At 45.8% G+C, this 144,179-nt stretch overlaps 1 protein-coding gene and 1 pseudogene across 1 annotated transcript; both read left to right on the top strand.

Moving 5' to 3' along the window:
• The first annotated feature begins 5,036 nt into the window (after positions 1-5,036).
• Positions 5,037-77,252, top strand: LOC138282873 (lymphocyte antigen 6E-like). The gene is made up of 3 exons (XM_069220864.1): positions 5,037-5,284; positions 36,553-36,675; positions 75,311-77,252. The coding sequence occupies exons 1-3, from the start codon at positions 5,233-5,235 to the stop codon at positions 75,520-75,522; spliced, it is 387 nt and encodes a 128-aa protein (XP_069076965.1). The 5' UTR covers positions 5,037-5,232; the 3' UTR covers positions 75,523-77,252.
• Positions 77,253-82,995: 5,743 nt separating this feature from the next.
• Positions 82,996-83,092, top strand: LOC138283143 (U2 spliceosomal RNA; annotated as a pseudogene).
• Positions 83,093-144,179: the final 61,087 nt, after the last annotated feature.

Here is a 144,179-nt window from a genome sequence, read left to right on the forward strand (position 1 = left end):
GGCAAGTAACATAGCAGTTGTGCCTTAGCAGTTGTGCCATAGCAGTTGTGCCGTGCTGCTAAGTGAAAAATCTGTAGGAAAGTACCATCTTGCCTGGCATGTTACCCCCATATTTCACTGTATATATGTTGTTTTAGTGTATGTGTCACTGGGACCCTGCCAGCCAGGGCCCCAGTGCTCATAAGTGTGCCCTGTATGTGTTCCCTGTGTGATGACTAACTGTCTCATTGAGGCTCTGCTAACCAGAACCTCAGTGGTTATGCTCTCTCTGCTTTCTAAATTGTCACTATCAGGCTAGTGACCAATTTCACCAATTCACATTGGCATACTGGAACACCCTTATAATTCCCTAGTATATGGTACTGAGGTACCCAGGGTATTGGGGTTCCAGGAGATCCCTATGGGCTGCAGCATTTCTTTTGCCACCCATAGGGAGCTCTGACAATTCTTACACAGGCCTGCCACTGCAGTCTGAGTGAAATAATGCCCACATTATTTCACAGCCATTTTACACTGCACTTAAGTAACTTATAAGTCACCTATATGTCTAACCTTCACCTGGTGAAGGTTGGGTGCCAAGTTACTTAGGGGGTCATTCTGACGGCCGCCAGGGCCACCGACCACGGGAGCACCGCCAACAGGCTGGCGGTGCTCCCACGAGCATTCTGACCGCGGCGGTTCAGCCGCGGTCAGAAGCGGCAAGTCGGCGGACTCCCGCCGACTTACCGCTGCTCGGGGGAATCCTTCATGGCGGCGGAGCGCGCTCCGCCGCCATGAGGATTCTGACCCCCCCTACCGCCATCCTGTTCATGGCGGGAAAGCCGCCATGAACAGGATGGCGGTAGGGGGGGTCGCGGGGCCCCTGGGGGCCCCTGCCGTGCCCATGCCCACGGCATGGGCACGGCAGGGGCCCCCATAAGAGGGCCCCGCAAAGTATTTCAGTGTCTGCCTTGCAGACACTGAAATACGCGACAGGTGCCACTGCACCCGTCGCACCTTCCCACTCCGCCGGCTCGATTACGAGCCGGCATCCTCGTGGGAAGGGAGTTTTTCCCTGGGCTGGCGGGCGGTCTTTTGGAGACCGCCCACCAGCCCAGGGAAAAACTCATAATACCCTCCCTCCCCTTAGTGTGTGGGCACCCTGGCACTAGCCAAGGTGCCCCCACATCGTTCAGGGCAAATTCCCCGGACTTTGTGAGTGCCGGGACACCATTACACGCGTGCACTATACATAGGTCACTACCTATGTATAGCGTCAGAATGGTAACTCCGAACATGGCCATGTAACATGTCTAAGATCATGGAATTGTCACCCCAATGCCATCCTGGCATTGGGGAGACAATTCCATGATCCCCTGGGTCTCTAGCACAGACCCGGGTACTGCCAAACTACCTTTTCCGGGGTTTCACTGCAGCTGCTGCTGCTGCCAACCCCTCAGACAGGTTTCTGCCCTCCTGGGGTCCAGCCAGGCTTGGCCCAGGAAGGCAGAACAAAGGACTTTCTCAGAGAGAGGGTGTTACACCCTCTCCCTTTGGAAAAAGGTGTCAAGGCTGGGGAGGAGTAGCCTCCCCCAGCCTCTGGAAATGCTTTGATGGGCACAGATGGTGCCCATCTCTGCATAAGCCAGTCTACACCAGTTCAGGGATCCCCCAGCCCTGCTCTGGCGCGAAACTGGACAAAGGAAAGGGGAGTGACCACTCCCCTGACCTGCACCTCCCAGGGGAGGTGCCCAGAGCTCCTCCAGTGTGCTCCAGACCTCTGCCATCTTGGAAACAGAGGTGCTGCTGGCACACTGGACTGCTCTGAGTGGCCAGTGCCAGCAGGTGACGTCAGAGACTCCTTCTGATAGGCTCTTACCTGTGTTGCTAGCCTATCCTCCTTCCTAGGCAGCCAAACCTCCTTTTCTGGCTATTTAGGGTCTCTGCTTTGGGGAATTCTTTAAATAACGAATGCAATAGCTCATCAGAGTTCCTCTGCATCTCTCTCTTCACCTTCTGCCAAGGAATCGACCGCTGACTGCTCAGGACTCCTGCAAAACTGCAACAAAGTAGCAAAGACGACTACTGCAACCTTGTATCGCTGATCCTGCCGCCTTCTCGACTGTTTTCCTGGTGGTGCATGCTGTGGGGGTAGTTTGCCTCCTCTCTGCACTAGAAGCTCCAAAGAAATCTCCCGTGGGTCGACTGAATCTTCCCCCTGCAACCGCAGGCAACAAAAGACTGCATCACCGGTCCTCTGGGTCCCCTCTCAGCACGACGAGCGTGGTCCCTGGAACTCAGCAACTCTGTCCAAGTGACTCCCACAGTCCAGTGACTCTTCAATCCAAGTTTGTTGGAGGTAAGTCTTTGCCTCCCCACGCTAGACTGCATTGCTGGGTACCGCATGATTTGCAGCTGCTCCGGCTCCTGTGCACTCTTCCAGGATTTTCTTTGTGCACAGCCAAGCCTGGGTCCCCGACACTCTAACCTGCAGTGCACAACCTCCTGAGTTGTCCTCCGGCATCGTGGGATCTTCTTTTGTGACTTCGGGTGAGCTCCAGTTCACTCCTCTTCGTAGTGCCTGTTCCGGCACTTCTGCGGGTGCTGCCTGCTTCTGTGAGGACTCCCTATCTTGCTGTGCGCCCCCTCTGTCTCCTCACGCAATTGGCGATATCCTGGTCCCTCCTGGGCCACAGCAGCATCCAAAAACCCCAGCCGCGACCCTTGCAGCTAGCAAGGCTTGTTTGCGGTCTTTCTGTGTGGGAACACCTCTGCAAGCTTCTTCACGACGTGGGACATCCATCCTCCAAAGGGGAAGTTTCTAGCCCTCTTCGTTCTTGCAGAATCCACAGCTTCTACTATCCAGTGGCAGCTTCTTTGCACCCTCAGCTGGCATTTCCTGGGCATCTGCCCAATCTCGACTTTGTCGTGACTCTTGGACTTGGTCCCCTTGTTCCACAGGTACTCTCGTCCGGAAATCCACTTTGGTTGCATTGCTGGTGTTGTTCTTTCTTGCAGAATTCCCCTATCACGACTTCTGTGCTCTCTGGGGAATATAGGTGCACTTTACACCTACTTTTCAGGGTCTTGGGGTGGGCTATTTTTCTAACCCTCACTGTTTTCTTACAGTCCCAGCGACCCTCTACAAGCTCACATAGGTTTGGGGTCCATTTGTGGTTCTCATTCCACTTTTGGAGTATTTGGTTTGTGTTGCCCCTATACCTATGTGCTTCTGATGCAATACAATGTAACTTTACACTGCTTGCATTACTTCCTTTTGCTATTACTGCATATTTTTGGTATTGTGTACATATATCTTGTGTATATTTGGCATCCTCATACTGAGGGTACTCACTGAGATACTTTTGGCATATTGTCATAAAAATAAAGTACCTTTATTTTTAGTATTTCTGCGTATTGCGTTTTCTTATGATATTGTGCATATGACACCAGTGGTATAGTAGGAGCTTTGCATGTCTCCTAGTTCAGCCTAAACTGCTCTGCTATAGCTACCTTCTATCAGCCTAAGCTGCTAGAAACACCTCTTCTACACTAATAAGGGATAACTGGACCTGGTACAGAGTGTAAGTACCCCTTGGTACCCACTACAAGCCAGGCCAGCCTCCTACAAGATCCCCCATGCCCCCCCACTGGCTGCGGAGTAAAATAAAGCCATAATTTGGGTGCATTGGCCACTTAATACTTCCGAGTCCCAGTGCCATTACACCTGCTGCAGTATTGAAGGTTATGCTCTTGAAATGGGCCCATCCACACTGCCATGGTGCATGCCGTGGTGTGAGACCCAGAAGTAAGGCCTCCTTCCCTATACCTCTCAGCCATTGTTTAGTGCTGAGATGCCCAGGGAAGGATAATCCCCTTCCTGGACATTGTAGCCATGCTGTAGCCAAGAGGCTGAGGGACAGAGGTCTACTCCATGGGTTTCGCCAACATGATCCAGCACTGCAAAGGTAAGGACAAGGTGTGCTTTCCAGTAGGCCTCAGACCTATATTCGAGTGCTGCGAGGCCCTAGGCAAGGAGTCCCCTTCTCTGGGTCTCTGGGGATGCAAGCCAGCGGTGCCAAGCCATGGTGTAGCCCTGTGACGTACAGGTATGGACAGCACCATCCCCTGAGCCTCACAGCACGAGATCCTCTAATATTTGTGAGTTGAGTGCATCACAAAATGGTGGCAATGGATATGCACAGGAGGCCACGGATTAGCAAAACTGCAGTGAAATTACGTTTTCACGTCTTTAAGAGCAGGATCTCTTTGTCTGTAATCCTACACACCCTCCATGGGGTCAGGAGGTGCTCACCCTACACCTTGCATCACCAGCCATTCATAATACAGAGGGCCATGCTTGACTGAAAAAAATACTTGTCCTATCAGACCTTCATTTTTTGTTACATCTACATCTTTTAATCCTTCCAGGGACTGGGTAAGTAGGTAATTTGTAAATGAAGGGTTCAAATATATACAAACAATTAACCCTTCAAAGGCAATCAAATACATTTATATAGTGCACATATATTGAAAACAATTGAGTAGATTTACACCAAACTACAAAAATGGCGCATGCTCATTAAAGGTTTATCTTTATGCAACTCTGGTATACTTCAGCTCAAATGTTTTTAAAGCGAAAGAAAATATTAATTTGGAGTTAAAACTATGAACCCCTTCTTTCGGGTAACCCCGAATACCTTGGTTTCCCCAAATATGCACGAATTTTGAAATTAAGACCCTGAGTTGAACGTGTGAAGTGAAAGTCACATTTATGCAGATCCGTCAAATGTCACTTGCCATTAGTAATTTGAAAATGTATATTCTACAATACGTTTCACTCAACCATCTATACATAGTCATTAAGGCCAGATCCTTTAATAAACCTTAAAATCTGAATATGTTTTGTTTAGCTCTCCTTGCTGCAGGAGCACACCTCTATAACCTACCTAGATCCTTCAAGAGCTAGACACCTGCACACGCCTAACAAAATACCTTCAGTAACCTTTCCCGAGGGGAAATGGGTTGGGTGAATAAAGTGCCTTTAAAAAGACCACACCATGCGCCTGGAGGCTGAGCCGCAGAGGCGCAACTCTGCGGGAGCCGTGTACCACTGCACTCAGGCCGGAGGATGACTCAAACAACTGGTTGCTCCAGTCTGGTAGAGTTCTGCGCAACAAACTCTGCATTTGCACTCAAAGTAACCCAAAGCTGGACTATTCCCCGCGCACAGGCTGGACAGAGCCTCTGAAAATGGAGCGCTTTCTGGTCATTCTTCTGGGAGCTATGCTATGCGTGCCACCAGGTAGGACGTGGGGTGCCAGATGTTTAATAGTTCATTTCTGTGACATCATATATGTTTGTTGACCCAGGACGTCTACAAACATAGGGTGTGGAAGGGATGTTTTCACACAGAAAAAAAGACTTGTCGCTACCATGACAAGAAAATGGTGATCTAGGCAAAGGTTTTGAGCAAAGAAACCGTTTGCGTAGTTAGGAAGGTTCCACTCGGTGACAGTTGGGGGGTGCGCTGGTGTGTGTGTGTGTGTGTGTGTGTGTGTGTGTATATATACGTTAGACTAAGTTTGTTTGAACGTTGGATGTGTTCAACATAGAGTATCGATCAGGCAGGGAGTATAACAATCGACACTTGTATGAGGTGAAGCGAGTGTTGGGGGAGAGAGGACTATAAAAATGACCGGAAGAAAATGAGAATGGGAGCGTGAAAATTAGGATTGCGTCACAGGGTAGTCTGCGTGGCAATGCGTTCGGAACCTGTCCTGGCTAAAACGTGGCGCACCTCCGTTAACAAAGGCAGGAGTTTAGAAGAAATCAGTGCGTTTACTCTAAGCCATTACTTTGTACCAAAGAGCCTAGCGCATGTTTTATGCACCCGTGGTGCTTAAAGGCAACTCTAACCCGATAGTTATTTGAGTTAGTGCTTTATTTCAGGCACTACAGCTCAGAAGCAGTGAGGAAGGGTTGTCCCTTTCCTTGTATGAGATAAACAATATGAAAATAAAGCACTAAGTCAGAGAATGATTGTGACGCTGCAGCAGCAAAGCCCATCCTGATGCCATGAATAGTTGTGCTGTTTCAGCAAAGGACGATCGCCTGTTTTTTTTATAGATTGGTAGCTTCTAAAACTCATTCATATGAGTTACAATTATGAATTCCTCTGACTGAATACTTGAACTCCAAACTACACAAGTCTGAAATAGTAAATGATGATTTACGAGCTGTGCCATGCGTTAACGCAGAGAATTTCGGAGGTATGTGTGTTCACTTTAGACACTAAAAACCATAAAAGCAGGTTGACATCTCTGGATGAGCCAGCACAGGTCTTCATGATACTTCTAGGGTGACCACCTGGCATTGATGCAAATTCTGGACAGGACTGTAAAAAATTCAGGACAAAGGGTCAAAATTCAGGACAAAAATTCAGGGCAAAGGGTCAAAATTCAGGACACAAATTCAACAACAAACATCAGTTTTACAGACACACTATGTCAGTGAATTTATTTACTTTTTAACATAGACACTGTGGTCTTTTTGTGATTGCCTCCTTGTATGCTACATTCAGGTGTCACATTGCATCCTTGTTCAGTAGTAAATTAATGCCCTTCAGTACTGCGGCAAGGCCATCACCCCTACCCAATTCTACCCAATCTTTCTTGAGGAAAAGTAACAGAATTTTTTTGATAATGTTTCTGAACATTTTGAGACCCCTGGCAAACAGTTTGGGAAACACTAAGGTAACTAACCTTATGTAAGTTTAAACACATTGAACAAAAACATCTGGCTTACCCCAACCACCCATAGACTTTCAATCTAAAAAAAATATAAATAGGCAGGGTAGATGGTGTGGCCGACAGTCTCACACCTAATGTCAGGATGTGAAGTAGCCACAAATTGTCGGTAGTCTCACAGCAGCATGCCTGGGACTCTACATTTGTCTCACGAGTCTACTCTGTACTCTGACGCTGCACCACTCTGCATTACTGCACTCTCTGCCACTTTATTGTGTGCCACTCCACTCCACTCCACTGCACTCTATGCTACACTACCCCTTGCTACTCTATGCCACTGCACTCTGTGCCAATACACTCTAAACAACTGCACTGTACACCACTGCCCTCTACTCTGCACCACTGTACTAAATGCCACTGCTCTATGTGCCACTCTACTCCACTCTACATCACTGCACTGATTCTACTCTGCAACACTGCACTCTCCGCCACTGTACGCCAATCTACTCTGTACTACTGCACTCAATGCCACTGCACTCTATGCTACTCTTCTCTGCTTCACTCCACTCTGCGTGACTGCACTCTACAGCACTATACTGCACCACTCTACACTACACTACGCCACTGCACTCTATGCCACTGCACCACTCTACACTACTGCACTCTCTGCCACTCTATTGTATGCCACTCTACTCCACTGCACTGTACGCCACTCTACTCTGTCCCACGCCACTCTATGCCACTGCACTCTAAATCACTGCACTCTACGCCAATGTACTCTAAAAAAAACTGCACTGTACTCTGCACCACTGGGCTCTACGCCACTGCTCCTATGCCACTCTACTCCACTCCACACCACTATGCCATTAACTTTTAGCCATGAACAGCAGCCACTCTGATGTATAATATGGCTAAAACACATTGGCAAAGCCAATAACTCTTGAGCAGACGAGACCTATTGGCTTTGCAAGTGTTTGTTAGTACTATGAGGTACCGAGGCCCTTGGAAGAACTGTGAATGTGTAAGGCCTTATTTTAAACATGCATTCAACGCTTTGTCAGGGATAGTAACTGCTATATGAATACAATTACATCATAATATAGGCTTTCTTTGCCATCAGAAAGCTTTAAGTGACTCCTTTGTTTAAAGTCAGTGCAGGTTTTCAAGCCCCTTTACATTTGCAGATTTACCAGTTTGCACATTTGCATTTCTTTAGGGGAGACACCCTGGTAGGAAGGCCTTTTCTTATCTGTCCGCCCCTCCCTCCGAGCACAGGAGACTCCCTGCCTTTCAATCCAGCTGGGGAAACAAATCTACCCGTAATTTCACCCTGCCATCTTTTGTCCTCTTGGTGAAAGGCTAAAATTACGGACAAATGCTGTCCGTTAAGGCTTTCATCACGGACAACGGACGGTAGGGCTAAATTACGGGCAGTCTGTGAAATTTACGGATGGGTGGTCACCCTAGATACGCCCCCTGAAGTGCATTGCATTCGTGAGTAGCCGTGTATACCAAGCCGGGCATGAGCGGAACCAAGCAATTATACAGGCGTTTTTAGGACCCCATCCCGCTGGGCCTGACAGTAAACCCTTACGGGTACCACTAACCAGTGGATCAGGTACCTCAAATTCATCAGGCGAGAGTACATTACTCTCCTCGCATGCTAATTAGAATTGCATACAGCACTGATAAAGAGATTCACAGGTTGTCACCTGGGTATTGACAGCCATTGAAACCTGTCCTGATGAATGCCCAGACCATTTTTGGCAATAGAGTAGGGCAGAAACATATTGATGCAACAAGGGTCGAAGGGCCATTATATCCTCCATTGTCCCGTCATTTGATTTTATACTGTGCCCTTCCACCCCATTAATAAAGGGTTATCTGGGTGTGGATGAGACATTTTAGGTTCCCCAGTCAGCACAATATACAAAGCGCTCCCTGGAATACAGTCAATTCCATCCTGGCTTTCAGGGGCCAGGATGAACCCAATGATGAGGCCTGCCACTACCAGAGTGGGTGAAGGTTATAGATAAAAGAAAAAGACTCCTTTTGCTTTGTGCGTAAAAGTGGTGTATGTCCATGAGGTCCATTTTAGTTCTGTTTAAGTAGAGGGGATTCCCTCATTTGTTTCGTTTTGTAGTCAAGGTCCGGGAGAACTTCTCAGTTTCTACCTTTATCAAAAAGGTCTCCCTTTGCTTCTAGTTGACAGGTCCCCGTGACAGAGCCTCCCACAGCTTTGTTTAAATAGAGCTGCAAATAAACTGCCTACGTTGCTATGAGCAAATCCGGCACTACGTGATTTTCGAGGTCTATACCACATCTATAACTGTGAACGATTTTTCTCACAATGCCCTCCTCTAACCCCCACTACCCTGCTTTCATATTCTATTTTTGTTGGACTTTTGCTTATGCAGGGTCATCCCCAGACTTTTTTGCCTCCTGCCTCCTATTTTTTTCTGACATGTTGCTGTTGGCTTTTCAACTCTGAGCACTTTACCACTGCTAACCAGTGCTAAAGTGCATATGCTCTCCTGTTTAAATTGTATGTAAGTGGTTTATCCATGATGGGCATATTTGAATTACTAGTAAGTCCCTAGTAATGTGCACTAGAGGTGCCAGGGCCTGTAAATCAAATGCTACTAGTGGGCCTGCAGCACTGGTTGTGCCACCCACATAAGTAGCTCTGTAATCATGTCTCAGACCTGCCCCTGCAGTGTCTGTATGTGTATTTTTACACTGTAAATTCGACTTGGCAAGTGTACCCACTTGCCAGGCCTAAACCTTCCCTTTCCTTACATGTAAGGCACCCCTAAGGTAGGCCCTAGGTAGCCCCAAGGGCAGGGTGCAGTGTATGGATAAGGTAGGACATATAGTAATGTGGTTTATATGTCCTGACAGTGAAATACTGCCAATTTCGTTTTCACTGTTGCAAGGTCTGTCTCTCTCTCATAGGATAATATGGGGGCTACCTTTAAATATGATTAAAGTTTAGATTCCCCTAGAGAGTAGATGGACATGTGGAGTTTGGGATCCCTGAACTCACAATTTAAAAATACATCTTTTAGTAAAGTTGATTTTAAGATTGTGCGTTTGGAAATGCCACTTTTAGAAAGTGAGCATTTTCTTGCTTAAACCATTCTGTGACTCTGCCTGGTTTGTGGATTCCCTGTCTGGGTCAGTTTGACAGTTGGGTTGTTTTTCACCTCACACCAGACAGTGACACAAAGGGAGCTGGGGTGTGATCTGCATTTCCTGATTAGCCATCTCTGCTAGGAGGGAGGGGTGGAGTGGTCACTCTCATCTGAAAGGACTGTGCCTGCCTCTGACAATGCTGTCTCCAGCCCCCTGGTGTGTGTCTGAGGCCTTGCCTGGGCAAGGCAGGATTTCACAAGAAGGTGTGAGTCCCCTTTGAAGGAAGGTGACTTCAAAGACTAAAATGGGTATAAGAAGGGCACCCAAACTTACAAACTTTAGAAACACTTCTGGAATCAAGAGGAACCTCTGCCTGGAGAAGAGCTGATCGCTGAGGAACAAGTGCTGCCCTGCCTGTGACTGTGCTTTGTGGAGCTTTCCTGCAGTGCTGCTTCTGCCTGAGTAAGAGGGCAAAGACTGGACTTTGTGTGCCTTCCATCTTGAAGAAGAAATCTCCAAGGGCTTGATGTAGAGCTTGCCTCCTGTTGTTGAAGTCTCAGGGATAGCAAAGACTTCTTCCTGCCAGCACCTGGAGTCTCTGGAGAGACCCCTACTCTGCTCTGTGGTGCCCTTCCAGTTCCTGGGACCCTGAAAGGAGAGGCTGGCAGCCTAAGGACAAAAATACACGCACCGAGCACCGTGCGGAGAAAAGATCGACGCGAATCCGATCGCGGCTGAGAAAACGACGCGACGCCGGCTCCGCAGCTGAGAAACGACGCCGCAGGAAACGCGACCGGAGAATCGACGCCCGGAGCAGGAGAAACGACGCGCAGCATCGCTGACGAAGGCTGAGAGATCGCAACCAGCGCCGCGGGACTTTCGGACCGTCGCGTGGCTGGCTTTTTCGACGCGCCTCGCCGTGCCGAGCTGTTTTCGACGCATATACCCGTGCAGGGTTATTTTCGACGCACACCGCCCGTGCGGGGTTATTTTTGCCGCAAACCAGGTACATTTTCACGCTAGCAGCGCTAGTGTGGTGTTACAACTACCTAAAGACTCTTTCTATTTTAAACCCTTAAAAAAATCATAACTTGACTTGTGTATGTTGGATTTTTGTCGTTTTGGTCTTGTTTTGTCTAGATAAATATTTCCTATTTTTCTAAACTGGTGTTGTGTCATTTTGTAGTGTTTTCATTAAGTTACTGTGTGTGTTGGTACAAATACTTTACGCCCAGCACTCTGAGGTTAAGCCTACTGCTCTGCCAAGCTACCAAGGGGGTAAGCAGGGGTTAGCTGAGGGTGATTCTCTTTTATCCTAACTAGAGTGAGGGTCCTTGCTTGAACAGGGGGTAACCTGACTGTCAACCAAAGACCCCATTTCTAACATTGGTGACCAGCGGTCGGGATTTGGACTTGTATTTGTACTTGACATACAGTAATTGAGTGTACACTACTGTTTTTGATCTCAGACCACTACGTGACCACATACTACTTGTCTTGTGATTCTGCTTTTTGTTCTCTGATGTCCTCCTGGAAGTATTGATGATATTTTTGGACTTTGGTTTTTGGTTGTGAAGCCTTTGCAGAAATGGAAGTCAATTTCTGGCACCTATCTATGTATAAAAAGTGGCAGCTTAAAGCATTCTGCATGGAAAGGGGACTGGCTGTGAACAAGGAATCCAGAAGGGAGGATCTTGAGTCAGCCCTGTTTCAGGATGAATTGAAACGTTGTCAGGCAACACCACCAAATGAGTCTGAGGAGGATAACTACTCTGAGGAGGAGGACTACTCCAAAGAGGAGGGCAGTGGCCCTGAGGAGGGAACAGAAAGAGATGATAGGCTCCTAGCTCGAATCCGGAGTCTGGGAGAGCTTAAGAGGGCCGAGGAGAAGAGAGCCTTAGTCCTGGCAGAAAGGAGGAGGGACTTAGAGATTAAAAAAATGATTTATGCTTACGAGCTTAAATTGAAAGAGCTGGAAGTCATGAGGGCTGAGTCCAGCTGGAATGGTGGCAGCAACAATTGTATATCCAGTGATGCTGCAGAAGTACACATGCCCAGAGAGGTGGTGCCCTACTTGAAGGAGGGAGTTAACACACGCCAGGAGGTTCAGGGGTATGAGGTAGCTCCAGTGATGCACAGGGTCTCTGAGGTAGATTGGGGAACTGGCATGGGGAGTCATATTCCTACTGGTGGGAGGGACACTCTACTGACTCTAGTTGAGAGTGACAGGGAGAGGGGTTCCCCCCAGGTAGAAGTCCTGGTTATGGAGTGTGAAGACATCCCAGAAGAGTGTGGGTTGAGTGTCAGGGACAGTCAGGTACTGTCTCACCAGTCTCAGGAGGGTGATGTGGGGTGCTTTTTCAAGGCAGAGTCACTGGATGGTTGGGTGAAGGGTACTTTGGTTAATTCATGTGAGGGGCTGAGTGATGTAATTGCTGGAGAGCATATGTCTAGTCCTTATTTTCCAGAGCTATGCCAACACCAGGTGGAGTGTGAGTTCTCTGACCCCAGGGAGCTTACAATGGAGGCAGACTTCTGGGTGAGTACCAGAGAGTCTGAAGAGGCATTTGGGGGTGCTCCTGAGAGGAGTGGTCTAGGTAGTTCCCAACCAGGTGAGGTAGGGAAGGATTGTAGTGTCCCAGGTAGGTCCCAGTGTAGTGGGATGGGTGAGGGACCCCATGTCCAGTCTCAGAGGAGAGGGAATGGGGATGGGTTGAGGCCCAAGGTGCCCGAGATCCGGTCCCAGGTCCTGGAGGGTTCCCTGCGGGAACCCCAGGAGGGGAGCCTAGCCTGTACCATAGGGCCATCTGTTGAGGGAGACCCCACAGTGTCAGGAGAACTTGGGGGGGCGGCTGTAGCCAGCGTCCCACCAGTTCTGGTGTCTGGCAGTACCACTCCTAGTGAGGGGTTGCAGAAGTCCAGACAGAGGGTTGAGAGGGGGTTGCGGACCCCAGTGGAGAACCTGGAGGGTCAGGGGTCAGCTCTGAGTGCAGAGCCCCCCAGGAATGACCTTGGTGAGACCATTTCTGGGCTGGGGGGAATCCAGACTCTGTCAGATGGGCAGAGGTCAGGAGACCTGCGCCAGCCAGACTCTTGTGTGGCCCTTCGGGACAGTGTGTCCCTTGAGGGGGGTAAGTGTGCCCCCCTGGAAGTCCTGGTGTGCCAGGCAATGGTTCAACCGCAGGGTGGTGACTCTGGGTTGAATGATCAGGTTCAGGGGGTAAACTCTGACCTGATGGGGGGTAAGTGTGCCCCCCTGGAAGTCCTGGTGTGCCAGGCAGTGGTTCAACCGCCGGGTGGTGACCCTGGGTTGGATGACCAGGTTCAGAGGGTAAACTCTGACCTGGTAGGGGGTAGGTATGCCCCCCAGGAAGCCCTGGTTTGCCAGGCAGTGATCCAGTCTGTGGGTACAGACCCTGGATTGGGAGGCCAGGTTAAGGGTGTCCCCCCTGACCTGGAGGAAGGGGCTACTGCTAACAGTGCCCCTACCATGTTGTCTTCTGGGGGGGCCACTCCTAGTTGGGTGGTTCAGGACCCTAGAAGAGAGGGCAGGGGGAGGGAAGCCTCACCCCTGGCCCTGGTCCAACCTGAAGGTACAGACCCCAGGTTGGAGGATCAGTTGCAGGTTAACATCCCTGCACTGATGGAAGAATTGTGCAGGACTGCTTCTACAAGCACCCTGACAGTTTTTGACTCTGGGGGTGCCGCTTCTGCAGGGAGGGTACAGAGCCCCAGAGGGGAGGACCAGGGTCAGGTTGTCATCCCTGACCTGGTGGAAGAGAGAGTGGTCAAAGGGTGCCAGGCACCTGGGGCTACCACCCCCCACTCTCCACAGTCACAGTGGTTAGAGAGGCCTGAGGTCGGGATCTCATCCCTGACAGTTGTCTGGGGCCACTGTGGCTTGCTGTCCTGGTGGACAGAGTTGCCCCTGGGGGGGGGAGGACGAGAGTCACACCCCGGGGCTGGAGTGGGCAACACCACTGTGTTGGCCCTGGTGGTACTATCTGCCCATTGCAATACATCTGTGAGCAAAGTAAAGTTAGGTGTTGCACAGATGGTGTCTGTAGATGTGGAGAAGGGTTCCCCATGGGTTAGCTTAGTGGGCCCTGAGAGTATGGACAGAGGGATCCAACTGGAGTCAGGAAGGCGTAGAACTGGAACATGCCCCTGCTGTTGTGGGCCTGGGTCCCTGTTCTATCGCCCCAATCAGGGAAGTACATCAAGGTATTGATTGTTCTCCCCTGGCTTTAGGCTGGTAGGGGGTCGTGTTGGACTTTTGCTTATGCAGGGTCATCCCCAGACTTTTTTGCCTCCTGCCTCCTATTTTTTTCTGACATGTTGCTGTTGGCTTTTCAACTCTGAGCACTTTACCACTGCTAACCAGTGCTAAAGTGCATATGCTCTCCTGTTTAAATTGTATGTAAGTGGTTTATCCATGATGGGCATATTTGAATTACTAGTAAGTCCCTAGTAATGTGCACTAGAGGTGCCAGGGCCTGTAAATCAAATGCTACTAGTGGGCCTGCAGCACTGGTTGTGCCACCCACATAAGTAGCTCTGTAATCATGTCTCAGACCTGCCCCTGCAGTGTCTGTATGTGTATTTTTACACTGTAAATTCGACTTGGCAAGTGTACCCACTTGCCAGGCCTAAACCTTCCCTTTCCTTACATGTAAGGCACCCCTAAGGTAGGCCCTAGGTAGCCCCAAGGGCAGGGTGCAGTGTATGGATAAGGTAGGACATATAGTAATGTGGTTTATATGTCCTGACAGTGAAATACTGCCAATTTCGTTTTCACTGTTGCAAGGTCTGTCTCTCTCTCATAGGATAATATGGGGGCTACCTTTAAATATGATTAAAGTGTAGATTCCCCTAGAGAGTAGATGGACATGTGGAGTTTGGGATCCCTGAACTCACAATTTAAAAATACATCTTTTAGTAAAGTTGATTTTAAGATTGTGCGTTTGGAAATGCCACTTTTAGAAAGTGAGCATTTTCTTGCTTAAACCATTCTGTGACTCTGCCTGGTTTGTGGATTCCCTGTCTGGGTCAGTTTGACAGTTGGGTTGTTTTTCACCTCACACCAGACAGTGACACAAAGGGAGCTGGGGTGTGATCTGCATTTCCTGATTAGCCATCTCTGCTAGGAGGGAGGGGTGGAGTGGTCACTCTCATCTGAAAGGACTGTGCCTGCCTCTGACAATGCTGTCTCCAGCCCCCTGGTGTGTGTCTGAGGCCTTGCCTGGGCAAGGCAGGATTTCACAAGAAGGTGTGAGTCCCCTTTGAAGGAAGGTGACTTCAAAGACTAAAATGGGTATAAGAAGGGCACCCAAACTTACAAACTTTAGAAACACTTCTGGAATCAAGAGGAACCTCTGCCTGGAGAAGAGCTGATCGCTGAGGAACAAGTGCTGCCCTGCCTGTGACTGTGCTTTGTGGAGCTTTCCTGCAGTGCTGCTTCTGCCTGAGTAAGAGGGCAAAGACTGGACTTTGTGTGCCTTCCATCTTGAAGAAGAAATCTCCAAGGGCTTGATGTAGAGCTTGCCTCCTGTTGTTGAAGTCTCAGGGATAGCAAAGACTTCTTCCTGCCAGCACCTGGAGTCTCTGGAGAGACCCCTACTCTGCTCTGTGGTGCCCTTCCAGTTCCTGGGACCCTGAAAGGAGAGGCTGGCAGCCTAAGGACAAAAATACACGCACCGAGCACCGTGCGGAGAAAAGATCGACGCGAATCCGATCGCGGCTGAGAAAACGACGCGACGCCGGCTCCGCAGCTGAGAAACGACGCCGCAGGAAACGCGACCGGAGAATCGACGCCCGGAGCAGGAGAAACGACGCGCAGCATCGCTGACGAAGGCTGAGAGATCGCAACCAGCGCCGCGGGACTTTCGGACCGTCGCGTGGCTGGCTTTTTCGACGCGCCTCGCCGTGCCGAGCTGTTTTCGACGCATATACCCGTGCAGGGTTATTTTCGACGCACACCGCCCGTGCGGGGTTATTTTTGCCGCAAACCAGGTACATTTTCACGCTAGCAGCGCTAGTGTGGTGTTACAACTACCTAAAGACTCTTTTTATTTTAAACCCTTAAAAAAATCATAACTTGACTTGTGTATGTTGGATTTTTGTCGTTTTGGTCTTGTTTTGTCTAGATAAATATTTCCTATTTTTCTAAACTGGTGTTGTGTCATTTTGTAGTGTTTTCATTAAGTTACTGTGTGTGTTGGTACAAATACTTTACGCCCAGCACTCTGAGGTTAAGCCTACTGCTCTGCCAAGCTACCAAGGGGGTAAGCAGGGGTTAGCTGAGGGTGATTCTCTTTTATCCTAACTAGAGTGAGGGTCCTTGCTTGAACAGGGGGTAACCTGACTGTCAACCAAAGACCCCATTTCTAACAATTTTGTTTCCTTTTTTCTGGTTTTACATATACCAAAGAGATTACAAGAAGACGTAAGATACCTTTTGGGTGTGTCTTTGGTATTACCTCCTCATCCGTCTTCCTCTCACAGTCCTTACTGAATAACTGAGCTTCCATCCCCACAAAAATATACCCATGATGGCGACTGCCATCACAGAAGGCCATAAGAAAGGCTCGCACTGACATCACATTTTGTTTTTTCTTCTGTTGGTACGGATGTTAACAGCCATGCCAAGTGCCACGCATCACAAGTGACACTAATACATTTCAATGCTGGTTCCTGCATCATCACATTGAAATGCATTGTCAGACACTCACAGCTCCTCTCTGCCCCTCGAAATTGCTCAGTGCTTTCTTTAGCGCGACGGTGTGATACTCAGGCCCTGATTTATACTTTTTGGTGCAAAAGTGCACTAACGCAGTTTTGCACCAAAATGTTTAGCACCAGCTTGCACCGTTTCTCTGCACCAGCCGGGCACCATATTTATGGAATGGTGCAAGCTGGTGAAAAGGGTAGGCTAGCATTAAAAAGAAATGACGTGAGTCTGGTGGGGCTGGCGGTATGGAAAAAGGGTTTTTTGCACCAAAAAATGACGTTAGGCAGGTTAGCGTAAAAAATAATGACTCTAACCTGCCTAGAGTCATTTTCTGACACAAAACCATCCATACCACAAGACTCCAGTCTTTAAAAAGACAGGAATCATTGCACCCAGTGCCATGTAGGGGGTTCCATTTCAGAGCCCCCAAATTGCACTTAATAAAAAAATACTTACCTGTACTTACCTATACTTACCTGGGCTGGGGTCCCCCGTCCTCCGCTGTCTCTCTGTTGTGGGTGGAGGTGTCCCAGGAGCCTGGGGAGGGCACCTGTGAGTTTATTCCATGGTGTTTCACCATGGAAATAGGCCCACAGGTCCCCTAACGCCTTCCCTGACCCAGGTGTTAAAAATGGTGCAAAGCAAGCTTTGCACCTTTATTTGACCCCTCCTCCCCCGTGCCTGATTTTAGCATGGGGGATAAATATGGCGCTAAGGCCATAGAGTCATATTTTGCATGGGAATGCCTACCTTGCATCTCATTAAGGCAAGGTAGGTTTCCAAGTCCAAAAAATGACTTTAACTAGACTGGTCTAGCAACAAATGATAAATATGGAGTTAGTTTTGCACTGAATTTGCATTAAAAAAAGGATGCAAATTCGGCGCAAAACAAGTATAAATATGCCCCTCAGTGTCAGCTGCCAGTCTGCAGCTGCTGGTTATACTGCCAGAGCCTCCAAGGTCCAGAAAAGGAGAGGCTGTCATAGATATACTGACACCTTGTCATGGCTCTTTTGGTGGTGGCTGGGGTTTTGGCACAACTTCTCCCTCCTCACTTTACTGCTACCCGTTGCTTGCTATAGGAAGTCATAAACATTTCAGACTCCTTTGGTCTTTGTGCACATGAGGAACTTGTCCTCTGCCCCTTGGCTGTCTGTTCCAATCCTTTGTCAAACTCGTACTCCAGCAGTCACAAAAGTATAATACTTGGAGAGACTTCTCATGTACACCCTGTAAGTAGTCTAGATTGTTATTATTGATTGAGAAAAATTATGTTCCATTAAATAATACACAATACTGTTTTTGTACAGCACATATTATGAACTCACATATTTGAAGGAGTTTGAATATGTGATCATGAAGAAAAAGGAGGAACAGTGAAATAAAATATTTGCTTAGGGTCACACAGTTTGGTGAAGGTGGGAAGCTGTGATTTCACATTGTACAATTTAGCCACTAAACAGAGCCTCATATTGATCAATAGGGGGTATTTTACACTGTATTTTTTAGCTGACGTCATAGTTAGGTTTGCTTGTGTTAACCTGACACGTCACATATTTTGCAATGGAATGTCACTCATACACACACTGAAGCCATGGAAATGTAACAAATGAGCAGTCTGGAAACTTGGCAAGCATGCGTTAAATGCCTCTGTTAGCCACAGTGAGAGTATTTTTTTTTTCTGATTTATTCTTATTGGATTTAATATCTCTTCTTCCCTTAAAACGACCTGCTTAGTGACCTTTATTTACAGGTAGCGGCCTTACTGTAAACTCTGTTTCTATTAGACTTACTGGGCCATATATTGTTTTACGGGTCAGCGCCAAGGACATTTTGAGCTTGCTGTGCTCAGGAGCACATTGGTTTATAGAGGTATACTACTGGGACATTTATCTATCTATACCCGATGCTGCAATGGCGGCGCCCTTGTGTGTTCTTGCACCTGGTGAGAGTTGGCACCCACAGTAACAGGGGACCAAACAGGAAGGACCGCTCTCTATCAAACATGCTTCACAATAGTTAATGAGGGTTGCTCTTCTGCTGGCTCACATGCCCAAGGCTAGTGCAGGTTCTTCTTCCTTGATCTGAAAGCTGTGGACACAGCATTGAAAGGAAGGGAAACACCAGTTGCTCCTAATGTTCCAAGGTTGGTGGTAGACAAAGTCTCTGGAGACCCTGAAGATGAAGAGGTCAGGGGGCAACTTGTTGCCGATACTGAACTGGCTGAGAATTTCCAGCACCTAGCATAGAATTTAGGTTTTGATCCTCCTATTCCTACACCAGAAGAAGACTTTTTTCCACAGGGCCATCATCAGGAGTTCTTACCTTTTCCCAGAGCAGTTTGCAAACTGCTTGCCCAAGAGTGGGAAGACCAGGGGCGGCTGTTTCGCAATTGTGAAGGAGCATTGGCCCTCTCGCTAAGCCAGTAGATGAAAGATAAAACGATATTTAATTAGCGTTTTATCTTTAATCTGCTGGCTCAGCCAGCAGTGAGTTCAGGGTGGGCCTCAGCTGTGGGAGGTGGGAGGGGCGTTAGGAGGAGAGTATACTATGTGTGCATGTGTGTATGGCCGACCATCTAAGGTGGCAACACACATGTGCACTTAGGTTTCTCCAACCTGGCTGTATACGCAGCCAGGCTGGAGAAACAGCACAGATCCCAGCTTGTGTTTGAGCGGCAATCTGAGCCGCGCAGGCCAATCCTGATACTGCTTACATGCTATGCTTAGCATGTAAGCAGCACCAGAATTGCTGGGGAGCCTGTGCTGGTAAGAAGACCAGAGGAGCAACACAGCAGGAAGTGTCGACGAAAAAAAGGTACTTTTTTAATCATTATATATTTTTTTATTTGTCCCTCTCCCCCCGTCCCTCCCCTTGAGATTTGCAGCGGCCTCCACTGGGAAAGACTGAGAGCAACAATCTTTCCCATATTTTCTTGCCAGATGATATCTTCTGGAAAAGAGTTCCCAGCCACAGTCAAGGTGGATAATCTAATGGCTAGACTAGCAAATCAATGAACAGTTATTTAAGAAGATGCCTTGCCTACTGATGTGGTTGATAGAAAGATTGATACGGCCATCAAGAGAACTTAATCAGCATGAAATGTATCTGTTAGGGCTAATGGATATACCACAAACACCGCCACAGTCCCTTTTTCGAGACTTCCAGACTCTTGCTGATCAAATAAATGAAGGAACGGGTTGTTCTTCAAATGTGGCCCTCATGAAGCAGCAAATCCACTTTCTTTCAGAATTCTTCTGATAACCTTTGTGCAACAACAGCGGCTTGTGGAGCAGCCATTGCGACCTAAAGGTTTATCTGTCTGCACCCTTGGAGATCTGACACTTTTCAGAAGGCTGCCCTATTGAGACGTCCCTTCATAGACTCTAAAATGTTGGGTCAAGTGCTGGAAGATCTAGTTAAAAAATCGGTTGAAAACAAGAAGCTTCTGGTTCCCTTGAGATCCTTTTCCAGAAGGAAGGGGTTTGTCTACAGAAGAGCATTTGGTCCTGGGATGCCAAGAGGAGGTATTCAGACCTTTAGAGCCAGAAGTCACAGCTGGTGCATCCCTATTGTTGGCAAATCCCAGTACCAATGACCAGCAACCCAAAACATGACTGTTCCCAGGTGGGGGCAGGCTATGAGATTTCAAAGGTATACGGAGAACAAAGCTGCAGGACGCTTGGGAAATGGAAATAATATCAGTATGTTACCTGTTTTTCCAGTCATTGTCCTCACCACTTTCATCAAGCACACTGCCACGTTGTCCAGTGAATCAGCAAACTCTGCTGAGGGGAATACAGTCTTTTCTTGAAAGGACAGCCAGCATAGAAGTTCCTCACAAAGTATAATTCCAAGGTTTTTATTCTTTCCTTTCTTGGTTCTGAGAGCACCAGGTGATTTTTTCCCAGTTCAAGCCCTCAAGGGAGTCAACAAATACATTGCACCAGACTTCTAAAATGGTGTCCTTTCACACCATTATGTTGCTTATCAGCCAGGTAGATTTTCTTTGTTCCATCGAGCTAGTGGATGAGTATTTGCACGTTCAAAGTTCTTAAATGTTTCCTTGATTAACTTTCTCTAGAGTCTATCAGTTCTGAGTACTACCTTTTGGACTTTCTTCGCCCCATAGAGTCTTTACAAAAATCCTGGCTCCAGTGATGGATATTCTTTATTCTGTTGATATTCAGCTTTAGCCTTATTTGGATAATTTGTTAATTGACAGAGATGGATGTCAAGAAGGTTGCTGAGGTTCTCCAGAATTACAGATTTTTACTCAACCTAAAAAAGTATCACCTTTCACCAATTCAGAATGTACAATTCATGGGGGCGTTCTTGCAGAACGATCCAGGTTTAGTGGTCCTAAATCAAGACAGGAAGCGGTAGCTGGTGTTCAATCTTTCTTTTTTTCTTTTTAGAACACAAGCTTCAGCAAGAACCTGCTTCAGGAGTCAGCGGGAGATGGCCTTAACCTTGAGTATAGATCCTGTATCCTCTTGTTCATCATTTGCTCCGGTTTTGGGACCCAACATCAGAGGAGTACAAGACTTTGATTCCTCTAACTCCAGATATCAGGAAAGATCTTCAATGATGGCTGATGCCTGCCAATCTGGACAAGGATTATTCTCTAAAATCTCCTCCTGTCCTAATTCTCTTAAACAATGCCAGTAAGAGGGGTTGTAGCAGAGTGTTGGAAGAACACAAGGCGCAAGGGAAGTGGTCATTCCAGAAGCGACTCTTTCCTTCAATTGGGATGAATTAGCATCCTTTCAAAAAGGCTTTATTTTCCTTTTCTCCATTAATCCACTCTCTGGTAGTGTGTGCCCAGATGGACAACCAAGTTGTTAGGTCATACATAAATCACCGGGAGGGCATGGGCTCTCGGAAAGTAGCATTCCTTTCTCACGAGTTTTGCCTTTGGGTGGAGCAGAATCTAGAGGCTCTTACAGCAGTTCATCTCACGAGGAAGCAGAATGGGCCTCCTGACCTCCATAGTCACCAATTCCTGTCCTCAGTTTCCCTGGGCCTATCTACCCAGCTGTTTCAATAGACATCTACGACGTTTGTATTACCGTGACTCAATCTATTCACCACAAAACAGAATTCCCTTCTTCTGAATTTCTGTATTCTAACGCCATCTCTGAAAGCCTGGGTGAAGGATGCTTTCTCCATCCCTTGGTCGACAGGACTTCTATATTGATTTCTTTCATTCTAGACAATCCCGAGGGCAGTGAGGATAATTCTCGAGGACTGAGCAGAGATTCTTTTGGCTGTCCTATCTTGGCCATATAGACCTTGGCATCCGACCCACTTCAAGTTGTCTGTACAACCACATTGACAGTTTTCTCTCTCTCCACCTCCTAGGAGTCGGCACCCTCTCTCTTCATTTGTGGTGAGACATCTAAATCTAGGTGTTTGGCATGTTAAAGGTTAAGACTCATTTCTGAAGGTTGTTCTTTTGAGGTGGGAGAAAGTATACACAAATCCAGATGGCCCTCAACACTCAAATGGTATAAGATACATTGGAGAAATGTTCTATCTTAGTGTGGGTTTAAAGGCTTGCCCATGCTCTTGTGAGCCAAGCAGGAGCTTGGATTATTTGTGGAGCTTGGTGTGTTCATAGTCCGGAGTAACTGGGCAGCAATACAGGATTTCCGTGTCCCCTCATATATTACCAATGTTGAATTTGGCTTCCTGTCTCCCTCCAGTTGTCCATTCTCCAGTTCCATCCTGGGAGCTCTCTCTCTCATACCTGAATCCTCTCAGGGTCTGCCTTTTGGACCACTTCTTGCAGAAGACTTGAAATTTCTAGCTGCTAAAGTTTTTATTTAGGTAGTCATCTGTTTGGGCAGGAGGAGTAGTGAAATTAGAGCGTTGTTGTCCTCCCCACCATTCCTGAAATGTTTATGTTATAAGGTGGTTTTGGCACCGTGTCCTTCATTTTTACAGAAGGTGCCAACATTTTTGCATTGTTCTGAGGATATTGCCCTATCCATTCTTTTCCAGAATCCTTCCTCAGAAGATAATTCTGCTCTCCATTTAGTAGATATACACAGGGCACACTCAATATATTTGTCTAGAACCTCCTTACTCGAAAGGTAGTCTTGCTTTTTGTAACTCATGCCCTTTCAGGAAGCGGACTACATCCTTCAAATGTTAGAGTAGATAGGGCTTTGCAGGGGTGTGGAATTTAATAAAATATATACTTGTCCATGGGACAAGTTGCTTCCTAAATCTACTTTCCCTGTAAAAAACATCTACTTGTCCCTTTGGTGACATGTAGTGCGGCAATAAAGTATGGCAGCAATCTCATTATGTAAGAGCTCTGATAATAGCCTCTCAGATTATTCTAGGGCTAGTAATTTTAAGCCCTGCAGAATGCAGCACACATAGAAAAAGCAAAAATGAGGAGAAATAAAAATATTTCTCCTTGTTTCACCACTCTAACACCACAACACCACCCCTGGGGGGGTGTTAGTTTTCATCTCTGCCTCAGGTTTACAATTTCTCGTGAATCTGGGGCAGCATCAAAATGCAATAGGTGTTGCGGTGAAACGCCCACAGCAACATTCAGTGCACGCCCCTTTCAGGCAAAGTGATGCGCATAAAGTGGCTGTATTTACAAGGCGGCGTTAAGCCACATAAAGGGGGTCATTCTGACCCTGGCGGCCGGTGGCCGCCAGGGCCACCGACCACGGGAGCACCGCCAACAGGCTGGCGGTGCTCCCACGAGCATTCTGACCGCGGCGGTTCAGCCGCGGTCAGAAGCGAAAAGTCGGCGGTGTCCCGCCGACTTTCCGCTGCTCGGGGGAATCCTCCATGGCGGCGGAGCGCGCTCCGCCGCCATGGGGATTCTGACACCCCCTACCGCCATCCTGTTCATGGCGGGAAACCCGCCATGAACAGGATGGCGGTAGGGGGTGCCGCGGGGCCCCTGGGGGCCCCTGCAGTGCCCATGCCAATGGCATGGGCACTGCAGGGGCCCCCGTAAGAGGGCCCCGCAAAGTATTTCAGTGTCTGCTTTGCAGACACTGAAATACGCGACGGGTGGAACTGCACCCGTCGCACCCCTGCAACTACGCCGGCTCAATTCTGAGCCGGCGTCCTCGTTGCAGGGGCATTTCTGCTGGGCCGGCGGGCGCTCTTTCGGAGAGCGCCCGCCGTCCCAGCGGAAATGTTTAAATGGCCGCTGTGGTCTTTTGACCGCTGTGCGGTCATTTCACGGTTGTACCTTGGCGGACGGCCTCCGCCGTCCGCCAAGCTTAAAATCACCCCCAAAGTGGCTTAACACTGCATTTTAAATATGGAGCAGAGCATTGCACCACAGAAAAGCCAAAAAAAGTGACATTCCAGTGGTGCAATGCCCTTGTAAATAAGGCCCCTAGTATTTTGCTTTGCCATTTGTAATGTTCTTTACATTTCTAATTTTGTGAATGTGTACCTGATGGTTATCTTGCTGGAACTCTTACACTCAGTACATTAGGCCTGAGTTGGTTATGATGACAAACCAACAATAAAGGGTTTGAGGGGGATTATTTCACTGGTAAAAGTTATATCTTTTGACAAAGGCAGTATTCTTGGCTTCTTTATTGTAAAAAGCAATTGTAAAAGCCAATAGTCTTTCAAAGGAGGATTGTTAGCAACCTGTGTTACAGGCTGCACAGAGGTATTTTGTTACATGCAATCTCACAGATTACTATAGTAGTCAATGTTTTTGTTGTTTGTCATCTCCTGGGACAAACGCTGAGAGTAGATGCTTTTCAATGTGATAATCCTTGTTAGGCCCTTTTGAAAGGGGTAGTATATTGTTTTGCCAGCTGTAATTTTATACATATTTGTCAGTTTACAATAGCATGAATGTTGATTGCTAGAAAATGCACACTTCAATAGGCATGGGTTAGTTATGGTGCCAACCAAATGGTAAAGACTATAGGCCTTATTGATTCATTCATTAAAGTGATGTCAGATGTCATAGGTTGGATCTGTTTATTATGAAAAGGTATGAGAAAGTCAGTAGGCCTGGCCTACGTTTTGTGAAAAGTATGTGTTAAATGTAATAGGCTTCAATTTGTGGATTGTTGTTACACTATGGTCAGAGCCTGTAGACGGTTACTGTGTTAAGTGGAATCTCACAGATTATCATAGTAGGCAAGGGTTTGGCATTGGTGATTTATAAAGGAAAACATAGGGACATAAGATTTGCAGTGTGATTATTCTTGCTAGGGATTTTAAATGGTTTTGACAACTGTAATTTTGTATGAATGTGTAATTGTATTACTGCGTACAAGACAGTTGCCTTGGGGAAAAGCTTATGCTCAAGTACAGTAGATCTGAGTTGGTGACTTGATGGCAAGCCAATAAAACGTTATGCCAGATGCCAATCTTCTGATACAGTATGTTTTTATAAAGGTTCCAACAAAGGCGGCCTTATATATTTATAATGACGCTTATATGTTAAAGCAGTTAAACGTTCAAAGGAGGATTTCTATTGTATTGCGTTGCATGAAAACTCACAGATTATCTTTGTAGTCAAGGAATTTGATGTTGATTACCCCTTCTGACAAACCCTGTGGGAAGAAGATTTGCACTATAATAAGTCTTGACAGACCCTCTTCAGAGGGTCTCACTTGTGCCAGGATCTTGCAACAAAAACACTGGAAATAAAAAGAGGAAAAGGGAAGAAATCAGATCCAAAAACTGCTATCACTCACAGGGCAATGCAGCCAATAGAATTGAGCCAATGGCTGAAGCACTCGACTTGCATCCATGATAACATTCAGCATAATGCAATGAGCCAGTCACTTTAGACATTGTTTATAATGCTGCATGACTGAAGCCATTTTTCCGACCATGTGCACATCCACCTGAAAATGAGTGTGCTTCAATCCTTCTGTGTTCCATTTTTTTTACTCATTTCTTTTCTGCTCATCTTTTTATTTTCCTTACTTTTTAGCATAATGCAGATCCCAGACAGTGCTACTAGTCTGCTTGCTTGCAGTTCAATTCATCTGCCGTACTTTGCGTCGCACAAGGCAATAGCCTTTAGACCAGGCCACCATCTTGAATGGTATAATTCACTGTGGCACTGTTTTACAATTCCAAATTGGCTAACATATTGGTTCTAAACAATGCGGCCATACTGGAACTTCAGAACAATGAAACAGCATGAACAACACATTTACAAATGGCTACCCGCTGCTATGTTACATTTTATATGTTACTGCCAACATGTGTGCCTGCTGAGGCAGCAGCATATTCTATTTTACAACTTTTTTTGTTTAATATATCGTTCATATTTTGTTGAGTTTGTGTTTGAGTTTATTGTGGTTGTGTAAGTGGCTGGATGAATGGATGCATGAGGGCTAGGATAAGTGATAGAGTGCATGTCTGATGACTCACTGAATGCCTAAAATCATCATTGACTGAGGAGATACTTACTTTTAAAAGCCATCCCTATTGGCTATTGGCTGGGAAGTATTTTTAAAAAAACTTCCCAGTTTAAAATAGAATTGAACATCATTGCTATTCAACACATATATTAATGTTTCCCGAGCCCTATGAATATGGAGAGTTCTGAAAATGGACAACAGGTCTCTTCAGGTTTAATTAAATATTCATAGAAGAATAATACATCCATCAAGGATTGCATTACCTGGCAATTTGGAATAGTTAAATCTGTCTTTCTTCATTTTTTCAACATATATTTTTTCCCCACAATGATAGCTGGTCAAAATCCATCATCTTGCATCTCCAGACTGCATATTTAGTATTTAAAGTTACTTAGGAGGAACCTAGCTCTATTTCACAACTCTATCCCCTTTATCAGTATTCTTAACCTGTTCCTCCATATCAGGTGACTCGGTGTCAATATCTTGAAAGATTCAGCCTCTGTAGTATTATACTTAAGTTAATGGACACTATTTTTCTTATTATCTAGGTACTCCATCATAATATAACTTATAGTACCCACTTTTGCTACATTAATCCTGTACGAAATTGGTTTATTGGTTGAGAATGTTGAAACCAAGAGGGAGAGTGTAAGAAATGGTAGTATTAGTTGAATAGGTTGAGAACAAACCCTAAGTAAAAAACACACTTCCAAGTCAGGGTAAGGCAGAAACGTCACTAAATCAACCTGTGTATAGCCATCTGGTAGCTTGGCACAAAGCAGTGAGTCCCATAGAGGCACTGTGTAAAGTATTTGTGCAACACACAAATAGTTTTAAAAAAACACAACACAAGAAAAAAATCCCACTCCAATTTAAAAAATAGAGTGCAATTTAATAAATAAAATGGTACCAAAATTAATTAAATTCAGTTAGTAGAACCGAAGTTATGAATTGCTAAAACTTTTTGTGAAATCTAGTGCCTAGTAGAGCAAGGGCCTGATTTAGATATTGGCGGATGGGTTACTTCGTCACAATGGTGACGGATATCCCATCCTCCAAAATCTAAATCCCATAGGAAATAATGTGATTTAGAATTCAGCGGGCGGGATATCCACCACCATTGTGATCTAGTAACCCAACCACCAATATCTAAACCAGGCCCCAAAGTGACAATCACAGGTATTTGGTCACATGAGATGGGACAAAGTCAAAATGTAAGACCAACAGCAATGGACCATGGGTCAGATACACAAGATGTATTGGGTCTGCTCCTGGCTTACATTCTGGCTTAGAAGAAATTCAGTAGAAAAGTCTAGGGGAAGGTAGAGTTCAGCAGGGCAATGCAGCAGGCCATGTCCAAAGAGCAGATGTTGATGATGGAGAGCTGCAAGCCAAGGTCATGAAGAAGGAATTGATGAAGTCAGGAAAAGCTCTGAGTGGTAAAAGTAGGATTTCCAGCTTGAGGAGTTTGTCATGGTTAATGGGAAGCTTCTCGCCATTGAGCCCACTGAAGATTTTTACCTTCAGACTTTTAAAATGTTTCGGAAGTTTAAAATCCTCCGGTGGGACAAAGGTGCAAGCTGTAGCCAAAAGAGGGCTCCATGAGGCTGGATAGCATCCTTGAGACATCCCAAGAAACAGGATTGCTGCTGCATGAAAGAATGTAGCGGGAGTTCCTGCGAAGTCAGGCTGACTGCTGATGCACCTTGAGAGAATTGGCTGGCAGGTAGATCTGAGTCTCCTGCAGGTTCTCCTATTAGTTGTTGGTCAAAATTCCCACCTTTTAGGGTTAGGCAGGGGCAGCACCGCTAACACCACTTCTAAGGGTCCTGGACTTGGTGGTCACCACTTGAGGGGTAGCCTCGATTTTCAATGTGCTTGAGATTGCTTTTGTCCACGATTCTCCACCATAGCTCCAGCTTACTGGCAACGGAGATTTGCTCTACCTGTGCTCCAAACAGCTGTGGCTCTACCCTGACTATTTCCTCCACCATGACCCACAATTTCTCATCTGTGAAATGGGGGCTGCCTTTGTGGGGACATGGGTGTTGTGTGGTGTGTGCTGTGGGTGTTGAATAATGTGTTGGGGTGTGGGGTGGGTGACGGATGGATGGGTATTAGTGGTGTGTGTAGTTGTTGCTGTGATTTGCGTGGCTATCTCGGGCAATTTTTCATGTTCGTAAAGGGTAGTGGGTAATGTGGGTGTGTGTTTTATAGTGCTGTGGGTGTGTCTGGTGTGTGTATCAGAGTCAGGTGTGTGACAATGTTGTGTTGTATTTGGGTGGCCATTCTGACCGCGCCGGTGCATAGCGCCAATGGTTTACCGCCGTTGAATGTCCGCCGTGGTGATTTGTGGGTCATAATGTGGTGGGCGTTGCTTTGTTGGCATAACGGTAAGGGTGTTCATACCGACACTTTACCACTAACTTTTGGTCTGGCGGATATGTGTTTGTGGCAGTATTCTGTCGGTTTAGTGAGTGTGTGTGTGTGTCGAACGGATGTTCGCCTCCGCGATGGTATGTTGGCGGGCGTCACCGCGGCGGTAAGCGGCATTTATCGCCAATGTCATAATGAGGGCCTAAGACTTTTCTCTATATGCACAGTATACCAGATACAAGGGTAAGGAGTATAATCCTATAATTTTGAAAAGATGTTGACCCTACCTGGAGAACTGCAGGTTTTAGACAAAAAGTCAATGATAACCTTGACTACTTTCAGTTTGATTTTAAAATGAAATATTCAGTGGCACATCATTTACTAGACTGTCTGTGTTTTATGGGTGAGAGAAAAAAGGCCCTCCTTCCTGTGTTAAGGAAGTATGGGATCAGATGTCACAATTATTCAAAATTCACTTCATGTTCTATGAAGCACCTTGATATCGTAAGTAGGTTTATACAGCCAAGTTCATTTTTCTAAGATATTTTCTTTTTTTCTAACTAATGGGCTTAATCCAGATGCTTTGCATTGATTTTAAGTTGTGTCAGTTATTCTGTGTAGTTCCTGGAGGTTTGGAGAAATACACTCTATTAATGGAATAAAACATTTTTTTACATTTTGTATAATGTTGATATCTTCAAACTTTTGCATTATGTGGATGTTGTTTGGCTTTTATTATTGTATTTCTATAATAATTAATTCTTGAAAATAAAGAAAGTACTTGATTGGCAGTGAATTTTGGAGAATTTGTAGGATGATGTTGTTCTTTAAATCTGCATAGCCTTATAGTGGGTCTTGAAAAGGGCAAACTGATTTTTAAATAGTGGGACTTGGTAACTGGAGTGCTCATGTTTTCCAGTTCTTGATCCCGGTACTTCTCTGAAGCTTCAGACAGACAATGACATTGTTCCCAAATTGCAGGCACTGTACAAATAGCAATACAGGTTTTAAATGCATATACTTCAAGCATTATTGCACATATCTGCACCAACCTACACATTTCATATTGGACTTATTGTCAGGCAAAGCTTGGTGGGAATCTGTCAGTACTTATTGCTGGTAATTTGAACAAATCATCATATATAAAATACAATATGAAATTTAATGCTGTTTCCTATGGGCTTAGTGCACAATACATGAGAAGACATTGCAAATAGCTCATTGATTCTTTGTAACAGGTACTAATAGGTTGCATCACAAAATCTCCATTCACATGGGGTTGCAGAATGACCTGCCTCGTGAAGATTAATTAAGCATATCGTTGTTATTGACCTGTGAGATTGTCTAAAAATAATGGGATGATGGTCTGCAAGGAACAGCAGAGCACCATCCCTCTGTTTGTAAACCCATACAGGGCACTTTTTTCTAAAGCCGCCCAAGCTCCTTAAAGGAACCAGTGTTTCTAAAAATCAGAATGCTACATAAAAAAATCATCTTTTGAAACACATTGGGGAACAGAAGCCAGAAGCAGCGGTCCCTGGGAACACTGCTTACTCCCCGCTAGGTTGTCTGACATAATACCCAAAGGGGAAGCTATCCAACAGGGCCAGCTTCCAATTTAGAAATTGGCCACCGCCTTCTTTGAGGAGTCAATTACATTTCAGTGGTTTGCTGTTGCAGACCACTATTATATTCCATTTTCAATTGCAATTAGGAGGGGGCACCCCTTCCACACACCTTCCTAATTGCATTTCTAAATGGATTGTTAAATCCATTTTGCAAGTCAAAGATTAATTTCCAACTCAACTGTGAGTACATACATGTTTTCTGACAAAAAGCTACTTAATAACAGAGGAACAGTTGCTTCTCTATAGATAATACATGTGTTACAAGGTAAATCCACGGATCCAAGACTTGTTTGGTAAGTCTTTATTATACAGCATCCACAACAGTGCCTGCTGCTTACTCGCTTCTTCCTTCCACTCCCAACCGTCCCTCCAAGAATCCTCAGGACATCTCTCTTCTATTCTCTGACATCATTGGATCAATGATGTCAGAGACCAGCCAAGTCCACAACACAATGCTTGCGTGGAATTGTTTAGTGTGGCATAGCATATTGTGTGAGTGAAGAAAATAACAAAGTTCAATAACAAGCCGTTTGCTTTAGTGATTATTTTAGTATCTTTGGCTTTAAGCTTTCAGGATTACAATACGCTCATGAGGTTTCAACAAATTACTTTAGATCTTGTGAGCTAAATGTGGAGAAGCCCTTCATACCTCTGATTGTTTGATGTAGACATTGGAGCACTGATCTCTGTTGTAACTATTCCTGTTTGCTTATAATTTCTGTGTGTTATTAGATAGAGAGAGTGACTTCTAAACTTAAGTAATAAACACAGTCCTTGTTGGGGAAACCACTAAATTCACTAAATGAACCTGGGCTCAACCCCATGGTAGCTATGGCATGGAACAGGCAGGCTTAACTTAGAAGCAATGTGGGATGTATTTATGCTGTACCAAAACAGAAAAAAAGTCAAAACTCAACAATCCCAATTTAGAAAGCTAGAGTGCATTAATACTGTGGCAAGGTTCATTTTGACCTCTTCTATTTTATCATATGCTTCATTGCAGCTTCTTTCATTTTTTTAGCAAAAAGTGTAAAGTTTTAAACAACCACAGACATGTTACTATCATGTCTACCTCCTATCTAGGCTGATATTTTCTTTCATTGTTTTTGCTATTTGTGCTTCTATAGCATCATATACACTTACAGTGGACATGTTTTTATTTTTAAGTTATAGGAGCATATTATCTTTATATACATTCAGATAACACATTTATCGCAGTATTTGTTTAGTTTTGTTGATGCTTCAGTGTCTGCAACTACTGTTTCATGTTTTAAATATGAGATAAAATTGGTCATCAGATAACAGTAGACACCCTGATATTTGCCCATAAATTGGAGGGGCTTCCCGCTAGAACTATCACATCATGCTGGTTTGCAGCAACAACCAGCCTATTTCCGAATAGCAAATTGGTTTTGCAACTCAGAAATAGCGATTAAGGTTTTTTTTCATACATCTGGCCCTTGGAATCTTATGTTTATTGAATCTGTTCAATAACAATGGCATTGTGATAGGAGTAAAATTACAGGACATCATTTACATATCATCTCAAAGACAGAGGTATCCCAGACCAAGGGGGTGCAGTAACTTTTTCTATGCATGGACATGCTTCATAAGACTTTAAATTATTTTACTTATGATTGGAGTTTGACCCTACTTATGCTAATAGTGGTCATTTTCACACATACAAAGCTTCAGAGGTGGCTGCAGAATAACAAGCATATCATGACTTGAAAGTCCATTTGAACTACCAACAGCACCAAAACTGATGGTCACTTACCACACACATACATCAGAATGTCAGACAGTGTCCCCCAAGTAATAATGGGTCCATCTTGCCCATATTAGCTTGGTATACACCTTCTCCTAATCAAGGAAAACACCATTTACTTAATCAGACAGTAGTCTTATATAGGAGAGTCCTACAAAATGTACTGCAGGACATGTACTTCAGCCCCATGTTGCCTTACAGAGAATCAGTCTACAGGCTATAAACGCTTTCACTGGCAAAGTGCCTGTTAAATGTGACAAAATTGCCTTCTGGATTTCTTGCAAGACCAAATAATTGGAAGCAGTCTATTCTTATACAATACCCCAATACAAACATAGAATTTTGACACTGTATCTTTCCCTTGAGTTCATGGAGGAAGCATATGTGCAAGTATATATACATTACTACATGGCATACCCTCATTGGCGGTGCTACCAACTGTTTTAATACAAGTATAAAATGAGCTCTGAGCTGCACCGGCTCTAGATCTAGGGATTAAATTAATGGGAAATGTTGAAACATTTTTCTCAATCATTTTTCAGTAACATTCGTGGATAAGCAGCAGCTGTGGCAATAAGCCAGAGACTTGCAGCAAAAATGAAAAAGGGGCTACTGAAAATAATTTCTGAAACATACACATCTGTGGGCTGTGACACCCTGGGGTTTCCAGTCATCAAATCGCCTCTCAAAGCAAAAGGTGAGATTGAGGGTTCAACTAAGGAAAAATATACATCAGAGACTGAAAAGAAGCCAAGAGTAAACCAGAGAAAAAGGACTGGCTCTCTGTCAACTCAGGAGTCATGCTTAGGTGGTTATAATTTGAAGGAACACAACAAAACTAAAAAGCCGGATTGGTATCAGTATTTAGATAGCTGTTCTTACTGTTCTTTTCAGGACTCTGCCAGAAACAGGGCAGAGAGGGGTGGACCGAGCACGCAGAAGACAAGTATGCCAAGCAGAAAGGTGAATGAGACAAGAAGCTGAGGTTATTGTGCAGAAGGGAAGGGAAGGTTTAGACTCCAAGTCTCACTTTAAAAAGAAAATTTTGTAGCATGAATAACTGAAAAACATTCCTGCAAACCACTGATACCTCTGGGAAAGGGGACTTGGGCGATAGCACTTCTGGATAGCGCAGCAGAAGGGACTAAAGTGCACCCGACTCTTCGAGAGCTTCTAGTGGTGAGTCAGACTGAAGAATTTAAACAGGTTGAAATTCCAGATGGACAAGTAAACCCTCCAGACAGAGTTTTTAATGCAGAAAATACAGACTGAAGGGAATATACATGTACAATTGAAGCAATGTTCTGGTCACATTTATCAGATGCCCATGATATCATTCTTGCAAGCAGACTGCTGACCTTCAATCTTAATTCAAGTAGGACATAATATTGTTTCCATTTTCCTCCTTGATTCCTAAAGAACTCGGAAAAGTAAACATGCGAGTGGGCTTTAAAACAAGCTCCAGCATTGTACAGAAACCAAGCGGGTGAGACACCTCAATCCTTTACGGATTGAGCCCCAAGTGCAGCCTTATGATCCCCTAAAGCCAGAAGCAAAATGCAACATAAAAGATGTCTTAGATCAGCTGTAATATCAAGGCATAATAGTACCTTGTACTGCTGCAATGAAAAAATATTTTTGCACAGTTTTGAAACTTGACAGATCACATAGTATTAGATTACAGAAACTAAAAGTCACAGGCACTTATGCTTTACAAAACGTTCATAGCACAAGACTCATGACGAACCTGGCGCAGAAAAAATATACAACAATGCTGGACATTGCCACTGGGTTTTTAGTCAAAATATTGTGCCTGGAAGCGAGTATTTTAACTGCTTTCCCATTCAACAGATTTCAGTTCTGTTCCAAACTATCTGTAAGAAAAGTCATTTTTTTTGTAGCACGTATGATGGAGCTGTTATAGGAAAATCCAAAGTGTGATCTTAGATTGTCAGCATTTACATTACAGAAAATGACTTGGAACAACAACTGACTGGGGTGGACCGGAAAATGACAATAGTGACCACACAGTTACACAATTAACTTAAAAAAATATAAAATTGGTAACTTGAATGTGATTTTCATCGGATACAAATTAATCAGTGAGGGGAGGGGTCTGGTACTAGACTTCTTGCAGACGTGTGCCACTTTAAAGGCTCCAAACACAGTCTGAAAATTGTAAACTCTGATGAGATATCTTAACTTTGGAAACAACTTATTTGTCACATTGTGCTGAGCAAGTGTGGCCTTTGTACACCTTGATTTCTCCCATGTTTTCTGAAAAACAATGGACTGAAAAACACACAGCTATTTTACATGGAATCCAAGAAGATATGTTAGACACTACTATATCTGCAAACTAAGGATAACAAAGCAAACCTAGCCATTCAAATTCCTCCCAGTTCTTCAGGCCACGGATACATACTTTATACTACCACACAGACAGTTCGTAATGTTTACACATCATATTTGTATTCCACAGCTGAAGCAAGCTTCACTCCATAGGCAAACATTCGCACTGCGCTGCAGACAGCCATTTTAAAAGAGCCCGTTGGTGTAGGGGAAACTAATTAGAACATTGGAATGTTGGCAGCTCCGTTGAAAACAATGGAGTGCTCGGGCTTTTACTGGCCGGTAAAAGCCCGCAGCACCAACATTCCAATGTTCTCTTTGTTCACAGCAAGAGCTGTGAACAAAGCCTCACGGGCTTCGTGAGGAATTTGTTTTATTTAATAGAACATTCTGCCCTGAGTGGCAGAATGTTCTAATAGCCTTAGAACCCGCCATAGCGGGCTCTACCGGCCATTAAAGGCCATATGAATCATCGTCTCTGTATGTGTGTGTGATGTAAAGTGCTCCGACACACTGCACTGGTAAGAGAGGCTCTATAAAACAAACGAAATACATGTGAGAGAGGGGCTATGGAGAGATGGGAGGCACTGTTAGAGGTTGCAATAAGACTTTTGCATCCGTCAATCAATAAAGTTGACAATGGACTGAGATCTACGTGACGTTTCCTTTCTGCATATACCATACTAAGGGGGTCATTCTAACCCTGGCGGTCCAAGACCGGCAGGGCTAAAATGACGGGGGCACCGCCAACAGGCTGGCGGTGCCCCGCTGGGCATTCTGACCGCGGCGGTTTGACCGCGGTCAGAAGTGAAAAACCGGCGGTCTCCCGACGGTTTTCCGCTGCCCATTTGAATCCTCCATGGCGGCGCAGCGCGCTGCGCCGCCATGGGGATTCTGACAGCCCATACCGCCATCCTGTTCCTGGCGGTTCGCCCGCCAGGAACAGGATGGCGGTATGGGTTGTCGTGGGGCCCCTGGGGGCCCCTGCAGTGCCCATGCCAATGGCATGGGCACTGCAGGGGCCCCCGTAAGTGGGCCCCACAAAGAATTTCACTGTCTGCATTGCAGACAGTGAAATTCGCGACGGGTGCCACTGCACCCGTCGCACCTTTCCACTCCACCGGCTCCATTCGGAGCCGGCGTCCTCATGGGAAGGTTGTTTTACACTGGGCTGGCGGGCGGCCTTTTGGCGGTCGCCCGCCAGCCCAGTGTAAAACCCAGAATACCCGCAGCGGTCTAATGACCGTGGTGCGGTATTCTGGAGGGGGGAACTCTGGCGGGCGGCCTCCGATTGGATTGAAGAGGCCCGAGGTGTCTTCAGGATTATGCCGCCTCAGTATTCCCTGCTTGCACAATTAATTGCAGCAGCCGCGTGTTTACGAGGAAGGCTTTGGGCATCGGCACATCTTTATTTACAAATTAAGCACTGGTGTATGGTCTCCACTCCCAAATTGTGGTGCCCCTTTCAAGATACCTCGGTCATCCACCAATGACTGGCTGCGGCACACATTTGACCTCATCTACTACAAGCACTTCTCAAGAGGGCACCTCTCAACAAAGAGGACTAGGAAAGTTTTTCCATTGGCACCTGGGATGTATCTTGGGAAGGGGAGAGTCTTACATCTGCTGCAGCAAGAGAATAAAGTGTCTCATCTTCTGTTTAATGTGTGGTGCCAAGACTGCATTTCTACAGCTCTTTACACTTTCCTTTGGCTGCCAGCAGCTCAGGGTTCTTTGCCTTACTCATCGGGCATTTCATAAGAGAGATAGATGTTTTGGAAACAACATAAACAGCCCAGCTTCTCTGAAAACACTCAATTCTCTATTACTACAAGTCCAAAGAATGAAGAAGAATTAACCAAGCCTGTTGCATCCCAACCAAGAAATGATGATGATTCCTACTACTGCTATAACCACTACTACTAAAAGATTTTGTACCACTCATGCACTTAAAGTCTTGGAGTGATTTAATATGGAGAAGGGTATAGAAATACACAATGAGAGATAACTTTGGCTAGAAAATGTAAGGATTTGGGAAGTGAGACATCAGAGGAGGTTTGGTGCAGTAAAAAGTTGCTGCTCCAGAAAAAGAGAGATGCTGAGCTTATGAGGTTATGAATATAGATGCCTCTAAGTAACAGAGAGCTCCTTCTAAGTCCTCTGTACTGTCACTGATCTTTAGAAACATACAGATTAAAGCTAAGTTTTGGAAACAAGTAATAAATGCCTGTTTCCATAATCACTGTACAGAAAACATGGATGTGCTTGGTTATATTTTCTGACTAAAACACTATTGAAATGTTGATGTGCACATTTAGCATCTAGATCGAAAAAGGAGGCAAGCTTTCGGTTATAAGCCAAGAGTCGAATTAATATGTTACCTTTATGAACTGCTTAAACTACATATCTCAATAATGTGTATGACATGAATATGTGTCTGTTTCAGCCCATTCAATCGTGTGCTATGTCTGTGACTCTCAGACCGACAATGTCATCTGTAACATCAAGACATCAAACTGCTCCTTGGCTAACTACGTCTGCATGACAGTGTTGGATACATCTGGAATAGGTATGTGTCATAAAGAGATAGGCATATTACAGATTCAAAGGATTTGGGTAGCAGCCAGCCTCTGCAATCTAAGACACCTCTTTGTATGCCCTCTCTGATTCTAGACATTTTATGTGGTGCACTAGCAAATGATGCTTTACAGCAGGAAGCTGGATCCAATCCCAGTGTCCGAAGCTTGGTCGTGGCTTTTTTCCTCTGATACAATCTTGCAAAATTTCTGACTATGTCAAATCCAAAAGATTACACTTTCACCTACTGAGCGGACCCAAGATGTGTAGGTTTTAAATTTTAAATTGTGTATGCTTTTGTGTATAAATATTTACCCAGCTTGTTCCACAAATCCATAAATTATTAATTGGAAAGATGCTACGTCATATTGGCTGCATCTCTTGTTGGTAAGTCTCAAGATGATATGCCCCATTCATGTGTGACTTTCTTTCATGGAAGATGCTGCAGGGACGAAAGCCTGTGGGGTATAGTAATTCCACATAGATGCCAGGTGATTCTGAAACTGGAGCAAATTGAAAATGCCAATAACATCAGACATAGAGTACTCATTTAGTGATTTTTGCTTTTTGTAAAACCTAATAATATTGGGAGAAGGGCCGTGATACAATTTGAAGCCAGAGAGCACATGTTCAGCAATTATGCCACAGAGCTGTGTCAACACCTAGTGAATAGTAAGCTCACTTACCCCAGAGACATTGCAAAGGAGGCAGACCACTGTCTTAACACCAGGGTCCTCAAGAATGTACCTGGGAGGGAACTTAGGAAGGGTGGTTCAGGTTCCCCCAACAGAGTTAGTTGGAGGTCCAGGGAGACACAAGCCCCAGAGTAAGGTGAGGCAAAGGCTTCCCATGCTCCTTCCGTGAAACAGGGAGGAGGTTCTGGTTATCTGTGGCCCAGGGAGCCCCATTTCCAACCCTATTGGTTTAAGTAAGTGTTCCCAGTTATGACATAAGCAGGGGAACTCTGTCTGTCCCAAGAAACCACTTACTGATGGATGCTCTACAGGGGTGGCCAATGTGACCTTACATGTAAGTAGTCCAAAGGCGCACAGAGTAGAACATGCTCTAATCTGCCTTTCTTGAGAGACAGAATCAGAGCGTATGCCTGGGATCCCTGAGGGTGGGAGTTGTCATTTCCATCAGGTCGCAGTGAATGGGATCCCTGTCACTGCTCTGAGGGATACCGGTGCCACCCAGACCATGGTGAAGGAATTGGGCAAGTGTGTACGGTAAGCCAGGTTCTTGGGCTACACTTTGTCCTATGGCTCTGGTGTGGGCTGGGACAGTAGCCCTCAAGAGAGTCATAGTTAGCCTCTAGATGCCCATTGAGTGCATTTAGGAAATGATTTACAACCGGTGTTACAAGAACAAGGAAGGGTAGCTGCCTGGAAAGCCCAGGTTTCTAGGAATACCACTGAGAAACGGAGGGTAGACGAAATGGCAGGGGGTGGAAGAACTCACCCCATGCCCTGGTCAGCCTCAGGGTACAGACACTGAGATGGAGAACCAGTCTCAGACTATCATCCCTGGATTTATGGGAAGGAGAGTGTTAAACAGGTGCCTATCACCAAGGCTGTCATACCCTGCTATGAGAAACCTCAGACGTCAGATAACCCTCAGGAGCAGTCAGGGAACTCCTTGCCAGCCTAAAGGCTGGAGAGGAGGCTGCCCAAGACCCCTGCTTGAAGCCTTCACCTGGCAGTGGGTGGCCTAGGGCCTCGCTCTTGACACTGACGGCTGCCCTTGGAGTCTACAAATTGTTGTCCTTATAGGCAGAGTTTCCTTTGTGTTGGGGACAGACGTCTGATCCAAGGGCTGAATGAGCTATATTACTTTGTTAGCCATGGTGGTACTGTCCGCCTACATAGATGCATTTGTGAGCAAAGTAAGGTTAATAGATTCTCAGATGGGGTGCATCTGTGAAGTGAAGTGAAGGGTTCCCCATGGGTCAGCCCAGTGGCTTGGGAGAATGTTGACGGAGGGACCCAGCTGAGTTCAGAGGGGCATAGAACTGACAAGTACCACTGCAGAAGAAGCCCATTGCTCATGTTCGTTCACCTAAGCACTGAAGCCCATCAAGGTATTGATTAGTCTTCCCTGACTTTTGGCTGGAGGGGGTGGTCTTGTTGCATTTGGTCCTTTCTGCAGGGTTACTCTAAAACCTTTTTGCCTTCAGCCCTTCTGTTTTCTGAACTGTTTTGTTATCTTTAAAGACCCTGTGCTCTTTACCACTGCTAAGTAGTGCTAAAGTGCTTGTGATCTCCCCCTAAAACATGGCAAAATGTGTTTGTATCCAATTGTCATATCTTATTTACTTATAAGTCCCTAGCAAAGTGGTTCCATGGGTACCTGGGACCTGTAAGTTAAATGATACTAGTGGTCTTTTAAAACATGTCTCAGGCCTGCCATTGTAGCCTGTAGTTTTAAATTGCCAGTTCGACACAGCAAAATAAACCTTTTGCCAGGCCTAAGCCTTCCATTTTAACACATATAAGACACCCCTAAAGTTCACCCTAAACAGCCCTGGCAGCAGCGTGAATTGTATTTAAAATGTAGGACATGTTTAAGTTTTACATGGCCTAGTAGTGAAAAACTCCTAAATTTGTTTTTTACTACTTTAAGGCCTACAGCTCCCATAGGATAACATTGGATTACCTTATTATATTTAATATGTGCTAACATTTGATTGAGAGTAGGTAAAAATGTCATGTTTGGCCTGAAATGAATTATAGATTACAATTTTGAAAATGCCACCTTTAGAAAGTTGACATTTTCCTGCCCTAAGCTTTCCGAGGCCTTTTATGAGTTTCCAGCTGCCTGGGTGTGTTAATTGCTCCCCCATCAGGAATGTGTATTGGGTTCAGACATTGAACTGAGAGGGGGCCATCCTGCCAGGATGGGTGCAGCAGAATTGTTCCCTGCACCACTTACATTTCAAAGTTCTGCTTTCAGCACACTCACAAAGGAACTTGACACCAGCCTTTTGTTACTTTAAACCTCTTGGAGCCTGGTTAGGAGGAGAAAGGGGAAATAAGGATCTTTCTCAAACTAGATGTGGAAGTGGATTAGAAGTTTTCCCATTTCTAAGGGTGGTACCAGGTGTAACTATTGGACTTACTGAGCCACTCACCAGTACACCTGGACCTGTGGACATTACACAAGAAAGGCCATCTTGTTTCACAGAGTCCTGCCCTGCTGCTTGAGGCCTGCCATGTTCTTAAGGGGACTTCCCTGCTGCTACCAGAGGGCTGCAATGCTGTTTGAGGTCTGACTTGTTCCCCGGAGGACTTCCCTGATGATTGAGGCCTGCCCTTCTGTGTAGGAAGGAAGACTGGACCTGCTCCTCGGTCCAAGTGACTCCAAGGAGCAGTTGGCTGACCTCCTGTTCTGAGCTACAGGGACACAACAAGCTCCAGAAGTCTTCCAGCAACTACCCAGCTGACCTGTTGCAACTGACCCTGCCTGAACCTGGGGAACCAAGAGGCCTACCTGAACCTGCAACTGGGCCTCCCAGCTCCTGCAACTGGACCTGCCTGAGCCCTGCTGGCCTCTGCTGCAGTGACTTCCTAATCCCCAAGAGGTACATCCCCAGGTTCTTGACCCTTAGCTGGTGTAAGAGGCTGGCCTGGCTTATAGTGGGTACCTGGTGGTACTTACACCTTGTGCCAGGTCGAGTTATCCTTTATTAGTAGATTAGTAGTGTTCTAGCAGCTTAGGTGGACACAGGTAGCTATAGCAGAGCAGCTGAGGCCGAACTAGGAGACATGCAAAGCTCCTAATATACCACTTATATCATATAGGTACTATATCATAAGAAAGACAATACTCAGAGTCACTAAAAATAAAGGTACTTTATTTTAGTGACAATGTGCTAAAAATATCTCAGAGGAAATACTCCCTTGGAAGGTAAGTAAAATACACAAAATATACACGTAAATCAAAATCAGGTAAGTAAAACAGTCAGAAAGTAGTGCAAACACTGTAGAATACAATAGGATTCAATAGGCCTAAGGACAACACAAACCACATACTAAGAAAGTGGAATGCAAACCACGAATGGACCCCTAGGCCAGTGTAGAGTGTAAAGGGTCGCTGGGAGTGTAAGAAAACACTAAGGCCCATATTTATACTTTTTTAGCTCTGCATCTACGTCGTTTTTTGAAGCAAACTTACAAAATACCATTGTATTTTGTAAGTTTGCGCCAATTTTGCATCAAAAAACGACGTAAATGCGGCGCTAAAAAAGTATAAATATGGGCCTAAGGGTGTCCAAGATACCCCACCCCAAGACCCTGGAAAGTAGGAGTAAAGTACTACTATTTCCCTAGAAACACACTAAAGTCATGATAGAGGATTTTGCAAAGACCACAACAGACTGCAAAGCACTGAAGATGGATTCCTGGACTTGAGGACCTGCAAAGGAAGGGAACCAAGTCCAAGAGTCGTGAAAGTGTCCATGGGGGCAGGAACCCAGTAAACCCCAGATGAAGGTGCAAAATGGCTGCCTCCGGATGGAAGAAGCTGAAGATTCAGCAACATCGGAAGATGCAAGGAACTTCTCCTTTGTGCAGATGTCCCACGGAGTGCTGAAGGATGCAGAGTCGCAAGCAAGTCTTTCTAGCTGCAAGAGTCGCAGTTGAAGAAAAAGGGTACTGCCCGGGCCCAGGAAGGACCAGGATGTCGCCACTTGGGAGAGGAGACAGAGGGGGCCCTCAGCAACTTATAGAGCCCATGCACAAGAAGGTAGCACCCACAGAAGCACTTGAACACAGGTTCAAGAAGTCTGAACATGGCGGTCGTCTCAACACTGCAAAAGAGGGTCCCATGAAGCCGGAGATCAATTAATGGGAACTGAGCATCGCAGGACAGAGTGCTGGGGACCTGGGCTTGGCTGTGCATGAAGGATTTTGTGGAAATGTGCACAGAAGCCCTTGTAGCTGCAGTTCACGTGGTGCACAGGATTACTGTCTGGAGAGGGAAGGCAAGGACTTACCTCCTCCAAATTTGGACAGTTGGACCACTGGACAGTCTGGGTCATTTGGGTCCACCACCTGTGTTCCAGGGGCCACGCTCGTCAGGATGAGAGGGGTCCCAGAGTACTGGTGACGCTGACGTATGGTGCCTGCTGGAGCACGGAGAAGATTCCGTCAACCAACGGGAGATTTCTTCATGGCTTCCAGTGCAGGACGAAAGCAGGAAGCCCCCAAAGCATGCACCACCAGGAAACAGTTGAGAAAGCCAGCAGGATTAGGTGATACAATGTCGCTGGTAGTCTTCTTGCTACTTTGTTGCAGTTTTGCAGGTGTCCTGGAGCAGTCAGCGGTCGATCCTTGGCAGAAGTCGAAGAGAGAGGTGCAGAGGAACTCTGGTGAATTCTTGCAAGTCGTTATCTGAGGAAAAGCCCACAGGAGAGGCCCTAAATAGCCCTCAGAGGGGGATTAGCCACCTAGTCAGGTGAGCACCTATCAGGAGGGGTCTCTGATGTCACATGCTGGCACTGGCCACTCAGAGGCCTCCAGAGTGCCCTCACACCTCTGGATCCAAAATGGCAGAGATCTGGGACACTGGAGGAGCTCTGGGCACCACCCCTGGGGTGGTGATGGACAGGGGAGTGGTCACTCCCCTTTCCTTTGTCCAGTTTCGCACCAGAGCAGGGACTGAGGGTTCCCTAAACCGATGTAGACTGACATATGCAAGGAGGGCACCATCTGTGCCCTTCAAAGCATTTCCAGAGGCTGGAGAGGCTACCCCTCCCCAGCTTTTAACACCTATTTCCAAAGGGAGAGGGTGTAACACCCTCTCTCAGAGGAAATTCTTTGTTCTGCCTTCCTGGCACTGGGCTGCGCAGACCCCAGGAGGGCAGAACCCTGTCTGTGGGGTGGCAGCAGCGGTAGCTGCAGAGAAAAGCCCAGAGAGCTGGTTTGGCAGTACCCGGGGTCCATAGTGGAGCCCCTGGGATGCATGGAATCAGCACTCCAATACCAGATTTGGCATGGGGAGACAATTCCATGATCTTAGACATGTTACATGGCCATATTCAGAGTTACCATTGTGAAGCTACATATAGGTATTGACCTTTACATAGTGCACGCGTGCAATGGTGTCCCTGCACTCACAAAGTCCGGGGAAATGGCCCTGAACTATGTGTGGGCACCTTTGCTAGTGCAAGGGTCCCCTCACACTTAGAAACTTGGCACCTAACCTTCAGCAAGTGAAGGTTAGACATATAGGTCACTTATAAGTTACTTAAGTGCAGTGAAAATGGCTGTGAAATAACATGTGCATTATTTCACTCAAGCTGCAGTGGCAGTCCTGTGTAAAGGTTTGTCTGAGCTCCCTATGAGTGGCAAAAGAAATGCTGCAGCCATAGGGATCTCCTGGAACCCCAATACCCTGGGTACCTAGGTACCATATACTAGGGAATTATAAGGGTGTTCCGGTGAGCCAATTAAACTTGGTAAAAGTGGTCACTAGCCTATAGTGACACTTTTAAAGGCAGGGAGAGCATAAGCACTGAGGTTCTGATTAGCAGAGCCTCAGTGACACAGTTAGTTACTACACAGGTATACACATTCAGGCCACAAACTATGAGCACCGGGGTCCTGGCTAGTAGGACCCCAGTGAGACAGGCAAAAAAAAACTTACATACATGTAAAAATGGGGGTACCATGCCAGGAAAGATGGTATTTTCCTACAGTTGGCTTCTGTTGACTCTTTCTGAGACTGAAATTTTGAGCTCTGCGCACCAGACTTTGAATGGGTAACTTTTTCAGCAGAACTAGCTTGGTCCCTGTATCTAGTCTGCACAGCATCGCAGTCGGCCTGAACTCATGACCTTGTCCAGGTCTAGCACAACCAGATACCCATAGTTAGCACTTTTGGGGCCAGATGTAGGAAGCCTTTTGCATGTCGCAAACTGCGAAAAAAACAGTTTGCGACATGCAAAAGGCCTAACGCGATGCACTTCCTCAAATTGCGAGTCGGTACTGCGACTCGCAAATAGGAAGGGGTGTTCCCTTCCTATTTGCGACTGAATCGCCATGCTGAGTTGCTTTGTGACTGCGAATGCGGTCTCAAACCAACTCGCAGTTACCACCCACTTGAGGTGGGTGGTAACTCATTCGCAAAAGGGAAGGGGTCCCCATGGGGCCCCTTCCCCTTTGTGAATGCCGAAAAAAATATTTTTTCAGAGCAGGCAGTGGTCCTATGGACCACTGCCTGCTCTGAAAAAAACAAAACCAAATGGTTTCGGAAGTTTTTTCTTTTTGCAACTCGTTTTCCTTTAAGGAACACTGGCTGCAAAAAGAAAAAAAAAACTGCTTTATTTATAAAGCAGTCACAGACATGGAGGTCTGCTGACTACAGCAGGCCACCATCCCTGTGAGTGCAGGGACTAGCTATGGGGTCGCAAAATGCGACCCATCCCATTAATATTAATGAGGTGGGTCTTTGCGACCCCATAGCGACTCGCAGAAGGTGTCTGAGACACCTTTCTGCATCCCATTTTGCGAGTTGCAATTTGCGAGTCGGTCAGACTCACAATTTGCAAGTCGCAAAATTTTCCTTTCCTACATCTGGCCCTTTGCTCCTTGGCACTATTTCTATTTAAACATTTAAAATTGCATATCTCAGGTTCTACTGATTGGTTTTTTGTTGATTTGGACACATTTTATTTATTACATTTTGCTAGATTGACGTGGGACATCTCTTGCATTGTATTTTCACTTTATGAATCCAGACCCCAGCAGATCTTATCCAATTGGACCACCCTCACCTCTGACGACACCCTCAGGATCATGAAGAGCATCCACTTGGAGCCCCCTCGGATCCCTGCCCTCACCACTTCTTAAACTGAGCCAGCACCTCTATTGCACCCAAACTCGTCCACACCATCAACTGCTCCATCGAGTCTGCCACCTTCCTGGAAGACTGGAAGCATGCAGAGATCAACCCCCTGCTGAAGAACTCTCTGCTGATGGACCTCAAGAACTACAGACCCATCTCGCTGCTCTCCTTCCCAGCCAAAGTCATTGAGAAAGGTATTAACACCCAAATCTCTGAGTTCATCCAAATAGACCACATCCTGGACCTCTCCCAATAAGGTTTCAGAAGCAACCACAGCACCAAGACCGCTCTCCTTGCCTCTACAGATAACATCTGCACCCTGCTCGACCGAGGCATAACTGCTGCCCCCATCATCTTGGACCTCTCAGCTGCTTTCGACACATCTCCCACCACACCCTCTGTGCAAGATTCCACAGCGCCGGCATTTGCAAAAAAGACCTAGAATGGATCTTCTCCTTACTCACTGGCAGAACACAGAGAGTTAGACTTCCACCATTCAGCTCAGAACCCACAGAGATCAGCTGCGGGGTGCCTCAGGGATACTCCCTGAGCCCCACCCTCTTCAACATCTACATGGCCCTGCTTGCAGCCAGCATTATAAGCCACAGATTCAACATTGTCTCCTAGGCCAATGACAACCATCTCACAGACGAACCGCAGCTGCCTAGAGAACCTTCCACAATGGGATAAAGGCAGTCGCCACCTGGATGAAGGACTGCTGCCTCAAGCTTACCTCAGACAAGACTAAAATCCTCATCCTGGGCTGCACCCCCTCCTCCTGTGACAACTCCTGGTGGCCTGCAGCACTCGGAACCCCTTACACCCACAAACCACGTATGCAACCTCAGCATCACCTGGGACTCCTCGCTCTCAGTGAACCACCAAATCAATGTGGTTTCGTCCTCCTGCTTCTACACACTCCACCTGATTTGAAAGATCTTCAAGCAGATCCCCACCAAATTCAGGAAAACGGTCACCCATGAGCTCGTCAGCAGCAGACACGACTATTGCAACGCACTCTACGCCGGCACCACCTAGAAACTCTTAAAGAAACTGCAGAACATCCAGAAGGCCTCCATCAGACTCATCCTGAACATCCCACGCCTCAGCCACATCACCGGCCACCTGAGAGAACTTCACTGGCTACCTATCAACAAAAGAGTTACCTTCAAGCTCCTAACGCACGTCTACAGAGTCCTCCACAACGCTGGACCTGCATACCTCAACTACCGCTTCTCCTTCTACATTCCCACCAGACATCTTCGCTCCACCCAACTGGCCATGGCTGCCATCCCACCGATCCCCAAGACCACGGCTGGAGATTGGTCCTTTTGCTACCTTGCTGGGAAGCCTCTGCACGTCAGGCAATCACCATCGCTCCAGCAATTCAGGAAGGACCTCAAGAACTGGCTCTTCAGCTAATCCACAGATCCAACCCCCCATCAGCACGGGTGAGTAGTCGCGCTTTATAAAGACCCTGATTGATTGATTGACTGATTTATTATTACTGTTAGATCTGTCAGCCCAGCCTTAGGATGGCCTTCCCCAAACTCTTTGCCTTCTCTTCTGTTTTGATGAATTTGTTTTTCTTGGCTTTAGGACGATGTGATATTTATCACTACTAACCAGTGCTAACGTGCTTGTGATCACTCCCTAAAACATGGTAAAATTGGCTTACATCAGATTGGCACATTTATTGTACTTATAAGTCATTAGTGAAATGGTATACCTTACACCCAGGACTGGAAAATGAAATGCTACTAGTAGACCTGCAGCGCCTATTGTGTCACCCTCTTAAGTAGCCCCTTGCAACATGTCCCATGCCTGCCATTGCAGAGTATGAGCAGTTTTAAGCTGCCTATTCAACTTGGCAACATAAACCCCTTGTCAGTCTAAAGCTCCCTTTTTATTACATACAAGTCACCCTAGTGGAAGACCACAAACAGCCCACAGGACAAGGTACAGTGTATTAAAAAATGTGGACATGAGCTTTTAGGTTTTACATGTCCTGGGAGTGAAAAACTCTCAAATTCATTTTTCACTACTTTGAGGCCTACCTCTCCCATAAGATAACATTGGGTTGTCTTTTTTATCTAATAAGGGATAACTTTTGTTTGGGAGCAGGTTGAAATGTCATGTTTAGGGTCTAAGGAATTGTAATTGCACAGCTGGACTTTAAGTCACAATTCTGAAAATGTCACTTTTAGAAAGTTGGCATTTTCTTGCCCTACCATTCGGGGTTGCATGACTTTGTGTAGCTTGTCAGTTGGTCTTTGTGCTTTCCTCCCAGACAGCCACATAATAGAGGGACTGGGTGTTGGTAGGAGGGGCCATCCCAGCAGGAATGGGGGTGGAGCTGACCACTACCCCATTTGCACTTCAAAGACTCTGTCTCAGCTCATACACCAAGAAATTCACACTAGCCCATTATGCCTACAGACAGCTGGGGACCGGGGTAGGGAGGCAGGGAATTAGAGACATGTCTGTGGGGAGGGAAACTCCAAACATATCTTCCAGTTTAAAGCTGTCACCACATATAAAAATAGGACCTTTAGACCCACTTTTCAATTCTCCTCTGAACCTGCAGAAGGACTCTCAGAGGACTACCCTACTGCCTGTGCCCTGTTGTGTACTTTAGAGGACTACCCTGCTGCACTGAGAGGCCACCCTGCTGCCTGAATCTTGCTCTGTGCCCTCAGAGGGCTACCCTGCTGCCTGAGACCCGCTTTCCTGCTTGAACCCAAGACTTCCGGGGCAACTTGGCTAGCTTCTTGATCGAAGCCGCAGGGACAGAAAAGACTCCAACTATATTGAACCCACACCTCAATGCATCCTGAGTGAGTGGTGTTCCAAGTGGTGTCCCTAAAGCTGCCCAGATAGCTGAAATCTAAAACTTGAAACTTGAAACTTAGAAAATGTTCAGTCAAAGCATGCTCTGAGAACCAAGAGGAGACTAAGAGCTACCTGCCCACTGATCCGTCCAAGATGTATCGCCAAACAGCGCAATGGTCTTCTCTGCATCAGCAAATCCTCTTCAGCTGCTCCACGCAAAAAGGGGCTTTTGTCCTCATGAAGCTTTGTCAGCTACAGCCTGCATGCTCCATCTCACTGGAAATCTTCAGATTCCAAAAAAGAGACTATGTCAGAATGTAGAAATTTTCACTGCAACTTCGTCTATTGGCTCCCCTGCGATGATTCCTCCTTGGACACGTTCGCTGGCTGCCGTGCCCCTCTGAATTTTACCTTACCGGATATTTTTCTTTACAAATTCTTCTAAGTCTGAAGAGAAGCAGAGACTGGGCCCAATCCATTTCATGTATCTGAACCGTGCTCCATCGTGGTCGGCCGTAACTTTTGACTTTGACCTGGTCTCAAGCGCTTAGATGTACATTGTTGGTGCTGTGATCTTTTGTTTGCTATTTTTCTCTCTAAACTTTAAAAAGTCATAACTCTGGTTCTACTGGTTGGATATTTGTGAAAACAATTATTAACATTTACTAAATTTTCTAAATTAATGTGGGATTTTTTTTTGTATTGTGTTTTCACATTATTATTGTTTAAACGTTGCATAAAAACCTTACACATTGCCTCTCAGTCAAACCTGACTGCTTTTGTGCCAAGCTGCCAGAGGGTTAAGTCCAAGTTAATTTAGTGGCTTTTTGAGATTCTGTTTGTGACTGTTGCTTGTGTACGGGTTTACTTCCTCAACCAATATCCCAATTTCTTACATCAAATCCAGACATGGGTGATTGCCACAGGACTTGGGAAGCAAACAGGCTCTTTCTCAGCCTGAAAGTGGGCATTACTACAGTTGCAACAGCAGCCCAACATAGGATCCCTGAATAGAAAGGGAAGAGCTGGTGGACAAGACACTACAGCTCAGATATTTCTTTTTATGTACATCTATATACACATATATACAAAAATTCAGAGTCTGCACTTCATTTATGGAATACCTTTTGGATATTACTTGGGAGGGAAAGGTGAGGAGAGGCATAAACTGCAGCCCTTTCTCAGGTGCTCAGGAAAGGAATGCACACAACAACTTCAGTTCCACTACCAGCAACCATCAATCCTACACTTTTTGGTGGGGGCAAAGGGAAGTACTGAAAGCTCAGCAGGGTAACACATTAGGTCCAATATTCAGGGAGCCATTTGTGGCAGTAACAAAGTTTGGGAGTACAAGTGGCAGGATTTATGATTCCTAGCATGCCAAGGAAGGTGACCTATCAGTAGTAAAAGCATTTACTCCAATCTGATGCCAACCCTCAACAGCGTAGTATTAATGCTGGGGAAAATCCCAATAAAGAGGTGGAGTGTCCAAAGCTTGTTCCCCCTTGAAAGGTTTTGAAACACCCACACACACATCAGTTTGTGGTCATGACAATCTTTTCTCAGACACTTTCTGCCTTGGAAATGGTCAGAGATTTACTCCATGCAAAGACCGCCTCCTCCTGCTTCCGCACCGTCTGCATGCTCCACAGAACCTTCAGATGGATCCCAGCCAACACCAGGAAAACCGTCACCCAGGCTCTCGTCACCAGCCACCTTGACTACGGTAACACTCTCTATGCTGGCATGTCTTCCCGGCTCCTAAAGAGGCTTCAGACAATACAGAACACAGCTGCTGCACTCATCCTGGACCTTCCAAGGTGCACCCACATCATCCCCCAACTCAGAAACCTTCACTGGCTACCCGTCCAGAAGAGATGTAATTTAAAGCTCCTCATGCACGCCTACAGAGTCCTACACAATCAAGGTCTAGACTACACCAACCACCTTCTACACTTCCACCAACCCACCAGACACCTACACTCTTCCTCTCTGGCCCTCACACACACACACACCTAGAATTCGGCAAAGCCACAAAAGCCGCTGCTCTTTTTACATCGCCGCTACGGTCTGATATGACCTAGCCCACCCCCTCTGAATTGCACCCTCACTGGCAGACTTCAGGAAGAGGCTTAAGACCCTGCTCTTCGACAGAGACATCGCACCTCGGCGCCCAGATACTCCCAGGGGTGAGAGCAACATGCTCTACTAAAGACTGATTGATTGATTGACTTCACTGTTTGTCTCAACCACCAACTCGCCTCAAAACATCTTTCTATTGATCCTTTTTTTCAGTCATCTATCCCTCATTTAACCATTGATCTACCTTTTCCCCATTCATCAATCCTTTCACCCATTCATTCATCCATCCTTTCAGGCATCCTCATCCATCTTTTCACCCATCATCATTCCATCCTCCTTACAACCTCTTTCCATTCATTCAGCCTTTCACCCAGGGCCAGCTGCTGAAATTTGAGAGTGGTGTGGCACAAAGAACAGATAGCAGTTGCACCGACTGTACTAGTGAATCCAATTCTTCTGAGGGGATTCTGGGCACTTGACTTAATTCCAGCTTCAACTGTAGCTCACTGAAGCATCACAGAATCAGGTGCTATACTTCACTTCTCAATTAAGAGTTAAAAGCTGATAATGGAAATTCTCAGTCTGAGGTCAAGTGGACCTCTGCAAAAGAGTTATGACAGAGGCAGAATTTCACAAAACATCCTCCCACTCAGTGAGCCTCACTCACTGCTCACTCACCCCAAGCTACCCGTGGAAGCCATCATTACCCAATACATTTTCAGGACACTTCACTTTATGCCTCCTTGCAGTACCCAGCCCCTGGTCCCTCCTCAGTTAGTCCAAAGTCCACTGAACACGAACCACCATTTACATTCTCCTCAAGATTTGTCGGAGATATCTCCTGTATAAGAAGTTATTCACAATGCATCCTGTGGCCAGTGAAACAACAGGTGAAAATTATGTCCTTTCTGCTGTCTAACTCTTGAGACTCCCATGACAGCTACTACCACCATAACCCTCCTGTGACCGCTGGGCTTAGGATTAGAGGAGGTACCTTTTTTTCCGAGACCCACAACAGCTGGATTCAGTAGAACACATAAATTGGTTGGGGGGAGAGGGGTGTTGGAATATGACTATTGCCTGAATTAGGGCTTAATCTTGAAACGCATAGCAGTGATAACTCCCTCATCGCAATACCACCTTGGGCACAGGTTTGCAGCGCAGGTATTGTAATAACTACTAGGTACTGACTAGTGCCATGATTTAAAATCTTGGGACTAATTGGTCCATAGAAGCTCAGTGTTTTGTTTCATGCCATAATGCTTTCCCCACGCCCCACAATGCAGAACCGGTCGTGTCTTCTGCCTCACTTTTAAAGCCTAGAACCAACCTGTCCATGCACATCTGAGCTGCCTCCTCTGTTGTTGAATTCTGCAAGAAACTAAAGACCTGGCTCTTCACTTAGCCTCGACCCTGGCTTGACCCATATAGCTCCTGCTTCAGCACAAGGATACCATACCGGGTGAGTTGCCCACTATACAAATACACACAATATAACTCTAGAAGTGTAATAAAGGCTCAAACAACAGATTCCGTGCATCAGTTACCTGGACAGTAGCATTTTATAGAGATTTTAAAATCACCTTCTTTAATAGCCTCACCACAATACACATGCTAGCAAGCAGTCTCTCTTTATGAAAACAATGAAGAAGACTCCAATAAACCATATGGTTCCCACTTATGTGGGAGGCTTAGCTGCTTAGCTACATCCCACAGCTTCCTGTGAGGTACAATTTCCTGCTTTACTTCATGCTACTCCTGTGGCATCTTTCTTAGGACAAATTGTAGGCTGTAAAAAGATACGTCCGATGTGACAGATCCCCACATATGTGATTTGGGTCTCCCTTCACTTCAAGCTGCCTGACAAGGCTCACAGCTAGTGTGAAGTAGCCAGGTCTTTGCTCTAAAGAGTTGCAGAACAAGTTCAGAATTGAGGCAAAACATGCTGCAGACATCCACCTAAGAGGGTGGAGAACCAACACCCTAAAGCTCTCGCCGCTGCTGGACTGCTTTCACTAATTAGTCCATCAGAAATCCATCCACTTATCCGCCTTTCTGTCCATGCACTCATCCATTCTACCATCATTTGCTCCATCCACCCATTTGTCTATGCTTTCACCCTTCTACCCATCCACTCATCTGTCCTTTCACCTTTCCATCCATCCACACATTTGTAATTTCATCTTTCCATCTATTCATTCATTCACTCTCCCAATAATCCATTCTTTTATGTTCCATCTTTCAATCTATGTATCTCTTTACTCTTCCACCCCACCATTTAATCTGTTAATCCACTCACCCCTCATTTTACCATCAGCCTTTTTCATATATCATTAAATTTTCACCCTTCCATATGTCTTCAACATCTCATCATCTATCCTTTCTTTAATGAATCCTGACATCTTTCCATTCTTTATTGCATCTTTTCAGCTTTCTTTCCATCAATCCTTTCACTTTTCATCCTTTGACACTTCCATCTATCCATTCTTTAATGTGTCAGGCCATCATCCTTTCATCTACCCATATGTTTACCCATCCATGCTTTCACCCTTCCTTCTAACTTTCTTTCTACCAACCTATCCTTTCTTACAACCTTCATCTATCTACCCATACATTTTTTCACTTACCCATTTATCTTTAAACTCTCCTATCCATACTTTCACCAACCGTTCATGTCCTCCTCCCATTTATGCATCCTTAACCTCTATGTAGCCTTTCAATTCTACAATTGATTATTCTGTGCATGTAGCTCCCAATTTATAAAGGAAACTTCATGCAATGAGGAAGACCCATGAATCTCTGTTCTGCATTTCCTGGTTACAACTCACCAAATTTCTGTAGAAGTGGGCTTTAGCCCACACTGGTGGAGGTCAAAGGACCTGCTCACCTCTCAATAAGCCCAGGTGTAATTTCAAATATGCTGGATATTGGAATAATTTTGGTAATTCCGCTTTACTCTTTGACTCAGAATTACTGATAAATACAAAATGACTCTTGCTCACGTAATTATGAGTAATTTGGAGGGTAAAAATCCTTCTGCGAGAACACATTTAGCGAGTGCGAGCAGGCACTTACTGTTCGTGATCTACTACAATTAGAGCTATTACTTAGCGTAACATATATATTTGCATCCATTTGTGTGAGAGGGTGCATTTTGTGCTAAATAAATAGCGCTAAATGCTGACAGCAAGCTAGGGAAACCCTACTCAAAGTGCACATTTCACACTTTTTTAGTGCAAAATTCATTCTTACACCAATCGTGGATGTGAGGAGGAATTTTGCACTACGAAAATAGTGCTAAAAGCCTGGAGTAAGTTGGAGAAAAAATCTCCCCCAAGAGCTCATTTAGGGGTCATTCTGACCCCCGCCGGCGGCGGAAGCCACCCGCCTGGCGGGAACCGCCAGAAGACCGTACCGCGGTCAAAAGACCGCGGCGGTCATTCTGACTTTCCCGCTGGGCTGGCGGGCGACCGCCAAAAGGCCGCCCGCCCGCCCAGCGGGAAAGCACCAGCAACGAGGAAGCCGGCTCCGAATGGAGCCGGCGGAGTTGCTGGTGTGCGACGGGTGCAGTTGCACCCGTCGCGATTTTCAGTGTCTGCTAGGCAGACACTGAAAATCAATGTGGGGCCCTGTTAGGGTGCCCCTGCAGTGCCCATGCCATTGGCATGGGCACTGCAGGGGCCCCCAGGGGCCCCACGACACCCGTTCCCGCCAGCCTGATTCTGGCGGTGAAAACCGCCAGAACCAGGCTGACGGGAAGGGGGTCGGAATCCCCATGGCGGCGCTGCTTGCAGCGCCGCCGTGGAGGATTCACAGGGGCAGGGGAAAACTGGCGGGAAACCGCCGGTTTCCCTTTTCTGACCGCGGCTTTACCGCCGCGGTCAGAATTGCCCTTGATGCACCGCCAGCCTGTTGGCGGTGCATCCTCCAACCCCGGCCCTGGCGGTCCATGACCGCCAGGGTCAGAATGACCCCCTTAGTGAGCACAAATGGCTCCTCACACTTGTTATTCGTGTTCTGTTGCATTTAGCACTATTTTTTGGTGCAAAAACACCTTTTGCAGCCATTTGGGATGCAAGAAGGCACTACAAAATAGCACTAAATGCAGAATAACTCTTCCTGCATAATTAAGTGTTAACTCGTGGAATTCTCAGGTAATTCTGCATGATTACTTTACACTGAACTACGCAAGTTACACCCACCCCTATTCTGTATGCATAAATGTTTCCTCTGTGTGGATCAGACCACCACCCCAGATAGCAGCAGGGCCAAACAGCTGGCTAAGATCTTTGCATACATTTTCGGGTCAATATTCAATAACAATAATGGCCTATATGACGAACATTGATCTGGTGGTTTGCCCGTCTTTATTAGTGTTACAATTAAGGCCTCACGCATCAAGGGGAGCATACTTCTCGTCTCAGCCATCTTGTTAAATAAAAGTCACAAGGTGTGTTATCAGTAGATCTTGATAAGCTTTGTAGAATGCAAATGTGAGGCTGTCGATGCCAGGGGCCTTCCTAGATGGCATGTCTTTGCGCCGCGCATATCCATCCATACATTAGATGTCCTGTTTGTTCTGTTGTGAGCCAAGTCATGGCTAAAATAGTCTGTAGCAGCAGTGTCATCATGTGTTAGTTGTGACTTGTATAAGTCGACATAATATCTATGGAATCGGTCAGGCACTTGTTCTGTAGAACTTTGAGAAAGGCCCTGCTCATTTTGGACTTCTAGGACCAAATTTGTCTCTATGCAGGGCCACAGAAGTGCTGCTCGAGTTGTACCTGGACGTTCGACTTCCCCATATATTCACACCACTGCATACTTCCCTAAGTTTTGCGCCTAATCCAGCTTGGTTCTAATGGCGCTGAAAAGGCGACTGTCTGCCGTGTCACGATGCCGCCCTTCCAGGTCGGAGATTTCCCTCTCCAGCCTGGCCAGATGACCAGAAGACTCCAGGATGTTAGTGTGACTCCTTGGATGTACATTTTGAGCGACTCCCCGATTTTTGCAAATTTCTCACCTGTACCCACATTGATGAGGAAAAACTCCTCGATCTTCTGCGCAAGTTCTTCACGAAACAAGGTGTCTAACAATGAGTGCGGGAAAATGCACCAAGAAAATGTGGCCAGCCATGGGGCGCTCAACTCCATGACTAAGAGCACCAAAAAGTGGCCAGAGTATGTCTGCGTCAATTCGCAATGCCGAACATGAGTCTCCAGTCCTCTCGAGAGTAGCCAAAGGTCTATATGAGTATGAATATCATGTACGGCTGAATAGTTCATGTAACCTGGTTCCGAAGGGGGCCTATGTTGCCAAATATCTAGAAAGTCCTCCCGAGCGGCTGTCTCTGTAAGACCGCGAGCTGCAGCTGAGGGCCTTCTCGGGCGTCCACAAAAGTGTTCACGTTCTGGGCAGAGCATGCAATTGAAATCCCTCCCCCAGATCTGTGGTAAATTGCCCTCTTGGGACAATCGTGCAGCGAGGGTATGATAGAATTGCGGGTCATCGTCATTGGGCCTGCATACACCACCCAACAAACCCACCAGGTCATGCTTGAAACATCATGCCACTACGAATGCACCTGCTGGGTCTGGCAAACCTCCTGTAGACAAACTCCTGAACCCCTGCGTGCCCAGGGTGGGACACCCCGAGCATGTGTGGTAAAGCCTGGTGTTAAGTGAGTTTCCTGAAGCATTGCTAAATCTATTTTTTGCCTCTGGAGAAAAGCCACCACCTTCCAGATGTTTCTGTTATTATTTAAACTCCTGCCATTCCATGAAGGAACCAAAGCGACGATTGGCACAATTGGCCAACCGCTGTATATTGGGAATCATTCACCATTTTCTCAATGAGTGCAAACTATGTCATTGCCAGCCAGTGATTCCACAACATTTGCATCCATTGCAAATACTCACAAGACAATAGAAACAAACAAAATCCACCACCTCCCACGCTGTGAGTACCCACAACGCCCACAGCAATAAGCCTCCCCACCCAATCCTCCTGTGAAATAATAAGTCAATACTAGGTGGTAAACACATGGGGACAGATGTTACTTGGCTTTGTATCCCACACTTTCAATAAACACAGGGGGCCGAGCACCATTTGTACACAATTGGTGACCTGTGCCTAAAACAAAAGTGAAAATAATTGAAATGCATAAAACAACTACTTTATAATGTTATAATATAGTCTTTGGGATAATGGAATACTGCACTTGGCATAAAGCTACTCTCATAGGCACCATGCCTCAGTCAATTGCTGTACTGCTATCAGAACATTCTTACCACAGTTTGGAGAACATCATGCCCATGGGGCAACCGGGTGGCCTCTGTTATGATATACGTCACGGAAACGTTCTTACAAATATGCTTTATTCCTGACTTCGGCCCGATAGTAATCCACATAACAACCTTCACTTGCTGCGCTCATACCCACCAACCGCCACCTTCGAATCTCTCTACTGCAAACCCCCTCAACATTCTCTTGCTTGCGAAGTTACGTAGCGCGATCCCAGCTGATACATTCCACCTCAATATAACACATTTCCCCCTTTACATTTATGCAACCCCTTCATATATATACCAACAAAAGAAACTTGCATAATAACACTTAACAATAAAAAAAAAAACAATTTACACATTTGCACACATAATCATTAAGCTTTGCAGGCTTCGTGATCCTTCTTGTTAGCCTCCTGTTCCGGAAACCCGTCATCTCCATATGCCTGTGCAACATTGGCGTGTTGTGTTGGAACATTGACCTCATTCTGCATATGTAAATTATTCTTAGTCATCTCATCCATTCACCATTTGGTCTTATTCACATCAATATTTACTCTACCCTTATATGGTGAAACTCGGCTACAATGCCACACTTTTCCATCTTCAAGCAGCACAGCATTACACAATACTTTTACAACTTTTAAAGGAGGATAGAATTTTCCTTTCCCGTACTTTTTTAAACCAGGAACTTTCACCTTCACCCAATCACCCACCTGTACATTTGCAGTTTTGCATTTCTGTTTGGTGTCAAAATATTTCTTTGATTTAGCTTGTGCAATCTTATTATTCCCCTTAACATCTTCAATTGTCCAGTTGCTCTTTCTTCCACCCGTCATCCAACCTATGTTGTCTTTCCTCAACTGAAGCCTTCCTCTCATTACTTCAAAATGACTATATCCTGTAGAACCACAAGGTGTTGTCCTATACGACCGAACCGTTCTCCATACCTCTTTTCCCCAACACAATTTTGCACTGTCTGCCAACTGTATACTATTCTTCACCACCCTGTTAAAGCGCTCGACACCCCCATTACCTGCAGGATGATAGTTGGAAGTTGTCATATGTTTTATACCACATCTCAACAAGAATGCTTTGAGTTTGTTGGAAGTGAATTGCGGTCCATTCTCTTTGACTATAACGTTGGGAAACCCCTCTCTTAAGAAAACGTTATCCAAACATTCAACAATGGACCATGAATCTACTTTACTCATCATTTCAATTTCTGGCCATTCAGAGAAATGGTCAAATAACACTACAATGTATTTGCACTCTCCTTCCGCAGGTATAGGTCCCATGAAATCTAGACCTATCTTCTCCCAGGGCATGTCAGGACATTTAACAGGAATCAACGGCGGTTTAAAGGTAGATAAAGTCTTCTCCGATTCATTGCACAAAATGCATTCTCTCACCTTCCTTTCTACAGCCATATCTATCCCTAGCCACCAATACAACTGTTTAATTTTGTTTTTTGTTTTTGATATACCCATATTCTGGAGCAATAAATCTACCATTACGCATTAACCTGTTATGCTCTACGGACAACTCCTCCTTCACTTCCCAAAATACCCTCACATTAGCTTCTAGATTTTTTTATGTGGCCACCCATCACATACCAATGTTTGAACGTTACTCAATACAACATCTTTATCAAAAGCTTTGTCCCACTCATCTTCAGTGATACCTTGAACGTCTTCCACAATGTCAGCTACACAATAGTTCTCCAACTCATTCTCTTCTGCATCGTTCGTTCGTTACTTTATTTCGGCAAATATTGCCATAAAAGCCAGGACAGGAAATAAATACGACATACATAAATACATTATACAATAAAATATAAGATACAATACATACAGTTGGCAAGAGGTATATGGATGTCCCCATGATTAAGCAGTATCATTAAGTGTATAAAAATATAAATAACAATTTATAAAATAATTAAAAGCCAGAACTGCATCGGTTCTGACCAAAGGCATCCTACTTAAAAAATCAGCAATTTTATTCTTGACACCTGGCACGTAACGTACCTCATATTTGTAATCTAAAAGCCTTACGGATAAACTGGCAATGCGTGGAGAAGCCTTAAATAGGCCAATTGTAGTCAATACCTTGGTGAGTGGTTTATGGTCGCTTTGCAGGATGACATTCATACCCCACACAAACGTCCGAAAATGCTCTAAACCCCATACACATGCAAGGGCTTCTCGCTCTATAAAGAGTACTTCACCTCAGTATTAGTTAATGAGCAGGTGGTGAACACAATTACACACTCCTTACCAATTTCATCTGCTTGTGAAAGAACCGCCCCCAAACCTCGACTGCTGGCATCCGTAGTGACAATGCATTGCAAATTCGGATGAAAAACCTTGTAGAGCAGGTGCTCTAATAATGTTGTCTTTAATCATTTTAAACACTGTCTCACACTCATCAGACCACTCAAACACACATATCGGTTTTAACAACTGTCTAATGGGAAAAGTATGTTGTGAAATATTGTGCACATATTTAGCATATTATTCAGCCAAACCTAAAAATGCTCTGACCTCATCCTTATTTGTAGGCGCTGGCAAATCTTTTATCACGGCTACTAAGCTAGCTTTAGGTTTAACACCCTTTCCACTAATTTCGTGCCCCAAATAAGTCACACTCCACTTGGCAATTTTACACTTGCTGTACTCAGCCATGAGTCTGTTGTCCCACCACACCTGAAGAACATTCTTCACTTTTGTGTTATGGTTTGTTCTTGAATCACCCATAATTAAGATGTCATCTTGAAAAACAAATACATCATTCATCTTGCTAAATAATTTAAACATTAACTTTTGGAACATAGCAGCCACTGAAGTTAAACCAAACGGAACCCTGACGAATTGATAACATCCAAATGGCATGATAAAGGCGGTACATCTACGGCAAAGGGTGCAACAACATTTGGTGATATGCTGAAGTAAGGTCAATAATGGTAAACCACTCCTTACCTTTGGTTAGAGCTACAATCTCATTTATTCTTGGTAAAGGGAATTGGTCTACCAAAATATTCTTATTGAGGTCTCTAAGATCCACACATAATCTCAGTTTTCCATTAGAGCGTCTTGCCACTACTAATGGAGAAATCCAATCAGATGCTTCAACTTGTTCAGTAATGCCTGCCTGTAATAGTTTATCTAGCTCACTAGATACTTCACTCCTAATACTGAAAGGCATATTTCTTGCTTTATGGACAACAGGTACCGCATTATCCTTCAGCAAAATCCTATGTAGAATTTTTTTTAAATTACCAATTGTACCTGAAAGCACTTGGGGAAATAAATCCCTTATGGATGTCTCAATCACTTCTCCACCACAAATCACAGACACGGGTTCCTCACTGTTTGGGTCAAGGATCATTCCTAGCGCACCTTGGTCCCACCAACCTAAAACAGAAAGACCAGACTTAGATACATACATTTTGCATTCCGCCTCACGATCCTTGAATACAAATGGCAGTTTCCTGTAACCTATTAAATGGATTGGTTCACCAGTAAGACCTTTCGGTGAAATATCCGGTGTAACCAGACGCCCCCCAACAACATGCTTGATTTTTTTTTTACCAAACCAATTCATTTACAACAGTATACAGTGAACCAGAGTCAACAGTAACAGTGATGGTAACTCCTCCCTTTGATATTTCACATTTTGTTTTTTTCCGTTGACAATCAGATACCAAGGGCTCATTTCATTTTATGTTAAGAACCCACATGTTCCTGTCATCACTATCTGAGGTGGAAGCTGAGTTCGTGGCACTTTCTAACAATTTAATTGCAGCCTCTTTTTTCCTCCTGCAGACTTTAACAAAGTGGCCCGTAATACCACAACCAGAGCATTTCTGACTTCTGGATGGACTGTTCTTATCATTCACGTAATGGCCCAACATCCATATCTGAAACAAGTGACGTTTGTCTTTGAATCCTCTTTCTTCTTCTTTTTCAATTTACTGGAATTATATTTTTTTGAGCTACTGACTGATACACTCTGACTTTTCTTTGTCTCTGTAATCTTGTTGCCAAGAGTGTTGGACTCTGCTCTAAAATCATCCTCTTTTTTGTTTCTCAGCAAAACTGTTTTTGCAGTTCCGCATCTCCCGGTTACCTCTGCTTTTTTTACTACCTCTATTCCTTCTTGTAGAGGCGATTCCCCTTTTGTCCACAAGCAATCCTGTATATTCTGGTTCGCAGCATGCATGACTATTTGATCTCTTATGAATTTGTCATGTAAATAACCAAATCTACATGTTAAAGCCAAGTTCTTCAAAGCAGAAACATATTCATCAATAGTTTCATCTTTCTCTTGTTTTCTGTGAAAAAATTTGTTACGATCAATGCCAACATAAACAGTGGGAGCAAATCTATCTATCCAAATCTTCTAAAGCATGTATAAAAAACATCTCCCTGTTCTATTGGTTTTTTTTCAATTCTATTGTATGTTTTAAGACCTTGTGGTCCTAAGCAATGTAATAAAATCTTCTTCTTTTTCTCCCCCGGGAAGTCATTGTCTTCATCACATGCAGAAATATAATTTAAAAAATATTCACACCATTCTTGCCATTTGGCAGATGCATCGCCACTACTAGGGATAAAAGGTTGTGGTCGTGGTAAATTGAAGTTATTCAACGCCATAGTAAGTATTGCCAACTGGAAAGTATTTTTTTCAATTCAATTTAACAATCCAGCTGACAAATAAAAAATAAATCTACAGTAATATGCGACTACTCCTTAAAGGTTAGTGGTCTAGTTGTACTAGATTTCACCAGAGTACAAAGGAACAGCCCAGTTGATGGTCTAGTTGTTGCAATCTGACATCACAATACGCTCCGTTATGGCGCAGGAGCGCGAGTAATAACTGAAGGAGCATACATGATGCGCACGTGCACCACAAATCAGTGTCAAAATCCGAAATGCTGCCAAAACATCAGAACACGTGAGAACTCCGCAGTAATATAAAGCTCAAGAGTCAGTTGCCCACGTCGGTCACATCATCTACTCAGGTACACCGGATGACAGCAACACTCGTGGTCCTCAGGGCCAAAAGTCGCTCGTCGCCAAATTTGTTATGATATACGTCGCAGAAACGTTGTTCTTACAAATAAGCTTTCTACCAGACTTCGGCCCGATAGTAATGCACATAACAACCTTCACGCGCTGCGCTCGTACCCACCAACCACCACCTTCGAATCTCTCTACAGCAAACCCCCTCAACATTCTCTTGCTCGCAAAGTTATGTAGCGTGAGCCCACCTGCTACATTCCACCCCAATATAACAGCCTCCACCTCGCAAATAGTCACTCCCTAGTCCTTGAAGAAGTTCTGAAGATCCAAGTGGAGGCAGTGTTTTCAATGAAGGGACGCTCCGGCAGCCCCTTTAGACACAAGAAGAGAGTCACATTTGCATTTGCAGGTTATTACCCCACATCTGACGTGGCATCCCCGTCAACAATCTCCTTCCCAGGCGAAAGGGGCCAGGCCCCCGCTGATTCCCTCTTTTTGAGGAATTGCTGCTACAGTTTGGGGTCCCTAAAGAACAATGGGGGGTCATTATGACTCCTTAAAGGTTAGTGGTCTAGTTGTACTAGATTTCACCAGAGTACAAAGGAACAGCCCAGTTGATGGTCTAGTTGTTGCAATCTGACATCACAATACGCTCCGTTATGGCGCAGGAGCGCGAGTAATAACTGAAGGAGCATACATGATGCGCACGTGCACCACAAATCAGTGTAACAATCCGAAATGCTGCCAAAACATCAGAACACGTGAGAACTCCGCAGTAATATAAAGCTCAAGAGTCAGTTGCCCACGTCGGTCACATCATCTACTCAGGTACACCGGATGACAGCAACACTCGTGGTCCTCAGGGCCAAAAGTCGCTCGTCGCCAAATTTGTTATGATATACGTCGCAGAAACGTTGTTCTTACAAATAAGCTTTCTACCAGACTTCGGCCCGATAGTAATGCACATAACAACCTTCACGCGCTGCGCTCGTACCCACCAACCACCACCTTCGAATCTCTCTACAGCAAACCCCCTCAACATTCTCTTGCTCGCGAAGTTATGTAGCGTGAGCCCACCTGCTACATTCCACCCCAATATAACAGCCTCCACCTCGCAAATAGTCACTCCCTAGTCCTTGAAGAAGTTCTGAAGATCCAAGTGGAGGCAGTGTTTTCAATGAAGGGACGCTCCGGCAGCCCCTTTAGACACAAGAAGAGAGTCACATTTGCATTTGCAGGTTATTACCCCACATCTGACGTGGCATCCCCGTCAACAATCTCCTTCCAAGGCGAAAGGGGCCAGGCCCCCGCTGATTCCCTCTTTTTGAGGAATTGCTGCTACAGTTTGGGATCCCTAAAGAACAATGGGGGGTCATTATGACCTCAGCGGTCTTTTCGCAAGACCACTGAGGTACCGTCATGCTGAAGACCGCCGGTGGTGGCGGTCTTCCGCGCCACGTATTATGACCGCTGGCAGGCCGCCGTCCTTTTTCTTACGGAAAGCCGCGAGCAGACATACTGGCGGATGGTGGGAAAGTGGAGGTTGCTCAACCTCCACCGCCACGTCAAAAGAACACCGCCCACTGAATCACGTCCCATGATTCGGTGTGGCGGTGTTCTGGTGACGGTGTTCTGGTGGCCGAGCTGCCCCCATGGATCCCGTCTCCTCCCGGAGGATCAACGGACAAGGTAAGTTGATCATCCGTTAGGGAAGGGGGTGGGGGGTGTTGTGTGCGTGCATGAGGGTGTGCGTGTGAGAGTGTAGAGGGGGTGAGTGAGTGTATGCGTGCGGGGGGATGCTGTGTGTATGGGAAATGTGTGCGGGTCAGATGGTGTGCATGTCTGTTTGTATGTGTGGGGGTATGTGTTGTCGGGGTGTATGTGTGCGTGTAGGGTTGTGTATACATGCATGTTCCGGGTGTGTGCGTGTAGGGTTGTGTATATGTGCATGTTCGGGGTCGGGGTGGGGAGGGGGGTTGTGCCACCGTTGGGTGGTGGCAGGGGGGTGGAGGGTGTGGGGGGAGGATTCATGGGTGGTAGCGGGGGTGGAGGAGACCCCTATCAGTGCCAGGGAAGGAATTCCCTGGCACTGATAGTGCCTACCGCCATGGATCTCATGGCGGTTCCCAACCACCCGAGATCCATGGTGGTATGCAGGGTCCTGATACCGTCGGCGGCCTAGTGACGACCGCCGGGCTGGAGACTGCAATCTCCAGCCCAGCAGTCTTCACCGCCATGGCGGTCGGAATGGTGAAGTGGCGGATGACAGCCACGGTCATAATTCCATTTTTTTTTTTTCTGCCGGCCTGTTTGCGGTCTTACCGCCGCTTTACCACCGACCGCCAGGGTCGTAATGACCCCCAGTGTCTTGCAATCCTCCTGGATTTGCAGTCTCCCTGGATATAGTCAAATCAAATCAAATCATTAACATTTATAAAGTGCGCTACTCACCCGTGCGGGTCTCAAGGCGCTAGGGGAAAAGGGGGGGTTATCGCTGCTCGAACAGCCAGGTCTTTAGGAGTCTCCGGGAAGCGGAGTTGTCCTGGGTGGTCCTGAGGCTGGTGGGGAGGGAGTTCCAGGTCTTGGCCGCCAGGAAGGAGAAAGATCTCCCACCCGCCGTGGAGCGGCGGATGCGAGGGACAGCAGCGAGTGCGAGGCCAGAGGAGCGGAGGAGGCGGGTGGGGACGTAGAAGCTGAGGCGTCTGTTGAGGTATTCCGGTCCCTTGTCGTGGAGGGCTTTGTGTGCGTGGGTGAGAAGTCGGAAGGTGATCCGTTTGCTGACTGGGAGCCAATGCAGGTGTCTCAGGTGTGCGGAGATGTGGCTGCTGCGGGGTACGTTGAGGATGAGGCGGGCCGAGGCATTTTGAATGCGTTGCAGGCGATTTTGGAGTTTGGCTGTGGTCCCGGCGTAGAGGGTGTTGCCGTAGTCCAGGCGGCTCGTGACGAGGGCGTGGGTCACGGTTTTTCTGGTGTCGGCGGGGATCCAGCGGAAGATCTTGCGGAGCATGCGGAGGGTGAGGAAGCAGGCGGAGGACACGGCGTTGACTTGCTTGGTCATGGTGAGAAGAGGGTCCAAGATGAAGCCGAGGTTGCGGGCGTGGTCTGTGGGGGTCGGTGCGGTGCCGAGGGCCGTGGGCCACCAGGAGTCGTCCCAGGCGGACGGGGTGTTGCCGAGGATGAGGACTTCCGTTTTTTCAGAGTTCAGCTTTAGGCGGCTGAGCCTCATCCAATCTGCGACGTCCTTCATACCCTCTTGTAGGTTGGTCTTGGCGCTGGCGGGGTCGTTGGTGAGGGAGAGTATAAGTTGGGTGTCGTCGGCGTAGGAGGTGATGATGATGTCGTGCTGGCGTACGATGTTGGCGAGGGTGCTCATGTAGACATTGAAGAGTGTCGGGCTGAGCGATGAGCCTTGAGGTACGCCGCAGATGATCTCGGTGGGTTCTGAGCGAAACGGAGGGAGGTAAACTCTTTGGGAATGGTTTGCGAGGAAGGAGGCGATCCAGTCCAGGGCCTGGCCTTGGATCCCGGTGGAGCGGAGGCGGGTGATTAGGGTGCGGTGACAGATGGTGTCAAAGGCAGCCGAGAGGTCGAGAAGATTGAGGGCGACTGTTTCACCGTTGTCCATCAGGGTTCTGATGTCGTCTGTGACTGAGATGAGGGCGGTTTCAGTGCTGTGGTTGGTTCGGAATCCGGTTTGTGAGGGGTCGAGCAGGTTGTTGTCTTCCAGGAAGGTGGTCTGCTGTTTGTTGACGGTCTTCTCTATTACTTTGGCTGGGAAAGGCAGAAGAGAGATGGGGCGGAAGTTTTTCAGGTCGCTCGGGTCAGCCGTAGGTTTCTTTAGTAGGGCGTTGACTTCGGCGTGTTTCCAGCATTCGGGGAAGGTAGCAGAAGAAAAAGAAGAGTTGATGACGGTCTGGAGGTGCGGGGCGATGATGTCGTCGGCTTTGTTAAAGATGAAGTGCGGGCAGGGGTCCGAAGGGGCGCCGGAGTGGATAGAGTTCATGATGGATTTGGTTTCTTCCGTGTTGATGTGGGTCCAGTTGTTGAGGGTGATGGCCGGGGATGCGGGTTTGTGGTGTTTGGTTGGGTCTGGTGTCCGAAGCTGTCGTGGAGGTCGCTGATCTTGCGATGGAAGAAAGTGGCGAGGGATTCGCACAAATCCTGTGAGGGCGTGACGGCGTTGGCGCTGGGGTTGGAGAACTCCTTGACGATGCTGAAGAGTTCTCTGCTGTTGTGGCTGTTTTTGTCCAGTCTGTCGGTGAAAAAGTTCCTTTTGGCAGCGCGGATCAGGTGGTGGTGTTCGCGGGTAGCGTTCTTGAGGGCGGTCATGTTGTCAGCGGTGTGGTCCTTGCGCCAGGCATTCTCAAGGGCGCGACAAGTTTTCTTTGATTCTTTGAGGGTGTCAGAGAACCAGAGAGGTTTTTTGGTGTTGGTCTGTCGATGCGTGCGTTTGAGGGGAGCAAGGTTGTCTGCGCAGTTGGAGATCCAGTTTGTGAGGTTGAGGGCTGCGTCGTTCGGGTCGGTGGTGAGGGTGGGTTGGTTGGCGGCGAGTGCGGAGAGGAGTTGCTCTTCAGGGATCTTGTACCACTGTCGACGAGGGATGGGTTGAGTACGGAGGTGGCGGGTCTCGCGTCGGAATGTGAAGTGGACGCAGCTGTGGTCGGTCCAGTGTAGGGCGGAGGTGTGGCTGAAGAAGACGTGTTTGCTGGCGGAGAAGATAGGGTCGAGCGTGTGTCCGGCGATGTGGGTGGCGGTGTTCACCAGTTGTTTGAGGCCGAGGTTGTCGAGGTTGTCGAGCAGGGTGGTTTTGTTGGGGTCGTTGTTTTGTTCCAGATGGAAGTTGAGGTCGCCTAGGAGGATGTAGTCCGGTGAGGCGAGGGCGTGCGGGGAGATGAAGTCGGCGATGGCGTCGCTGAAAGGGGCGCGTGGTCCGGGAGGATGGTAGACGAGGGATCCTCTGAGGGTGGTCCTCGTGTCGGTGCGAATCTGAAAATGCAGGTGTTCAGCGGCGAGAGGGGTGTCTTCGGTGGAGGTGGTGACACTGATGGAGTCTTTGAAGACGATGGCGATACCTCCTCCTGCTTGGTTGGTGCGGTCTTTCCTGGAGATCTTGTAGCCTTCGGGGATGGTGGTGGCGATGTCTGGAGCAGAGGAGGCGTTCATCCAGGTCTCCGTGATGAAGGCGACGTCCGGTGCTGTGGAGTCCAGGAGGTCCCAGAGTTCAACGGCGTGTTTGTGGACGGAGCGAGCGTTGACTAGGATGCACTTGAGGTGGTGGATGGTGCGTGGGCTTGTGGTCGTGGCAGTTGCGTGGTGGAAGATGCGTTTGCAGGAGTTGCAGGCGAAGGGTCCATGGTGCGTTTGGGGTGAGCTTGGAAGCAGGTGTTGGAGCGTACTGGGTTGAGGGCGTGGAGGGTGGTGGGGTCGTAGCGGATCAGAGGGGCTTGGGAGAGCTGGGGACCAGGGGTCGTGGCGCTGGGCGCGGGCCAGGCGCGGACGGGCGCGGACGGGCGCAGACGGGCTTGCCTCTGGCGCGCCAGCGGCGCGGTCGCGCAGCAGCCGCCATATGAGGTAGGGGGGGGGAGGGGTCAGCTGGGGGCGAATGGGAGCTTGGGGGCGGGGGCGTGCAGGAGGTCGCGGCGGGAAAGCGCGAGGGAGGGGGGACAGGTAGAGTGAGAAGAGCTGGGGGAGGGGGGTTTAAGGGTGGAGGGGGGTGAGTGTTAGGAGGTTTAGGAGATTAGGGAGAAAGATAGGAGTAGGGTTGTGAAGATAGGGGAGGGGGGGTTGTAGAGGTGGGTGAGGGTGAAAGGTAGAGTGAGAGGATAGGAAGATAGGTAATAGAGTGAGAGGATAGGAAGATAGGTAATAGAGGGGGTGGCGGGAGGGGGGGAGAGATAGAGAAATAGATAGAGAAAATAGATGGATAGAGAAATCGATAGATAGAGAAATAGATAGAGGGATAGGAAGATAGGAGGAGGTGGAGAGTGAGGGAGTTAGATAGTGGGATAGAGAGATAGAGAGATAGGTAGATAGGAGGAGTGAGGGAGGTAGATAGTGAACGGGTTAGATAGGGGAGATAGAGAGGGGGATGCGAGTGAGGGAGGGGGATGAGGCAGGAGCAGGAGGGCAGGCGCGGGGAGAAGAAGACGGAGGAGGCAGAAGAGCCGAAGGCAGAAGATAGAAGACAGAAGACAGAAGACCGGAAGAACAGAAGAATAGAAGAACAGAAGACCGGAAGAACAGAAGATCGGAAGAACAGAAGAAAGGAAGACCGGAAGAACAGAAGAACACAGAAGAACACAGAAGAAGATGAGGAAGAAGAGAGGCGACAGGAGAGGCTGAGAAGCACACAGAAGAAGAGAGAAGACGGGGAAAAGAAGAGTACAGAAGAAGATTACAGACGAGGAGCGAGGAGGAAGAACAGAGAAGAAGAAAAGAAGAAAAGAAGCAGGAGAGAGGTTGAGTAGCGCGGGGCAGAGCGAGGGGCTGGGAGGTGGGGGGTACTTACTGTTAGGTGGGTCTCTGGAACTCAGGAACCTGGAGGAGCTGCAGCGGCAGGGGGAGCGACCTACCCTTGGGTCAAGGGTCGCTACCACTGTCGCGCAGCGGCCGCCATATGAGGTAGGAGGGGGGAGGGGTCAGCTGGGGGCGAATGGGAGCTGGGGGGCGGGGGCGTGCAGGAGGTTGCGGCGGGAAAGCGCGAGGGAGGGGGGGACAGGTAGAGTGAGAAGAGCTGGGGGAGGGGGGTTTAAGGGTGGAGGGGGGTGAGTGTTAGGAGGTTTAGGAGATTAGGGAGAAAGATAGGAGTAGGGTTGTGAAGATAGGGGAGGGGGGGTTGTAGAGGTGGGTGAGGGTGAGAGGTAGAGTGAGAGGATAGGAAGATAGGCAATAGAGTGAGAGGATAGGAAGATAGGTAATAGAGGGGGTGGCGGGAGGGGGGGAGAGATAGAGAAATAGATAGAGAAAATAGATAGATAGAGAAATCGATAGATAGAGAAATAGATAGAGAGATAGGAAGATAGGAGGAGGTGGAGAGTGAGGGAGTTAGATAGTGGGATAGAGAGATAGGTAGACAGGAGGAGTGAGGGAGGTAGATAGTGAACGGGTTAGATAGGGGAGATAGAGAGGGGGATGCGAGTGAGGGAGGGGGATGAGGCAGGAGCAGGAGGGCAGGCGCGGGGAGAAGAAGACGGAGGAGGCAGAAGAGCTGAAGGCAGAAGATAGAAGACAGAAGACAGAAGACCGGAAGAACAGAAGAACAGAAGAACAGGAGAACAGAAGAACACAGAAAAACACAGAAGAACACAGAAGAACACAGAAGAAGATTCAGAAAACGAAGAACAGAGGGCAGAAGACCACAGAAGAAGATGAGGAAGAAGAGAGGCGACAGGAGAGGCTGAGAAGCACACAGAAGAAGAGAGAAGACGGGGAAAAGAAGAGTACAGAAGAAGATTACAGACGAGGAGCGAGGAGGAAGAACAGAGAAGAAGAAAAGAAGAAAAGAAGCAGGAGAGAGGGTGAGTAGCGCGGGGCAGAGCGAGGGGCTGGGAGGTGGGGGGTACTTACTGTGAGGTGGGTCTCAGGAACTCAGGAACCTGGAGGAGCTGCAGCGGCAGGGGGAGCGACCTACCCTTGGGTCAAGGGTTGCTACCACTGTCGCACAGCCGCCGCCATATGAGGTAGGAGGGGGGGGAGGGGTCAGCTGGGGGCGAATGGGAGCTGGGGGGCGGGGGCGTGCAGGAGGTTGCGGTGGGAAAGCGCGAGGGGGGACAGGTAGAGTGAGAAGAGCTTGGGGAGGGGGGCTTAAGGGGGGTCAGTGTTAGGAGGTTTAGGAGATTAGGGAGAAAGATAGGAGTAGGGTTGTGAAGATAGGGGAGGGGGGGTTGTAGAGGTGGGTGAGGGTGAGAGGTAGAGTGAGAGGATAGGAAGATAGGTAATAGAGGGGGTGGCGGGAGGGGGGAGAGATAGAGAAATAGATAGAGAAAATAGATAGATAGAGAAATAGATAAAGAGATAGGAAGATAGGAGGAGGTGGAGAGTGAGGGAGTTAGATAGTGGGATAGAGAGATAGAGAGATAGGTAGATAGGAGGAGTGAGGGAGGTAGATAGTGAACGGGTTAGATAGGGGAGATAGAGAGGGGGATGCGAGTGAGGGAGGGGGATGAGGCAGGAGCAGGAGGGCAGGCGCGGGGAGAAGAAGACGGAGGAGGCAGAAGAGCCGAAGGCAGAAGATAGAAGACAGAAGACAGAAGACCGGAAGAACAGAAGAACAGAAGAACAAGAACACAGAAGAACACAGAAGAACACAGAAGAAGATACAGAAAACGAAGAACAGAGGGCAGAAGACCACAGAAGAAGATGAGGAAGAAGAGAGGCAACAGGAGAGGCTGAGAAGCACACAGAAGAAGAGAGAAGACGGGGAAAAGAAGAGTACAGAAGAAGATTACAGACGAGGAGCGAGGAGGAAGAACAGAGAAGAAGAAAAGAAGAAAATAAGCAGGAGCAGGAGAGAGGGTGAGTAGCGCGGGGCAGAGCGAGGGGCTGGGAGGTGGGGGGTACTTACTGTGAGGTGGGTCTCAGGAACTTAGGAACCTGGAGGAGCTGCAGCGGCAGGGGGAGCGACCTACCCTTGGGTCAAGGGTCACTACCACTGTCGCGCAGCGGCCGCCATATGAGGTAGGAGGGGGGGGAGGGGTCAGCTTGGGGCGAATGGGAGCTGGGGGGCGGGGGCGTGCAGGAGGTCGCGGCGGGAAAGCGCGAGTGAGGGGGGGACAGGTAGAGTGAGAAGAGCTGGGGGAGGGGGGCTTAAGGGTGGAGGGGGGTGAGTGTTAGGAGGTTTAGGAGATTAGGGAGAAAGATAGGAGTAGGGTTGTGAAGATAGGGGAGGGGGGGTTGTAGAGGTGGGTGAGGGTGAGAGGTAGAGTGAGAGGATAGGAAGATAGGTAATAGAGTGAGAGGATAGGAAGATAGGTAATAGAGGGGGTGGCGGGAGGGGGGGAGAGATAGAGAAATAGATAGAGAAAATAGATAGATAGAGAAATCGATAGATAGAGAAATAGATAGAGAGATAGGAAGATAGGAGGAGGTGGAGAGTGAGGGAGTTAGATAGTGGGATAGAGAGATAGAGAGATAGGTAGATAGGAGGAGTGAGGGAGGTAGATAGTGAACAGGTTAGATAGGGGAGATAGAGAGGGGGATGCGAGTGAGGGAGGGGGATGAGGCAGGAGGGCAGGCGCGGGGAGAAGAAGTCGGAGGAGGCAGAAGAGCCGAAGGCAGAAGATAGAAGACAGAAGACAGAAGACCGGAAGAACAGAAGAACAGAAGAACAGAAGACCGGAAGAACAGAAGACCGGAAGAACAGAAGAAAGGAAGACCGGAAGAACAGAAGAACACAGAAGAACACAGAAGAACACAGAAGAACACAGAAGAAGATACAGAAAACGAAGAACAGAGGGCAGAAGACCACAGAAGAAGATGAGGAAGAAGAGAGGCGACAGGAGAGGCTGAGAAGCACACAGAAGAAGAGAGAAGACGGGGAAAAGAAGAGTACAGAAGAAGATTACAGACGAGGAGCGAGGAGGAAGAACAGAGAAGAAGAAAAGAAGAAAAGAAGCAGGAGCAGGAGAGAGGGTGAGTAGCGCGGGGCAGAGCGAGGGGCTGGGAGGTGGGGGGTACTTACTGTGAGGTGGGTCTCAGGAACTCAGGAACCTGGGGGAGCTGCAGCGGCAGGGGGAGCGACCTACCCTTGGGTCAAGGGTCGCTACCACTGTCGCGCAGCGGCCGCCATATGAGGTAGGGGGGGGGAGGGGTCAGCTGGGGGTGAATGGGAGCTGGGGGGCGGGGGCGTGCAGGAGGTCGCGGCGGGAAAGCGCGAGGGAGGGGGGACAGGTAGAGTGAGAAGAGCTGGGGGAGCGGGTTTAAGGGTGGAGGGGGGTGAGTGTTAGGAGGTTTAGGAGATTAGGGAGAAAGATAGGAGTAGGGTTGAGAAGATAGGGGTGGGGGGTTGTAGAGGTGGGTGAGGGTGAGAGGTAGAGTGAGAGGATAGGAAGATAGGTAATAGAGGGGGTGGCGGGAGGGGGGGAGAGATAGAGAAATAGATAGAGAAAATAGATAGATAGAGAAATCGATAGATAGAGAAATAGATAGAGAGATAGGAAGATAGGAGGAGGTGGAGAGTGAGGGAGTTATATAGTGGGATAGAGAGATAGAGAGATAGGTAGATAGGAGGAGTGAGGGAGGTAGATAGTGAACAGGTTAGATAGGGGAGATAGAGAGGGGGATGCGAGTGAGGGAGGGGGATGAGGGAGGGGGATGAGGCAGGAGCAGGAGGGCAGGCGCGGGGAGAAGAAGACGGAGGAGGCAGAAGAGCCGAAGGCAGAAGATAAAAGACAGAAGACGGAAGAACAGAAGAACAGAAGAACACAGAAGAAGATACAGAAAACGAAGAACAGAGGGCAGAAGACCACAGAAGAAGATGAGGAAGAAGAGAGGCGACAGGAGAGGCTGAGAAGCACACAGAAGAAGAGAGAAGACGGGGAAAAGAAGAGTACAGAAGAAGATTACAGACGAGGAGCGAGGAGGAAGAGCAGAGAAGAAGAAAAGAAGAAAAGAAGCAGGAGCAGGAGAGAGGGTGAGTAGCGCGGGGCAGAGCGAGGGGCTGGGAGGTGGGGGGTACTTACTGTGAGGTGGGTCTCAGGAACTCAGGAACCTGGAGGAGCTGCAGCGGCAGGGGGAGCGACCTACCCTTAGGTCTAGTCGTTGACAGCAGCGTGTGACTGAGTGGGGTAGCTCACTTGCACCGCCACCGCTATCTCTAGCATCACACGAGAAGGCTTAATGTTATATAGTATACTGTATTCTATATGGAGCTCTTGCAGTTTCCTCTTACTGGAATGAAGAGATGCCTAGCCTCCTGCACATTCTCCGTGAAGTCTTGGTATAGTGATATTTCAGAGGCCTCATGTTGCAGGGCCTTCAATTCCCTTGCTTTGCACAATGCAGCATCACGATCTCTGTAATAATTTAACAGTCATGCTGTTATGGAGCGAGGGCTAGCTTCCGGGTCCAGGCACGGAGCAAGTGAGCGATGGGCATGCTCCACAACAAAGATCTCAGAGAAAGTGTCCTGACCCAGTAAATCAACGTTATTATAAGCTTCTCCATCTTATTCTGCACAGTGGCTGTCACAACCTGTTCATCCTCCGCCTCCAAGATGCACCTCTCCAGCATATCAAGTTGTTCTGCTTGTTTAGCAAGCCTTTCCGACATCCGATCCATCCTGAAGAAGTGCGTCCATCTTGACATCGATTTTTGTGAGGCTATGCTCATGGCAGTGAGGATTTCCTTTAGGTCAGTGTCTCCTTCCACCCCTGGATTCTCTGCCAAAGGTTCTGGTGCATCTGCGCCCCCTTCCCTGGCCTTCGGAGTTCTGGAGGGGTCAATCTGGAACTTAGGTTGGGATTTATCGATTTGCCCCCATCACTGTGCACAACGGAAGTCCCCAATATCCCTGGTCTTGTGTGCTGCCAGTTGTTGTCAACCAGAAGCATAACAGAGCCGCCGCTCAAGTGCCCTTAAAGTGCTCTACAACAACACTGTCCTCTTGCACAATCTCTGCGATCACAGTAGTGGGCCCCTTCTCACAAAGCCACCTGCCTCCAGAAGGGGTCAAGCGCATATGGATACCTGTCATCATTGAATAAGAGGGGCAAATGACAGCTCCCTATAGGCATGCAGTAAAAGGAAGGGGCAAGGGCAAAGATAGAAGAACCTTTCCACCAGGTGGTCACTGTGGGTACATAGGCCTGTGTTCCTAGCCTGTCCCCCGCCAGTCTCTCAATACTCCTGAACCATGTAGTACCAATACTTCAACTGCTATTGATACCACCATATATACTGACACAGTCCGTGGCCAGGGACACAACACTTTTCTAGTTTGCCACTGCAGTCACTCCATAGCACACTTCAGTTTTGGGGTGCTGTTACTTCTGAATTGCCCTCTATTGATGATTTTCCCTGTAGTCGCTTACCACAGACCCAAGAGGGGTAGATTACGCTACCTGCAGGAACACCAGACATATTCTGTGGGGACAGACATCTCAGTGCCGGCAAGGCGCTATCTGTTAGGCTGCGACCTCAAAACAACTTTAGGAGTTTTCACTGCTGAGGCATGTAAAACTTATACCCCCATGTCCTCATTTTTAAATACAATTCACCCTGCCCTATGAGCCTTTAGGGCTTACTTTGAGGGTGACATATGTATTCAAAAAGATGTAGGCTTCTCAAAAGGTTTATTTTACCTGGTTGAAATGGCAGTTTAAAACTGCACTACAGGCTGCAGTGACAGGCCTGAGACATATTTTAAAAGGCTACCTTAGTGGGTGGCACAATGAGTGTTGCAGGCCCATTATTACCATTCACAGGCCCCGCGTGCATGTAGTAGCATTTACTAGGGACTTACAAGTAAATGCAATGTGCCGATTAGGGGAGAGTCCAATCACTTTAGCACTGGTTAGCACTGATAAAGTGCACAGAGTCCTAATGCCAACAAACACACATTCAGCAAAACAGTAGGAGTAAAGGCAAAAGCTTTGGGGAAGGACCACACACAGGATGTCAGGTCCAACTGAAAGCCTTGGTGCTTTAGCCTGCTACAGCGTTTAAAGGAGGTATTTCTTACTTAAACCAGTTTACCTTTTAAAACCTATATTCTTTGTTTCTCAACTCATGTCAAGACAGTGGTCTGTCGACTGTAGTTTACCAATCCAGTTTCCAAGTTATCTGCAGCATCACAAACACTACCAAATACAAATGATCTAATAAGATTTCCTCTGGAGCAAATTAGGAGATTTCTGCAAGCAACTCAGACTAACTCTGGACATATGGAATCAGATCATAAACTATTTTTGACGTGCACTATTTCACATTCTTGCTGGTAAATTAAGGGAGTGTTTAGTGTGAACACCTTCTGACACCATATTTTATAAACAGGCTTGTAGAGAAAGTAATGAGTGACAAGGATGTTCGTGCATATTTGTTGTGTGGTATTCTATTGTGGTAGTGCCGTGCTCTATTGATCTTTAATGCTGTTTTTGTTGTACATTATTTTAATGTACTGTGATTGTGTTGTACTATTGGTGTTGTGTTTTGTTCTATGACTGCTTTGTTGTGCTGTGCCGGTTTATGTTTTAAATGTGTTATATTGCTTTATGTATGTTACTATGTAATGTTCTGTTGGTTAGTTTTAATATGTTAGCAAGTGCAGGTACATTTCCAGCCAAAAGCAGCAGATGTCTTTAAAGTTCTAGTGGCGAGCAACCATTTACTACTGTCTGTGGTGGTAACACAATGCTGCTCCAGCTCTTACGCTATTTAAGACACTAGTCCGACTTAACAGTGCTGGAGTCTGTGTATTACATTAGCACTTGCAGTGGTCAATTTATATGATAGGGCCCTATGTATCATATTCACATAGATTTGGACTGTCACAAATCTGGAGCTGTCTATTCCAGCCTTGTAGCCCACCTATTCTGGCAAATTAAAGGCTTCAGAGCTATAGGTCAGAGCTGAAGGCAGGAGCATCTTACAAGGGAGCAAGGCTTTAATGGCCGGTATAGAGGGGTACAGTGAGGATAAAAGGACATGCCAACTACTGAGGGGGGAATATCCCAGTTAAAAAATCAGCCTTCCTGGAGACACTGGGGATTAAAAACCCTCACAGCTCTAAGGCTTCAGTGACTTTCAAAGCACCTACTGTGTTTGCCTGACACTTGCTACCGCGTGAAGGGCCAAGGCAGCAACTACACAGATCAAACATGCACATTATGAGTTGCGAAAGGAGGAAATGTTAGCCTTAGTCTCACTTAGCCCATCCAAGCTGCTTTCTTTCCCTGGGTAGAGCAGAGGGAGATACAGGAGCAGAGAAGAATCCCTCCTTCTGTCCTTCTGCAGCCCGGCAGGAGGCAGATGGGAAGGATTGCAGTGTGCCTTCATCCACAGCCTCTGCCTCTCTCCTTCCCCTGCAATCCACATGTGCTGAAGAGAGGGACTGGAGACAGACTCAGAGGCTGCAAATGAGGGTGGTACAAGGTTGACAGCAGTTGGCCTATACCAGTGTTTAAAGCCTGCTGTTCCTCCATTTTATTTTTTGGAGCTGTCCCTTTTCCTGTCTCTTTTGAAATTCCTTTTGTTCTTTTTGGGGACCTTATTCAGTATAATATTTACAGTGGTTTACTTGGTATTTCATTGCAGTTGTTTTCATATATGATATAATTCCAATATGTAGCAAAAAAAGAAATCTTTGCATAACGTTCTACTGCATTTTGTGAACTGTGAACCAAGACCCAATAACAGATAGTAAAAGTGAACCTGAATCAAGGCCAAGGTGTGCAACATGGCAACCCTAGCTATAACTCCTGAACTCACTTTGAAACACAGGACACACTATGTGATCGACCCGGATGTTGATTAATGAAACTTCCCTTCCAAACCTTATGCAATTTGCCACACTTTTTTCAGTGATTATAAACGTCTGATCTGGTTTTATTATTTTTTTCCTCAGGTTCTGGGAGTGAGGTAACGAAAATCACCAAGTCATGCACTAACCAGTGCACCCCAAAGGATTATAATGTGATTCTGGCGTCCTACTCTGTTTCCTGTTGTAAGAATGACTACTGCAACATCAACAGTGCAGGGGGAATGAAGACCAGCCACGCCCTCATTCTGCTTGTATGCTTCATCGGTGCACTCCTTCAATCCACTGGACTCTGGTAGCTGCTGCAGAGCGGGCGCATGCACAGAATGAGGAATTACTGGACTTCTTTACCACACCACCGATTCACAAAGCTTTATTCTGCGACTAAGTCCCATATTTATACTTTTTTAGCGCTGCATTTACGTAATTTTTGGACACAAAAGCGGCGCAAATTTGAAAAATACAATTGTATTTTGTAAGTTTGCACTGTTTTTGCATCAAAAAGTGGTGCAAATGCAGCGCTAAAAAAGTATAAATATGGGCCTAAGTGTCTTATCCCCAGTGACATAGCAAGGAAGCCAGGGGTCCTAATGCAAGTAAGGAAAATGGGTCCCCATTACCAGAATGGGGACTGGAATACAGCCATGATTGGAGGGTACTCAGACACCTGGTCCTGGTGCAACTGCACCTGCTGCACTGCACTATTGCTTAGTAGGCCCATACATACTCCTGGAATTTCAGGTGAAAATTAGTCCTAATTCAGGGTTTAAGATGCAACTACTCATAGAAAAGGCTATATGAACTGGATAGAATATGGCTATTGAGAAGAGTCCCTTTAGGTCTAAGTAGGCACGTTCTTGCTCCACTGTGCCTGCAGAGCTATAATTCACTGTAATTCAAGTAGAAATAGTGATAATTGTGAAAGGTGACAACATATGCCATCTATGTTTGTAAAACAACACCCAAAATGTAAAGCAATTTAGAAGAGGGGCACTTTGTGGGGCCAACACAAAGGTTTCTATCTCTCATCCACATACACTAGTAATAGGTGTTTTAAATAGGTCTGGCTGGGGGTACAAAAGCACATTTTCAGTAGTGATTTAAGATGAACTTTACACTGGAAGTTGGAACACTTCCCTACTCTGGGATGGGCAGTGGAGGAGTTATGACAGTGGCTGCCTACAGGCCGAGGGGGCCTACTTGTATACTGAATCACTAATCTGCTAGCTTTTATTTGAACTATATCTAGATATCGCTTAACCTCGATGTCCAGCCTTCTTGTAAGAGAATGGTGCCTAAACAATTTTCAGAGAAGGGGTGAGGCTATCAGTGTCACGTCACTGAAGTCGCAAGGTTTGTAAACAATCAAAGTGCTCCATAAAGGACAAGTGTAGCAAACGAGCCATGCCCATTCATCAGGACAGTGGCAGGACTGGAGCGTCTGCCCAGTGGTGCATATTGAAGAACATAGTCCCAAATAATATATGAGTAAAGCAAGGGTGTTACAGTGCTGCCATCTATAGTAGGCACAGTTATCATTGACATGGCCTCTTGAAATGCCCATTACACTTTCATTGGGAATGCAGTTTTACTATAAAACGTATAGGACGCACAAGCAATGAGGGGGACATTTGATTTCTGCGAATATTTACCACACAAGTAACGTGTCTTGAGTTGCTTTTATCCTATTACAATCTTTGTTTCCATCCCACTTCAGAGTTAGGAAAAAAAACAATATGCCTCATTTGCTCTTCACTTGCTGCTGATAATTCTGAAATATTTGTAAAGTTCATTTACAAGCATTTCAAATTTGTTGTGTGGTAAAAGATGTTTGACATATTGCCACCTTCTCCATTCACACTCTGTACCACAGAATGATTCACATTCACTCACTTAGCAGTAAGAGAAAGGAAAATAAAGAACAATCTCTGTATTACAAACAGTGGCTACCATGGTTTGTCAGGCCATGTTGCATCATACAATGCGGTGGCCATCTTGAAAGTGTACAAAATAAACTTTATGAATGCCAGTCACCGTTTTTGTTTTTGCAGTGCTTCCATAACATTTAAACCAACTGCCACTGGCAAAGCTAAAATCAACAGCCAGAGTTAAGCAGGATAGGGGTCCTGGGAACGGGACTGCAAGGGAGGGAGGATAGAGAGCCAAGGGAGAGAAACTCCGTTGGAGGAGGAGAGAGTGACACCAAGCCACAGCAGCACTCTGTTAGACTCTCAAAAGGTGGGTGGAGAGATCCAGCATAGGGGAAGTTAAAAGAGCGTGTACATGATTGCACTTAAGCTGCATGTGCACCAAAAGGAAGAGAAAGGAGATAGGAGCAAGACATGCACTCCATGGAGTGCTAAATGAGGACTAAATGCAACAGAAAAAGTAGTTCCATGAGGTCAGCAGTGGAAGGATCAAAAGCTATGGTAAAGAAAATTATCCAATCAAGAGCATGGAACTGAGATGGACAGGCAAGCCACCCAGTCATGAGCAAGAGGCTGACCCAAAGCCTAATCTATGTAGTATTCTATGCAGCACTGTGTGGAGTAAGGCTACAAATACAGGTGTAATGCATAGAACCCAGAGGATTAGGACAATCATTCCTTGTCTTTTGGAGAATGGCAAAAGTGCTGACTGGTTCAACACGCCCCTGTGGTATGGCAGACCAGCTGTCACTCTTTTTATTTATTCACTGAAGAACTGTCACCTTGGAGGTAGGAGCGGCGTTTGACAGAGAAACTGCTGACTCAGCGGTCAAACGTAGCAGCCATAGGTAGTGCCTCCGCCGCCTTCCCCCATTTAGAGGCCAGCAAACCAAACTCCAAATGAGGAACTTCATTTTTGTGAATCCATTCCTGCGGCATGGACCATATTTCAACTTTATTAATACCCTACACACGGAACAAAAAATGGAGATCCAAAATGATAATAAATGCAAATACTAGCCAGTGAAATTCATTGGCTGTAAAAGTATCCATGCAGATTCATTGTCAGACGTTTGTACTCTGTGGGAACAGGGACCAACGTTTATTGCTTGAGGGATTCCTAAAACAGACCGTGAGCAGGAGTTATTGCTCTGTGCTCTTCCTGTACCTTTACGGAATACTGAACACTACTCCAATGTTGCTGGTTTTCCTCCTTTCATTCCCTCCTCAGGCATCGATCTACGTTAGGCCTGAGAGGCTACTTCAAGGTCATAGCTTTCCACAGGGTCATATCACTTTTCAGGCTCTTTAGAGCCTCACCAATGCCTCGCCACATTAGCATCATTTTATTTACGCTAATGTGGCCTAACAAGGCCAAAATCGCCACGCCATATTTATAAAGCGGTGCAATGCATGCATTCTGGCACTTTTGTAATCCTTTGTGCTACATTATACCTGCGCCAGGCATAATGTATGCAAAGGGGGCATTCCCCCAATGAGGGGGGGGGTGAAAGAATGGTGCAAAGAAATCGAATAGATTTTTTTGCGTAATTTTTTCAGCACTTTAAATGCCTGCTCAGAAAATTGGTTTCAGTGGGCCTCTGGGTGATTTGCAGGATTAGCATCAGAATTGTTGACACTAATCCTGCAAGGCACCAAACCAGCATAAAAATTCTGACGCTATTTCCCTAATTACCGCCATGGTGCGCTGTATATTAAATAAGGCAAACACATGGTGGCGTTAGGGGAGGCGCTAAGGGGGCACAAGAAAAGAGGCGCTGCACTAGGTGCAGCGCCACTTTTCATAAATCTTCCCCTAAGTTTCCTACACCCTCACTTCTCCTAAGATCCCAAATGCCTGGAACTAGCTGTCCTCAACTCCTTTGGACTTAGATCTCCTTCCATCAGACCCCCACTGCCTGCCCTACAAGCCAACAATAATACTTTCCCCTTAGAGGCTACTTATACTTTAGAGGGAACCAACTCTCCACCCTTCTTCATTCTCAAACACATGTACTGCTACTAAACAAAAAAGGAGCAAGAGATTTAAGGGCAGCCTTTTCATCCTCTCTCATTGGACAACTGTACAACAAACAAGTAAAGGACAGATAGGGCAGGCTAGAACTTTGACTAGTTGCCGGCACACATGCCCATAGAATACCGATTACATTTTTTATTCAGCTAGATGATAGGCCTTCACCCATACTAGGGGGCATCCTACATCTTTGGGCCCACTTCTTGCTTTCAAAGAGTCAGTTTATTTTGTAATGGGTGAGCTCAGACAAAGTGTGAAACTCTTGACGTGGGAGCATGTTGGGAGTTTTGAGCTGTTCCCATCTGATACGTACTGATTTGGTGAGATAGCCACTGAGCCACCTGGTTCTGCATGGAAAGCCTGGACATCTAAAGGTTCGTAAGATTGACTGAAGCTTAATCCTTGTTCCCCTATGACAACCCTAAAAAACACAGAAGAGTGCTCCGACCCTTGTTGTGTATCAGCATTTGCATGGTTCATGCCGGCATAGCCCAACAGTCAGTGGCATTTCATCAGGGCAAAGGGTTTCGCTGTACACCTAGCATCACTACTGTGCTGCTCTCTGTAGAGAAGAAAGTCGGGTGTCTAAACTCTCGTTTTGCTCTACTTTTCTCACCCTGGAAACACCCTTGTCTTTGTAATGAGTGGCACAGGCTGGTTTGGTCCACTCCTGCCACAATCAATAGAGACACACAGATAGGTGATCATCCCTCTTGGTGACCCATGTATAGGGTAACTAGGATTCATCAGAAGATTAGAGGAAAAGGCTTGCTGAAGTAGGCCCTTTCATACCTGTCACTACACACACACAAACCCACACTTGCACACACACGCAAACACACACACACAAACCCACACATGCACACACTTGCGCACACACACACACACCAAAAGGGATTTTTTTTAAAGAGGCACATTGCACCCTTTTGTAGGACAATTTGCAAAGGCCCTTGAAGGCACCATAGCTCTTTACAAGTGAACTTGTCTCCGCTGATAGGACAACAACCACCACAATGTTTGCGGATTAGGCACCCCAACAGCACCTAAGCAGGCCAAAAATCTAGGTCCATATCAGAACTCTCCACCCCTCTCCTCATGTGCTGTCTACCTTAGCAGTTGTGTTGAGTGGCCTCTCTTCGATATTAAAGTGCTGGCCCTACTTGAACTTTCCATTTAAATGTATTGGACTCGAGATAATTTAGAGGGTCATGGTAGGAAATGAACAATTCATGACATATATTTAGCTAAGTAATGTATTTTTCCATGTAAATATGTACACAATGTAAGTACTCTTGTATGCATGCACGTCGATTTATGTATCACAACACCAGTCACAAAAAAATGTTATGTTCATATATGCCACACCTTCATATATATGTTATTGCTTGTTCACGGTTTGAACCTACATTTAAAGAATACATGAAGCATTATCCACAATAATTATATATCACAATATAAACACCTTATTAGATAAGTAACTCTTCTCCGGTTCTAGTGGAGCAATGCAACGCAATAACACACCTCCACACATCACTTTGAAGCTGCTCATACGCCTGAGAGAATCAAGCAAATGCCTGTCAACTCTGGTCCTTGCAATAGTTATCTGTTTACCTTCCACAGAGGCTCTGACATCTTACTTTTCATCATAAGCTGGTCCAATAATGCCCTTTCTGGGTGTGCTGTGTCTTATTAATTATTTACCTGAGCAGGGGATCTATCTTTTCCATTTGTTCCTTGTGGCCATCTACTCCCATCATAACACTTCTCATCCAGAACTTTATTCCTTTGGACTTTGTGGAAGAATGCTACACTCTCAGATGTTACAGTCTAGATGTCCTGTCCATCCTTCCACCTCTCTGAGATGGCCTTCCCTTGTAGTGCTTCACAAAAATAACATCATGAACGCTTGGTGTCAGAGATGCATTATGAAATGTGTGATATTGCATTGTGAGTTTTGTGATTACATTATATTATTGATCAAAAGGGGATAGATCACATTCCCTGGTACACCAGCACACGTTTTCTCCCAGATGCACTACTGCAGTGCATGATACTAGTTCATTTTAGTTTACTTACAAGTAGTGAAGTGTTTACCATTGTTTATGCAGCCGGTGCCCTGTATCTCCTGACACGTGTTTCGGGATTCTTTCATCAACAGACAGCACTAGGTCCGTTTGTGGGTGTTTGGAAATGCTGCTGAAATTTGTCAGGTTAAGTACCACTCATAGGGCTCGTAAGCCATTATCTCCCAAGATGAGCGGATTAAAGGGAGATGGGAGCTTACTGCCTGGCGTAGCAGCACATCTCCAAACCCTTTTGGGTGCAACTTCCATCTCTTCTGGTGTTTTTAAAGGCCCCTACATTCTTTGAAACAAAGAATCCCCATTAATTGCACTGAATCACTTTTGCCTTTACATGATTAGAATATCTGCACAATACTTCCATGAGGTGTCCTAGATCCTAGTTCTTAATTGACTGCCTTACTATTCCCTGCATTACTCTTCCTGTTTTACAATTTGGAGGACCATAAACATCTCTGAAGAATCTACAAATAAGATGTTATGGAAATCTTGGCCACAATAGTAATCTACATATGTCCAACTCTTTTTGCAAAAAAAAAGTTCAGTTTCCAGTTTTAGCACTGTGCTTAGCTTTTTTCTTTTTAACATCAGAAATACTCCATTACAAAGGGGGTCATTCTGACCCTGGCGGTAATTACCGCCATGGCGGAGGTCGGCGGTAGCACCGCCAACAGGCTGGCGGTGCACCGCTGGGCATTCTGACCGCGGCGGTTCAGCCGCGGCCAGAAACGGAAAGTCGGCGGTGTACCGCCGACTTCCCGCTGCCCTTGAGAATCCTCCATGGCGGCGGAGCGCGCTCCGCCGCCATGGGGATTCTGACACCCCCTACCGCCCCGCCAGGAACAGGATGGCGGTAGGGGGTGCCGCGGGGCCCCTGTAAGAGGGCCCCACGAAGAATTTCAGTGCCTGCTTTGCAGACACTGAAATTCGCGACGGGTGCAACTGCACCCGTCGCACCTTCCCACTCCGCCGGCTCCATTCTGAGCCGGCGTCCTCGTGGGAAGGGTGTTTCCCGCTGGGCTGGCGGGCGGACTTTCGGCGGTCGCCCGCCAGCCCAGTGGGAAAGCCAGAATGACCGCCGCGGTCTTTTGACCGCGGAGCGGTCTTTCGGCGGGAACCGCTTGGCGGGCGGCGACCGCCGTCCGCCGCGGTCAGAATCACCCCCAAAATGTTGAAAAGCTCCACCCTGGAGACAGGCGCTGCCTTTGGGTGTCAAGTAATTGTGATGCACCCAAACTAGGACTTCACTTCAGCAATATAGAAACAACATTTTATTCCCCCCAGGAAGACTGCTCTTCTCTAACGAGGCACACATTCAGCGAAACGTGTGTCAGGGCATGTGTTGAAGGTGAACACTTTATAAATGTGGGTAAAATGCTTAGTATGGACTGCATATCTCATAAAACATTTGGATACATGTGAACCACCATACTGAAAAATCCTTAAGGGCTCCGGCCAGGAGATGGGAGCTGTTTTGCCCACCTGAGTCAGGAGAATGCCCCTGAACTTGGATGGCACTTCAGAGCAGAGCAGGCACTTCACTCTATAAATGTGAGTTGAATGAAAAGTATGTACTGTGTATACCAGAATGCATCTGAAAGCACTAGTACAATGTGTCAGTGTGCTGAAAAATGTTAAAAGGCTCTGCCCAGTATGTGAAAAGTGTTGCTGGCTGTCTGAGAAAGGAGAACACACCTGCGCTTTCATGGCACTACACTGTGGCATCATACCACTTCTTAGACTTTTGGCTAAGATCAAGTGTTGTATCTGTTCTTATTAATTTAATACCGTGCTGCATTCACAGGTAGCTTGTATTGTACCTATAAAATGACTGCTGTCCTCTGACGAATCACACACACAACAAATCTCATACATCAGGAGTGTTCAGAACCAGCTGTGCACATATATGATGGCACACACTTTAAAAATGTGAGTAAAATGAATACATAGACGACATATACCAGAATGCTTGTGGAGGAATGGCGCAAATGTTTGGAAATCATTCTATTTAAAGATCCTAAATCGCATTTCTAGGCTCCAGCGCATGTTCACTTTTCCGTTGCTTACTGGCTAGGTTTGTCCTTAGCATATACTACGGCGCGCTGCCAAGGGCTATACCAGTCATTAAAGGCCCAGAACCTGAGTTTTAGGCCCAAGCCGTAGTCCGAGGCAGAAGGGCTACAAGGCTATTAAAAAATTACACCCACTAAGGGTAGAATGTTCTAAATGTTAAAGGGATGAACATGAAGACAAACATTGGAATGTTGGGCTCCGGACTTATACCACCCATTATAAGCCGAGAGCTACTTAATTGTTTTCAATAGAGCTCACAACATTCCAACGTTATAATTATAAATAAATACAAAAACAGACAAGCAACAGCCACAATGCAGGCCAATGTGCTGCACATCACTTGCCTATCGAACTCAGCTGATCACCTCCATTTGGGAACACATCCATATTTATCTGCAAATCCCATTTGGTCTCTGCCCAAAAATCAGTCTCACCAGAGGCTTCACAACAATTCGCACCCTGACATCTGCTCTTTAACATTTAATACAATTCATCTGCACTACTCCAGGCTCAGCCATCTTTCATGAAAATTCCTTTCATCCTGATCATCTTGGAAGCAGAGTTCAAATGAATCATTTATTGCACCATTAATTCCAACCTATGCACACACATTGCTTCTTAAATTAACCACAGAATCTTGTCCTCCTTGACATGACCAACCCTTGCTTCCCCTTCTCTGAGTCCGCTCCAGTCACCAACACTGCCATCTGTACGATGCTTTTTTCTGTTTTTTTCTGTGGCCAGCGGGCCTCCGAATTTTCATCTTGGTCCTGACTTTTTTTTATTCTGCTAGCCTCCGAGTTCTTCACTATATTTTAATTATGAAAATGCAGCATTCACCGTGTCTGCTTATTCTGCCCACAAAAACAGCAATCACCCAAGTATTGTTACATGATCACACCTAGATTATGACATAGATATTTTACAAACATTGTGCTTTAGCGGTAGTTATTATCCTGTGGCCTGTGGACCCCTGAAATTAAATAATGGTAGAATAATAAAATGAATATACACTTTTATTGTGAATTAAATAAGTGTAATGTGTTTGATTTGTACTTGTTTCTATATTTGTGGATTGTTTTAAGATTACAAAAAATTGAATTTGCTTAGACTGGCGTCCCAGGCTTCAGTACTGGTTCCATGAGGGTCCCCAGGTTTCTGTAATGACTGAGTTGGGGTCCACCATAGTCATTAGGTTAAGAACTGCTGCCCTATATCTCTTATATAGCATAGGACGCTGACACTCCAAGGTGTGGGCTTACATCTTAAATCATCTCATTTAGTCCTGGCCCCAGAGATTTTCATTTTTGATTTGTGTTTTTGGATCATTAAAGAAGTAATTTAGCTTGGGAAGACATTGCTAATCTGGGCAGATGTTTTCTGGATGACATTTTTATAAATGGCAGATGTGTTGCAGTGATGATGTAATATTTTGGGAACCATGCGATCTATACACTTCATTTTGGTTTCAGAACAAAGGTTTTGGGGATCAGGTAGTCTTATAGAGACAGAAAATAACTCCTCAGAGCAAACGTTCTGCCATTTCCCAAAATGGTGGCTCTATAATGATGTGTTTTAGCCATCATATTGGTAATATATTTTAGTATTGTTTTTGTTTCAGGTTTTTCGTTGATTCCATTTTGTAAAATGAGCAAAGTAAGTGGTAGCAGAGGATCCTTACCTCCTAGGAGAGTGTCGCTAACTACAAAATCTGAGGACTCCTTCAACGAAGAAAAAATGTCATATGCCAATCCAGTCCAAAAGAAAAGCTAACATCAACTGCGGCTGGACAGAGAGGTAGAGATGCTACAGAAATATGGCAAGGTGAAGTTCACAAAAGATTGAAACTGATGGGTGAAGAGGATCAAATATTTTATCATTGTAACAACAAGTGCTACAAGTCATATACAAAGGAAAAAGTCTGGAAGAAATGTGTCAAAAATAGAAGAAACCAGTGAATCACAACAAGAATCTTAGTCTTCTGAGAAAGGGACAACAACCAAACCCAATGCCCCACCACTTAGAAGATTGATGGCCACCTCTCATCCACCTCCAACAACTCTTCAATGTGTTATCTGGGGCTTAGCCAGAACACGGGCCAAAGGGAAAACAACAAAGTGAGTCTTAAAGGGCAAACATGTTTTTATCTGTACCAAGTTTCTTCCAACATGATGTTTTCAGCCAAGTAGGTGATCTGTATGGATCCATAATATTAAAATTAAGATTTTTCTGGTGAGAATGTACAATGACAGAATTTGTTTTTGTCAGTCTGGCAAAAGAATGAGCCACTTATGGTATTCTCAGCTGATTTGACTCCTGAAGTTCTTGCTGCCAAAATAAGATCACAGGATGCAGTAAAATAAGCAGAACACATTTGAAGAAACATCCTGAAGGATTTAGATTTTGGACTTAATGACACTTTTTGTGATGCCCCAGACCTCAGTAAATCATGGGAGTCAACAAGAATGCCTGATGTTGTCTTATCATTTTTTACATCATTGTTTAATATCAACAAAGCAAAACTGTTACAAACTAAAGTTCTTTAGTTTGGAACAGAGGCCAACAAAATTGATGATGACTTTGAAGATAAAAGCGAGAATTGGAAGACAATCCCAGGAACCAACAGGCTTATGCTGTGAAAATGCATTGTCTTTTCCAAATCATGTTTTATGAATTAAATCATGGTAAAAATAAAACTCCGTTGTAAATGACTGCCCACGCAAACCATGGAAAGTCCACAAGTAAAGAGCTAACCACTTCAATGAATAGGATTGGTGTATCAACAAGTTATAGGGGGTTATTCTAACTTTGGAGGAGGTGTTAATCCGTCCCAAAAGTGACGGAAAAGTGACGGATTTACCACCAGCCGTATTACGAGTCCATTATATCCTATGGAACTCGTAATATGGCTGGTGGTATATCCGTCACTTTACCGTCACTTTTGGGACGGATTAACACTCCTCCAAAGTTAGAATAACCCCCAAAATGACATAACAGAGCAGTAACTTGATAGCAGCTCATACTGTAAAAGCTTGTGAATCTGACAGTACACTACTTCCAAGTCACTTTAACAGGACAGGATTTCCAATTGCTGCTCTTGAAAATTTTGAAGACAGCTCTTCTTTGTTTGGAACATCCAGCACACATGATACTGCCATGGTACTTTTTCAAGGCTGTACCAATGATGTAGCTCCTGGAAAACAAGCTGTGCCAGTTGTAGGCATAAACAAATGAAGCTGCAAACGTATAACCCAGCTGCTTTGCTACCATGTGCAAAATCACTACAAGTCATCAACACATCCCAGTCTACCAGCAAGTTTCAAAGTGGCTAAGGACATGGATCTTCTTCTACCTAATGCTGTGGTCCTCAAAGCTGATTTAACTGAATTTATCATATCGCTTATCGGTCGGACTGAAGGATGAAGAAAAGCCAGTTCCTTCGTGGGCTGGAATTCATGCTTTGATTTCCCAGAATACCGTCCCACTGAAGAAGGTTGGGTTTTTACCTGTAATACCATCTCCAGGCACAAACTACACAACGGTATACACAGCTATAAATCAAAATTCTAAAATGTGCATGCTCAGCTTGAAGACCAGTCTATCCTGCCACTTTTCTGTGCTGAAGGTGTTTTCTGTATTGTAGCTGACATTTTTATGAGAAACCCAGTAGAATTTGATGATCTTTATCCAATGATGAGCGTTTTCCACATGGCAAAAGTTTTGTTGCAGAGTGCAGGAAGTTATCTCAGTGGATGTGGCATTGAGGATGCACTTATTGAGGCTGAAATCTTTGGAAGCAAAACTGTGCAAGCAGTATTGAGCGGAACTCATTATGTTCATGTGTTACAAGATAAAGTCATCATATCTGAGGCTATAGAAACATGGCGCTTGAATGCTTTCTGGAACAAGAATGACAAATTAGGTTTTGCATATCTTATCTCAGAAGTGAACAAGGCACAGGGTGCACTTCATTCAATAATAATAATGCAAATCCAGGCAATGTTGGATACACTCAGTTTAAAATCAGAAAACCTGAAAACCAAGTTCACAGAGTTTGTCAAAGAATGTGAATCAATATAAGAACTTTGCAAGTGCTTGGGAAATGTTTTACACAAGATAGCTCTAGTGAAAAACTTGGTACATGCTGATCAGGAAGGTAATTTGGAGCTTTACGTAAAGACTGTGGAGTCACTGATTATTGTGTTTTGTGAATTTTGTTGCATAAACTATATGAGATATGGGTCCAGTATTTGGAAAGCATGAAGAAGCTAGAGGTGTAAAAATCATACCTCTACAAAAAATGTATCCAAAGGCATTTCATGCTGATAGAGAGGGAAGGTTCAGTGCTGTGGCTCCAGATATGAAAGCGGAACAGACGATCCAGAAATCATAGAAAAGCTCCAAGGGAATTGTTGGTCAGACACGTAAAAGTGAATATGCTGCTCAATGGCAGCTAGTTTACCATGAAGTTCTTTGTATTTGTTTTGAGAGAGAGGACAAATTCATAATTAATGGACCATCATGAAACTGTTCCTCACCACCAACTTACCTGTGCCTGTACAACTACAAAACTTTGATTAAACAATATTCTACTATCTACTCCTGGAACATGGAATGAAACTATATGCAGAACTAAAGCAGGAGAGAGTTGTATTGAAAGAGAAAAAGCTGTTTGACATAATCACCAAATCCAAACTTCCACACTTTAATTGCCATAGTAAGAGTTTCGTCCACACAGCAACTACAAAAAAGGTTTAAAAAAAAAAAAAACTTTCCTAAGCACATAGAGAGATGGATGTAGTAAAAGAAAGAGGTGAATTTAGCAAGGACATTCTGCACATGATCTTCTTTCAACAAACGCATTATTGGATGGAGATGCTGCAAAAAAAAACAGTGAAGCACAAACTCAAGTCGTACAGGACCTCTAAAAATAACTTTCACCTGAAGAATTTCAATTCGAAAAGATGTCCTCATTGAAGACCGCTATTGTTGTGGAATATATGTCACAATTGTGAATGGTAAAGATGTCATCCATGCAAAACATTGGGGAGGCCATTCAGAGTGTTCTAATGATATCAAAGTCAGTGTGCACCTTGCAAGAACTGCACATTGACTTTAACAGTAATCCGGAACTATGTGTAAAAAATGTGAGAGAATCAGATGAATGTCTACAAGTGGAACAATTGACCTTGCCTGCATCAAAAATTTGACACCTATACCTGTGCAATTTGAAGACTTTTGGTCCTCAACATCGAACAAGATGGACTTGGAGATGTTAACTTGCTAAACCATTGCTGATGCTTCAGTGAACACTGAATTTCCAATTATTGCAAGTGGAATGATTGTCAAAGAGGAATTGGTGCCTGCAGAGATATATTCAAGAGGTACGGGCCATATTGTTCAATAGCTTAACAGCTAAATGGAGGAAGGTGTTCTTTGTGTTGTGCCACATGTTGAGTGGGCTGTTTCGAAATGGTTCCAATTGAGTCATTGTAATGCCAAATGACACAGATGGTATTATTGTGCTACTTAGATTAGTTGCAACGTTCATAAGTTAAGGATTGTCACAGATATAGATATGTCATGGAACAGGTGAGAAAAGACACTCAATCCCACTTCATATTCTGTACAAGAAACTTGACCCAGAGATGCCCAGTGTTGTTATCAAGGCTCATATTCTTATGGGTGATGACACTCTAAGCAAAATTGGAACAAAGCTTGGAGCTTTAACTGCTGAACCTCTGATGTTTCTAAAAGGATTTGCTGAGACAGAAGAAGAATGTGACTTTAAAGACGTAGAAACATACCTTGTGCATGTGTGGAAAACGAGTTCTGACTGCCACATCTTTGACAATATTTAGTAAAGTGAGTTCAAGAGATCAGTCCTGCTAAGTTACCTTCCACCGATGTCATACTCTGTGCGTGGACACATTAAAAGAGTATTCCACTTGATCAGAAGAGGTGTAAATGTTTTGGCTCATGCTTATGTAAAGAAAGATCCGTGTGAATTTGGTTGGGAAAATATTGATGGGGTGCTAAAACCTATGAAATGTCTAAAGCCTCTACCCATAGAACTTACACGTACATGTTCTTGCAAAACCTGTGCTACAAAAAAAATGTCCCTGCCGATATGCTCTTCTCAAATGTTCAACATTCTGCAAGTGTACCACGAGCAAATGCTGAAACAAAAAAGTAAAGTGAACTACGAAAATGTGTCTGAAACAGGAGGTATATAATTTTTTTTAAATATTCAGATCATACACATTGGGCCTTATTATGACCTTGACGGAGGGGTTTCCTCCATCACAAATGTGGCGGATATCCTGCCCGCCGTATTAAGATCCCATTAAATTCAATAGAGATCGTAATATGGCGGTCGCAAAATCTGTCACATTTGTGATGGTGGAAACTCCTCCGTCATGGTATTAATAAGGCCCATTGTTTGGTGAATACATGAAAGGATTAAAAACCATTATTATTTGTTTTATTTCTATATATGTTTCTTCTTCCTTTATTTTATCCACCATTTTGGAAAATGGCAGAAGGGTTGCTCTGAGGAGTTATTGTCTCTCTCTATATGACTACTTGACTCCTAAAAACCTATGTTTTGACACCAAAATGAAGTGTATAGATCTCATGGTTCCTGAAATATTACATCATCACTGCAACACATGCGCCATTTTTAAAAATGTTTTCCGGAAAAATTCGGCCCAGATTAGAAATGTCTACCCAAGCTAAATGACTTCTCTACTTTTACCAAGGTATATCAGGAGGCCGGGATTAATTAAACTTTTTCCACATTTCACCATTCCTGTCATTCACCATTCATTATCGATTATCCAGCATTACGGTCACTGTCTGATACAGACACCTACAGAGCCAAAGTGTTCTCTTGGTCTGGGCATCTACTCATTCACCATTCACTAGCTCCTGTTTTAACTTCATTCACCTCTCCTCGCAACTCCACTTTGCTCTTATGGTCTGATTTCATCACTTGCTCCCTAGGCTTCCACTAAGACCTAACCCTTCTCCCACGCTTATTTATCATTTCTACACCTCTGTTTCTTTCCTCGCCCTGCTCCACCCACTTACAGTTTTGGGTTTTTTACCAGTTTCCTTATGGTTATAACCTAGCTTACTATAGTTTTTAGTCTGTATAGTTCCTTGGTCGCTGTGAAGAGATTTATTTGGTGGTTTACTGTAAATCACACAGGGACCCAGCCAAACAGAAATGTAATTTGTTGATTCCCTTTCCAGCAAGACAGCATTCCTTCTTCTCTTAACTTTGGAACTCAAAAGCTACACTGCAAAGTCATCAAGAGACAAATGATCAAAAAGCCTTACCACTGGACCTTCTTAAATAGCTGCACTGATAATGCTACCCGATACAGTGTCCTGCCCTGCATTTGGAGCACACATGCTTGAACTATTAGACTGCCTCAGAGACCCCTGTGGTAAAAGCCCAGCCTCTACTCCCATGTCCTGGCTTGCCTGCTTCCCGTACACCACCCGGCCTCAGGTGCCATGGAAAGGGCCAGTATGATGAAAGCATGCCACTTCAGGGCTCTAGCTTCTGTTGGTGTAGCAGGTGCAGTGGCACTGAGGTCCAGAGAACAAAGGGGCCCACTAAACCCTGTTTACCGCTTAATTTTATAATTAAATCAGCAGCCGGGGTGGAGGTGGTTTAGGGAGCGTTCCTTCCTTGAACTGGGGCCATGACACACTGGCTACACTAATGTGCTACAAGTTACCTGGTGCTATGGTTCACCTTCTGGTCCTCGGTCATACAGGGTAATAGTACTAGCCAGAGGACATTAAATGTATTTACAAAGCGTGACAGTCCTGTTCCTCCTCTTCTGACCCTCTCACTTCTCTTTGTAGCAACATGATCATGTCCTTAAATCCTCATTTGCAGATCCACACCTTGGTTGCCACTATATAACTGGATCCCAAAGTACCCATACAAGGAAACCTCTTAGACTTCACGTCCTCTTTCTTTTCCCTGCCCAGCTGTTCCCGTACTTTACTTCTGCCCTCCACTCATCTCCTAACACAACAGTTCTGCCAGTTCTTCCTTATTCTTCTTTGATACATGCCTCCTGCCGACCTCCATAAGCTGGTCTGCCATCGCATACACCTGCACTCTATACTGCTCCCTCATATTCCCACCATATGTCCTTTACAATCTTTTACTCCACTGCTTGGGTGAGGACATGCTGTGTCCTCTCACGCATGCTACCACCAAAATCCACCTTGAGCTCTCCTCCCCTCCATCTACGTGCCACCTTCATCCTCTCGTTGAGGGCTCTGCTTTTAGAAGTCTTTTTTCTAGACATCCTATCATCTTGTCCTTTGTTTTCCATGGCAACGTGCCAATAGGCATTTACCTTCAATCATCACCATAACGGTGCTCCTCAAGGCACAACATCATTGAAGTGAACCCAAAAACAATACAAGTAAAACATCTGAAAGCATGGTAGGAAAGGATAATGTACTGTGAGAAGATAACCCAGCACTGGAGATGCTGCATTCTGCACACTATATTGATCAAGAGTAGTAATTGAGAAGCAATCTCTTTTTTGTGTATTGGATAGAAACCAAGAACTGGCTGCCTGATATTGTAAGGCAGGATTGTGTGGATCTGTAGATATGTCTGGGTTTGATTATTAGTAAGAACCATAGGAAACAGGATTAACTCCAGGATCCAGCAATTCGCAAAACTTCAATTTACTCACAAGTTGAGGGGTGTTTCCCTCCTGTTGGCACAGCCAGTACATGCATCCCTACACACGTTACTTTATATTTGTCTGTCGTCTAAAGATATTGTCTGCCTTACTCCAAGGGCAAGGACCATGGATTACAATCCATGGTTGTTTATAGGGTGTCTACAGCCAACTGAGCAAAATTAGCTTTTTAAAGGGGCATGATATGGTGCCATTCTGTAGACTTCGGTCCTGCTCCCTCTGCCAAGTGAACTCTGTAGCAACCAATGTCCTAGAGGGCCCTCATCCTAGAGGGCCCTCATCCTCTCCCTAGCTGATAAAGCTGATATGTGCCTTTCTAACACTGTCTCCAGTACCACACAAATGATCTACTTTTGATCTTACACTTTAAGGCTGGCATCAATTTGTGTAAATCTCTCTTACTACCACTACCCTTGAAAATTGCATGTACCCAATTTTTATTAGAGTCTCCTGATGATTTTATTCTAATACGTTTATGCATGATGAGTTTACTTAGATATCTTGTTCACAGCTTTGTGACCCACAAATAATTAAATGGTGGGCAGCTAGCCCAGACCGATCATTAAGGTGTGGTTAAAACCAATTGCAAGGTCAGGAAAAATGTGTTCTTTTCAAGATGGTCAGTGTGACTGAGGAAAGAACTGTCCATGGTCTGCTGTACCAAGCTGAAAAACAAGCATTTGCAATGCAATAGATCTTGCATTAGTGAGAGTTAGAGTTAAAGCTGTTCGCATTGTTAATGATAATGACAACCTCGCATTTGGGACCTTATAAATATTTAGCCATGCAGCACATTAAACCTTTATCAGAAATCATCTGTATTTGTGCATTCCTTCATAAACTTGGCATTGGACTGTAATGGTCTCAACAGCCCCTACGGAGCACCACAGTAAAATAGCATTTTGGAAGAAACATGGTCATGTAACCATATATTCAGCCCCTAGAGGGCAAAATCACATAAAAAGGAATGATAAAGAACATTGCAGTGTAATCATATAATCAGCCCCTTGAGGGCATAGTGTATTACACACTTTCAGGCCTAGCAGGTTTTTAAAATATCATTTAACTGTAGAGTCAGTGGCACAAGGGTGCAGTGCTGCAGGTCGTTTCTAGATGTCCCTGTAGAGTCAATAGTAGAAGGTGCAGAACCACTGGTCGTGGCTAAATGTCCCTGTAGAGTTAACAGTAGAAGGTGCAGTACCACTGGTCGTGACTAGATTTCCCTGTAGAGTCAACAGCAGAGGGTGCAGTACCACTAGCTGTGGCTAGATGTCCCTATGTAGCCAAAAGTAAAAACAAAACATCCAGCTATAAGAGAATTTAAATATACATTGAATGGTGGAAGAGGTCATGATGGCCTGGACAGAAAGAACACATTGTTCTGAATGTTCTGGTGGTGGTCCCATTGCCCTAGGACCACCACAGGCTGAGGTATGGCCAAAAATATGTTGTAAAAGGAATGCCTGCAAAGCATTATGGGGTGAGTTTCCCTGAGTTCAGTGAATATTTTAATATCAGCTTTCCTGCTGTGCTGGTAGACCCCCAGTTGAGGATTTCATGCTATATAAAGCCTCAAAAAATGTACAAAACACACACACAAGACACAACTACATGTACTTACTAATTATGTAAAGTAAGGACCAAGTGAAGGGTAAACGCTGAAAATGAATTGCGCACGTGTACACGAGTGCTTACTGACAAACGTGAGAGGCAGGAAATAAAAAATAGTCAGTTCAAACAACAGAAAAACAATGCAGCCGTAATTAAACTGTACTTGGCTGGTGCTCCTCAGCCATGTACAGGAGGTGACGATCGGCTGCTAAACAAGTTAGGAGGCAGCAAAACAAGAGTGACACTGCCTTCAACCTATGGTAAGTGGCAGGCAATGGCAGTTGGGAACAAAGTCCTATCCTCAGTCAATAACTTTATTCGGTCTCAATTAGACCATAAAGGTACAAAAAGACATCAACATATTCATAAAAATATAAAAACTGAATACAAAGCTGGACATGATTAAAGGCAGACATTTTATGCTTATTGATCAAAGGTATGAGCCATCCAATTATTTCATAGCTGATCTGGCTTATAAGTGACTCACCAGCTCCTAAAAACAGAGTCAAAATAGGATCAGGTCACTTTCCACCCATAAAAACTGACAAGACACAGAACAATCGTCATTGTCGTAAAACGTTGCTCAGCCCATCATTTAAATCATAAAAACATATCATCTCCAGATGTTAAAAACAGCAATTGTCAATGTCTCAAACTATATAGGCAGTATGAAAAGATAATTAAAAATATATATAACACCCACCCTAACAATCTATAAAAAAAAGAAAACATTAAGACACATTCTAAAATTACTTAAAACATTTATCCTAAACATAATAAGTTAAAACGGGATAAACATTGAAGCCTCAGTGCCATATAACTTCCATGATTTTAAGGCGGCCCTAATGAAACTCACAACTGCATGGCAAACTTCAGGTGTGGCAGCAGATTGCAAGTACCTCAAGCCATATATATGAGATGTAAAGTGCATGCGTTTTAAAATGGGCCGAAGAAAATATCTCTGAAACACAGAGTACAATTTACAAAAGAGCATAAAGTGCATCGTAGATCGAGTTGAAACACTATCACAGGGACATTAGGTTCAAATAGTTTCTCTTGAACTGGCCACTGGAAAAGAGACCAGATAGTGAACTAAATTAAGCCTCAACCTAGTCATGTAAAACATATGCAGGAAATAATTAGCCAATTCAAGTATGTGTTTACCCCTGAAATGTTATCAAGCCTCAAAGTTCAACACTGAAACCATGTTGAGGGCCTTTACAATGCACCCTTCTTCAGTGTAAGACAAATAGCGCCTTTTGACACATTCTTTAAGTTGGGGCCGGATCTTGTCAGGAGAATTGAAAAGTCCATTCAGGTCAAGATTGAAAAAAGGCTTTTGACATATGCCAGCCATGGAATGGTATTCCAATTGTCCAACTTTCAACAGTCTGCTAATACTAGGCAAGAGAATTTAGTCTTTGGGCTACCCCATAGTTTTATCCATAACAACAAGGGAGCCATACCCACAAAATCCTCAATATAGTCCACACCTAATTCAAGTTGGAGAATGAAACTTGCTGTACTATGTGGTAACGCTAACAGGTGACAGAGGAGTTTATTCTCAGCAGCTTGTACTCACCCCGGTGTTACATAGCCCCACACACCAGCACCATACACCCCAAGCGAGAAGGATTTACTTCTGTACATCTGAACCAATTCCCTAATAGGTTTGCATCCAAGCCAGTTAGCAAATCTAAATAGGACATTTGAGACTGCCCCCATTTTGAGTACTCGTTGGGTAATATGTCTCTCCCAGGACCCATGGGCATCAAACAGAATACCCAAATAACAAAAAAAAATAACTTTCATTATTTCGGTCCCTCCTATAAAGAAGGCCTTCGTTTTTGTAGCTTTGGGGCCGCAGGTCATAATAAGCGATTTCTGAAAAATGTACCTTAAGTTTTAATTTAGACATGAAGTCACAAAACCCATTCAGCATTTTTTGAAGATCATTAGCATTTAGTGCCAGGAAGACAACATCATCTGTGTAGAGAAAGACTGGGACCACCTGTGCACCAACTCAGGGGATATTTGGGCTATATGGTTAAGAATTAATATTAATAAAAACAAACAAGGAGCTAAAATACAGCCCTGTCTCACACCACTGGATACCCTAGTTGATTCTGTACATTCACCAGAAAGTGTATAGCGCACCTTTGTGGTTGCACCTGTATGTAAACGTTGCACTAATTCCACAAGAGAGTGGTCGATCCCTGCCTGATACATTAGGTCCCACAAAAGTACCCGATCCATTAAGTCAAAAGCACAGGAGAGGTCCATAAATGCCATATAGAGCACACCTCTCCTGGCTTTGATGTACTTCCCCCAGATATGGGTCAAATTTAATGCCTGCTCCACTGTCCACAAGTTTGATCTAAAAGTATATTGTAACGCCGAAAAAAAGGCAGAATTTTCGGCCCAGGTCTCTGATTTATCTAGAATTACCTGCCCAAGGATCTTCACTGTAGAATCTAATAAGGCGATTGGGTGATAACACATAGGCAGATTCCGATCACTTTTTAAAAAAATGGAACAATGATAGCTTCTTTCCAATAATCCTTCAGGTTGCCTTCAACAGTCCCCTGAGGACAATAATCAATAGTGAGGCCCAAAAATCGATGTTATGTTTATATAGGTCAACTGGAACCCCATCTAGAGCTGAGGCCTTACAGTTAGCTGCACTCTGAATCTCATTAACAACAGAAGCGTAGTTAATGAGATGAACTAACCATTCTTCGCTAACTGTATTAGGTAAGGAAACCAAGGCTTCCTGTTGGATTTCTGGAGCCTCCCCAGATTAAAAAATGACAGAGTAATGGTCAAACGAATCCTGGCAGCTGATATGACACTCAAAGCCAGAAGAAAAATCATCCGTAAAAAGTGGTCGGTTAACAATCTCCCAGAAAAGTTTACAGTCATTTGACTTGGCAACTCTATCTAGATCCTCCCAGGCCTTTATCCTCAGCTCATTTTTCTTTTTTAATACAGCTTGTTTGTAGACCCTTCTGGTGCTGTTTATGACATCTGGGTTACGTGTCATGGATGCAACAGCCTTTGTTAGTGCTTTAAGCGTTACTGTGCACTCATGGTTAAACCAAGATTTTGTTGTACCTTCTCTTATCTGCATCTTAGAAGTTAATTGACATGCCACTTCCCTACTAATATTACTAAAACTCCGGGGAATGTCTTCAGGGGGCCCATCTAGGGACAGACAGGAAATAAAATCATTTGTCCCATTTTTCATTAAATTGTTAAAAAAGGCATCTGGATTGACATTATTCCACTTCAAATTAACCCCTTTATTTGCCTTATAAGCATTAGGTAAACAAATGGCTTTCGACAGAGCTGGATGATAATTACCAAGCAAACAGATGTGAATGGGATTGTGGTCGCTAAATGGTATGCAGTACCCCTTAAAAAAAACACTGTGTGTCAGAATAGAAGATATTAGAACAAAGTTAATTGTGCTACCCCTTCCTCTCCCCATAAATGTATGGAGGCTGGCGTGATTTTGATCCGATATGTCTGAGGAATCAAACAGACTATAGGACATGATCAATTTGTTGAGAGCTTCACCTTCGCAGAATGGAAAAAATGGCCATTAACATCCCCCTGTGAATCATAAAGCGCACAAATGCATTCCCCGCTAAACCGACATTTTGTGATATTAAAGTCATCTGGCCATATTAATGGTACAAAATGTTTCTCTTGTCTATTATAAACACTGCCACTGTCTTCTCCAAATCCTCAACAATTGCAGCTGTTTTTGAGGCAAAATTATTATAATAAAAATTAATTAAAATCAGGTTTAGCACTTTAGCCTTTTGCAGGTACAGGACTTGAAAATTAAGGGATGAAGCTATCACCTTAACCTTTAGGTTACCTAACGCACATGATAAAAAAAATCGGTAAACCCCCCCTTCCCTTTTCCTGATGGAGATGGAAGGGCGGGCGAGCAATAAGGTATATACCCATTTAATATAACAAGGTTGGGGGCCCATGTTACCTTGCAACATATAATATCTAAATTGATAATGTAATTCAGCCAGTCCTCATTAAGAAGTTTGTCATAAACCCCTGCCACATTCCAAGATAAAAACTGCAAACCCTAAATACTATCACTCTAGTTTATGTCAGAATTAATTTCTGAAAATGGCTTATCTGGAACAGGACAGGGAGCGGTAATGTTGAGAGATGTCTCTGTTGACAGAGCCACACACCTGGGTTCAATGGACTTTGATAGAATCAGGCGTCAATCAGTATACGCAAATATGGTAGAGCTTTGAAACGACTGGGATGAGCACATAATACTGGCAGGGGTGTCTATTGATTGGCCTATTGTGCTTGCAGGGTCTAGTCTGTACTTCCTTCCACGGTGCTCCTCTACTGGGTGTGGATAAAAAGAGCCTAACGGTCTAACCATTATTCAACTTAGATTTTTATCTAACCAACTCAGGCTAGACAGTGATAAGTGAACCCAATTAACATCCTTAAAATTTAACACAACACAATCCCCCTCAAAAAACTTTGTCATAGGGCCAACCCAGCTGACTCTGCGAGCCATGATAAGATTATCAGTCACTGATTGATGGCAATTAGCTTTCTCTCACCATTTCTCTCTGTCAGCTCTAACCAAACATGTTTGTTTGATACATTTATCAATGTATCCAATTGTTTCTCAATTTTAGCTAAGCGGGCCAATATTAGGAACAGGGTGTCATTAATCAGTTTACTAATGTTTGAAATAAGGTCCTCCTGTAAAAATGCCATCCCCCGACCAACCGTTGACAAACCTCCAAGGGCTTCTCCAAACTGCGGCTTACAAGGTTCTTTTGAGCAGCAACCTTTGCTTTTTGGATTTGGTAGTGATCTACAGTCTATTCCTTTTTGCGAAGGTGGTCTTGCCTTTTTTTTTGGGCACCGATTCCCCGTCAATAGCATGAGATAGCATTATAGAAGGCTTATCACTATCTTTCAATTAATTCCCACATGCAACAGCTGGCAACGTTGAAACTTTCAATGGGGGAGCCAGGCTAGTATCTCCTGGCAGGAGGTCTGTCGTCTGCAACGAGCCTGGGATCAGTCCCGGGGTTGGAGTTAAGGCTGGATCACAAGAAGGAGATAAAGACAGTGAAAGACGTCTCTCAGCCAATTCGATCTCCTTGGTAAGTATGCCCACAGCCCTTTGTAAAAACCCATCCAATGTGGAATTAGTAGGAGATGGGGCTGATGCAATATTACGCCTACCCATATTTAACAATATTACAGGAGAACTCCCTGGACAGTCAGCCCAAAATACAGCAACAAGGGTTCACAGTGCCTTGTCAGTAGGCCTGTAGCACAGTATAAATAAATAACTGGCCCACCCAAAAAATTGTCCAGGAGACGTTTGCTGTACCTCATACCCTGCCCACCCAGGGATCCATCCTCAAATCAGCTTCCACTGAATATAAAACAGGCCAAGTGAAGTGGCCCAGCCCAGCCTCATTCTATTCTCATTCCAACAGGTGTTGAAGACAGTGCATGCGCGCTGTCTAGGCTCACCTAACAAGGATCAGAATCATCACCCATCCTGTGGGCCAACTTCTGTCAAAATCGGAGGAGCAAAATGGAAATAGATTTCTGCCACAAACTGAATAATTAGCAAATAATTACGGGGTATACTTATTCTTCTGACCCTCAGAGCTTGAGATAGAGATTTTAAACTTGTTTGAAGCAGTATCTCTAGAATGAAAAACATCCTCAACAAGTAATGGTGCCTACAAGAATTCCTCAAGGAATTTGATGTTCAGTTTCAAAAATGAGACTTGCAATGCTGCACACAGACCCTTGGCATCAAACACCGTCAAGACAGTCACAAGCAAACAAAGAGGTGGAACACTTCAAGAAAATAGTTAAATTCTAGATACTACTGATGAACAAATTATGGTTATTATATAACCCTGTGCATGGTGCATAGAGAGTTTTCTAACATAAGTGAAGATAAAATATTGGGCATGATGTATGAATTTTCCTTTTGTAAATAGTGGTTGCAAATTGTGCACTGACATTGTGCAAATGGAAAGAAAATTTGTGAACTGACCTATGTAGTCTATGTCAGTTTGCAAAATTCTGAATCATAGTGGGTAACAGTTCGAACCACCTCATTATTATGCATGAGGCAGATGACAAATTGCTATTGATTATGATTGCTAAAATAACAGGCATGGTGGCCTGCTGGTACTAGCAGGCCACCATGCCAGCAATTGCTTCTAAGTAAAGCAGGAACATGGTTGAAAAATATAAAGTTCAACCTTTTTTAGGAGTAGGCAGTGGTGCATTGGACCACTGCCTACTCCTAAGAAACAGATACTGTATGGCTGCCAAACAGAGGCGAAGAGACCACCATGATTTTCTTCAGTCCTAGTCAAGAAACAGTAAAGAAGAAGAAGAGTAAGAGGGTAGGATTAGGCACGTAATGGCCTTCTAGAGGGTAAAAAGAGATGATGGGGGCACTAGAGCCCAATATTTTTTTTTTAAATGGATAAAGTGAGAAGAGCTGTAGCAATGGCTGAGACCAGGCTGGGCCAAATGGAATCCAGAGTATCTGAAAATCAGGCAAAATAGCCTCACTGGAGACAAGGCTAAAAAAATGGCTGGAGGGAAGTCCAGTGAAGTGGGGTCAAGGCTAGGGGAGCTAGGAAACTCCTGACATCAGACGCCTGGGGTGCTGCTGGACTCTAAACTGGAGGTGGCCGAGAATGCAAGGAGGGCAGTATACATATGCGTCCTGGTATACCTTTGCCTGCCTAGAGATACTGAAGTGTCTGAGTTAACAAAGTCCTTTTTTAAGGACCATCTGACAGCTGCCCATAACCCTGGCTTTCAAGTAGTGAAAAACTTAAAAGCTACCCTTACTTGAAACAGTACATTAGAGGGCGCGATTATGGTCATACTCCAAGATCCTGACAGGTGTGAAGGGATGCTGAAAACAGTGACCACTATTACACATGAGCGACCACACAATGGTGCATTCCCTTACAATGATGTGGGGATAGAAATTCAAAAGATGAGACAACAGCTGTTGACTGAGAGGGAAGACCTATTGTATTTTGTGCACTACAGCATCACTACAATTCCCTGCACAACTGATGTGACTTGTGATAATAAAACCTACCTCTTTATTTCCAGAACAGGTGGCACACTCTTTATTGGGAGCAACAAGATGAACATTCCTGAGACTGAATGAGAGACTCTTGGAAGCCAGTGTCAACTTGTGTTGGAGGATGGATCATCAGTAGGGATAAGCATGCACCTATCAGTAGTAACAAGACAACCACCCCAACATGAGGTCCAGTCATGGTCTCAATACATTAGCCCCTGGCTCAAACCTTGGTAGCTGGCTGCAAGCAGGCAGGCTTAACTCAGGAGGCAGGTATGTAAAGCATTCAAGTACACCAATACAGTAAATATGTAATGCACAACACACAATAAAAATCCCACACCAATTTATAAAAACAGAAGATATTTTTATCTTTAAAATGACACCAAAACGACAAACATCCAATATAGGGACCAGAGATTTTAAAGATTAAATACAAAAATGTGCTTTCTAGTGCTTAAAAGGCATTAGCGCCAACTGGGGCCATATGGTTGCACTAGACCAGGACCAAGTCAAACTTTTAGGCCGACTGCGATGGAGCCCTGCTCAGATACACTGAACGGGAGGCCTCAATCCAAGTTTTACGTTTGGACTCTCGTCGTCAGACGAGGCTCCTCATCAGTCCCTTGTCCAATGCAACGTCCTCGGCTTGGCTCAGCGTGAGCTCCTGGTCAGCTCCTGGAAGTCTCATCAATGACAAAAAGTTCAGGAGTTTCAGTAGGACAAACCTGAAATTCAGACCGGGTCGCTGTTCGTCGTCAGTGGCTTGACTCTCATTGATGGTTTTGTCACCTTATGAAGCTTTTTCCAAAAGTTGCACCAAACTTCTGGAACTTCTTCCCCAAGTTCCTCTTGAGGGTTCAGTGTCCAAAACACAAATCCAACACTAGAAGCACTGAGATGTCCTTGAATGTTTAGACTACAATCTGCCCGGTGCACCAGGCCAAATCCCTATAAGTCCACTGGACACTCTCCAAGCTGCGGAGGTCTAGTAGAGATGGTGTAGGGAAGCTCTGTTAACTTGTTGCTTTCAGGGAGTTCACTCCTTTATCCTTTTGGAAGCAAGGCAAAGTCCTTAGGGTTGTAGTTCCTAGTGTGCAGCAGGGCAAGTCCTTTTGGGATTACAGGGTTCCAGCAGGCCAGACCTTCTTCTCCTTGTTGTTTCATTCAGCAGATCTGTGTTTCTATGCAGCTCTCACATATTTATCCAATGGTCTTGGGGTACAAGCAAGGGGGAGCACCCCTGTCCAATGAAATGCAGGGTGCCACTCCAAAGCATGACAGCTTCCTCCAAAGTTTGGCATATTCTCATCCCACAAAGGACTGCACTTTAAAAAATGCAAGATGGAGGATTCCTCTCCAGAGTAAGGCATGGCTAAACCAGCCTACTGGTGTATCTCATTCCCATGAACATTCCCCCCTCCAGACCATCTGCACATTCCATTCTTTGCCCTGCCTTCTGGGTGGAGGGCACAGGGAGATGGGGGTAGGCCTGCTGGCATTCCTTTCTGTCCTGTTCTCTTTGAAGCCCAGTGTGATTTACCCAGCCCCCTTCCTAGCTGTGCTCTGCAGCTGCAGAGCTACCCCCACCAGATAACCTCAGCTCAATGCAGGCCACTTTTCACCTCATCAAAGCAGCTTGGCTAAGCCTGTTAAGGCTGACCAATCAGGAGAGGCTGCTGGAAGTCTGAATTTTGGCTCACAGAAAAGAAAAGAAAGTCTTATAACTTTTTTTCTACAATAGTCATTCAACAGGGACAAATTGTTGGATTTATCATTACTAATCTGAGTCCTTGAATGGCATTTCTAGCGCCTTCCTAGCAATATTTATACTTAAATAAAATATTCCAAAGTTAGCCCATGGAGCTAGGTATCTACAATAGGGAAAAACAACATGGGCAGATTTCCCCCCACCAGGGCATATAAAACATATTTTATAATGTCCCTGCTTATAGCTACATGGCACCCCACTCCTGGGGCAACTAGAGGAGACCTTAGGGGTGACTTATATTAAATAATAGGGTCAATTTACCATTTTGGAAGTACCTTTAATTCCAAAGTCGGATTTGCATATATTTCACTTTTCAAGACAGACTGCAAAAGAGCACTGCCTTTAAAAGTAACAGCAGACATCTACTGGGACTCTAAATGTCCCTGCCTTATTATGTACTGGAGACCTATAGGTAGTTTGAATACCCCTTGCCTTATTATATACTAGAGACTTACAAGGGTCTGTCATTGCCAATTGTAATTATACCTAATTACTGTATACTTTTTAAATTAGAGCACTGGCCCTGGGCCTGGTTAGCAGAGCCCAGGGCACAATCAGAGTCAGTTTCCACCAGTATCAGTCAGACAAAACTGGGGTGAACAGGGGTAAAATAATGAGTTTCTCACAACACCCCTTTTTAACCACCCTGTGGCTTCTCCTTTTATCTACTTTTTCCTTTGCTTCCGTTTCTGAATAGGATGTCAGCATTGTTAGAATTTCTGAATGACATGCTTTTAAAATATGTTTTTGAGTGCCTGTATCTCAGGGTTGCAGCTTGTAAAACCCCTTTCTGTATTGAAGATATGGTGTGCAGTAACGTTTGTATCATTTACGAGAAGTTGAAATACTTCATAGTGGGTTACAACAGCTGCTGCCCATTCAAATGCTAGTATAAACAAAGTAAAAGTTATTAACAATGATACTAGTGGATCCTACCTGAGTACCACAGACACCCCTTTGGCGCTTAACCATCTGGGTGGTGTGGCCCAGCAGTGCAAGGCTTACTTGGGGAGGTGGTGTGGGTTAGAAAGTCATAACTTCTGCAAAGTACACAATATCACTTATAATATCAATATTCAGTGTAGGAGGCTGGCCCTCTATGTAGTGTGCAAAACTAGACACACTGTGCAGAGGATCCAGGCAACCACACGTTGGTTTACAGAGGTAAAAACCAGAACACCTAATGCTCTAATTTTTATGGTAGATTGGTTGAGCAGTTAGGCTAATCCTGGAGAAGTGCAAAGCATTTGCTGTACTCACAGTATCAATAAATGAGGCCACACATTCAAAAGAATACCTCGAGACCAATTTACAAAAATACTAAAAATAACATTTTTAAGACCAAGATCAGCAAAATCAGGTAAGTACTTTTTAAATTATGAATTTTTAAAGTTTTAATAAAGTTAGTCTTTTTGTGCGTAATTACACACCATAGAATCAACTGAGAAATACTTTAAAAATTGACAGTAAATCAGGCAATGCGTTTACCAGTGTCTCCTTTTCCAGGTATGTCGAGGTCATCAATGTGTACCCTGGAACAGCAGGAGAAATTCATGCGACTCCAGGTTCTGATGGGACCAGCTGCACAAAGTTGACTGCGTGGGACCATTTGGAAAAGCACTGCACAAGCAGCCTCAAAGTTAAGGTGGGTCCGATATGCGGGGTCGAGGTTGCAAAGGGCGAGGGACTGTTAGGGCACAGCTGGATCTTCGGTAAAGGGCGGCTGGGTGCACAGCGAATTGGTGAGCCAGGAGTTGTGCGCAAAGATGCCCTAGGAAGCAAGAGGCAGGTACCTTGAAGGGTCGCTTGCAGGTCAGCAATGGCACTCTGATGGAAGGACCGGGTGGTTCCTGAAATCTCTCAACTGGGGCTTCCTCCTGGTGTTTTTTCAGTCCAGAATGGGCTGTCCTTCTGGGTGTTTGATGTGATGTGACCAATACCTATGGCTATTGCACGGTCTGGCCACTGGTGAGCACAGTGCCACCAAACATGGCACACTGGTAGGTTTGTCCTCATGGTCTGAAGAGTGACGTGTGGCCCAGCTGTGGCATCTGGTACCTTGGTCAGCAGCCGGTCAGTGAAGTGGCCTTCACTGGGTCTTTGGTTCCTCTGGGTTGCAGATTTTTGGAGAGTGGTGGTCCTCTAGGGGTTTGTGGAGTCCATCCAAAGTCCAAGAAACCCCTTAGCGGAGATTGTTGATTCCTGGGTGCAACAGGCAGGGTTTTGTTCCTTTTCGTGGTGTAGCAGGACTTCAGTTCTCAAGCCTTGGGTCTTCTTTGTTGCCAGAATGGTCTGAATCTTGGGTTGGAGAGGATGAACTTGGCCTCCACCAACCAGGGGGACCAAATGAATAACTTTGCCCAGCCCTATCTGGCACCTACTTGCCTTGATAATGAGGCCTGCCTTCTGCAGAGCCTCAAGGACCTTCCCCTGGTGGATCAGGTGATCCTGCCAGGTGGAACGATAGACAGCTGTGTCATCAAGGTAAGCTGCACTAAAGGATTCCAGACCAGCAAGGACTTGGTTCACCAACTTCTGGAAGGTGGCAAGTGCATTCTTTAGTCCACAGGGCATAACAGTGAACTGATAATTCCCACTAAGAGTAGAGTTTGCTGACCTCTCTTTAGCTCCTGGGGTCAGGCCAATCTGCCAGCACACTGATGTCAAATCAAAAGTACTCAGATGTGCGGCTGCCATTAGTGTGTCAATGAGCTAATCAGCTCTTGGGATTGGGTGTACAACAGTTTTTTTTACATAATTGAGCCCCTTGTATTCCACACACAACCTCATCTCCTTTTTCTCTCCTTTTGAGTGAGGTTTGGGGACTAAAACTACTGGGCTAGCCCAGGTGCTTTCTGAAGGTTCACGGACAACCAAATCCAACATCTTTTTGACGTCAGCTTGTATGCTCTCCCTGACATGGTCTGACTCTCTCTAAATTTTGTTTTTGACAGGCAAGCTGTCACCAGTGTCCACATCATAGGTACACCAACCAGTCCTTCCAAAGGTCAGAGAGAATAGCTCAGCATACTGGTTGAGGACTTGCCTGAAATCAGCCCACTGTTGTTCTTTGAGGGTGTCTGACAAAACATTCCATCCACAGAACCATCTTGTGGGTTGCTGGAGAGGCGATCAGGGAGAGGTTCACTCCCTTCTTCCTGCCCCTCATCTGCAACCATGAGCATGGTCACATCAGCTCTATCATAGTAGGGCTTTAGACGGTTGACATGGATAATTCTCTTTGGGTTTCTGCAACTGCCTAAGTCAACCAAGTAGGTGACTTCCCCTTTCTTTTCAAGAATGGGATAGGGCCAAGACCATTTGTCCTGGAGGGCCCTTGGAGCAACAGGCTCCAAACACGCAAACTTTGTGCTCTGGTCAGAACTCAACTAAAGCAGCTTTTTGGCTTTTGCATCTCTTGACTGTCTTGAAATTGTTGTTGTGCTATCTCCATGTTCTCTGCCACCCTTGACCATAGGCCACGTATATAGTCCATAACGGCTTGCTTGGGGTCTTTGAGAGGTTTCTCTCAGCCTTCCCTTCAATGACTTAGTGGTCGCCTGACAGGATGTCCAAACAAAAGTTCAAATGGTGAGAATCCTACTCCATTTTGTGACACTTCCCTGTAGGCAAAAAGCAGATATGGAACTAAGACATCCCATCTCCTTCTGACTTTTTCAGGTAGTCCTCCAATCATGCCTTTTAGGATCTGGTTAAATCTTTCAACCAACCCATTTGTTTGAGGATGGTATAGGGTAGTGAACTTATAGGTCACATCACATATCTACCACATGTGTTTTAAGTATGCAGACATGAGGTTTGATACTACCTTCTTAGGGAACCCTACTTTGGTAAAAATACCCAGGAGGGCTTTTGCAACTGCAGGGGCAGTAATGGTCCTAAGGGGTATAGCCTCAGGATATCTAGTGGCATGATCCACTACCACTGATATGTATCTGTGGCCATCCTGAGGCTGTGCGGGGGTCAAGTGGGCCAACAATGTCCACCCCTACCCTCTCAAAGGGAACCACAGCCACAAGTAGTGCCATTAGGGGGCCTTCAAGTGTACTGTTGCATTTTCACTGGTTTGGCAGGTAGTGTAGGACTTACACAAGTCCTTCACTTTTTGTGGCATTCCTGGCCAGCAGATGTGGGTAACCAGCCTACTCCAAGTTTTGGTCCTAATGGCCAACTAGGGGAATGTCATGGACTAGAGTGAGGGGCAAGTCTCTGAGCTTTTGAGGCACTACCACTCTCCTAGTTTTATCAGGCTTGAGGTCTCTGGCCTCAGTCTTCAGGAGTCCATCGTCCCAATAAACCTTGTGGGTACCACTGGCATTTCCTTGCTCTTCCTGTGTAGCTTGCTGCCTCAGGCCTTCAAGAGTGGGACAGGTTCTCTGCCCCTGGCACAGATCATCCCTGGAGGGTTCCCATGGGCCCAAGAGCTCTGGATGGAAAGGCTCAAGCTCTGCAGGCTCAGTTCCCTCAAGGAAGGTTAGTTCTCTTCCTGAGAAGAGGGGTTCCGATTTTGGATCTGTTTTGAATCTGGTTCCCTAGTCTTCTTGCCCTTTCTCATGGGAGGCTGGTCCACTAATTCAGGATCCAGCACTCCTTTGTCTCACCACTAAAGTTTACTCTGTGCCCTAGTCTTGACACAGGCCTATTCTGGGATCCCAAGCATGGCTGCATGGGTCTTCAGTTCTACTTCAGCCCGGGGGGAATGCTCCAGGTAATTTCCATGCAGGCAGTCTACTAGGATGGATGAGGATATCACCACTTCATTTTGCCCTACTACTCCCCCCCAGTCAAAGGTTGCCATAGATATGGGGTGGAACTTTGTCTCACTGTCAGCATTGGTGACAGGATAAGTTCTCCCTGCCAGATACTGATTTGAGAGGACCAGGTGCTGAGTTACCATGGAAACACTAGCTCCTGTGTCCCTCAGTGCGCCCGCTTTCTTCTTAATAATTAATGGGTACTGTCTGTATTTTTGCATGTTACTTGGCCAGGCAGCACAGGATAACTCTACCCCACCATCAGTGACTAATGTTACCTCTGTGGGATCACTAACATGGTCAGGCCATTTGGAGATTAGTAACTTCATTTACTGTAGGTTGACTAGAGGCATTATTTTTGTTTTACAGCTAGGATCTCTAGTTGTGTGCCCTTTGTTTCTGCAATCAGAGCACCAAGCCTTGTTGGGATCAAAGTTCTTTCCAATGTACCCACCCCTAGACTATGAGGAGTTTCTGGGCCCACACTCCTGTGCAGGTTTTTGGGGATCTTGAGAAGACCCTTCATTTTGTTTTGGCTCCCATCTTTCCTTTGTGGGGATCTTTTTGGCCTCTTTCTTTTGGTCTTCAGCACCAGTGGTAGTTTTAGTCACCCTTGTTTTGACCCAGTGGTCTGCCTTCCTCCCCAACTCTTGAGGGGAAAGTGTACCTTGGTTTACCAGGTATTGATGTATCCTCTCATTGTGACAATTACTCAGCAGATTCTCTTTCATGAATAGGTTGTACAGCTCATCATAATCATGTACCTTGTTACCAGCCAAAAATGTTACTGAATAGTCCACAAACTCTACCCGAGTTGGGCTCTGGGGTTTTCGAGCCTCCCTGACCTTTATGCAGTACTCTTCAGTTGTAAATCCAAAGCGCTCAATCAGGGTACCCTTCATGAGGTCATAGGATTTAGAATCTGCCTCATTCAGTGTCTGGAGCCTATCCCTGCATTTTCCTGAGAATAACTCTCATAACAGTGTGTCCCAATGTTTTTTCTCAATTTCTCACCCAATTTAGGCTCTTTCAAAGGCAGCAAATCATTTCACTAAATCATCCCCGTCTGTAAAGGAAGGGACAAATCCTTTTGGGAGTTTAGTATTCTACGATTTTTCTTTCAGTATTTGGATGCTGCAACCAGAGAAGGGACCTAGGCCCAACTCTTTTCTTTGTTTTTCAATCTCCAAAAGCTGACTCTCTAAGACCAGTCTTTTCGTCAGCCGGGCTAAGGCCAGGTCTTCTTCTGTGGGTGCATTATGCTTTGGGTGGAGAAGCTGCCCTCATCCCCATTTCCCAGAGGGTCTTCTTCTTCCTCAGATGTTTAATCATTTACTCTATCCGTGGGGTGCTCTTTTTCAAGCTGGGCCACCAGAAGCCTAAGCTTGTCTGTGTTGGCATGCTCTCCAGTCTGAATATTGTACACTTTGCAGAGTTTCCTTAACCGCTCACAGCTATATGCCTGGAAAGAGGCCAGGTTGAGCTCCTGGCTCTGGGTCTCTGCATCTGACATGTTTAACTAACTAAAGCTGGAAACATTTAGAAATGTATAACCCTTTTTTGGATAAGGCCTACTAAAGTAAGGACATTTAAACTTTTGCTATTGTTGTAGGGACCTAACCAGGGCCATAACAATTATTTTATAATTTTGTAAAAATTCTGGCCAATTGAGAAACAAAAATAATTACACTATAGACAATTCAGAAAGGATTTGTGTGCTCACAAAATTGACAAAGTGGTATCAGCAAATGCAAAATCTTTATCCCACCACTGATACACCAAATGTAGAAGGCTGGCCCTCTATGTGGTGTTCAAAACTAGGCACACTGTGCAGGGGGGTCTAGGCAACCTCACGTTGGTTTACTGAGGTAAATACTAGACAACCTAATGATCTAATTTTAATGGTAGCTTGGTCGAGCAGTTAGGCTAATCTTGGAGAAGTGCAAAGCATTTGTTGTACTCATAGTATCAATAAATGAGGCCACACACTCAAAAGAATAACTCAAGACCAATTTACAAAAATACCTCAGATTTTTATAAAATATTTAAGACCAAGATCATCAAAATCAGGTAAGTACTTTTTAAGTTATACATTTTTAAAGTTTTAATAAAGTTAGTCTTTTTTGTGCGTAAATACACACCATAGGAATCGATAGAGAAATACTTTTTAAAAATTCACAGTAAATCAGGTAATGCATTTACCAATGTCTCCTTTTCCAGGTATGTCAAGGTCATCAATGGGTACCCTGGACCAGCAGGAGAAGTTCAGGCAACTTTAGGTTCTGACGGGAGCAGCTGCAGAAAGTCGATGGAGATGGTGCCAGGCCACTGCAGGGGACTGTTTGGAAAAGCACATAGGCAGACTTAACAGTAAGTCCGGTGGGTCCCCCTGGGGGTCCCTAAGTCACAAGGGGTGGGGGGACCCCTATGGCACAGTATGAACTTCAGTGCAGGGAACAGAGCTGCTGGGTGCAGAGCGAATTGGTGAGCCAGGAGCTGTGTGCAAAGGTGCCCTTGGAAGCAGGAGATAGGTACCTTGAAGGGCCACTTGCAGGTCAGCAGGGGCACTCTGGTGGAGGTCCAGGTGGTTCCTGAAGTCACTCAACTGGGGCTTCCTCCTGGTCCTTTATTCCAGAATGGACTGTCCTTCTGGGTGTCTAAAGTGAGGTGACCAGCACCTAGGACTATTGCACCGTCTGGCCACTGGCCATACTGCCACCAAACCTAGCACACTGGTAGTGTTGTCCTCATGGTCCAAAGGGCAAAGGTTGGTCTGGCTGTGGTGTCTGGTTCCATAGTCAACACCTGGTCACTGAAGTGGCCTTCACTGGGTCTTTGGTTCCTTGGTGTTGCAGAGTGATGCCTTTACTATGGAGGGAGATCTTTGGCGATTGTGAAGAGTGGAGGTCCTCTGGGGGAGTTGTAGAGTCTGTCCGACATCCAAGCAACCCCTCAGCAGTGATTGTCGAGTCCTGGGTGCAGCAAGCAGGATTTTGCGCCTTTTCTTGGTACAGCAAGATTTCAGTTCTGGAGCCTTGGGTCTTCTTTGCTGCTGGTCTTCTTTTCTCCTTAGAATCTGATTTCTTGGTCTAGGGATGCCCACTAAATACTGCATTTAGTGGGTGTTTTAAGGGGTACCTAATAGTGACCAATGGGTCATCTACCTTAGGGTGGCTATACCCACTAAAGGACCACTTCCTGTGGGCAGAGGTCACTTCCCTACACCTGATTGGCTAATTCCCTTCAATGAAAGATGGAGGAGAATGAAATGGAGAGGTCACCTTGCATGCAACACCTTAGGGATGGTGCAAGCCAGGACTGACCACTCCTCCTGTCCTTTGTCTGGTTTGTCTGCCAAACCTGGGGGGTGTGTAACAGGGGCTGCCATCTGCTGCTAGCAGCAGGCCTGGGGGTTGAGTTTCAAGGGTGGGAAGCCATTTGAAGCTCGCTAGCAGGGCACTGCACATTCCTGAGGGGGGTGTTAGCACCTCAACCCAGGAAGGGGGTTGTTCTGAGTCCCAGAGAGCAGGATCTCTCACCCCAGTGATTCAGAATCTTGTCTGGTGGGGGCAGGCTGGTTGGAACTGGCCTCCAACTACCCCAGGGTATTTAGCTTTTGCCCCCTGGGTGCATTTTGTAATAAATCCAATACTGGTAACAGTTTGGATTTATCATTCTGAGTTCTTTGATACCAAACAACCCAGGGTTCAGGGTAGCCATCATGTAGCTGTAAAACTCGTACCGACCATTGTCCAGCACATGCATTAAAATGACTGCCCCATTCACTTACTATGTCCCAGGTTTGGCAAGGACACAGTAGGGGAATATTGCTCATGCATTTATGTCCACACATGCCATATAGTGCCTTAGGGCTCGAAAGCCTGCAGAGGGGTGACTTACCTATAGTGCCTGCAGTGCGTAGTGGACAGGGCACATAGGCTGGGCGCCATGTCTAGTTTGTCTTTTAGGATTGCATTAGAACACTCAGCCTGCAATGGCAGTGCTGGGTGCTTCCGTATGTATGGCCCTAGAGGGAGACACAATCTGTGCTGCTGCCCTTAGGGCCTATCCTTAGTACCCCACACCCTGGGTGCCTAAGTACCATATACTAGGGACTTATAGTGGCAGCTGAAGGTGTTGTCAATTGTGCCAATGCAGCTCAATAGTTTTAGGGAAAGAGATCTGACCCAGAGAACCTGGTTAACAGGGGCCCTGGGCACTAACAACTATGAGACTATATCAAATACCAGGCAAAAATTAGGGGTTAACCATGAAAAAGAGGCTTTGTCTTACATTCAGACGGTGCTTATAGCTTTAAACATAAAAAAGTACTTTAATTCATAACCATCTAAGGGCTTTATTTAGATATTAGCGGACAAGTTAGTTCGACACAATGGTGACGGATGGGATTTTAGATTTCGGCAGATGGGAAACCCGCCACCATTGTGATGGAGTAACTTGTCCACCAACATCTAAATCAGGCCCTAAATATTAAACATAAAATTGGAACGAAGTCAGACAGCATTTGGTCGTGGTCATCTGGCTGGACCCTCCCTCTACCTTGCATGGGACAGGGAAATATTTTTATAATAAAACAACTGATGCTCTGAGAAAATGTCCTCACGTAAAAATATGTGTGTTTCTGTGAATGTTAGAGACACAGTATACCACTTGTGCCAACAATCCTATCTCCCTGCAGCCTTGAGGAGCGCAAAGAGTGAAAGAATGTCATGCTAAGAAATGTAATGCTTTCCTAGGTGAAAGGACAACTAGAGTAAAGAAAATAAAACACCACCACGAATGTGTCCAATTCTAAATTAATAAGATGAAGCAGAATTATATGTGACCAGGCAAAAGGGCACAAGCAGCAGTCCTAGTTGCTAAAATAACATGCCCAGAGACAACACTAAAATGGCTATACAGCACTAATAAGATTTAAATAAAGTCAAGGTATATTTAAGACTCTAAGGGGGTGATTCCGACCCCGGCGGTCCTTGACCGCCAGGGCCGGGGTCGGCGGGAGCACCGCCAACAGGCTGGCGGTGCTCCTAAGGGCATTCTGACCGCGGCGGTATGGCCGCGGTCAGAAACTGAAAACCGGCGGTGTCCCGCCGGTTTTCCGCTGCCCTGAGGAATCCCCCATGGCGGCGCAGCTTTCTGCGCCACCATGGGGGATTCCGACCCCCTCACCGCCATCCTGTTCCTGGTGGTTTCGACCGCCAGGAACAGGATGGCGGTGAGGGGTGTCGTGGGGCCCCTGGGGGCCCCTGCAGTGCCCATGCCAATGACAATGGCATGGGCACTGCAGGGGCCCCCGTAAGAGGGCCCCACTTTGAATTTCAGTGTCTGCTTAGCAGACACTGAAATTCGCGACGGGTGCTACTGCACCCGTCGCACACCTTCCACTCCGCCGGCTCCATTCGGAGCCGGCTTCCTCGTAGAAGGGTGTTTCCCACTGGGCTGGCGGGCGGCCTTTTGGCGGTCGCCCGCCAGCCCAGTGGGAAACCCAGAATGACCGCCGCGGTCTTTTGACCGCGGTGTGGTCTTCTGGCGGTTCCCGCTTGGCGGGCGGCGAATGACCCCCTAAATGTATTGCTAGTACCAGAAAAATTAATTGTTCTTTAATGCTTAATGTGTGATTTATGAGTTTAAGTAGACGTGCACAAAAAAATAAATTCACTTTTTTGTCATACCTAAAGTGATACCTTAACAAGTTTGCAATTCATAATGAAATGTTTTACTTATTCTGATGATATATTATTAATGCTGAATTTACAAGTTTGCATATTATGAGTGTTTTATTTACAAATATATTAATACGTCATATTTCTTGTGTTAGCATAACTAGGTCTGCAGACCTTGTATTTGCAGTCATGTAAAAGTGTTGAATCATTCTTCTTTTTCTAACAAGATTTTTTCTATTAGGTGGTTCTTATGAACAGAAAATGGTTCCTTTGTTTAATTTTACAAGACTTGTTTCTATATTACCCTAGTTCTGTAACATATAGGCCTGTAGACTAAACGTGAAATAAACTGTTTGTATGTACATGTGCTTTCACATGGGAAGAAGATGAGTTCATTGTATACCCTGGGAAAAATGTGTATTGTTGCAACTGATAGAAACATTGTAATTGACTGTTGGATTCACACGGAAGGAGGAGATGAGTTCAGACCAAACCTGAGAAAATACTGCATTGTAGTAACCTGACATTTTATTTAATTTTGTTTGGATAATGCCTCTTTTACATGACGTGAGGCAACTGAACTGTCAAATCAGTGATGTTTATGTACTTTAATATAGGGATGGCCAACATAAGTTTTGGTAGTTTTTTCCTTGGTTCTTGACGCTAATGTTCTCTGTGCAGCTCGTGTTTTGCACTTCCCTGATGGTGCTCCTAACGGGCTTTGCTGGTGAAAAATCCTTGAATGCTGACCCTAGGAGAGGTATATCTCCTTGTTAATGCTATTTCCCTGGACTTGCTCTTTCCTTAATAGAAGCTAGCATGCTGACACCTACCTATTTTATTTTTCTAGTCAGTTTGTTTTAGCCAGAGATAGATTGTTTTCCAAATTATTTTGTCTATTTTTGTCTTTTGTCCAGATGTGTTAGTCCGTTCCCACACATGCATTTCCTAATTGGTTATTTGTAGGGATAATTCATGTCCAACCCGGATTCTTTATCACTGTTTGATTTGACAAATGTCACACACAGTCTTATTGAGGTCTGTTTCTGTTTCACAGATTGTTTCTTTAATTATATGTATTATTCTTTAATGCTTAGTGGTGTTGATGCTAAGTAGATTAAACTTGTTTCACTGTTTTGGGCAACCCATGTTGTTAATTTATCTTTACAGTTTGATTTTGCGCACAGTTTACGTGACTTTAGCTTTGTGGATGTAAAATAAAGCCATGAAACTTTTATTGATTGAAGTTTTCCTTCTGTGGCCACATTGGTCATGGTGTTTAAATTTGTAGTATAGAGTCTGAAATTATTGTGTATGGTTAACCACACTCTTACTTGGTCAAAAGGTCAGTCGACCTCAGTGAAAAACGTGTTAACACATGCAAAGCCCTTCTCGTCTTTTTTGGTATGGGGCAGCTTTAGCAGCCAGTTCGTGGGGAAAAAAAGCAACTCTCGGGACCTCTTCTGCCTTAACATTTGAAACTGTGACTTCTGAGGACCAAGAAGGAATTCCAAAGGCCTGAGAGACTGCAAACATAAAGTCTGATACTTCCAGTCGGTCCACACAAAGGAGTTATCTTACCAAATATTATGTAGCTATGAAACTGGAACGCATGCAAGTCACATCATGTCTGCAGCCAGGATTTGACTCACAGGGCCATCCTGTCAGCTCCTGAGATGCGAATAGAATGATGTGTTTATACACTCTGGAAAACAAGAATGTTTTGACGAACCATAGCAAAAAACATTGATTTTTAAGTCTAGACCCTTTGTTTTGCCATTTTTAAAAAGTTATACACAAACATACATACATACTGACACTTTCAATCAACCTCTTCATCCACTGGTCTCATGTAGAATCATTCACATTTTGGTTCAGTGCTCCTCAGAATACGTCATCGGGCAATGGAGGAGCCCACTTCTACCACTGTCTCTATATATCATGAGCGACCTCATCCTGCCGAAGACTGATATAATTTTTCACAACTTGGTGGTACTACTGCCAAAGACTTTAGAAGAAGACTGTAAATATAAGTGTGTTATGTTCACTTCCATCCTAGGTTTGTCTATTAACAGAGGGGAGTGGAGAAAGGAAAAAAAAACAAGCACTGGCAACACCAATAGGTTTGGCTTGTGAATAAGAGTGCCTTTTCAGTGGCATAACCAAACTTGAGTAGGCCCCCCCCCCCCACAAGGTACATGGAGAGGCCCCTGATGGACTCAATCAGGAGCTCAGGAGCTAATAGGCCAGGGTATTGTGCTGAGGGAGCCCATGGAGCTTGGGGGCCCCCCGCAAATCAGGGTCATATGGGGGCCTATGTTACGTCACTGTGCCTTTTGTGTCACAGATAGGTTTAGGCACTTAGTAGGTCATCATACATGCACTCTATCATTCACATTTGCACTCATGCATCCATTCACTTATCCACTGACTCATTCTTGCATTCACTCTCTATCACAACCACAATAAAACACAAACTTAACAATATATGCAAGATAAAATTAAAAGAATACAAATAGAAAAGACAATATGCTGCCATCTAAACACGATGGGAATATGCTTGTAATAACAGCAACAGGTGTCTGTCATTCAGAGGTATTGTAAATAGTCTATTATTGTTTTAAAGTACCGGCATGGCAGACAAATTTAGAGCCAAGGTTTTGGCCATTTTGGAATGGTAAAACAATGATACACTATAAATGATGGCATTTCAATATGGTCTCCTGGTTTAGAGGAGTGTCAATGTGGATGCAGCCCACTGCGGATGAAATAAACAGCAAGAAAGTGACCCATTAACACTGCCTCAAGCATAATAAAATGAAAAGAGGAGAAGCAAATAGATATAAAGGGAGCTCCAAAAAAAAAGAAAATTGAAAATTCAAGGACTAGCCGATTAACACTGACACTGAAACACATTCATTGTTTGGTGGATGTACAGATATGATCAGAAAATGCTACCATTCAGAAGGCAAGAGAGGAAATGACTAATGTGTACTAAACCATTACTTCATGCAAAATGTTTTCATGGATGGAAACAGAGTGTAAATAACACTCAGGCTACTGTCAGAACAGAGCTGACCCAAAATGCCCTCTAAGTACCTATACATATATATATATATGGATGCATGCATTATTTAATGATTTTTATTTTTTATTGTCCAGTAGGCAGCTAAGAACAGACAGCTATGAAGAGATTCAAGTAGGAAACATTACAGTGCAAATCTTATACCTTTAGAGTTTTTGTAAGAGGCGGTAATCAACACCAAAATCCTTCCCCACAAAGGTTATCTGTGACATTAATGTAACATAATATGTATCTCTAGGCTAGTCTATCCAATCCTAAATTCCTATTGGCTTTAACATGTTTTTCACAATAAATATGTCAGGCCTACTTTGTTTATCATCACTTTTCCTAATAAACAGTTCAGAAGTATTTTTCCTAGTGAACCAATCAGGCCTGTAGGTTTTATCTTTTATCATTAGCTTGTCACCACAACCAACTGAGTCCTTCTGTACTGAGCTTAAGCTTTCCCACATGGCAAATTCCAGTTGGCAAAGAAAAATACTATCTTTCCTAAGAGGCCCTAACAAGTATTCTGACTGTACATATCGTCTATAACTATGGTTTGTCTGAGTCTAGCACCAAAATCCTTGCCTCCTACAGTAATCTCTGAGATTCCATGTAATAAAATACCTATTTGTAGACTTTAATACAGAGTTATAGCTATCTACTCTTAAATGCCTATTGACTTTAATAATTGCTCTTCAGAATCAATATGTCAGGCTTATTGCCTTTATCATAGCTTTTCATTATAAACAATCAAGGTTATAACCTTTAAAATTGGTTTATCACCATAACCAATTCGGACCTACTGTTTTGGTCATAAGTCTTCCCACATGGCAGCCATCAGTTATACCATTATGAAGTTACACATATTTATAAAATACAGTTGTCAGTCTGTCCCCACGGTTATTTGGATGGGTCACCAATACTAAAACTTTTAACCTTGGCCTACTAGAGTAATTTTAGAGATTCTACGCAACAAAATCCCTGCTTACAGACTTTATCACAGTGTAATAACAACCCATCCTTAACCCTCTGAGTACCTCCCCAGTGCGTCTGTCGTCAGCTGGCAGACACTGGGGAGATATATATAGGGCCCTCTGGAGCTCTCCGCCAGAGGGAGTCCTTTATTTTATTTTTAGCTCAGGCTGCTTGGAAGAGCTTTTATTTTTACTGTAATGGTGATCGGTGTGCAGGGCGCACTGACATTGTTGCAGTAAAAGTGAAAGTGAAACAGGCTGATGCTCTCATTTGACTTTCACTGAATCAGTGCTCAGGGGAATATCTCAGCTCCCTGAGCACTCATTCTTTTAAGTGAGGTATTGTTGGAAAGGGGACAATCTCCCCTTTGCAATGGTACCTTTACCCAGTGAATCCCAGCTTGGAGATCACCACAGGAGAGTGATCCCCAAGCAGGGATCCACCCTCTAGGCACCAGGCATCGGGGAGCAGAGCTTTATGCAAGGGCTTGTGCTCCCCACAGAAAAATTTAACATTCCAGTGTTTCTACATCTTCTTGGGAAGAGATGGGGAGGCACCCCCAAACCCTGCCGGGAGGGAGGAGCAGAAAGCTCACTAGACACCAGGGTTAAATTAAAAAATAAATATAGGGGTGGGGGCATGGCTATGCCCCCACCCCGGACAAGAGGACAGACAGTATTTCTGACCCCTCGTGGGGCATATGGGAGTAATGTACTCCTGATTTGCTCCCCCGTGGGGCAGGAACCACACTAGGCACCAGAGTCAGTAAAACAAATAACTATAGGGGTGAGGACTGCCCACTATGGGCATGGCCATGCCCCTGCTCCTACAAAAAATATGGTGGCAGTCTTTCTGCTCCACGGAAGGTAGATGGGGTGATTGTCCCAATCTGCCTCCCCCAGGAGTGAAAGCCCACTAGATACCAATGAATATCTTAAAAAATATATATATATATAGGGATGGGAGCTGCCCACCGTGGGCATGGCCATGCCTCCCCCCCCAACAAGAAGACAGGAAGTCTTTCTGCCCCCAGGTGCTGAATATGCCCCCTGGGGGCAGAAAGCCTTCTAGACACCAAGGTTAATAAAAAAAATGTATAGTAGTGGGGGCTATCCACTGTGGGCATGGCCGTGACTCCAGATGGGGGTAGTTGCCCCCAGAGGGGCAGAAAGCCCATTAGACAACATGGGGAAAAACATAGGGGTTGAGCTGTACCCCCATGTTTTGTCATGCCCCCACTCCAAAAGAGCAGACAGTCTTTTTGTCCCCCACTGGAGTGGATTGGGGCAATTACCCAAATTTACCACCCAGAGGACAGAAAGCCCACTAGACACCAGAGACTACATTTATGCAGTATTATTGCAACAGAGGGGGAGGCGTCTGTCCCCGGGCATGGGCCCATGCTCTCCCCCACCCTATGACCCAATAGACATTCTGCCGCCCTGAGGGGGTTGATAAGGGTATTCATACCCAATCTGCTCCCCAAGGGACAGAATGCCCACTAAACATCAGACATTTGAAAACAGAGCCAAAATAAACAAAACGAGGGCTTAGCTTACTCTGGCATCGAGCCATACCTCCTCCCCAAAAGAGGCAATAGTGTATTTCCGCCTTCCCCAAGGGGATGTAGGAGTTTTAAGAGAAAAAAGAAATAGGAGGCTGGGAGAATGACGCTAACACTGTCAGTGTTCAATCATTAGTCAACGAATGTGCCTTCATTCCCAAAATGTATAATTGGTGCTCGAAATACAGGAGAGCCACCTGTTGCTCTGGAGTCAGAAAGCCTGCCAAATGTAACAATTCAATTTCAATCACTCCACTGCTACACCAAGGTAAGGAATTAAAGTGAGTCCTCCAGTAGGATTCCTTTTTTTGTTTATTTCATTTGGCAAAATGTTCACTTGGTAAAACTTTAAATGATCTTTAACACAGGTTTCATTAAAGAGCAGCATCCAGAAACAAAGCCAACATGTTTCGTTTGCTTAGTAGATGTAATCGCAGACTTCATCAGGACCAAAGGAAATTATATATTATGTCTATTCTGTTGTTCTAAATCCAGTAGAGTAGTTTCCAGAATCAAACATAAGACAGTACATTTACCCAGTTGTTCTATTATGTCATTTAAGCGTGTATCAAGAAGAGTGCTCCCAAACATGGACATGCGAACATTTGGACATTTAATTCCTTTGGGTGTAGTTTTTACCTATAGGCCAGGGGAGTGTGGTTAACTCCCAATTTTGTTCAACTTGCAATGCTGAATGGCTGCACTTCTTGGGCTTGGATCGGCTGCCACCTGGAAAAAACAACCAGACCCAGACAGTTCTGAAAACTAGACACCCAGGGAAGTCGAGGGTGGTGTGCTTTGTATGGATCCCACAACATTATCCTACACACACTGCCATGCAAATTCGCAAACTTTGACTAAAAACACATACTTTCCTCACATGTCTGTGAAGAAAGCTTGTGTAATCTGTGGGGAGCAACAAATTTCCTACCACCCAGCAGTCCCTCAAGTCTTCTGATAACAATGCTACCTCACTTGTGAGGGAGGGCCAAGAGACCTTGACACAAAAGGACTTAAAAAGCTAGGAGGAGAAATCCACAATAGGGCTGCAGGATTTATGGCCGTGCTCAGTTGCCACCTATGGAAACTTATAAACCACAGACAATTTTTAAAAATGGACAACAGGGGATTCCAGGGTGGTGTGCCTAGCAAGGATCCAATGAGGCATTCTTACCTCAAACTATGCCTGAAATCACACACTTTCCTAACATTGCTATTATGAAAACGTCTGGAACATGCAGGAATTCACATAAACCCAACCTCTCAGAGTTACCCCACTTGTGCCGATAATAATGCTGCACCACTTGATCAATGGGAGCCCTTGTTAGGGTTCTTGGGGAACATACAAACCTTAGCTGATGTAATGGTAAATTGCTTTTGCAAATTAGCCATTGCGACAAAAAGGTACAAACGAAAACGTCACAAATGACAGTTTTTACCTACTCATTTTCAATGTTTCTTTATTTCATTACTTATGGCTTGATTAGAGTTTCGTGTAGTGGGTTACTCTATCACAAACATGATGGGTATCCCGTCCGCCGTATTTACAATCCCATTATAGCAGCTTATAGATTTCCTCCACAAACTGGAAATAGACTGAGGGCACAAAGCAGAGAAAACATGGGCTACCTTCTTCAAAAATGCCAAACTGTGTTAAAAATGTAGGTGTAGGAAGGCTGACCCAGTGTGCGGTGGGCACCTATGGTGTTACACCTTATACTAGGCCAGGGCAACCCTTATTAGATAGTGTTACAGTGTCTAGGTAGCCAAGGCTCTCTAGTGGCAGCTGTGGTGAGCAGGCAAGACTTATCTAGAAGGAGTGTAAAGCACTTGCAATACCACAGTAGGCACACAGTAACTGATCACACATGAAAGGAATCACAGTGTTGCAAAAATAAAGGTACTTTTTTACAGGATCACTAAACTAGATTACTATAGGCAAACCCAATTCTGTAGGTAACTACACACAAAATATACACAGGTAAGTAGTAGGAATTAGCATTAAATTAGCATTGAATTAGCATTAAAAAACAATCACGGTGGCAAAACAATGTACTAAAAAAGTGGAATCCAAAAATGGGTCCCCCATCAGAGGATATGGAGTAGTTAGCCAGGGGCTAGGAAAGAGTGGAACCCCAAGAGGTAAGTATCTAGAAGACCCCCAACGACCAGGAGACCAGAGGCAAGTTACGTGATTGTCCCATAGGCTAACGTGGGGGACTCATAAATGAAATATTGCAAAAGCAGAACCAGGCAGGTGGAACCCAACGGTGGATTCTGGAAGAAGAGGACCTGCAAAAGAAGGAAACAGAATTCAGTCCAAGCAGGAATGTCCAGGTGCGGCAGGAGGCAATGCCCACCCTTCTACGGGTGAAAATCTGTGTCCACAGTGGTGGATGAAGTCCAGTTGCGGAGTCCAGGAGCTGCAGAGGAGTCCCTGAAGTCACCCACGAGCTGTCCCTTGACAGTCATCAGATAGCAGATGGGTCAGTTGTTATGAGGTCCACTAACAAGCACAAACAAATACAACTGGAGCTGTTGGATATTTGCAGAGCTGAAGAGGACCAGCAAGGTCCTGGGGACTCAACCCTTGGAGGGGAGTCTGGGCTGACCCTCAGAAAACAGGAGAGCCAGTAGAAGCAGTTGGAGCCCCCTTGAGCAACTCACTGACAGCAGCAACGTTAAGTTGCAGTGAGGACTATGCAGCAAACCTGAAGAGGAGTCCCACATCGCTGGAGCAGCAGAGAGGAGTCTGTCCTTCCAGAGTTACAGTGCTGAGGGCCGGGGCTACTTGGATCCTGAAGATCCCAACAGTCGCCGTAGACAGGGGTTCTGTCTTGGAGGAAGAGGCAAGGGCTCACCGTCTCCCAAGTTAGAAAGAAGGCAGAGAGAACCCAGAGGACCACTCACTACCACCTGTGTTGGAGAATCTTCGCAGGTCCAGAGGACAGCAGATCCCAGCAGCCGGACATTGTTGCCTTAGGTGCCTGCAGATGCAGATGAAGATTCACTCCAAGGGAGATTCCTTCTTGCTTCTTTGGTGCAGCTAAAGTCTTGCTTGCCCCAGAGGATACACAGTCCTGGAAATGTTGAAAATTGCTGACAGGAGCTGCAGAAACAATGTTGCAAGGATAAGTTGTCTCAGGGTTGCAGTCTTGTTTGGCTCCTGTGAAGTCCAGCAGCAGTTTCAGTGGCCATGCTGAATGTGGGGACCCACCCGCAAGGGAGTCCCTAAATACCCCAAAAAGGAGCTTGGTCACTTTGCAAGGTGACCACCTATCAGAGGGAGTCACCGGCCTCATCAACCTAACCTGAACAGTCAGATGCTCCCAGGGGCTTGTTTTCAAGATGGCAGAATCAAGTGGCCACCAGGAGGAGCTCTGGGCACCATCCCTGGGGTGGTGATGGAGAAGGGAGTGGTCACTCCCCTTTCCTTTGTGCAGCTTTGCACCAGAACAGGGAAAGGGGGTCCCCAGACTGGTGCAAACCGGATTACGCAAGGAGGGCACCAAATGTGCCCTTCAAAGAAAACCAGGGGCATGGGGAGGCTACCCGTCCCCAGCCTTGTGACACCTATTTCCAAGGGAGAGGAGGCTGCACCCATCTCCCACAGGAAATCCTTTGTTCTGCCTTCCCCTGCTTGAGCTGGTCAAGCAGCAGGAGGGCAGAATCCTATCTGAGGGGCTGCAGCAGCATGGGCTGCTCACAGACACTGAAAGACCAGTAGAAGCAATACTGGGGGGCCCTCTAAGAAGCCCCCAGAGTGCATGGAATTGTGCCGCCAATACCGGTATCAGTATTGGGATCTGATTCCAACATGTTTGATACCAAACGTGCCTAAGTTCGGAGTTACCATTATGTAGCTGGATGATAGGTAGTGACCTATGGCCAGCACATAGCTAAAATGTCTTCCTTGCACTTAGGAAATCCAGGGTAATGGGAACTGGAGTTTGTATGTGCATCTCTGGTCCTACAGGGGTGCCCACACACACAGGGACCTGCACCCTGCCCTTAGAGCTGGAAGGACCTACCATAGGGGTGATTTACAGTGACCTGGTGTAGTGACCAGCAGTGAAACGGTGCATGCATCTTTTCACGCAGGCTGCAAATGGCAGGCCTGCGGACACAGTTTGCATGGGCTCCCATGGGTGGCATAATACATGCTGCAGCCCATCAAGGACCCCTGGTGTAGCAATGCCCCGGGTCCCTAAGTACTACAGTATATACTAGGGACTTACAGGGGTACACCAGTATGCCAATTGTGGGGTGTAAAGGGTACCAAGACAAACACATTTAGAGGACAGAACACAATCAATGTGGTCATGGTTAGCAGGATCCCAGTGAAAACAGTATAAGCACACTGACAACAGGAAAAATGTTGGGGTAACCATTCCAGAAAGAGGTGCTTTACTTCACAACCCCTCAATGAAGGACAATAAGATTAACCTTACCCAGTTGAATCTTCTTTGTCTAAGTGGAAATATATGGAAAGTCCATCTGTATTGGAGTGGTTACTCCCAGGTCTATGTTCCGCTGCATAGTCCATTCCCCGTAGGGAGATGGACCACCTCAACAGTTTGGGATTCTCATCCTTTCATTTGCTTGAGCCGTAGGAGGGGCTTGTGGTCTGTTTGAACATGGAAGTGAGTGTCAAACAGGTATGGCCTCGGCTTCTTCAAGGCCCAGACCACAGCAAAGACCTCCCTCTTAATGGCTGACCCGCGCTTTTCTCTGGGGGTCAACCTTCTAGTTATAAAAGCAAAGGGTTGCTCCTGGCCCTCTTCATTACATTGAGAAGGTACTGTCCCAATTACTACCACAGAAGCATCTGTCTGGACAATACGTTGTTTTGAATAGTCAGTGCTTCTTATAATGGGAGCAGACCACATAGCCTGTTTCAGGTCATCAAAGCTTTCTGGCAGCTAGCTGTCCATAAGACTTTCTTGGACATCCTTCTGGATGTGAGGTCATTTAAGGGGGCTACAATGGAGCCACATCCTTTAATGAACCTTCTGTAGGACCCAGTCAGGCCTAAGAAGGCTCTGACCTGGGTTTGAGTAGTAGGGGCAACCCAATCCATGATGGTTTGGATTTTGCCCTGTAGTGGCTGACTTTGGCCTCCGCCTACCAGTTGGCCAAAATAAACCACTTTTCCATGCCCTATCTGACACTTAGATGAATTGATAGTGAGGCCTGCCTTTTCTAAGGCCTCTAGCACAGGTCCAAGGTGGACAAGGTGAACCTCCCAGGTGGAGCTAACAACAGCTATATCATCTAGATAAGCTGCACTGAAGCTTTTCAAACCTTGGAGAACTTTGCTCACCAACCTTTGAAATGTTGCAATGGCATTCTTCAAACTAAAGGGCATCAATGTGAAGTGATAATGCCCACTATGTGATTAGAATGCTGCTTTGTCTTTTGAAGCATCAGATAACGTGATCTGCCAATATCCTGCAGTCAAGTCAAAGGTGCTGAGATACTTGGCTGCAGCCAAAGTATCTATCAGTTCATCTGCCCTTGGAATTGGATGGGCATCAGTCCTGGTGACTGCATTGAGGCTTCTGTAATCAACACAAAACCTAATTTCTCTTTTTCTGTTTTGGGAGTGAAGCTTGGGTACCAAGACTACAGGACAAGCCCAAGGGCTGTCTGAAGGCTCAATTACTCCAATCTCAAGCATCTTTTTCACTTCTGCTTTGATGCATTCTCTGATATGGCCAGGCTGCCTATAGATTTTACTTTTTACAGGCAGACTGTCATCTGTGTCAATATCATGTTCACACTTGGTGGTTTGTCCAGGGGTAAAAGAAAAGAGCTGTGAAACTGACTGAGGAGATTTCTACAGTCAGATTCTTGCTGGACAGAGAAGCAATAAGCAAGGACTACTCCCCCCATTGAGCCATCAACTGGGTTGTGGGAGAAGAGGCCAAGGAGAGGACCACTCTCTTCTTCCTGACCTTCATCAGTGGCCATGATTAAAGTCAAGTCAGTCCTGCCATAATAAGGCTTCAAGCGATTTACATGAAGCACCCTGTGCGGGCTTCAAGGACTGCTCAGGTAAAACCAATAGATAACCTCACCCTTCTTTCCACAATGGTATGGAGGTCACTCCACTTATCCTGGAGTGCCCTGGGAGCCATAGGCTCAAGGACCCACACCTTATGTCCTGGCTGATAAACAGTCATCTCAGCCTTTTGGTCATGCCACTTTGTTTGCAGTTCTTGGCCGGCCTCAAGGTTTTGGTTGGCGTCTTTGGGTACTCTGCCATTCTAGATCTTAGGGCTAGTACATAATCCACTATGTCTTGCTTGGGGGGTTTGAGAGGTTGCTCCCAACTCTCCTTCACAAGGGCAAATGGACCCCTAACTGGGTGTCCAAACAGAAGCTTAAATGGACTACAGCCCACTCCCTTCTGTGGAACTGTAGGTGAAGAGGTGGCAAGGCAATAGGACATCCCATCTCCTCCTGAGTTTCCTGAGAGTCCCACTATCATGCCTTTTAAGGTTTTGCTGAATCTTTCAACAAAACCATTTGTTTGTGGATGGTAAGGGGTGGTGAATTTATGTTACACCAATCTCCTTCCACATAGCTTTCAGGAATGCAGAGATGATGTTTGTATCTCTGTCTGACACCACCTTCTTAGGGACACCCACCCTGGAGAAGATTCTCAGGAGCTGTAGTGGTCCTAAAGGGTATTGCCTCGGGGTACCTGGTGGCATGTTCCACCACCACCAGTATAAGTCTGTTCCCAGATGTAGTTGGAGGGTCTAAAGGGTCAACAATGTCTATCCCCACCCTCTCAAAAGTACTCCAACCAGTGGTAGTTGAATTAGGGTAGGCTTTGGAGTGCCATCTGTCTGTCCACTGGCTTGACAGGTAGCACAAGAGCGACGAAATTCCTTGGTGTTCTCATTCCTATGAGGCCAGTGAAAGTGAGAGACAAGTCTCTCCCAGGTTTTGCTTTGCTCCAAATGGCCTGCAAGGGGAATATCATGTGCTAAAGTCAATAGAAACTCCCTAAACATTTGAGGGATAGCCAACCTCTTGGTGGCACCCGTTTTGGGGCCTCTTGCCTCAGAATAAAGGAGGCCATTGTCCCAGTAGACCTTATGGGTCTCACTGATATCGCCTGCTTCCTGAGCAGCAACTTGCTGTCTCCAGCTTTTCAGAGAGGGACAGGACTTCTGTCCCAGGGTAAGTTTTTCACTGGTGGGTCCCCCTGTACCTAAGAGCTCAGCTGTATCAGCTTCAAGCTACTCTGGTGTAGGTTCCACCCAAGGGCAGATTCCTCTCCCTGAGGTGTGGGGTCCTCACCTGAAGCCTGGACAGGGGGTAATTTCTTACCCGGCCTGCCTTTCTTTTTGGTATTCTTATTGGCCGTTTTTCCTGGCTCTGCTCCTTGCTCTCCCTGCCTCTGGGCCTGTGCTCTTTTCAGTGCATAGATAAGCCCAGCATTGCTGCATGGGCTTCCAACTCCACTTCAGTCCAGGCTGAAGTCCCCAAATCATTGTCCAGTAAACACTGTAAAGAAAGGTCAGAGGATACTACAACTTTTCGTTGGGCCAGCACCGCACTGCTCCCTCCCCCCCCCCCATCCCCAGCTAAAGTCAAAAACAGCTATGGGGTGGCACTGAGTGTTGTTGTGAGTGTCAGTAACTAGGTAAGTGTGACCAAGTAGGTGCTGTTCAGGGGGACACCAGTTTTTCAGTCATCATTTTGACACCTGTACCTATGTCCCTGTAAGCTTCAGCCTCAACACCATTGATAAAGGGATGCTGCCTGTACTCACCCATATTAAGGGGACAATCAGCTAGGGTGGCAAGATCAATACCACCCTCAGAGACCAACTCTGCCTCAGTGATCTCCCTGACTAACCCCGAACCCACTGCAATTCCCAAGGTGAACCTAGCTACACCCTTGGACTGACTACTACTACCAGTGCAATTGCTAGGGCACTAGGGGTAGAGGTGTTAGTGGTACTAGCGGGCTATGTGCTCTTTTTAGGACAAGTGATGTCAGCTGCCCTGTGGCCTTTTTGTCTACAAATGTAGCACCAAGGTTTCTTGTGGGAGGATGAAGAGGAAGAAGATTTAGACCCACCTCAGAAGAGTTTTGGGGGCCTGATGAAGACTCTTTCTTGTCTTTAGATTTGTCCCCACCTTTGTCCTGATTCTTGGAAGAATTCTTCTTCTTCTGGTAACCCCCAGTGGGAGTTTTTCTACCTACTCTGGTGTGAACCCATTTGCCTGCCATCGTACCGAGTTCTTGGGAAGTGGTCAGATCTGAGTCCACCCAATGCTGATGCAGTTTGTCAGATATGCAATTAATAAGAATATGCTCTCTCATAAGAAGATTGAATAAGCCCTGATAATCATGCACATTACTGCGATGTAACCAGCCTTCCAGGGCCTTGACAGCTGTCCACAAAATCTATTGAATCCTGGGAGGACTCCTTCCTGGTTTCCCTGAATTTTATCCTGTATTCTTCTGTGGTCAACCCAACCCCATCAATGAGAGCATTCTTAAGTGCCTAATAATTGCCTGTGTCTTCCTTTCTGACAGTGAGGAGTTTGTCCCTACCTTCGTCAGTAAAGAAAAGCCACAAGATGGCTGCCCACTGTCTTTGAGGGACCTTCTGTACAGGCTTTCTCTAAGGCAGTGATCCACTTGTGGATGTCATCCCCAGCATTGTAAGGTGGGACTATTTCACTTAGATTCCTGGAGTCATAGGAATCCTAAAAACAACAAGTGATGGACGGAATGCTGAACATTGTCAAACACTCACCCCCAGTCATAGATCTGGGTTTAATCCATCGTTCTTTTGCTCACCATGCCACCCCAGTTTGGACCCAGCCATATGCAAATCAGTCTTGACCCTGTTCCTCATGGGAACAGTCCAGACCGAACTGCCAAGCCAGGTCCTCACTGGACCGGAAAAAAGCATCCTGGGACCGGTTTTGGGGTTTCACCCCTCATCAGCCAGGCTAGCTTGAATCCAGTGGCATGGGAAGCACGGGACCCACGTTTGCGCATACCCTTCCCACTTAGGGCGACAAAGCAAAAACAACAAGTGATGGACGGAATGCTGAACATTGTCAAACACTCACCCCCAGTCATAGATCTGGGTTTAATCCATCGTTCTTTTGCTCACCATGCCACCCCAGTTTGGACCCAGCCATATGCAAATCAGTCTTGACCCTGTTCCTCATGGGAACAGTCCAGACCGAACTGCCAAGCCAGGTCCTCACTGGACCGGAAACAAGCATCCTGGGACCGGTTTCGGGGTTTCACCCCTCATCAGCCAGGCTAGCTTGAATCCAGTGGCATGGGAAGCACGGACGTCTGGGCATACCCTTCCCACTTAGGGCGACAAAGCAAAAAACAACAAGTGATGGACGGAATGCTGAACATTGTCAAACACTCACCCCCAGTCATAGATCTGGGTTTAATCCATCGTTCTTTTGCTCACCATGCCACCCCAGTTTGGACCCAGCCATATGCAAATCAGTCTTGACCCTGTTCCTCATGGGAACAGTCCAGACCGAACTGCCAAGCCAGGTCCTCACTGGACCGGAAACAAGCATCCTGGGACCGGTTTCGGGGTTTCACCCCTCATCAGCCAGGCTAGCTTGAATCCAGTGGCATGGGAAGCACGGGACCCACGTCTGGGCATACCCTTCCCACTTAGAGCGACAAAGCAAAAACAACAAGTGATGGACGGAATGCTGAACATTGTCAAACACTCACCCCCAGTCATAGATCTGGGTTTAATCCATCGTTCTTTTGCTCACCATGCCACCCCAGTTTGGACCCAGCCATATGCAAATCAGTCTTGACCCTGTTCCTCATGGGAACAGTCCAGACCGAACTGCCAAGCCAGGTCCACACTGGACCGGAAACAAGCATCCTGGGACCGGTTTCGGGGTTTCACCCCTCATCAGCCAGGCTAGCTTGAATCCAGTGGCATGGGAAGCACGGGACCCACGTCTGGGCATACCCTTCCCACTTAGGGCGACAAAGCAAAAACAACAAGTGATGGACGGAATGCTGAACATTGTCAAACACTCACCCCCAGTCATAGATCTGGGTTTAATCCATCGTTCTTTTGCTCACCATACCACCCCAGTTTGGACCTAGCCATATGCAAATCAGTCTTGACCCTGTTCCTCATGGGAACAGTCCAGACCGAACTGCCAAGCCAGGTCCTCACTGGACCGGAAACAAGCATCCTGGGACCGGTTTCGGGGTTTCACCCCTCATCAGCCAACCTAGCTTGAATCCAGTGGCATGGGAAGCACGGGACCCACGTCCGACAAAGCCAAAGCAAAAACAACAAGTGATGGACGGAATGCTGAACATTGTCAAACACTCACCCCCAGTCATAGATCTGGGTTTAATCCATCGTTCTTTTGGTCACCATGCCACCCCAGTTTGGACCCAGCCATATGCAAATCAGTCTTGACCCTGTTCCTCATGGGAACAGTCCAGACTGAACTGCCAAGCCAGGTCCTCACTGGACCGGAAACAAGCATCCTGGGACCGGTTTCGGGGTTTCACCCCTCATCAGCCAGGCTAGCTTGAATCCAGTGGCATGGGAAGCACGGGACCCACGTCTGGGCATACCCTTCCCACTTAGGGCGACAAAGCAAAAACAACAAGTGATGGACGGAATGCTGAACATTGTCAAACACTCACCCCCAGTCATAGATCTGGGTTTAATCCATCGTTCTTTTGCTCACCATGCCACCCCAGTTTGGACCCAGCCATATGCAAATCAGTCTTGACCCTGTTCCTCATGGGAACAGTCCAGACCGAACTGCCAAGCCAGGTCCTCACTGGACCGGAAACAAGCATCCTGGGACCGGTTTCGGGGTTTCACCCCTCATCAGCCAGGCTAGCTTGAATCCAACTTGTTGTTTTTGCTTTGTCGCCCTAAGTGGGAAGGGTATACCCAGACGTGGGTCCCGTGCTTCCCATGCCACTGGATTCAAGCTAGCCTGGCTGATGAGGGGTGAAACCCCGAAACCGGTCCCAGGATGCTTGTTTCCGGTCCAGTGAGGACCTGGCTTGGCAGTTTGGGCTGGACTGTTCCCATGAGGAACAGGGTCAAGACTGATTTGCATATGGCTGGGTCCAAACTGGGGTGGCATGGTGAGCAAAAAAACGATGGATTAAACCCAGATCTGTGACTGGGGGTGAGTGTCTGACAATGTTCAGCATTCCGTCTGTTTTTGCTTTGTCGCCCTAAGTGGGAAGGGTATACCCAGACGTGGGTCCCGTGCTTCCCATGCCACTGGATTCAAGCTAGCCTGGCTGATGAGGGGTGAAACCCCGAAACCGGTCCCAGGATGCTTGTTTCCGGTCCAGTGAGGACCTGGCTTGGCAGTTCGGGCTGGACTGTTCCCATGAGGAACAGGGTCAAGACTGATTTGCATATGGCTGGGTCCAAACTGGGGTGGCATGGTGAGCAAAAAAACGATGGATTAAACCCAGATCTGTGACTGGGGGTGAGTGTCTGACAATGTTCAGCATTCCGTCCATCACTTGTTATTTTTGCTTTGTCGCCCTAAGTGGGAAGGGTATACCCAGACGTGGGTCCCGTGCTTCCCATGCCACTGGATTCAAGCTAGCCTGGATGATGAGGGGTGAAACCCCGAAACCGGTCCCAGGATGCTTGTTTCAGGTCCAGTAAGGACCTGGCTTGGCAGTTCGGGCTGGACTGTTCCCATGAGGAACAGGGTCAAGACTGATTTGCATATGGCTGGGTCCAAACTGGGGTGGCATGGTGAGCAAAAAAACGATGGATTAAACCCAGATCTGTGACTGGGGGTGAGTGTCTGACAATGTTCAGCATTCCGTCCATCACTTGTTGTTTTTGCTTTGTCGTCATAGGAATCCTCCCTGCTCTGGTCTCCCTAAAGCTGCTGCTGCCACCATGGGTTATCAACCCCAAATTCTGCCTCTCCCTCTCCACTGCCAAGGCCTCCCTGTCTAGGGCTAACTGTTGCTGCTTCAGTCTCAGTCTGGACTCTTCTAGTCTCACATGGGTGTGGACGGATGAGGAGGGTGTATCCCTCCTCCTGGGGACCCTTTGCACCAACCCCCTGGGAGAAAAGGTGGACCTACATGTGTGCCCTCCTCATTACCATGACTGCTCCCAACAGAACTGTGGTGTTGCCCAGATTCTTCCTGACCCTCCCCAGTAGGATTTAGGTCTAACCTATCTAACACTGGAGAGTCAGTCTCTACTTCTTGCTCTTCCTGGCCCTCTGAATGTTGGAGGTCAGACTGAATGAGCAATCCCAGGAGTAGAGTTTTGTTGGAATTTCTCCCTGTTTCCTGCTTCCTACAGGCACATAACTCCCTCAATTCCTGAAAGGTGAGGCCCTCATACTTGGCTTCTGGGGCCTGAGTTATGTCCTACGCTGAAGGCATGTTAGAATAATGTGAATGCATCTACCTACTTTAAGGTTCTTGACTTTCTACAGGTTTAGATAAATGGCTATGCTAGGCTCTCAACTTGCCTAAACTAGAGCTCTAGAAATCCCTACTACCAAGTGTAGTGTGTTCTAAAGTCTAGTAGTGACCTTTCCTGTGGAAAGTCACTGGTGAAACAGTGGTAAAGCAATTGGAAGTGTCTTATCCCACCGCTGCACCACCAATGTAAGAAGGCTGGCCCAGTGTGTGGTGGACACCCATGGTGTTACACCTTATACTGGGTCGGTGGTCAGGAGGACCACCAACAAGCACAAGCAAATGCAACTGGAGCTGTTGGAGATTTGCAGAGCTGAAGGGGACCAGCAAGGTTCTCAGGACTCAACCCTTGGAGGGGAGTCCGGGCTGACCCTGAGAATGATAGGAGAGCCAGCAGAAGCAGTCAGAGCCCCCACGAGCAACCCACTGGCAGCAGGCACAGTAAGTCGCAGTGAGGGCCAGGCAGCACACCTGAAGAGGAGTCCCACATCGCTGGAGCAGCAGAGAAGAGACTGTCCTTGCAGATGTAGAGTGCTGGGGGCTCGGGCTACTTGGATCCTAAAGATCCCTTGGAGCAGGAGTCAACAAGCCTTGGCTGCTGTAACTGTCGCGGTGCAATGGGGTCCTGTCTTGGAGGAAGAGGCAAGGGCTCGCCATCTACCAAGTTGGACAGAAGGCAGAGAGGTCCCAGAGGACCCATTAGAACCACCACCTGTGTTGGAGAATCTTTGCAGGTCCAGAGGATATCAGATCCCAGAAGCCAGATGGTGTTGCTTTAGGTGCCTGCAGATGCAGAGGAATGACTCCTTCACTCCAAGGGAGATTTATTCTTGCTTCTTTAGTGAAGCTGAAGTCTTGCTGACCCCAGAGGATGCACAGCCATGGAAATATTGTAAGTTGCTGACAGGAGCTGTGGAGACAATGTTGCAAGGAGAGGTAATCTACGAGTTGCAGTCTTGCTCGGTCCTGTGAAATCCAGCAGCTCTTCCGGTTGCCAGGAGCAGAAGAGGTCATTGCAGAGGAGTCCTGGTGGAGTCTTGCATGCCGAATTTGGAGACCCACCCGCAAGGGAGTCCATAAATTCCCCAAAAAGGTGTTTGGTCGCTTTGCAAGGTGGCCACCTATCAGAGGGGGTCGCTGACGTCAGCAGCCTAACCTGACCAGTCAGATGCTCCCAAGAGCCTCTGCCCATCTTGTTTTCAAGATGGCAGAATCAAGTGGCCACTTGGAGGAGCTCTGGGCATCACCTTTGGGGTGGTGATGGACAGGGGAGTGGTCACTCCCCTTTCCTTTGTGCAGTCTCGCACCAGAGCAGGAACTGGGGGTCCCTGGACTACTGCAAACCGGATTATGCATAGAGGACACCAAATGTGCCCTTCAAAGCAAACCAGTGGTGTGGGGAGGCTACCCTTCCTCAGCCTTGTAGCACCTATTTCCAAGAGAGAGGAGGTTGTACCCCTCTCCCACAGTAAATCCTTTGTTCTGCCTTTCCCTGCTTGAGCTGGTCAAGCAGCAGGAAAGTAGAATCCTGCCTGAGGGGCTGCAGCAGCAGGGCTGCTCACAGACCTTGAAAGGCTGGTAGAAGCAATACTGAGGGGTCCTCTAAGGAGCCCCCAGAGTGCATGGAAGCATGTCACCAATACTGCCATCAGTATTAGGGTATAATTCCAACGTGTTTGATACCAGACATACCTAGATTCGGAGTTACCATTATGTAGCTGGACCATAGGTAGTGACCAGTACATAGCTAACAAGGCTTCCCCACACTTAGGAAGTCTAGGGAATTGGAACTGGAGTTCATAGGGGCACCTCTGCTCCTGCCTACACACACAGGGACCTGCACCCTGCCCTTGGGGCTGGAAGGGCCTACCATAGGGGTGGCTTACAGTGACCTGGTGTAGTGATCAGCAATGAAAGGGTGCATGAACCTTTTTGTGCAGGCTGCATATGAAAGGCCTTCAAACATAGTTTGCATGGACTCCCATGGGTGGCAAAATTCCTGATGCAGCCTATGGGGGACCAATAGTGTACCAATGCCCTTGGTACCTTAGTACTATATTCTAGGGACTTACAGGGGTACAACAATATGCCAATTGCGTGATGTAAAGAGTACCAAGACAACCAAATTCAGAGGACAGAGCACAATCATTTGTGTCCTGGTTAGCAGGATCCCAGTGAAAATAGTCTGTGTACATGGACAATAGACAAAAGAGGGTGCAATCATGCCAGAAAGAAGGGCTTTCCTACAGTAGTTTTGTTTTTTAATTCCGCACTGCATGTTCCTTAAAGCTGGAAAGATGGTAATGTTAGCACCACAAGCTATTTGTTAATGACATTTTTAGGAAAAAAACAGACACTTTACCCGGAACACATTTTTCCTGTTTTTCCCCAAAAAACTCAAAGTTTAGCTACATTTTGTCTATTTCCTCTGCCCCCTCCAGGGGAATCCACAAACCTTGAATACCTTTACAATTCTCAGTATTTTGGGAAAGAAGGACTCAGATTTGGCACAGATTGCTTACGTGGAAAGAAAGTTATGGAGCCCTAAGCATGAACTACCCCAAATAGCCAAAAAATGGCTCAGGTTGCTAAGTATAATTGCGGTATGTAAAACTCATACATTTGATAATTTAACTGTTTTTGTTTTCTTTTTGGGCGGAAAGCCCAAACCTCCCCTTAAATGTAATCCTAAACTTGCTTTATTACGACCCACCCCTAAACCCTAAAATAACCCATACTTCCCCACCTCTAAAATTAATAATTAATGTATTTCCTTTTGGTCGAAACCCCCAACTTCCCCTTTGCTTTTAGTTTACTCCTTGCCTTTCTTTACCACTACCCACTCCTAAACCCTAAACATATGGATACCTTCCTTTCCCACTGCCACTCCATACCCTAGAATTACCCTTACTTCCCTTTACCTCTGCCCAACCCTAAATTTACCCTTACCTTCCTTTACTGCTAAGTAACCACCCCTAAACTCTAAAATTACCCTTAACGCCCTCTGTGCTTACCCGACCATAAACCCTAAAATTATCCTTGCCTCCCTTCATCACTACTCAGCCCTAAACCCTAAAATTATCTTTATTTGCCTTTATCACTACCCACCCCTGAACTCTACCATTACCCAGCCCTAAAATAGCCCGTACCTCCTTTTACCTCTGACCACCCCTAAACCCTAAAATTACCCATTCCTAACTTTACCACAACCCGTCCCATTAACCCTAAATTTTAGCCTTACTTCCCTTTACCACTATCACCCCTTAAACCCAAAAGTAGCTCCCTTCGCAAACTATTCTAAAAATATATATTATATAACACACACACACACTTACCTTGTCTATACTTACCATGCGTGGTAAAGGCATGTGTGGAAAAGACTGTGTAGTAAACGATGCTTCCCATTAAGTGCTGGCAAAAAATATATGTTGTTCTGTGCTGTGTTAAATACAGTTCTATTGAAAAATGAATTGCAGGTGATAAATGTGTCACAGTATGTGCCCGTTTAAATGATTGGCATTCAAAACAAACATATATATATATTATTCATTATTACACTTGGAATAGAGTGAGCACTTGTCAGATCTCAGTTCCAGCAGCAATTTGGAACCAGGATGTGGGCTAGTACCTATGATTCTTTGTTACAATGTGAGATTGTGCTGTACCTGGAGCTCTGCGAAGCTCAGGCCTGGCTGATAGAAGGCTGCGGCGGGGGGGGGGGGGGAGGGGGGGGGGGGGGTAAATCTCGCCATGGCAGTCGGAGTAGGTGCCTAGTTTGATAGGTTGTGAAAGGGTTTTATTTCTGATGGAATAAAGGAACCTGTTGCAAATTTCTTGGCAACAAGTTTTCCAGGCATCTGCAATCCCTCAGGAGAATCCCAGAGACTCGAACCCAGCGAGTATTCAGTAGGTGACAAACCTTGATATCCAATACCACTGGCACTGACTGTCAGTCTGACAGAGAAACTCATTATCAGCTGATATCATCTCTACACTACGGTAGGCTGCGCTGTGCCATCTTTACCCCTTGCATAAGGTGAGGCACAGTTCCTCTCGTTCCAGCCCGCGTTTTCTAAAAGAACTATGCTTGGCACTCAGGAATCAAAGAAAAAGCTGGGTTGGAGCAAGTATATTAAAGCGACTTAAGAATTACATGCATTCTCACAAATAAACATGAAAATGACGGCACGCTTGAAAAACGTGCGACACTCAGTGAGGGATAAAACAATTTCACAACGACCGGTGATCTGAACACCTTTAACCTTCTCCGCACTGTTTTCAGTAGTGTTCCTCCTCAACCGTCTCCTCTGCAAGGTTTTCACTGTTTACTGAAATCTATTTCTAGGACGCCTATTTGCCTAATACTACGCTGCCACCTTATGGTGTTTAGGGAACATTGCACTTATTACAACACAGTACAGTAGTGCAGAGAGTAAAGTGCTATTTTTTAAGAATACTGTTACTCCAAGGCCACAACATGAATTTAGGTCACTCTATAGTCACACTTCCCCCGTTTTTAATGATATCTGGTGATCCACCGATTGAATGGGAGGATTTGATAGATACATTTGAAAATGATTGAGTGGCTTTTGAAACCACAAAGTGGTCTTCCCACGAAAAAAACATTATTTTTAAGCTTGTTGGGTAAAGAGGGCCAATACATATGTAAATATCTTCCCCTGCACATGGTGAACAGGGGAATGAGTTTGAAGATGTGTATAAGGAAGCCAAAATACGTCTCTAAACAAGGTTTGCCAAGACTGTTAATAGTGTGATGGGACGACACAAGTTTTACATTCAACACCAGCGCCCAACGGAACAGATTGACAATTGCGTGGCCAGATTAAGAGAGATAGCTGCCAAGTGGCGATTTGGGCAAATGACTGAAGAGTTAATTTGAGATTAGCTAATTGTACTGTGCAGCAGCAAAAATCCAAAGGAGAGTTTGTGGGCAGCCAGAAAGCCATCTCTAAAAGTTGCTATAACTATAGCCAAAGTGGTGGAAGACTCAGTGAGGTGCATTGAAGAAAGCCAAATAAATGGCGGGAGTTATACAGCCTCTGTGGAATAGTGGAGGTAGAAGGTGATTAGACTATGGGCAATGCAGTAAGGAAAAAGTTGTCTAACACCAATCTAATTAGCGGTAAAAACAATGGCATGAAAGCAGGAAGCACAACTACCTATCCAACACAAAATTTGTCTTGAATGTGTTACAGATGTGGGAGCACTTATCACATGGGGGATTAAAAAAAATACTTTGAGATAGGCAAGGAATTTAGTAAGTGTGGAACAAAGGGGCACTATGCCAGAACGTGTTGAGCTGTCAAAAAAAAAGTGGCTGTGGTAGAGGAAGATGATGATGAACACTGTGTAATGATTGTTAACTATGCCCCTGATGAAAGCAATATGGATTGGAAAAGAAAAACATACCTCAAGGCTGACTTTAACATAAATGGCGAAATGGTATTATTGATGGTGGATTCTGGGTTGTGTACACCATTATACCCGAACAGTTGTCTGACACAGTATGGCCGAATGGATCTTTTCAAACCATGAGTCTGGTTTTGAAAGGCTATGAAGGAACAAACATAGGAATGGTTAGATGCATGACAGAAATCATCAAGTTTCGGGCAGGATGACAAATTGGAAGGTGTTTGTAGCAGGTGAAGGTCCACCCATTCTTGGGTGGATACACCAGTATGACTTGCATATTGTCAACCCGAGAGCAGTACACCAGGTGATGGTGGTGGAGGGCGATGGTCTGCACAAAATTGTAAAACATGATGGAGTATTTGAGAACAGGTTAGGACTTGCAAAGCAGTATATGCATGAGATTAAGGTAAGAAAAATGCAATAGCAATGAAGCACACTGTAAGGAAGGTACCTATAGCTGTAAGGCATAAGGGGAAGGAAATCCTGCAGCAAATGATTATGGGTGATGGGATAGAACCTGAGGAGGCCATTGAATGGCTTTCGCCAGTTGTCAGATGACTCGTTGCGATTCTTTGTGGACTCACAGTCTTAATGAGAACGTGGTAATAAACTCCTTTCCTCTGTCAAACATTACCAAGCTTATTTTGACACTGTCTTGGGGGGAAATGTTTTTCAAAATTAAACCTAAGGAGTGCACATCATCAGGTGCAACTTCACCTGAACTCATGACAATTTACAGCTTTTATAACATCAGAAGGCACTTTTCAATGTAAGAGACTGCCATTTTGGTTTATGTTCTGCGGCAAGTGTTTTCCAATGATTGATCACAAGTTCGATGTCTGGTGTCTCTAATGTGATGTTCTTCCAAGGTGAAATTTGGGTGTTTTGGGAGAGCATTGAAGAATATAATAAGATCTTCTGTTAACAATTGCTCAGGAAGGCTGGCAAGGTTGGCAGTGAAATTGCAGGATTTTGATTGTAGAGTGGAGTATGTTCCAGGGTGGAAAAACAAAGTAGCAGATTGTTTGTCGAGATTACCTGATAAAGCTGGGGAAGCTGGAGATTTTTACGCAGAAGTAGTTGTGACTAATGTGATATATGCCACTGAAGGGTTAGAGGACTGTGTCTCGAAGATGGAGTGGATGAGTGTGATGGAGACTGACAACATGATAAAGGGAATAGTTGAAATGGTCAGAGGAGGTGTACGGAGAGAAAGTACTTTGCCAGACACTCTCAGGTCTTTTCATAAGGTTATGCAGGAATTATCTTTAGAAAGCGAGCGTGTTGTTATGAGGGGTTGTAGATTTGTACCTTCTAGTTCTGTACGACCCAAGCATATCCATTTGGCTAATGAAGGCCATCTGGGTCAAGCACTCATGTTGAAAAGTTTGAAAGAAAGGTTTTGGTGGCCACCTATGGATGATCAAGTGAAAATATGGATGCAGGAATGTGGTTTGTGTAGAGTCAGAGAAATGTTTGAGAGTTGGTTTAGGGGTTTCTCACCAGGATCAGCAGGTTGAGGAAATAAGGGTAGTCTGGGAAAAAAAATGTTTGGATTTCATAGGTGCTTTTATTTTTTTATCAGATCAGTTTTTAATAGGTCCATTAACTCTAGATCTACAATTGCTGTTCTGGGTGAAGTGTTTTGAGGGGAAGAGATCCCTTCCATATTATTACTTCAAGACAATGGCACTCAATTCACCTCTTTAGAGATGAGTTTATTCTTGGACAATTTGGGGGTTAAGCATCTCTGTATGTCATTGTACAATCCTCAAAGTAACGGTATGGTGGAGAGGGTCAACAGGTTGATCAAGGGGATTACTGAAATGGCATACAGTGCAGGTTGTCAGTTCAGAAAGCAGTGAAAATATGCTCTGGATTCTTTGTACTACAGTAAATGCCAGTACTGGCAAAACTCCATTTGAAATGATGAGGGCGAGAAAGCTTAGTTCTAGGTTGGTTCCCTCTTGGATGCGTGTAGATGGTAGTAAAAAGAAGTATGTAGGAGGTTCACAAGGTGAAGCCATCGACTTATCAATAAGGATGATTGGGTGAAAGTTAAGCCTAATAGGGTTGTTAGCAGTTTGTCTCGTTTTTGTGGCCCATTCAAAGTGGTGGATGTGGGAGTTAATTGGGTCAGGTTGGAGAATGAATAAACATGGAACTTGAGAAGAGTTGTGTTGTATCAGAAAGTGGGGGCTGTGAATGTATTTTCTGGAAGGAAGCTCAAGTGCTCTGGCTGGTTGCTCATGGGTGATGGGGATTTTCAGAGGGGTAGGTCAACACTGAGGGTGTTTCACCAGGTGCGGGGGTGATATAACAGTACCGGTTACCAGGATGGCAAGGTCAAGGAGGCCATCTGGCTATTTGGGGGATTGGGTCTGTGGTTGGCGCCACTGCCAGAATGATTGTATTGCCACCATACTCTCTCTCTTTATTAGGAGGCTTGATGTGTAATTGTTTTTTTTGGTTCAGTTTTTGGTTTATTTTTTAGGCTTGTTGTGTGTTAGATGTTGTCTTATATTCTATTGACGTATGTTGTGTTGGGTATTGTTTTTGTAGTGAATTTTTTTTTTATTTTGTTATCCAAGACTGGTTGGTGAATTAAAAAAAAGAATAAATGTGATTAGTGCAAAAGAGGTTTTTAAAGCGAGGGGTTGGGGCTGGCACCAGTTTGCTGTCTGGCCATTCAAAAAATCTAAACATTATTTAAAAAAACCAACTACTTGTCAGAATCCCTTTCAGAGAGCCACAGGGCACAAAGAGGTTTCTGGGCTCAAACGTGGTGGTTGAAGACTTTTACTTCTGGGCCTTACCTACTATGGATCCCACTTAACTAGGCCAGGAACCCCTTCTGCACTTGACTATCATATAGTAGCTTTAGTTGAGCAGTCAAGGCTCCCTTGGAGAGGGTGTAGATACAGGTCAGCGAACATGACTCATAACTCAAAGTACAAACAGCACAATAAATCAATGTTTAGCCAAATTCTTGCTTATATAAGAAAAAGGAGCATGTTATTTCTAACTTTACACATGCAAATGAAACAACACAATCCTCTTTGAGGACGGGGCCCTAGTAGCACAGGCTCACTATCTGGAGTGGTTGGGTCTCTCTAGTGATCAGAGCAGCTTCGAGCTACACAGAGACAAGGTAAGTCAAGTTCTCCCCAGTGGTGAGAATTCAATCCTTCAGCTCCCATCTTGAATCCTGAAAGGGTGGGTCATCCTCCTAATCCTCAGGGTGTCAGTGCAGGTCTCTCCGTGCTGCTAGACCCGCTGGTCGTAACCTCACTCCAGTCCCAGACAACGGCCCAAAGTCGTTTTGATTTGGTTCCGACAACTACTCCTGGCACAGAGGGATGCAGCTGTGCCTTCCGGGTGCAACATAGACTCCTCAGGTGCAATCAACTATTCCACTCTTGGCATATATGCCCTCATTAAGACATTGGCGGTAAATCCCACTTACCGCCATCCTGACTGCCGCCAACATACCGACACCGCTGCGGATATCCGTTCAACATATTATGACACACACACCAATCCGTCACTATTCAGCCAGACACAACTATGCCACACCAAAAGTCAGTGATAAACTGGCAGTATCCAAACCCACACCGTTATGCCAACAGAACAACGCCCATCACATAATGACCCACAAATCACCACAGTGGATATTCAATGGCCGCAAAGCATTGGCGGTACATACCGCTGCGCTCAAAAAACACACACACATACAAAACAGCACCAAATTGGACAATTCAAACTACACACACCTGACACCCATACACACACCACACACTCAAACCACTATAAAACACACACCCACAGTACCCACAACCCTTTACGATTGCAAACAATTGCCACGAGATAGACACCACGACCACAGACAAGACCAGCGCCACACACCACAATCACCCATACACCACCCATGCACCTCACAACACACACCCCAACACATCACCCTACACACCCTCACCCACCATACTCACACAGCACCCATGGCACCACAACAACACCCCAGATTCCCTGAGGAGGAGCTAAGGGTCATGGTGGAGGAAATCATCCAGGTAGAGCCTCAGCTATTTGGAGCACACTTGCAGCAGATATCCATTGCTAGGAAGATGGAGCTATGGTGGAGGATCGAGGACAGGGTCAACGCCGTGGGACAGCACCCAAGAACAATGGATGACATCAGGAAGAGGTGGAATGACCTACAGGGGAGGGTACGTTCCATTGCAGCAAGACACCAACTCGCTGTACCAAGGACTGGAGGTGGACCCCGCCTCCTCCCCCACAATTAACAACATGGGAGGAGCAAGTCTTGGCAATCATGCATCCTGGGAACCTGGCCGGAGTAGAAGGAGGACTGGATTCTGGTAAGTCAACTCTATACTACTTTCACCCCCCTACCTGCATGCCATCACATACCCCCACCCTCACCCTCACTGCCATCACTCCACTCCATCCCACACACCCCAGCATCACAACTTACTCATCCCAAAGCCAAGCCTTGCATGCCATACCAATGCATGGACACCACTCACAGACCTGAATGGACACCTATCACTAAAGCATGCCCACTAGAGAGAACTAATCATCCCACTATACACCAACGTACACAAGTGAAAGCTGCCAGGACAAATACAAACAAAGAGGGCAACTCACCCATGCACTATATGTCACACACAGAAACAATAACACTGCATTTACATCCCAACAGGTATCCCAGCCAATGTCAGTGGAGAAGAGGTGCCAGCACTATCCAGTCCCCCCACAGAAGAGGCCCACAGTGATGACAGCGACTCTGCTCGCCTGGATCTGGATGACCAACCTGGCCCATCAAGGACCTCTGGACAGTCGGTTACCCAGGCACAATCCCACACCACCACAGAGCCTCCTCCCTCAGGAAACACCACCACAGCACTCACCGAGCGTACCCATACCTCTGTCCTCAGGACACGTCAGTCAGCAGTGTGTCCACCACTACAGGGACCCCAGGGCACACCTCATACCCAAGACAATCAGGGACCTTGGGTCAGTGGCAGTGGGCACTCGGTTCAGGGGACAGAGGCACAGGACAAGCGGGAAGCTGGAAGGAAAGCTGTGCACCAGGTGGAGGACAGACCCAGGGAACTGACTCTCCAGGAGGCCCTCATTGAGATCCTGGGAGCATACCAACATTCCCAGGATACGCTGGGCTAGATCCTGAACAACGTGCAGGAGAACAGGCGGCTGCAGGAGAGACAGTACCAGGGGATCAGGAACAACTTTGAGGCCATTAATACCACCCCGGTCTCCATTGCAGGGGTGCTGGCAGACATAGCAAACATTATGAGGGAGGCAGTCTTACAACAGCCGGCCCCTACCACTAGCCAGACATATGAACTGCCTTCCATCTCCGCTGCGACTAGTTTTCAGGAGGCCCCGTCACAAGACCAACAGGCCACCAGCACCCCTGCCCCTGCAGGAGAACCACCCTGCAAATATTCCCTGCAATCCAGGCAGAAGCCAGAGACTATTGCCGAGACCCCCGCCAGGAAATGAGATCTCCTGATTGTCACCCTTGTGTCCCACTCAGTCACCCTGTCCACCTTGAACTGCCATTGTTCCCCTACATATGTTTCCTTGGACAATGCACCTGTGCTACGAATAGACTGGAACAATACCCTGGACTTTCCTCCATTATCACCCCAGCCCATTGCACATTCCCCTTTTCTTCTTAGCACTGCAATAAACACACTTTGAAAACTACAAGTATGGAGTATGTCAAATGATTTAAGTGTGTATTCGTTTAACAAGGTTTAAACATTGCAATTCAACTGTACAGTAATGTTCACATAGGAAAGACCAGTAGTTGGCTGCAGTGAACACACCAGGAGCAATCATGGGGCACCAACATCTGCAAAAAGAGTTGGCAAAGGTAACAGTGAGTGGGCATAGAAGTGGGAATTCACAGCCTGCCAGTGACAATGTGAAACAAAAAAATGACAATGAAATGTGAAGTTACACGGTCTTACCTGTGTTTCATTGGAAGTATTGTCTAATAACTGCAGTTCTGTTGTTCTCATCGTCATCCTCTGCCTCCTCATCTTCATTTTCCAAAGGGTCCACTGCTGCCACACGGCCATCTCCAGCCTTCTCCTCCTGCAGAAAAGGCACATGGCGTCTCAAGGCAAGGTTATGCAGCATGCCATGATTATCTGGCACACCTTCTTGGTTGAGTAGCACAGGGATCCACCTGTCATATGGAGGCACCGAAACCTGGCCTTCAGGAGGCCAATGGTACGTTCAATGATCCTTTTTGTTCGCCCATGTGCCTCATTGTAACGTTCCTGTGCCCTTGTCCTGAGATTCCTCACAGGGGTCAGTAGCCATGATAGGTTGGGGTAACCAGAGTCACCTGCAAATACTGAGAGACAACATTTAGCCACATACCATCCCTTATGGCCCACATCATACCCATACACCGACATCCACTGGGTGGGAACCAGGGCTCACCTATTAGCCACACCCTCTGCCTCTGGAGTTGGTCCATCACATTTGGGATGCTGCTATTCCTCAGGATAAAGGCATCATGCACCGACCCAGGATACTTAGCATTGACATGGGAGATGTACTGGTCCGCCAGGCACACCATCTAGACATTCATGGAATGAAAACTCTTTTGATTTCTGAATACCTGTTCATTTTGCCGGTGGGGGGGAACAAATGCAATAGGTGTTCCATCAATTGCCCCAATTATGTTGGGGATATGTCCCATTGCATAGAAGTCAGCTTTCACTGTGACCAAATCCTCCACCTGAGGGAAAACAATGTAGCTGCACATGTGTTTAATCAGGGCAGACAACACTCTGGTCAGCACTATTTAGAACATTGGCTGTGACATTCCTGCTGCCAAGCCCACTGTTACTTGTAAATAACAAGTTGTCAAGAAATGGAGCACAGATAGGACTTGCACAAAAGGGGGGATCCCAGTGGGGTGACGGATAGCAGATATCAGGTCAGGCTCCAGTTGGGCACACAGCTCCGTGATTGTGGAACTGTCAAGTCTGTAGGTGAGGATAATGTGCCTGTCCTCCATTGTTGACAGGGTCTGTACACTGGGGTACGTCTCCATCTCCTATTCATCCGCAGTGGTTGCAATCTATGGGGCAAAAGAGTGAGGAGCCGGTCATAAACTGTACATTGTAGCCACAACAGTACAATGCATGATGTGAAATTGAGATGTATAAGTGGCATTTGTCCTGTATGTACAGTTGTGAACTGTGACACAGTTTGAATCCAGGGCCTGCTCCCTCTCCCCGTGAAATGGCGTCTGCCTGTCCTGTGTGGAGGGACAGGTGGAAGTGAGGTAATTCCGCTGGCGTTGTGCGCCGTTGTGGGAGGTGGTCGTGAACCGCCGTGCAACGCCTCAATGGATAATATTAGCACTATGGGTTACAGTTGACAATGGTGATGTACGCCAGAGGTGACAGTATGCACCGCTGCGGACGTCACCGCCATTTTCTATCTGTTGACTCACTTGCTACCTGACCTTCAACAGGAGAGGACCTACACTGCATGTGCTGCTGTGACCTGTGTCTGGAACCTACCA

Source organism: Pleurodeles waltl, chromosome 2_2, assembly GCF_031143425.1.
Source record: "Pleurodeles waltl isolate 20211129_DDA chromosome 2_2, aPleWal1.hap1.20221129, whole genome shotgun sequence".
Classification (NCBI taxonomy): Eukaryota; Metazoa; Chordata; class Amphibia; order Caudata; family Salamandridae; genus Pleurodeles; species Pleurodeles waltl.

Excerpts from the sequence above, each read along its gene's own strand:
- LOC138282873 (XM_069220864.1), top strand. The coding sequence starts at position 5,233 with ATGGAGCGCTTTCTGGTCATTCTTCTGGGAGCTATGCTATGCGTGCCA. Across the intron at positions 5,285-36,552 it reads TATGCTATGCGTGCCACCAG|CCCATTCAATCGTGTGCTAT; the intron begins GTAGGACGTGGG and ends TGTCTGTTTCAG. Across the intron at positions 36,676-75,310 it reads GTTGGATACATCTGGAATAG|GTTCTGGGAGTGAGGTAACG; the intron begins GTATGTGTCATA and ends TTTTTTCCTCAG.